Below are 137,437 nucleotides of genomic sequence, written 5' to 3' on the forward strand. Positions count from 1 at the left end.
TCAAATATTAACGATTAGCATCCCTTGTGGCATGTTTGAAGGGCCCACACACATCCGTGTGTATAAGATCCAACAAACCTTCACCCCTCTCACAAGAACCTGTGAAGGGTGACTTTGTCATTTTTCCAAGTAAGCATGATTCGCAACTATCATCTGACTTTAGGTCAAATGACTCCAATACTCCATCCTTTTGGAGTTGGCCTATGCATTTCTTGCTTATATGTCCAAGACGACAATGCCATAATGATGCTTTATCCAAGTTATTATCATTAACAGAATCAATACACAATACATTATTTCCTAAGTTATCAACCACAGATACAGTTTCATACACACCATCACAAGGTAATGCTTTAAAATAAAGAACATTATTAAAGAAAGCATTAATCGAACCAACTTCATTATCAAATGAAAAGGTGAAACCTTGTTTATACAATGCATGAAAGGAAATAATATTTCTTGCCATTTCTGGCGAATAACAACATTTATTCAAATCTAAACTAAACCCACTACTTAGCGATAAAGTATAAACTCCAATCTTGGTGGTAGGTAAAGCTTTCCTATTCCCCATGATTAAGTTTATTCTTCCATGCTCCACATTCTCACTTCTTCTTAGTCCCTGCAAATCAGAACAGATATGAATACCACAACCGGTATCAAGGACCCAAGAGTTAGAATGGGGTGAGTTATTAGATAAGATAGTGTAAATACCTGCATGGTTGGGTTTAACTTTCCCATCCTTCACATCTTGCTGGTACTTTGGGCAGTTTCGCTTCCAATGTGACTTTTCATGGCAATAGAAGCATTCAGCCTCTTTAGGGTCAGAAGAAGGAGTGACAAAACCTTTCTTGGTTCCACTTGAAGAAGAGCCATCAAGGGTCCTAGCCTTGGTACCCTTCGAAGAGCTCTTCCTCTTCTTCCCTCTACCTTTCCCGATTGCCGAAACTGGGGCGGAGTTTGGAGTAGGAGTGTTAACAACCGACTTACCCTTAAGACCTGTTTCTGCGGTCTTGAGGAGTCCCTGAAGTTTGCTGAGTGTGACCTCTTCCTTATTCATGTGATATGTCATGCGGAATTGATCATAGCACGATGGTAAGGAGTGCAAAATGATATCTATTGCAAGCTCCTCAGGGAAGTTCACATTAAGCTTCAGCAACCAATCCACATACCTTTGCATTTTCTGCATGTGGCTCATGACGGATTCCCCGTCCTTCATCATGGTTGTTATGATAGAGCATATGCTTTCATACCTCTCTTGTCGTGCACTTTGATGGTATCTTTTCATCAGATCTTGGTGCATTTCAAAAGGGTAGAAGTCCTCATAGGACTTTTGGAGTTCCGCTGTCATGGTGGCCAACATGATGCATGCCACTTTTGTAGCATCCCTTTCATGTGCCCGGAAGTCAGCGATCTCCTGGGGAGTTGCAGTGGTCTCATCAATCTCCTTAAGCTCCTTGTCAAGGACATATTCTTTGTCCTCGTAGCGGGTAATCATCCTGATGTTTCTGATCCATTCATTGAAGTTGGATCCATCAAAAATGACTTTCCCACACAAGTTCATAAAGGTAAAGGAGCCATTAGGATTAGAGCCAGAAGCAGCATTGTTTGAAGACATCTGAAAGAAGAGAACAAGATTAGTTTAGATATTAAGAGAGTCCTTAATAAAACACCCAAATGTAATATTAAGGCTAGGATCCAATCACAATATATTATAACTTAGAAGAGGTATGCCGTAATTCAAGCTATAACATATTTGAAAGGTAGGTGAATGACGATTCACCAATTTCCACCATGAAAAACGAAATATAAATATTAGGTTTTTAATTGGTTCTTAGAAATTCCTAGATTCTTTTGAGATTCAATGAACTTTTCAAAGGCATGTTTCAATCTCGAGTGTGCCCTCCAAGTTTTGTGACTGGGATACCGAGGATCACAAAACGAGGTGTGAAGTAACCATGCAAATCACTTGGTACCCTCAAGGTTTATCACTCAATCGATGTGCCGGTAAACCACACACGCTCCACCGATGCTATGGTAAACCTTAAGTCACCCTTTACCTACCTTGTTAAGTCCAAGTTAGTGTGCCGGTTAACCACACACGCTCCACCAACGACTTAAACAAAGTGTAAAGTGTAATTTCATGGATTAGCACCTTATTCACATTTTCCTAAAGTAACTAAGATTGGGAATTTAATAAAAGCATTTAGTTACTTTATAATATTCATCATACTTTTAATGAGAATTTATAAGTCCTTGTCTTACCCGTTCGGCTAACGACCCTCCACCGATCAAGGAAGCGGTGGGTGAGAGTGGACACCCATTAAGTTGCCATTTTATAGGCAACAACCTTATACCCCCCTTATAGACCGGCTTCGTGAATGAGGCGTACTAGCGGTAAGACGACTTGACGTTATACATATATATATTAGTAACTTATAATATTATAAAGTATAAGGGTTGAATTTTAACTTTGAAAATTCTAAGGGTTGGAACTAAAGTTTTAATCAAGACTTTACATGTTCCAAAACTTGAGGGCAAGTTTTGTAAACTTCCAAAACTTTTCATTTCTTATAACTTATGAATTAATTGAGTAATAAAAATGAAGACTCTTCATTTTTATAACTCTTGTGTTCTTTTAATGGCTTTAATAAAAGTGAGACTTTTGGTTTTCCATAACTTGAGGACAAGTTATGGACTCCATTAAAACACATTATGATCATAAATTAAACTACCATGAAGGTTACAAACAATTCCTATGATCATCTAATCTTCATAAGTTCAAGAACATGAATATGAACACTTTCAAGAATCAAAAATTACACTTAAAAAAACTTGTAATTTTAATAATTGCCATTGTAAATGGATTAGCATAAACATTACACCATCTAAAACAAGCTTTAAAACATCAAAACAGTTTAGGGTAATGTTTCTAGTCCATTTCCAGCAACAAATGTGCAAACTTTCATACGACCTGAAAACAGAAAAACGGTTTTTTTTTCAAGCTGTTTGCACACAAAAAAAAACAACAACAAACGAACCATGCTCTGATACCACTGACGGGTTTTGAGCATTCTAACACTTCCTAAGTGTACATGCAACCCTAATAACCTTGGATCTATGTTTGTCTAATTATCATGCAAAGTTGAATTCCAAGGTTATATTCCTATCTAGCATACATGGGGAACAAATTTTAACTTGCATGAAAGATAGAATAACTTACCTTGTTGTTGCTTATGATCCTTGAAACCTTGTGAGCCTAGCACCCCAAGTGTGATGCCTCAAATGCTTCACACAACACCAAATGCTTTTGGAATGACTTTAGAGAGAATACACACTTCTAAAATCGGCCTAGCCCTCTTGTTTCTTATGTGTAGCCAATTTTGGTGGAGAATGGGTTTCTTATATAGTGTTGACACATCTAGGGTTACACCATGTAAACCCTAATGTGTCATGACTCTTCATTTCCATGACCCATGGGTTTGTAACTCCCATGGAGCATCCATGGAGCATCCTATGGGTGGAACCCAACTTGATAATCCATGGAGCCTCTTAGCCCACTATATAAGATATGGAAGATTTACATAATCTACCCATATATTTAATTAGTTATCTTTTGATCACTTAATTAATTCTAAATTAATTCTTGATCAAACTAATTAAATAATATTATTAATATATTAGAACTTATAATATATTAATAAACCATAAGTGTTATTTCTCTCATTTTAGTTTATCCAATTGCATGGTGCCATGCAACCCAAATGGACCATGCCGGGTCGGGTCAAGTACATACCAGAAATAATTATGGACTTAGACACCTTATCCAACAAAGCCTTCCCTGATCAATGAAACATGGACTTTATCTCACTCCCCGTCTTTTGAGGCTTATGCTCAGGGTTGGGCGATTACTAGGGATTCCTTGCTGTCGGAAGACACTACCGCCCAGGAGTGGAGTAGGTACGTACATCCTCCGGCCACGATGAGTTCGCTTGTGGGTCAACCAAGTGCTCGCATGGCTGATGACCTTTGTTACGCTTCGGCCTAGACCTCTACCCTTATGGTTTCTGTCGCCGATCGGGTTCACCTAGCCGGTGCGAGTCAGGGGAAATTGAAAGTACTGTAGGGTGCCTTAGCAGGAATGAGGGAGGAGGTTCGTGATTCTGAGGCGGAGCGTCAAGTTCTTGCTGAGCAGAACAGCATTGTGGCCTGCGAGAAAGCCACTCTAGAGGATCAAGTGGCTACTATGGAGAACCGATCAGAGCGACTTGAGGACCAAGTGAGTTCTCTCACTCGAGAGAAGGATGTGCTGGTGAGTAGACTGGCAAGGTGCCAACATCAATTAACTCGAGCCCGTGTGGAAGGTGCCGTTGCTCGAGGTAGTTTGCAATGGGTGTTGCAGAAGGGGGTGGTTCGTAAGGTTGGCAGGGTCATCGAGAGCGCTGAGTTCGCCAAAGGGGTCCAAGATGTTCGTGAGGCTTGTGAAACCCTTGGGTTTGAGAAGGGGAAGCAACTGGGTGGTTGCTCCACATCTTCCGGTAAATCTGAAGTTCCAGGTCCTGGCCAAGTGGCGAGCAGGGCCAAAGAGGTCAATGCTGCCCTTACATCTTTTGCCGAGACGGATTTTGCTGGCCTCTTCCGTTTAGGGGAGTTATATTATGATGGCTTCCGTCAGTTTTGTGGCAAGCTGAGCCCGGGAGGTTCTTCCTCAGACTCCGAGGGCTGACTTGTATATGCCCCTTGTTGTTCATCTTTCTGTGTACTATGTGTATAGTGTAAAACACTGATTGCTAATAACCATGGACTGTGTTTTTTGTTTTGTATTTGGTATGGAAGTGTTCTCTTCCCTTCTTTTTTTGTATGTATGCACATGCTTTGAGCTGTAATTCGTTTTTGCACATTCCTTTGTTCTAGGGTTTGCGTTAATCTGGTAACATGTGCTTCAGATGTCGCATAGCTGCTACTACTGAGTTATGTTCCTCTAACTTGTATGTTTAATTAGGCTTATGATATTAAGCCGTGAAATAATGGTTAATGACGTTGACTGTGTTGTATGGTGTAGCTACCAATACATTAGCTGAGATCGTCATCTCAAGGCCATTACTGTTTAATTTTTAGGGTGAAAGGTTATGAACCTTTTACGGCCCCTTATTTTGTGTCATTTACACAATCTCAGCTCTGAGATGTTATTTGGCTATTGTAGGTAAAGATTATGACTCTTTTAAGACCTAAGCCTGCATTCTTGCATAGATTTTGCTCAAGTAGCGTAGGTGATCAGTCGTTGTTGCTACTTGGAAAATATGCACAGCCTCTATATTTTGTGTTTTTGCAATACATAATTCTGGAAAGTTTTTTTTTTAAAATGAAAATTATATTATTTATAAAAGGAAAAAAGAAAGACATGAGACAATAGACGTTGAATTTCTAAGTGTCAGGGCATGTGCCTGGTCTTTGCTTCGGCGCCTGAAGTATGGCTATCCTTTGCGGATTTGGGACATACTTCTTGTTTGGCAGTGTCGTCTTTCAACGCTTGATGTAGGTTAGCCTTCATAGGTTGGGGCTTCCTCTTATTTTCCCCAGCGGGGCCTGGCGTGGGGGAGTTATGTTTCGTTTCTCGTTCCCTGGGGATGTTCTCTTCTGTCTTTCTTTGCGACCCGATGCGTGTTGCAATCGTGGGAAGTGTCTCCCCTTGGCCGAGTAAGAGTGCCTTCTGTGCGTTTCTGCGCACCCATCTTCCATGCGTGTCCCGCTATCACTGTAAATGATGTTTTGCTTACCGAGGACCCTTATTGGTGCTCTCCTATGGGAAAACCTGCTCGTTAAAAGGAACGGCACTCCGCCTCCGTTGTTGTTGTTTCGTGCACTTGCACCCTCTGTTCTGAGGAGCGTTGGTTTATCGGCGAAGATTTGCTCTGGAGCCCGAATTGTTCTTTTGATGGGCCTTGCCTGGTTTTCAGTTATGGGCCAGGCAGGCGCCTTTGCCTGTGGGCCAATGTTTTCTCTCCGTGCGCTTGTCACTCTGTATTCTTGTTGAGCGTTCTTTGGATCGGCATGAGTTCCCTTCTGTGGGAGAGATGTTGCAAGTCGACTAAACACATCTCGCCGTCGTTTCCTAGTCTCTTGGGCTAGCACTTGTGCCACAACATATTTCCTTTGTGGGTCTTCTCTTTTTTGGCGACCTTCATTTTGACGCGATTGGGTTGCTTGCCTTGCTCCTCGTTGGGCGTCGTGCCCAAGTGCCGGCTTGGTCGCTACTACCGTTTCTGACCCATCACTTGTGCTGAGTTTGAGAACACCATGGAGAGTAGATGGGATTGCTTGCTGCTGGAAAAGCGCATGTCGGCCTAAGAGAATGTTGTGCTCTGTCGGGCGATCGACAATTGAGAATTCAAGTACCCTTGTTATTTCCTTTGCTCCGTCATGACTAGTCACTGTGAACGGGAGTCTGACTGTTCCCGTTGGCTAAATGCGGTGACCAGTGAAGCCAATTAGTGGGCGGTGGCGCGGTGGCTGGAGGTACTCTTTCCATTTGATTGGCAGTTGACGAAGACAGTGCTCGTAGATTACGTTGACTCTGCTTCCGTTGTCGATGTAAACTTGTTCTACACGGTGTTGACTAACAAAGTCGGTGATGTGCAATGGATCATTGGGGTCCCAATGTTCTAGCCTGGGGTCATTTACTGAGAATGCTATGTTGAGGATGTTTTGGCGGTATGGCCCTGCATCGGGATATCGGCTTTGGCGGTTGGTGCATGGGCGGGGCCTGGTGATGGTGAGTATTTCCACCCTTTTTTCATGGTCTTTTCCTCCATCCTTTTGATTTTTGGGCTGGTGTTTATCTTCATCGAATTTTGCCCTGAGGTGTTTTGCTATATCAACAATGTTCCCCACTAGTTGTTTCTCGTCAATCTCCCTCTTTAGCACTGTACACTCGTTTGTATCGTGCGTTTTGCTTTTATGATACTCACAGAACTTGGGTTTGTCTTTGTTTTCCTTGATTGGGGCCTTGTTGATTGCATGAACATCGGTATGACCACTTTTGCTATCGTCCCTGTAAAACGGTATGTACCTTCTAGACATATGTCGGGGGTGACGATTGTGTCGTTGGTGGTCGCCATCTTGCCTTCCCTGCTAAGCCGAGATTGGCCGCGACACGAAATCACTTTGTTGAACGATTTGGAATTAACGAACGAACAATAGTCCAGTAAATTGTTTAACTAAATTTTAGGACACAAATGCACAAACTTTTAGATTTGTTAAATTGGGATGTACTAAATGAGTTGAACTCTTCATCAAATAAGAACATGAAAACTTAGCAAAGACCTTTGTGCTATAACCGTTAATCCGTAAGGAGCTAGAAACTTTTTGTATAGATGTATACGGGGTGACCTCCCCGCATGTGGTAGGTAGCTACAACCTACGTTTGACGATTCGAAACAGACGATAATGTTCATTCTCTAAATCTCTTTCACGACATTGATGAAGCGTTGGTGATGTTCTCGACACGCCACTTGTAGTGCCATACAAAGGCTTATTCGTCATTTAGATCAGTTATAAGCTCATTATAGCCCCAAAGTACACTATAAAAGCACTCGTATAGAATTGAAATAATATTTATACATAGCTAGAACACTCGTATATAATTGAAATAATATTTATATTTATCCCAAACACTCATATGAGTTGAAATATGACTATATGTATCAAAAACACACACTTAGAACGATAGGTAAGTTTCGGCATGCTATTTAAGTAAAATAAATACTCAATAATATACGACACAAAACTTTATTGTTTATAAACTTACATGTCATAAGTTAATCCACATAAACAATACACTCACTTGTACGACGTTACAAATATTAAATCACTTAAGTCAGATAGACTTATACACTACACACACACACTTGTACGGGGTTATAAGTAAGTATACACATGAGTAAGGTTAGTACTTATAATCTTTATTTTATACTTTTTGGTTATAAAAACTACACTTTTTTTATAATCTGATAATCAATCTTATTTATATAAAACATATTTTTGTTTATAAAAATACACAAAGTCAAAACTTGTGGAACTCACCAACATTATTGTTGACTTATTTTAAACGGATGTATTCGCAGGAAATGTAACACCCGTATTCCAGATTGGTTAAGCTTACATGTATCAAGGACCAAAGATGGAGTTTTTAGAGGAAACTCTGTACCACGATGTGGCCAAGAAAGGCCACAATGTGGCAATAAGTATTTTAATCGTGCGATTTTTGGACCACCACGTTGTGACCAAGGAAGGCCACGACGTGGCAGCTGATCAGCCCAAGCCCATGACTCTTTTAGGGTTCCCTTCATATTTAAACCCCTCTAAACCCATTTTAAGTTTCATTATCAGCCTCGAAACCCCCTTTCACCTTAGAAAACCTTGCCTTCATTCCTTGTTTGATTCTTGAGCTGTTTGAAGCTTTCTTGGCTTGAAGAAGAAGGGAAGAAGAAGAAGAAGAAGAAGAAGAAGAAGAAGAAGGTGATCTTTTGGTGGAGCTTGCAAGGAATCAACATTATCATCACCTCATATTGTCTTTGGACCTTTGTAAGTGTCCAAGTTCCTTGCCTTATGACTTTTGGTGGTTAGATCTTGAATATTATTCCATGTTCCTCATGTTTAATCAATTTTGGAGGGAAGGAACTCATAAAGTTGGCAACTTTATGACTCTCCTGAGTCCCAAGAGCATCATATGTTGTGGATCTAGCCTTTGGTAGAAGTTCTTGTCATTTGCTTAAAGTTTTGGTCTTTAGAGCTCAAATTTGACCTAAAGTGGATCTTAGACATGTATTGGACATATATGTCTATAAAGCTTCTACCTTTATGATAAATCTGGTTTTAGAAACCCTACTAGAGTAGTTGGGTTAAGGATATTTTCGGATTGAGGGCTTAATGGTTAAGACATTATGGATTTTGGCTTTATTTGGACCTAGGGTTTGAAATTTTGATCTATTTGGGTGTCTTAATGGATAAGGTTGGAAAATTTATCCATTTAGAGCATAGTATGGACCAGATCTGAGCTTTGGAGCTCTTGGAATCGAAGAAAGTAGCTTAATCCATTAAGCTGATGGAAACCTAGTGCCCACGGATTGGTCATAGGTCGCTACGGTGTGGAGACTAGGAATTTCCTGTATGTTTGGCTGGGTGAAGGCCATGACGTGGCCGAGGAAGGCCATTACATGGCGATTGGTTAAAGTCAACTCTAGTCGTTGACTTTTGGCATAGGTTGACTTTTGGTCAATCTCTATTTTTAGAAGGTAGACTTAGGTTTTTCCTTGTGTGGATTGCTAGGAGGACTTTAGTACCCATCTTTTTGGTGGTGAGAGTTGTTGGTTGTGATTGGTGTGGCATTGGGCTAGGTTTTAGTCAACATCGTGATTCAGGTGAGTCTCATCACTATACTTGGGGGTCGAAGGCACCAATGTCGGCCCACTGGTTTAGGTTATATAGGAAGACCAGAGAGTGGCCCCTGTCTTTTTTTATGAAAGACCTGGAGGTAGTTCCTGACAAATTATATGCAAAAACAGGGACCGGGCCCTAGTAGTTACATATAGTATGCTAGTTATCTTTGTGATACTTGCATGGAAGACTAAGAGGTAGGTCTTGGCACTTGTTTGTAATACCCATGGTTTTGGCCCCCGACCTGGTAAGGAAAGACCATGATATGGATCATGGCATAATGGAAAGACTATGGTTGGCACATATCAAGCTCTATTGTATGTATGGTATGTGGTATTTTGGGGAACTCACTAATCTTTGGGCTTACGGTTTTATGTTCATGGCTTCAGGTACTTCCGATACGAAAGGGAAGGGCCCGACATGACTACACAACATCCCCCAGATTTGTTTGCATTGGCAGTTTATGATCTTTACTCTAATGTTTAAATAATATATTCATTTTGATCGGTTTTTTAACAACTCGTTTGTATGGTTTATTGTTTTAAAAATGAAAATTTTACTATGAATTTTTGGGACGTTACAAGTTGGTATCAAAGCCTTGGTTTGAGGGATTGGGGCACACTCTTGGGTGTTTCTGAACTCAAACTGAGGAATTGGTATATTTTTGGAAGAAAATAAATTTTCTAAAAATAGTTTTTTAAAAAAGAAGGGGTGTGATGCGTGTAATCAGCTGAGCTCAAGTTAGTGATTCCCATAATACCCATACATGTTGATATGTTATATGTTATGAGAATTGCATGGTAGATTAGGGCTGAGAATCTGCTCAAGAATATATGATAGAATGCTAGGAGAGATGCCTTTATATGCCTGTTGGTTGAGCTTTTAGATCTGCATGCTAGTATGGATTTCATATGATTGGATAGAATGGCCTGATTAGGTGGTGTGCTGGTTAGACCTTCCGATGCCCAAATGTTGCTTGTTTTGTGCTTTGTGGGACTCATATTGATGTGAGTTAATTATTTCATGAATATGTTAAGTTGCATACTGCAGAGGTGAAATAATCTCAGAGTGATTGAAATTCCCCTTATTGTACAACTCTTGTTTGAGTCTAACCGTTGTAGGGTTGAGTCTTTTAGTTGAAGGATTATTTAAGATTTGTTGCATGCAATTGTATTCATAAAGTAGTTATCTGGCATTAGTAGGGGATCTTTATCAGCTGATGGCAGGGTGGGGTGAGGAACCTTGGAGAGCCTAGGAAGTGTTTAACGGGTTTGGATTCGCTGTTTAGCGAGTGTTTGGAGTACGAGTTTGAGAAGGTGAATTATAGGATTCGGGACTATTCTTGATGAAAGTGTGGATAGGTGTGGAAGGTAGTATTGGGACCGTACTACTAAAAGCACAGGATCCATACTCGAATCGAGGAGTCACTTAGAATCTAGGAAGCCTTTGGGATGAGGATTCTTTGGGTATGTTCTGATCATTTGAATGATTGCTTTTCAGAATGGTGATTAGCATGCATGGATGAGGTTTAGGTTCTGGTTCAGGCTCAGGTGCTGGTGTTGAGCCGATTGATGAGCAGATGCGGGAGTTCATCTCATCGAAGAGCACCCGCAATATTTTGGAGCAGACTCCTGTGATCTTCGTTTCGGTCAAGGAGGGGATTATAGAGATTTTGGATAAGCATATGGGCGCGTTCCGCATTGGGATTTTGACTATTATGGGGGCTCGCACACTTTCCTTCCACATTTTCCTTTCTTCTGGAGCTTCAGAGTTCTTTTGGGAAAAGGACCCTATTGCTAGTAGGAGGTGGTTAGAGGACATGGTGAATGCATTTCGGACGAGCTTCCGCCCTGAGGGGTTGAAGGTCAGATTTGCTTCCTATCTTTAGAAAGACAGAGCTCAAGATTAACATGAAGAGGTGGATTTATCTTTGGGAGGCAAGGCCATTGAGACGATGAAATGGGATGAGTTTGTGACCCGGTTTAGGGCGGAGTTTGCACCAGCTATCTTGGTGAAGCAGTTGGCGAGGGAGTTTCAGGACCTTCTCCAGACGACTGGGACTATGGTGGAGATCACCGCCAAGTTTAGGGAGATGTCTCTTTTGGTTCCACAGTATGCCCAATCAGAACATGATCATTAAACTGAACCCCTTTCTGTATGATACGTACATGCTCCAGGTTGTTGAATGTCTCAAATACTCTCCTCTGGTTATCGCACTCACACAAGTGGAATCTGTCCCAATGTCTCTTCTATCCCAAGTCTATACTACTGCAACCTATGACAAGAACAAGGAGAGGATCTACTTTCAAATCTTCTCGCACAAGGCATCAATTTCGAAAGGGCGATTATGTTCCCTGTTACAGCTTGCTGTCGATGCCTCTGTTATCTCTCCCGATTTCGTCTCTACAACCCAACTGCTTACGATGCTTTACGAGATGGGATACACTGATATTCTTACCACAGTCACGAAGATTAAGAAATCGTGTTTGCCGCCACAATGGAATGGATTGCTTACTCTTCTCAACATGGGTTTAGCGGAGAGGGTTGCTGGGTCAGATGGTACCAGTAAGGATTTTCTGACCATTCTCTGTGGTCTCTGCAATGGAATTAATCTCGATTATGGGTCGATCATTTGGTCGCAATTGGTACAAAGTCTCAACACTTCGACGAGACATTCTGAAATTTCTTGTGGACGTTTCTGGACCATCGTCACACGCAGGGCCATTGATACTTTGCAGATTCCAGTCATGAAGGATGCATTGGTCTCTTCTGTGGCTACTTTTCATACGAAGAAGATCATCTTCTCCGATGCCACCAAGTTCTCCCACAATGGTTCAATACCTGAGACGATGTACAGGTGTGTGTCATCCGAAAGTAAAGTGATGGCCGACTACCGAAAGCTTCCTCCTAAAGGATCAAGAAAACTGACTCCTGAACAGCAAGCTGCTTTAGAAGCTGTGGAGAAGCCAGCAAACCGAGGCAAAAGGGCAAATACCAAGAAAGTGACAACCGAAGGTCCTTCGTCTAAAGCTGCCAAGTCTAAAAAGCGAAAGGCTGAAAAGGGTGATTCTTCGGCTCCAAAGAAGGTTAAAAAGATGGCAAAGAAATCAAAGAGTCCTTCTCCTTCAAGCTCAGACAATGATGAGGCGCGCTCGGCAGATGAAGAAGAGGAAGTTCAACATCATGGTTCACCGAGAGGTAATACACCTCCTCGTTCTACAACTCCAACTGAACCACTTAATGACAATATTCCAACACCTCCTCCATCTCCACCGAAAACCATTGTTCCAGTTTCGGTTACTTCTATTCCATCACCACCACCAGTTAGTACCATATCAATCTCTACAATTCCTTTACCACCTCCTATCTTTTCACAAGCAACTACCACAACTACTCCCACCACCACAACAACCGAACCTCCGGTAAATGTCAACGTATCTAATACGGGGGCTAATACTGAAACCGTACCTCCGGTTACTTCCAAACCTCTTTCACCCTCACCCTCAACCGATTCTGGTGATACTCTAGGTGGTGACAATTTTGAGTTTGATTCGACATATTCCAGTCCTTATCGACTTCCCTCTGATGATGATGAAGAGGCTCCGGTAACAAAACAACAAGTGCAGAGTATGGATGAAAAACTTGATCAATTGCTCGCCTCTACTAAGAAGTATAACGATGTTGTACTCAAGGCTTTTATGAACACTGCTTTTGAGCAGTATACAGGGGCGATTGAAAAATCAACGAAGGCGGTTGATGAATCGACATCCCCTTGCAAGAAGGCTACAACCGAAGTTGCAGAACTCCTTCATAGTACCACGATCTTTCTGGAATCTCTTAAGGGTCATGCTGATGCAAATGCCGCTAAGGTAAACGCTTCGGTTGACTCTCTCTCCAATTCACTTCAAGAGGAGCAAGCAAAATTCGAGCATGTTCGTTCTGAAATTCAAGCTGAGAACACTTCTCTTCTTAGCTCAGTGAATTCTCGACTTGAAACACTCCAAGCTGATTTAGCTAAGGAAGGCGCATTACGGGAAGATCTTGCTCGTCAAGCCTCTACTATTGAAGTTCAGAAAGTTCAATTAGCTCAAGATGAAAAGGAGATTTCATTATTGAAGACTGAGAGAGCTATTTTCCGGAGTTGTGCTGGCGATGTAACGAATATGCTAACCAATCTTCTTAGTGCTCATGATCCGATACTTACTCTGACCATCAGGAATCATCTGACTTCCAAACTTCTTCCTGCCCTTGCACTTTTACATGAAATGAAGGATGTTTCGGAGAGATTCGTACCTCCAAAACAAGGGGGAGAAGGTGTTCAAACGACTCAACCGAAGGTCACTGTCAAAACCGAACCGAAGGGTAATGAAGCTTCAGGTTCTGGTAATCAAGATAAAAAGAAGGGACTTGCTGATGATAGTGATGAAGACGAAACTGTTGCCGAAGCCCTGAAACGAAAGAAAAGGGATAAGGAATTGGAAGAAACCCTTCGGGTTGCGAAGGAAGCAGAAGAGAGGGAGCTAAAGAACAAAGAAGAGCAAGATGCCTTAAATTGCAAAGAGGCATTGTTTCCTCTTTGGACTAGAGAAACGCTCATCAAAGAAGCAATAGAGTTTCCGAGCATGTACTGGTTGGAACATGTAGCTTCATTTGATTGTGAGAATTCGAGGGACTCACAGTCTGATATGCCTATAACACGAAAGGCATTTACTTTTCATTGCTTTGATTCGACTGTTCAAGTTCCTTCACCTCATCCTCAAGTTGATCGTGAACTTATCGATTTTTATCTCAAGTTCGGTCAGCCTTAGTACCTGACATGGAGTGCACAAAAGATTACAACTGTCAAGGTGCTGAAACCTTCGCCTGCAGGGAAGTTTATCAATGTTCGTTTCAAAATAACTCGAGGCTCAGCAAACTCGGTTTCGGTTATATCCCTGGCAGATCTTCCAAACTTGAATCCTCATGACTGGATCTTGTTGTTTAACATACAGCTCACTAATCCTCATTTGAAGAGGATGTTGGCTTCCTATGTCCATGAAGTTGCTACCATGGATCAGGAGATTGCTAAAGTTATGACGAAGAAACCTACAGTAAAGCCAACTGCAAAACCTGGAGATGTGAACAAGATGAAGATGGGACAAATTGACTCTACACATCTCACAGTGATGTTCATAAGAGGCGATGCTAACAGATTTCTTTTCGCTCTTGTTGACAAGCATTTGTTCTCGACGGACTGCTTGGAACATATAATCAAAATTATCCATCGATGCAAGCAGAACTCTGAGGCAGACAAGAAGAACTTCACGGACATGCTTTATCACTTTTCGTCATACTATATTGGCCATTATACCGAAGTTGTTCAAGACCATCAAGAAGTCTTCTATAGCTCAACCGAACTGAGCTTTCGGCTCCATTGACGCAAAGGGGGAGATTGTTTAGTATTTTATGTTGCGTCATGGGCTTAGTATTGTATATCCGGATTGGGGCTGTCCATCCGTGATTATTGAGTAGGGTTTAGCTATAAATAGTGCACGCATGTATGCCTTCGAAACTAACGTGATTATAGTTATTATTGCTTTGTAACCCTAAACACCTCTACAGTCGAAGTTCTTAATCGAGCTCTTCTGAGGTGTTAAAGTTTAATCATTCGACATCAGTTAAACCATTCCTGTGTTCTTTATTACATTTTTAATTGTGTTTCTGCTTAGAATCTATCGATCCGACGAGAACTTTGTTCTAACAGGTTCAAAGCATGACCCGAACACTTGATTGAGGTATAGTTGGATGAGGTTTCGAATCATGATTGATTATGGTATGGTATGGTAGATGGATGGTAAGGCCATGAGTTGGGTTCATGGCTGTTGAGGAAGTGTTGTAAGACTACGGGGTATCCGTAGCGTTCACCAGATTGATAGGCTGTAGTGGAAGTGTTGTAAGAGTGCGGGGTGGCCATAGCATTCACTAGGTTGGCAGGTAGCGGTAGAAGTGATGTAAGAATGCGGGGTGGCCGTAGAATTCATTAGGTTGGCAGGTAGCGGTAGAAGTGTTGTAAGACTGCGGGGTGGCTGTAACATTCAATAGGTTGGCAGGTAGTGGTAGAAGTGTTGTAAGACTGCATGGTGGCCGTAGCATTCACTAGTTTGGAAGATAGCGGTAGAAGTGTTGTAAGACTGCAGGGTGTCCCGTAGCATTCACCTGGACAATAAGCAGTTGTAAGGATGTTGAGGAGCTATGATTTTTCTCGTAGTTTCCTCTGGATGGGATTAGACCATGACAGGTCGGATTGTGAGACTTTGGGAAGGCCACAACATTCATGGAATTGAGGAAGGTTATGGACCGTTTGGGGTTGGTTGCGATGTAAAACTACAGCTGGGCTAGTAGCATTCATTTAAAGCAAAAGTAGATTATGTTGCATCAGTGTAATGGTTGGTTATGTTATCACTATTTGGATATGGAGGGTTGTTGGAGCCATTATGGCAAGCAGGCTAGGATAGCTCTTGCTAGATAGACCCTCGTTCGGAGTCGCGTGGTGAGATTATGTGTGAGCCTATCAGCCTCAGCAACTGGTTGGAAATTCGGTACTTCGGATAATTGGTAGGTAAGTTCGAGGCCAGGGAGGTCTAACTTATATCAGAAATGTGATTATGGGACAATAAGATGAGCCTAGGATGGTACCAATGATTGAGACTCGTGTTGGAAGTCACCTTTATTTTCAAGTGAAGGGCTTTCGATAGAGATGAATGGTCAGGGATTATGTTTCCTAGCGAAATCAACAAGATGATTCAGGGTCGGAAGGGTTTATGTTCAACTTTGATTGCAAAGTGGAGTCGTATTAGCAATGATTTGGAATGGTTTTGTATGTCGGGAAGTCAGAAAAGGTATTGGATTTCTGGATTTTGAGTTGAGTAGTGCTGGTTATTCTTCATTGATTAAGGTTAGAGGGGAAAGGATTCAATCATCGTCAGTATGTGGGTCCTGCTAAGGTTGGGTTCGATTATTATACTGGAAGGCCTTTGTATATCAGACTCTACTTTTATTGGGGTTCTGGAAGAATTAACTGAATCGTCTGGAGTGCCTAGAATGTCGTGAGGAGTTATTTCGAGGACAAAATCTAATTTAAGTGGGGGAGAGTTGTAACACATGTGTTCCAGATTGGTTAAGCTTACTTGTATCAAGGACTGAAGATGGAGTTTTAGAGGAAACTCTGTACCACTACGTGACTAAGGAAGGCCGAGACGTGGCAATAAGTATTATGATTGTGTGATTTTTGGACCACCACGGCGTGGCTAAGGAAGGTCATGACATGGAAGCTGATCAGGCCCAAGCCCATGACTCTTTTAGGGTTCCCTTTGTATTTAAACCCCTCTAAACCCATTTTAAGGTTCATTATCAGCCTCCAAACCCTCCTTCACTTTAGAAAACCCTAGCCTTCATTCCTTGTTTGATTCTTGAGCTTTTTGGAGCTTTCTTGGCTTGATGAAGAAGAAAAAAAAGAAGAAGAAGGTAATCTTTTGGTGGAACTTGCAAGGAATCAACATTATCATCACCTCATATTGTCTATGGACCTTTGTAAGTGTCCACGTTCCTTGCTTTATGACTTTTGGTGGTTAGATCTTGAATATTATTCCATGTTCCTCATGTTTGAGAAAGTTTGGAAGGAAGTAACTCATAAAGTTTGCAACTTTATGACTCTCCTGAGTACCAAGAGCATCATATGTTATGGATTTAGCCTTTGGTAGAAGCTCTTGTCATTTTCTTGGATTTTTGGTCTTTAGAGCTCAAATTTGACCTAAAGCAGATCTTAGACATGTATTGGACATACATGTCTATAAAGCTTCCACCTTTATGATAGATATGGTTTCAGAAACCCTTCTAGAGTAGTTGGGTTTAGGACTTTTTCGGATTAAGGGATTAATGGTTAATACATTATGAATTGTTGCTTTATTTGGACCTAGGGTTTGAGATCTTCATCTCTTTGGGTGTCTTAATGGATAAAGTTGGAAACGTTATCCATTTAGACCATAATATCGACCAAATCTGAGCTTTGGAGCTGTTCGAATCGAAGAAAGCAGCTTAATCCATTAAGCCGCTGGAAACCCAATGCCCATGGCCTGGTCGTAGGTCACCACAGCGTGGCGACTGGGAATTGTTTGTACGTTTGGTTGGGTGAAGGCCACGACATGGAAGTTGGCTAAAGTCAACTCTAGCCGTTGACTTTTGGCATGGTTGACTTTTGGTCAATCTCTATTTTTAGAAGGTAGACTTAGGGTTTGCCTTGTGTGGATTTCTAGGAGGAGTTTAGTACCCATCTTTTGGTGGTGAGATCTGTTGGCTGTGATCGGTGCGGCGTTGCGCAAGGTTTTAGTCATCATCTTGATTTAGGTGAATCTCCTCATTGTAATCGGGGGTCAAAGGCACCAATGTCGGCCCACTGGTTTAGGTTATATAGGAAGACTAGGGGTGGCCCCTGATAGTTTTATGAAAGACCTGGAGGTGTCTCCCGAAAAATTGTATGCAAGACCAGGGACCGGACCTTGGCAGTTATATGTAGTATGCTAGGTGTCTTAGTGATACTTGCATGAAAGACCAGGACGTGGCTCTTGGCGCTTGTCTATAAGACCCAGTGTTTTGGCTCCCGACCTGGCAAGGAAAGACTATGATACGACTCATGGCATAATGGCAGGACTATTGTTGGCACACAACAATCTCTATTGTATGTATGGTATGTGGTATTTTGGGGAACTCACTAAGCTTTGTTCTTACGGTTTTATGTTCATGGTTTTAGGTACTTTCGATATGAAAAGGAAGGGCCCCGTGTGACTGCACATCATCCTCTAGAGTTTTCCGTATTGGCAATTTATGATCTTTACTCTGATGTTTAAATAATATATTCACTTTGATCGGTTTTGGAACAAGTCGTTTCTATGGTTTATTGTTTTAAAAATGAAAATTTTACTATGAATTTTTGGGACGTTATAGGAAATTAAGAATTGGAGTGCACACACACTTATCAGTATGGAAAACTTGTTATCCATCATAATTCCTTGCTTTTGTTGTAGCTTAACTGTTCATGCACTTGTTTTGTTTACGTTTTGTTGAACCCGTACTATTTTCTTAAAGTACTTTTGTAATTCCAACAATGTAAGCATTGTTATAGATTAATATAAGTATGTAACGTTTATTTTGAGTTTTTGTACCGTTCATTATGTGGGTTAACTATGATCCAATGTTACATTGCTTACCCCGACGCTTCTGCCGCCGGCCAAGGGTGTGACAGATTGGGTATCAGAGCTGATGATTATACTGAATTGAGTACTTTCTTATGAAGGAACGAATATAGGCTAGGGCTTACTCTCTTAGGTTTAGGTATATCCTTTTACCTATACATATAAAGTATTAATAATTATACTACCGATGGATGATGTGCGATTTATATACTACCACTAGTTTTAAATTTATAACCTAACAAACTTAACTAACTAGAATGCACCTAGGTAGTGTACCTAGTCGAATTATAGAATAGTTTAGGTAAGTCGGATGTCGATCACAGGGAATGATATTTTTTAATAAGATAATTACTAAAAGTTAAACTATGAAAAACAACTAAAATATGGGGTTTTACCTGATTTTAACTTAAAATACCTAATTAATGACTAGAAAAACATTTTGAAACCAAGAATAAAAGATACTCTCGTTTAGCTTCGAATCCCTCCTGTTTCCTATGGTTGATTTCAAAACAATGAATTAATTCCGTTAGTTACCAAATAAAATTTACTAGTCATCTTGATCCGACTAACTAGCATAAGTCAATTTATTAACTTTAACAGCCAATGATCATCTGAGTTAAGGTCACTAAGTTGATTTTAAAGATAATTTGAACTATGAATGATATAATCTACAAACTACTATTCTATGGTCAAGTCTAATAATCAATCAAATATTATGATCAAATGTTGCTCTCTAACGCAGTTAAGTAACTAACTTATCGTCTATACTAGGACATGACTAATCTCTAGCTCTAGAAATTTAAGGATCATAAATAACAAGGTAAATCAAGTTCATGCAATTAACTGCAGTTTAACTACACAATCTTGGTGCAAGGAAATAAAAAATAGAAACTTTAACAAGCTAGGTTTAGATTTATCAAAGAATATTTAAAGCAAAAACCAACTTCGTAGATCCATTATTTAAGAAATCAACACATAGTATTAGGATTTCATCTAATCTAAACGAAAGTAAGGGTTATTAGCCCATAATCACCACTGAAAATACATAAACAATAGGAAAACTAGGCTAAACATGATTAAACTAGGTAAACCGATTGAACATGTGTGAATCCATGCTACAATCTCTTTATCCCTGTTCTGTAGTCGAATTCTTACCGGATCTATATATATATATATATATATATTAAAAAACATAGTTTTTTGTGTTTAACAAAAGTGATCACTTTGTCTTAAATTGGTCATTATGACGGGCTGGTCAAAAAGGTAAAACATTCTTTAACGATATCTGAAATGTTGATTTCAAAATGCCTAATATTACTGTTTTCACTCAAACATCAGCCTTTAAACATGCGTACCATATACACTTCCAATTTATTATGTTTCTTTAACTTTTTTTTAAAATTTTGGTTGAAATCAAAGTATTTTTTCCAAAATTTTAGAATTATTAATTAGATTTTAGACTTGTTTTTTTAATGTGTGTGTAAGTAAACTATAGATTTAGACCCTTTCCTTTCCAAATCTTAAAGTAGAGGTCCATCACGTAGCTATTGTCTAATTCTACTACCTACATGATAAAAGTACATTATTGCCCTCATACCATCAATGTTAAAACATGTCAACTTTAAAGACCATTTTTGAATCTTGTTTTAAATCTAAGCTAATTCCTTAAACATTCCCTCGATCTTGTTGACACTTCTCAACCCACATCTCGTCATTGAAGCACTACCACCTCCATATCGTTTCTGTGAAGCGATATAATTGAAGTATCTAACACCACAATAGGATTCAAAAAATCTTACTACCTGACATGTTTCACCTCGAATTATGGTGAATGAGATTTGTGTGGAAGATATCATAGACACACACCACATGGATGGATGGTCAGTACTCGGTAGGGAAGATTGTGTAGTAAGTATGATCAAATACTTGGTTTATTTTTTTGTATAAAGTGGAAGAAAATTTAATTCCTATTATGTTTATAAATTTTAATAGTTTGTTTATTTACGTCGTAATAATTAATTCTTCTATTTTTTAAACGACTAACACACACCCTCTAAATCTTCTTCTACTATACTCTTTTTATCCACGGGGATACTCGAATTCTCAACCCCTTAAGGGATGACACATTGTTGTAACACTCTAAATCAGGTATGACTGTAGCCCTTGAAGTATTTCATATATGACATAAAAAGCCCTTGAAGTATTTCAATTATGACTTAAGAAAACCTTAAGTACGCTTAGCGTACTTGGCGAGGAGGATCGTGGAGGGGAAGCACGTACGTTGGGCGTACCAGGAATACGCTGGGCGTACGTGCCAGATGTCCAAACCCTAAAATCCAGACTTGTGTCCTATATAAACACCCTTAAATCATTTGAGCTCACCCTAGACAGCCTCCTTCACCTTCAAACGTTTCTGAAAACCCGAATATCAATTGTGAGTGCATTTTGAGCTTCAAGAGTGCATTTTTGGCCCTTTTAGTGTTCATCCAAGAAGAAGAAGTTGTCAAGGAAGCTTGGAGTGTCATTTAGCTTCAAGAATCTGCATATTGTCGACCTTGAGGAGCTTCTGGAGGTATAAAGCTTGCATATTTCCACTTAAATCACTAGATCTAGCTAGGGTTTTCTAGTTTTGTCTCTTTGGTTGGTTTTGGACCTCCTCTTGTGAGTTAAGTAACTCCAAAGGATGGAAATGACAGATCTGAGGTCCCTTAGTCCTTTTTCAACATAAATATGGAGTCTTGGTGGGTATTTTGACCTCATGCATGGGTTAAGAGCTTTAAAAAGGTCTTAATGAGGGTGTTGGGAGCATATGGGACATGCAAAGGCATAAAATTGTCAACTTTATGCCTTAGGTCGTCTTAATAGGCTTAGATCTGACTTCTGGACGTAAAAGAATCGAGTATTAAGCACTTAATGGAAAAAGTGCTTAATCTGTTAGTATGCTGGGCGTAACCCAGTGTACGCTGCGTGTACCAGGGTGGTACGCTAAGCGTACGTATCAGATGGTCTTGGACCTGTTTTGGGCCTTTGATCTGTTGGGCCTCATTTGGTTATTGGACTTGGTTGCATTCTGTGAATAGTGGGCCATTTTATTTGTATTGGGCCATTGGTGTTATGGTAGGGCCTTATTGGGCCAAGAGGCCATTAATTATTTTTGGTCATAGACTTTGGGCCCATTAACAAAGAAAGGATATTTGGGCCTTCATGGAAGGACTCGGGGTTTAGGTCCCCTTTAATCAAGTGAAGTCCTAACATTGGTTAATGTTATTATTCAGCGCGGGAGGTTGCGGACCGTTAAGAGAACAGCTTTCGGACTCTTCGGACAGAGATGAGTCTCCTCACCATACCAATGGGTCTAAGGCACCAAGGCCGGCCCATTTCATGTTGTGTAGTATCCTAGCGGAGATTGTATTATGTGACCTGTTAGTTGGTATGAGCTAGGAAGTATGCTATTGATATATGTGGTATGTTGTATGGAAAACCATGGGAGAGCCCATGACACTTGGATGTAAGACCATGTGGAGAGCCCATGGATTTCCTATCAAAGACCATGGGAGAGCCCATGACACTTAGGTGTAAGACCATGTGGAGAGCCCATGGCATCCTGGTGTAAGACCATGGGGACGAGCCCACGCCATCCTTATCTGTTGTATGCATGGCTTATGTGTTATGTATAGCTGTTATAGCTAGTATGATATGTTGTATGTGGTTTGTGTGTGGTATGCTCTGGGGAACTCACTAAGCATTAGCATATAGTTTGTGGATTTGTTTCAGGTACCTCTGAGCCCAAGGGCAAGGGCAAGGCGTGATGGCGCGGTGTGCACTCTCACTCAGATTTTTATGGGACACTCTGATGTTTTGGAAATAAAGTTGTAATTGATATGATCTGAAAACAATTGTAACTGGTTTTGTGGATGATAAACATGCATTTGGATAATTAAAAACGAAAAATTTCTTTTGAAAAATTGGGTTGTTACAATTGTGATGTCCGATATTTCCTTATAAAGTCCACCTAATTTTTTTTTCCATTTTCAAAACATAACATAGTGTACTCTTATATTAAACTACGAATAAAAGTATTTATCAAAAAGATTTACATACTCAAAAAATACCTATGATACACCTTGTTTACAAAGTTATACAACAAAATATAAACTAATATTTAAAGCTTCATATTCATTTTCAAAACATATCATCCTTCCTTTTGACCATACCATTAGTTCTTGTATCACACATTATCAAACAAACATAAGGTAATAAGCTAAAATTCTTAGTGTGTAATAGTTTTAATTCATCGAATACATATTCATCAATATTATTTAAAGACCTTAAAAAAAGTAAACTAATTAATAAAAACATGATCTACTTCAGATAATATTAATTGATAACACCAACTAAGATTTACCATTATTAGACATAATCGTTTATCACCAATGATTATTGCCTTATAACACCATATAAGGCTTCCAACATTTCACCAATAGACATTAGTCTCCTTTACACTCATACATCTAAGACAATTAACAAATCATCATCACACATTATTATTCACAATAAGATTATGTGCGTGCAATAATAAATGCATTAATAAGATACTTCATAAACATCATGATGGAGTAAGTTTACTCACCTTATCAAGGCTTATGTGAGTGGTACTCCAATCATCGAACTCCTTTTCCCTTATCATTTCTTTCGGTTACTAGAACATAAATGTACATATACATGCTATAAGTTTACTATACAACTTCATACGCCATGATTAAACTCCTTTTATTAACTAATTATGTAGATTTCTACTCGTATATAATCAAGTTTAACAGTTAAGTCATTTTATATAACTTAACCCATTAAGACACCATTATTCTATATAAAAGTTCAATTCATAATGCATAGCATGCAACTCCTAATACACAATTATATTAAATTCTTATATATAGCTTCACAACTTAATTAATACAAGTTATTTGTCATAATAGTAATTATAAACTAATTAATCCATTAAGCCATGGACTTAATTTCATCATTCAAGAAGTTACCAAACTAGGGTTCATCCAAAAATTCTTCAACTTGCTACATAATCCATGAGTAAGCATAACAAAGAATCTCAAGAAGTTATTGTTGGAAATAGATGTCCAATTTCATAACTAATTGGTGTAACTTTAGGAATAATAGCAAAGTCCTTTTGGGTTATCCTGAAGAGCAGAAATAACTAGAAATAGTTTTAGGAGATTGAGATAATAGTATATTAATTTATTATATGATTAATAAATTAATTAGAAACTAGCTAAAATTAATTTGAATTAATTTGGAAATAATTTAGGATTAATCTGAAGTACAATGACTGAATGTCAATTGTTCAATAATTAAACAAAGGGAACATTCTGGAACCCCACAGTCGGTGGACAATTTGGAGCCTCCTTGGAGGGTTTCATAATTAATCCAAGTAACAGATAAGGCAGTGATTTAAATTAGGATTAAATATGATTATTTAATTGATTCAAATCAGGGTTATCCTGTTACCACCACAACAATATAAAGGGACCTTGGGGTGCTCATATTTTCATCCCTCTCCTCCTCTTTAAAGGTTGAAAAATTTGTTTCTCACCTTGCTCTCTCTCTCTCTCTCTCTCTCTCTCTCTCATCAATCTCCTTAGTTTCTAGGGTTCTTGGTTTTGGATGTGAAACATTAGAGGTACTATACTTTGGGTACTAGTCTTCCAAAAAGCAACAAAACATCAAGAGTTCAAGTCTATAAGACAATCAAATTGTCTAAACATTAGTATTCGAACCCCTCCTCTTTTAGCTTCTTAAGTCAGTTTTAAAAGTATGTTGCTATAATAGTAAAACTTAGATCATAGGGTGCATGTACAATTATGATAATTTTTGAATACTTCCGTTGCAATGATCTAGTATATAGTTGCATAGAAAACCCAACGCTTATTACAACACCTCAACTCTAATTTCACCCTAGAAATTCCAGATTATATTTAGGGTTTTATTGAAAACCTTCAATTTCACCATCTAACCAATATTCAAAATCAAGAGAGGGAGGTATATTACCTTGATACAAGGATTTGAAAGCTAAATCTTTGAAATTCTTAAGCTCCGACACCTTTGTTGGATGTGTGTGCGTGTGTGTGAAAATTGCAACTAAGTGTGTATTTTTGCAAGTATGGGATCAAAATGACCGATTGAGTGCTACTTTTTATTTCTATGTCTGCAACGTCATCGCGTCGCGATCCATATTGGGTTGCGTCGCACTTCTGACTTTTCGCGACACTTTTATATCCCAACACTCCTTAACTGTCATAGTTAATGTTAGGTAACCCACTTTCGTTGTGTCGCGATAAGACTCTTTTGCGTCACGTTTTCTCCAAAGTACATTGCGTTCAATATTCAACTTACGTAACTCAGTTACCGTCTCGAATACGTGTCGTGACCCTCTCTTGTCGCGTCGTGATTTCTTCTAATTATGTTTTCTTTGTAATTTTTCTATGCGTAGCTTCAACTACTTGTACCTTTATACTAATAAGGCTTAATATTGTTCCACGAAACATTATAACAACTCTTACTACATACATACATAATTATTACATCGTAAGTTTAGAAAATAAGTATCATACACCTTGTTAAACATCTTGATACCGTTAGATCAAATGTCTTTTGGTAATTTATCTACCTTTTAGTGAGAAAATTATAAAAAGACATAAAATAATTGGTTATCCAGTACCAAAAACAGTTATAAAATCTAAAGAATCGGTGAAACCGGTTTTAGTTCCAACATAATAAAAACCGCCGATTTCGGTTGACAATTAGAGCGGGTATCCATCTATGCTCACCTATTTATGGAGGAGGTGGTTGACGGTGGTGATTGGTGACAGTGATGGTAGTGTTGGTGATGATTAAGGAAGGACGTGGTGGATGGTGGGGATCGGTGACAAATGTGATATTGATTGGTGGAGGTGGTTAATAAAAAATGTTACAATTTTAGTGTTTATGGGGGTGGTGGTGAGATAAGGGTCCTAATTTTTTTATAATAATAAATAATTAAACAGAAGAAAAAATTGTAATAATTAAAAAAGTAACGGTGTTTGTTTTAGGAAGATTGAAGTTAGACTAATTTTAACAAAAGGGATCACTTATATCAATTTTCTTAAAGTTGGGCCAAATATGAAGATTGAAGGAAACCAAAGAGACAAAAAAATGTAATTTACTCTCTATATATTAAAAGTTAAAGTTGGTGATGGTATTTTTAGGTTATCCTGATGCACAACAGTATCTTGTCGTTTGCAGAGTTGCAGAATCTTTAACGAGTTCTCCCAATTAACCCTTGGCACATCATTAATAATCCCCATCTCTTCACAACTGTCTTCTCTCTTTTATAAGTTTCTTGGTTGTAGAGCCCTCTTAAAACAACTTTCCATTTTTATCGTTCCCCAAATAAACTCCTCCAACTGTCGCCGTCAGATCTCCATCTCTTACCCAATCCTAACCGTGCACTTCTCTGATCCTTACTCTCACTCCAACTTTCTCTCTCTAGCCCCCCATTCGTGGATCTCGTCACTCCTAAATTCTCTAATTGTTTACATCTCTTTTTTATCTCTAATAAGGAATCCTTCCTAAAGAAATATTTTCAACCTGGTTTTTCCTAATCGGATTATATCCATCTTTGAACCTTCTTGATTTGAAGTCGGTTTTTGTTTCTTTCTTGATTTCAAGTCGAGGTTTTGTTTTCTCATACGAATCTTTCCTAAATCCTTCTTTTCAGTTCCAGTTCTCGTAATCTAGTCACGAATCTCAAAAAACTTTCTTGATTTGAAGTTGGATTTTTGTATCTTTCTGGGTTTTGGTTTGTTTCCCTCATTTCTTCACCAAGAATCCCTCAGACTCACTGTTTTCAACTTGGTTTTCTGGGAATCCAATCATAAGCTTGTAATTTTCTTGATTCCAACTCGGGTACTTCTCGTTTTGTTACTTGAATTTGATTATGGAGGATCGGAACTACATCAGCCAGTCGTCCCAGCGAGTTCACGGCATGTCTGACATCGTTTTCGAGTGCGTGTTATCGTACATACACGACACACGTGACCGGCAGTCCATATCTTTGGTCTGCCGGAGGTTATGGCAACTCGAAGCTCATACACGAAAACACGTAACAATAGCACTGTGTTACACGGCAACTCCTAAACAGCTCTCACGGAGGTTCCCGTTTCTAGAGTCCTTGACAATAAAAGGGAAGCCACGCGCCGCCATGTATAACTTGATTCCGGAGGACTGGGGTGGGTTTGCAACGCCGTGGGTGGAGGAGATTGCGAAATCTTTCAGTTGCATAAAAGCTGTGCACTTCAGAAGGATGATTGTAAAGGATGAAGATCTTGAACTGTTAGCCCGTGAGCGTGGGTCTGTTCTTCAGGTTCTTAAGCTTGATAAATGTTCTGGATTTTCTACTGATGGGCTTCGCCATATTTGTCGCTCTTGCAGGTATTTTTGTCGTCTTATGGCTTCTATAAATAACGTGTTTAACTGTTAAAATCTCATCAGAGATTGGATTCATTGAGAGTTTAATCTTCACATTTTTATATAAAAACCTTTTTCTCTAAATTTATTTCTGGATTACTCTGTTGTGTTTTTCTTTTTTGGGAAATTGTTATACAGTTAAATGTCTTCTCTCCTTTTATTCTTTGCTCTGTTTCAATAATTTGTGAGTGCAAGTTATTAGTAGCGAAATTTACAAATGATCTATCTTTTTTTTTTCTTTTTTTTTTTTAATTTAATTTTAGAAGATTAGTGAATCTTTGGCAAATCTTTTATTTGACATCTTTAGAAGTTATCTCTGTTAAAACCCAACGATTCATATTTTTTTTTTCTTGATTTCTATGAATTAATAATTATGAGAGTAACGATGGATTCGGGTGAAATTATTTGACCTTGATGAAATGTTAGGTCCTCAATGTGAATGCTTGAATATATCTAGAAGGTTATGACATTTTCTTGAAATGCACTCAAAGCTATAATTAATCAACAAAAATGGCATTTTTCTACATAATTATGGTGGGGTTTTGATTTTCTGTAGATTACATTATTTGGTGCCATGTTTCCTTCTTTTATTCTTTTTCAGAATTATTTGATGCCATTAGTAGCAATTAACAGAGTGTTGTTTTTTAGCATGAATTACTTCTTGTCGTCGAGCTTCTTTTCTACATCCATCATTCAAGATTCATGATTACATTTGACTATTTTGTTTCACATTCATAGCTTTTGAAAACGTTTAGCATGGGGGTATTATTTAAATTCCTTGAAACTAGAAGAATTTATATTGATGTCAGAAAATTCATCAGTTTGACTTCAAATGTCAACGGATCATACTCGTCTAATACATATCAAACGCATTAATACTTGTTTCTTTTATGTGTCATACATAACAAGCTGTAAAACCCTTTTTGTTAATTCTAAAATGTGATTCTAGGAATTATATGCAATTGGACATGTTAAACTTATAGTTTTATGCAATTGCAGGAACCTTAGAGTCTTGTTTTTAGAAGAGAGCCAAATATTAGAAAAGGATGGAGAGTGGCTACATGAGCTTGCTATGAGCAACACAGGGGTACTCGAAACATTGAACTTTTACATGACAGATCTTAGCCAAGTTAGTGTTAAAGATCTAGAGCTAATAGCCAAGAAATGTTTGTATCTAGTATCTGTGAAGATAGGTGACTGTGAAATCTTGGAGCTTGTTGGATTCTTCAACCATGCTAATTCACTTGAAGAATTTGGCGGGGGTTGTTTCAATGAGCAAGCCGAACTGTATAATCATGTGATATACCCCCGAAGAGTGACCCACTTAGGTGTGAATTACATGAGTACAAGTGAAACTATCCTTGTTTTACCTTTTGCTTTTCGCCTCAAAAAACTGGATCTCCTCTATGCCCTTCTTGACACCGAAGACCACTGTCGCTTGCTCCAACGGTGCACCAGTTTGGAAATACTTGAGGTACAAACAAAGCTTGATTTTTGGTGTTTAAAAGATGTAAAAAGATAATAAAAAAAAAATATATAGTCACCCAACGTACATTATTATTGTTTCAGTAACTTTTTAGTTGAAAGAACTTGAAATGAACTAATTCTGAATTCAAATATATGAAAAAACAGACAAGAAACGTGATTGGAGACCGAGGAATGGAAGTTCTTGCGCAATACTGCAAGAAGCTAAAACGGCTTCGAGTGGAGCGAGGAGCAGATGAACAAGAAATGGAAGATGAAGAAGGTGTCGTTTCTCAAAGGGGATTGACGGCAGTAGCACAAGGGTGTCTAGACTTAGAATATATTGCAGTATACGTATCCGATATCACAAACGCAGCTCTAGAAACCATGGGCATGAACTTGAAAAAACTCAGAGATTTCCGTATGGTGTTGCTGGAACGAGAAGAAGTCATCACAGATTTGCCACTCGATAATGGAGTCCGATCTTTACTCAGTGGGTGCCAACAACTTAGAAGATTTGCACTGTATCTCCGGCCAGGAGGGCTAACGGACGTGGGTTTGGCTTATATTGGTCAAAACAGCCAAAATATAAGATGGATGTTGCTAGGGTATCTAGGGGAATCTGATACTGGGATTTTAGGGTTCTCGAGAGGATGCCCTAGCCTGCAAAAGCTTGAAGTGAGAGGGTGTTGTTTTAGTGAACGTGCACTTGCGATGGCTGTTTTACAGTTGAGGTCTTTAAGATACTTATGGGTACAAGGGTATCGGGGATCTCCGACTGGATGTGATCTGTTGGCAATGGCGCGACCTTTTTGGAATATTGAGATAATTCCTCCAAGAAAGGTTATTGGTGGAGATGGTAAAGAGAAAGAACATCATGCACATATACTTGCTTATTACTCGCTTGCTGGACCAAGAACAGATTTTCCGCCTTCTGTCATCCCACTTGACTCCATTGCTAGATGAATAAACACATGTACATAGGGTTCAGAATTTCAGTGAGGTAAAGTGTTTTTCTTGAACACAAGTCATAAATGGTCATCCATAGGCTGATATAATTGGTTCTACTTTGTTTAGTTTTTTTTTCCTTTTGTTTCTTGTATCATGCAGTTTTCTGTATCGTTACTGTTCATAATGGTTTCCTTTGGGTTGTCGTTACTTTTGGAATGGTAGGCATGTGATAGTTTTGTTATCTTAGAAAGATGTACAATTGATGAGCTATTGTCGGGATTAATATTGAGTTTTGAAGGACACAAGATATGTTTTGTTGATGTCGTTTGTCTTGTGATTAGCAATAGGATTCTATTTGGAAAATGAAGACCCAAAAAATTGAAAGACAATGGAATTTTAGAAAATAAAACTATAGATTCTTCATGAAAATCTATATGCTAAAGACTTGGAACAGTTTTCATATGAATAACCTTGTGGATGCTTTTGGCAAAACGTCAATTACTCTAGCAAATATTAGAATAACATATATGCTAAAGACTTGAACAGTTTTCATATGAATAGATGATATTGCCCAATGGGTTCGGTGATTTGGTCGTATTCTTATGTTACTGAATCTTGATTATTGCATCAAGATTCTGCTTTTTATTTAAGCGATTGGCTTCAGATTCTTGATAGAATATATTTAGAATAAATGTGAATATATTAGATTGGTTAATATTCTGTAACAAAATTGTGGACAGCAAAGAGCTTGTCAGCGTGGTCTTCTAAGGAATGGTTGGGTTAGCATCCATAGACGGGACAAGGATGCCTGCGGCCTTATATGCCATGGGCTATCCCTCTGTCTCTGTATTCGACTATGTCTTAGAGTCTTGGACCGACCCATGTAAACGTATAGATAAGAGATAGAGATAGGATATATTCAAACGTATCATTGTTATTATCAGATCCATGTATATAGGATCTGGAGTTTATCTCTTATATGTAATTTGTACGTATATATATTGAGTAAAAACCTATGAGGGTATTCACGGCAATTAACCTTTTTGACTTGGTATCAGAGCTAATCCTAGGGCTCCGTCCTTTATCTTCTTTCGGCTTCTAATCCTCTATCTCAGAATTGCCATCACCATGTCTACCATTACCTCTTCTAAAATTGTCACTGCTATCTCCTGTAAGCTTACTCGAACCAATTTCCTGCTATGGAAGGCCAAAGTCATACCCATACTACGAGGTGTCCTACTCTATGGATACCTCGATGACACTGCACCAAAACCCAATGTAAAAATAACTTCTGGAACCGGCGCAAAAATCAAAGAAATAGACAATCCCTTGTACAACACATGGTTCATTCAAGATCAAGCACTCATCGGGGCTCTTCTGTCCTCTATGACAGAAGATGTGCTTGCTCAACTCACAAGATGTACGAACTCGTCCTACGAGTTATGGACTTCCCTTAACACAATGTTCTCTGCTCAACATCGTGGAAACTCCATCCAAATACGTACTCAACTTTCAACTACTAAGAAAGGAGATATGACTGCATCAGAATACTATCAAAAGATGATCAATCTCGCTACTACTATGGCTAATATAGGCCACACCATGATTGATGAAGAATTCATCGGATACATCTTAGCGGGTTTGGGACCATGCCATGGCGATCTCTTCACTACCATCACCGTGTTAAGTAACCAGCAAGCTTTAACCCTTCCTGATTTCTCATATTTAATTGTTCATGAAGCATAAGCCAAAACCATGAACAACATGACAAAATTCTCATCCTCTGCCAACAATGTGACGCGCCACGAGCAAAACTCTTCACGACGAAACTATAACAACAATGATCCCTACAACCATCAGCATGGAAACAAAAAAGGTGGAGGAAGCAATTGTGGTCGTGGACGAGGCCATGGCAGGGGTAATGGAGGTCCATGATGTTCGGTATGCAACATCCATGGTCATACAACATTAAATTGTCAGAACAGGTTCAGTCATGCATATCAGGCTGATGAGTATCGTGGGGGGGCAACAATGCTACTACCAGTAGCTATTTCAATGATCCAAGTTGGTACCTTGGCATTGGAGCAACGAATCATCTCACAACGTGATATGGGTGATATTACTATTTTCAGTTTTTCGTTCTGTCGACTTGTTCTGCTTCACCACGAGGTGGTATCAGTACCACGACGTGGTGAACGTTTAGTAGGAATTTTTTTAATTACTTTTTGTTCGGTTTTACGTTTTTATTTTTGTTTTTGTTGCAGTAGTACATGACACGTGGATCAAACACACCTTTGACACCACCACTTGAAGATTCAGAGTCAACTTTTCATAAAAAGAAGGACAAGAATGTAGGAGAATCAGACACACCAAAGAAATCACCATTCAAGGATCTAAAATCAATTTTTCATAAAAAGAAAGGCAAGCAGGTAGGAGAATCAAGTAGCACCCCGAAAGATGAAGGCACTTTTAGAGGCATTAAGAACACTCCTGATAAAAAGGAAGATGGTTACGAAACAGACAGAGGAAGTGAACACGAAAGCGAGCCAAAAGACAAAATGACGGACATTGCTGATATGAAAATGGAGGCCTACAAGAAAAGAATACGAGAGGACACCGGTCCTGGACTTGTGCAACCCGCAATTCCCGCTACTGCTACCTTCGAGCTAAGGGATATATCCTTACTGCGCTAAAGGATATTCCATTTTCCGAAAAAGACCATGAAGATGCATACAAGCACCTCGATGAAGTCAACGACATAGCCAACTATTTCAACATCCCTAATGTTCCTCGAGAGACTATCTTGTTACGAATGCTTTCGGTTACTTTTAAAGGAGCAACTAAAGACTGGGTGAAGGCACTTGCACCAGGTACAATCACCACTTAGGCACAGATGCGTGAAGAATTCCTCCAACAATTTTGCCCACCATCTAAAGTTTCTAAACTCAAGAAGGCCATAGCAAACTTTGAGCAACAAATGGGGGAGTCCTTGTACGAATCTTGGGAAAGATACAATGGGTTACTCAGAAATTGTCCCCAAAATGATTTAAATGAGCAACAAGAGGTTTTGATCTTCTATGACGGGGTGAATGTCACGACAAGACAACTCATTGATTCGCAAGGACCTTTAACTAAGAAGAATCCTACTGAAATTAAAGAATTAATCGAAGAATTTTCGAAGCATTCACGGGAATATCACAACCCTCGTAATGATGGAACAAGGGGAATCGGGAATGGTGCATCGGAAGATATGGCGGCGGTTATGGCAATGTTAAGTAACATGGATAGAAGAATGACCAAGATGGACCAATCCATACACGCGATACGTGTGGGTTGTGAGAATTGCAATGGTCCACGTTTGATGAAAGATTTCCATCTTGATGAAAACGGGAATAGGAAGGCTCAAGTCTTCTATTCAAGTGGAGACCGATATGATGAAAATGAGAGGAAACCGAAGAAGAATGGTTGCCTTACGATGATTAGAAAAAGAAAAAAAGAAGAGAAATACAAGCAAAATGCAAGAGGGTTTTATCAAAAAAAAGAAAAAAAGAACTGGCATCCGAAAAGAAAGCGGACTTTGAAACAATGCTAACCCGCTTTGCAGCCGCGTCAGAAAAAATGCCTCATGAAACTGATGCAGCAATGAGAGATCATCTAACTCTAATAAAAGATCATCAGTCTTTACTTAGAAATCATCAAGCATCAATCAAAAACATTGAATCTCAACTCAGGCATTTAACTACATTGGTTAACGAGCGGTTACCTCCACTAATTCCCAATAAGAAACCACCACCACATGTCATGGCCATAGATACCGAAGAAGACACTATTTATGAGTTTTTAGAAGCCTTGGAAGAAGAGACAAAGCAAAGGTCTGAACATAAAAATTGTTGCTGAGTTACCGTCGTCACAACATGGAGATTCAATCTCCACGACGTGGCCTAGGTCTGAACAGAAAAATTCTTCTTGTGCTCAAGTTTTTCATACTCCTCTACCGTTTCCTTCTCGAGCCAAAATTCACCCGCTGGAGCAAGAACATAAAAATTTTATGAAGCAAGTTAAGGGTATTCCTATCAATACTTTTTATTATTGAATCTTTGGCACAAGTAGCCTAATATGCCAAATTTCTTCAAGGTTTACTCGATACTCGCCAACAATTAGAAAAGACCTCCAAGGTAGTCCTTAGTGAGCAGAGTTCTAAGGTTATTATGGAAGGGATACCAAAGAAGATGGGAGATCCTGGACGCCTTACACTTCCATGTGAGTTCAGAAACAATATGAAGACATATGCCTTAGCCGATTCTGGAGCTAGCATAAATTTGATGTCTTATTCGTTTTATCAGAAGCTCAACCTTCCAGAGTTGAAGGCTACTAGAATGACGATTCATATGGCCAATCGTTCAGTGACTCATCCTCAAGGCATAGTTGAGGACATATAAGTGAAAATTGGAAATTTTATTTTTCCAATTGATTTTGTAGTGCTAGATATGAAGGAGGATAAAGATGTCCCAATTATCCTTGGAAGCCCTTTGCTTAATACCGCACGAGTCTTGGTGGATATACGCGAGTCTAAGCTTACCTTACGAGTGGGAGATAATTAAATGACCTTTGGAGTGGAAGACGGATTCAAGAGAGATTATGCTCAAAATGAAATATTCTTTATGGATGAAGTAAACGAACTTGAAGAGTTGGAAAAATTAATGGAAGAAGAAATTCAAATAAAACAAGTCAAGCGTACTCAACCTAGAGCATCAATTCCAATAGTTTTTGAAGTCTTTGCTTATAAAACTCCAAGTTCTCTAGTTAGTGAGGAAAGTGAAGGATTTTAGGTGTCAAATGATGAAGAAGAAGTTACACAAGCCTTGATACAACCAACTTTGGATAAGGAGGATGTCGAATATAAGGAGGTACAAAAAGAAAAAGAAGGGCCTAAACTTGTTATGAAGAATAAAGAGGTGAAACGTAAGCACGAAGAAGGCAATTCTAAAGAGAAAAAGGAGAATTCTAAGAAAGCTTATTTGAGAAGAGTGCAAGCGTACAAGAAGAAATGGAAGGAGAAAAAGGTGCAAGTGAAGAGCCCAATCCCAACCGATTCAACATAGGGCGGCACGGAGTCCAGCTCATGACTCCTACAAAAAGAAGCGCTTCTCGGGAGGCAACCCGAGCTTGGTTTGCGTTTTTCTTTTCATTTTCCTTTTAGTTTTTGTGTTTTTTTTTATTTTTGCATATTTATTAGGATAGATCATAATCATAGTCATTTTGATTTTTAGAAAAAGGTAAAAATCAAGTGTGGGGTCCTTTTCGAAAAGTATATTATGAGCAACATTTTTTGAATTTAATCATGATTAACATATGTGAAAAGGGAAAATACTAGTTTTATGGATCATATGTACTAAATACTAATACCAAAAGTCAAGGTTTTGAACCCAACATTTCACCAGCCCATAAAAATTAGCCCAGCCCTGGTCCACGACTTGAAGCCCAAGTTCACGACGTGGAGTGGTCAAAATCCACGAACTTCAGTCAGCATATCAGTCGCTTCCTCAAAATCTTTTGTTCATAAATTACGCCGTGATATTGGAACTGGTCCCCCCACACTTCGATTTTTGTTGAATTCTTCGTTTTTCTTGCTTCTTTTCTACATTACATCATCAAAGATAAGTTCTACAAGTTTATTAATCTTTAATTTCCTAGATTTTTAGACATTTTGACTTAGGGTTTGTTCTTAAATCTTTAATGCCAAAATTGAGTCGATTTGTCAAGTGAATCGTGGTTGCATGTATGTTAAAAAGCCTTAGAATAACAGATTACACAAACCCCAAAAATCAATTTGAGTTCGATTTGACCTTGGAATGAACGATTGCATTTTTTGTCATGAATCGGCATCACGACGTGGTCTTCGTGACCACGACGTGAAAACTGGGCTAACAAGTTTTCTGCTATTTGCTTAATTGTTTGGTGGTTCTTGTGTTTTGTTTGCTGTTACTTTTTCAGGTACCATGGGACCAAGATGTGCAATTCCGGAAGAACAAGACCACATTGATGTTCCAAGTATACATCCATTATACCGATTTCCTCAAAATGTTTTGCAAACAATGCTCAATAATTTTGCAAACAAGGTAAGATAGTTGTACAATCAGGAGTTTGCATTGGCACCATTGGTCGATTGGTCATGGCTACGTGGGGTTGGTATGGTAGTGGAAGTGGAACGATACTGGACAAAGTTATTTGTAGGAGAAGGTTTCACTTTCCAGTGTAACGGGTGGCACATTTTATTTTCTATTCAAGAGCCCGTTTATCGAGAATTATCCGTTGAATTCTTTGCAACAGTCAGTTTTGAAGAACGAACAACCGGCCCGACATACAACTGGGCCCTTGCATTCCGATTGGGTGGTGTTTATAGAGAATGCAACCTTCGTGAATTTGCTTGGAGAATGGGGTTATATACTGAAGAGGAAACACAATCACCCCATTTTATCTTATTTCTACAAGGTTGTGTTCGAGATTTTACTATAGGATTGCTTGACGTACAGTTCTGGAGAAGCATTTCCAATCACGATTATAAATCACGTGATGCTTGTGAAGGACATATTCGGTCTCCTATTTATCGGTTCTTACATCGTCTTGTCACTTTCACTATTAACCACAAACATCATGGAGACAAGGTTCCTTCACATGATTTGTTCTACCTTTGGAGCATAATCATGCCAGGAGTTTTAAGTGACCTACCATAGATGCTTGCAAGATTTTTAGGGATGAAGGCGGCAAGTTCTTTGCCTGGTAGTCCCATTACTGGTGGACATTTGGTCACTCGCTAGCTCGCTCATATGGGATTTTGATTCCTAATTTTATTAGGAATCTGACACGTATTAAAGATTCTGATTTTGACAACTCAATTTTTGAGTCTTATGCGAGTTATGGTGAATACTGGCAGGGGATATATCGTACCACCGGAAGATGCTGAGCAACCAATTGGTCAACAAGGGGAGCAATCGAGGCAAAGGAGAAGGAGGAATGTTAGAGCTCATGGGGAAAAAGGCCGACAACAACAACCACCTCAATCATTTGAGGGTGGGGTACCAACCGACCCATTTTAAAGTTGGGTTGGTACTTATTTGGACAATCTCCGAAGGGGTGTTGATTATCACAATCAAGAAATCGATTTTTTATTTACACACCTTAATGTTGAGCGACCGCCAACCCTGCCGCCTCATTACCTGTATATTCCGACATGGGAGGAGTTATGGACGAGGCAAGGAGATGGAGTCGGGACAAGTGGAGCACGAGAGGACGACGATGATTATTGATTCTATCCTTTTATTAGTTTTTATTTTCTTAGTTTATTTTAGTGTGTTTTGTTTTTGTTTTTGTTTTTGAGTTTTTTTATATGGTATATATGTTTAAAAACTTGTAACCAAATTATGTGATGGTTGTTTTTCTTCTTTCCACAAATTGTTTGTTTTGTTGCAACTTTAGTAGAATATCATGAGAGAAAAATGAGAGAATAGAGATAAGAGCGTACGAAGAAAGCCGTGTGATTTAGAGTTACGAGTCGAAGCCCATAATTTTTAATAAGTGTGGGGTCAATATCGTTCGAGAAAAGAGATTAGAGGAAGAGAGAGTCTAGACATATTGAGTTTTGAGAAGAATCTTAATCCATTAAGAAGGTCAAATTAACATCACTTGCATGGAAGAAGTCTTGCAAAAACAGTTTTCTGGAACTCCCAGTTTTCACGACGTGGCCTTTCTTTCCACGTCGTGACTTGGATGCCATCACGATTTAGAAATTGTTTTACATCGACACCACAACGAGAATTACATCACCACGTCGTGAGCAGTAAAAATGGCATTTATTTTACTCTTCCAACCTTACAATGTGGCGTATGCTTTGAAGATCTTATGCACTACACTTTTTGAAGATGCAAGCTTCTGATTCACATTTTGTCGGCGCATTCACATGTATCAGAAGATCCAAGTTCCAGTCATATACTCAAGGTGTTCAAGTTTTCCACACGCATTCAGAATTCGATCTCGCCACTACTACTCCAGGAGTGTCTGTTCCTTTTCTCCATTTTATTTCTTTTAAATTATTTTATGCATACAGTGAGGGCATTATATGTAATAAGTGTGGGGTATTGGGTCGAAAAAGTAAATTGCTAGGAATTTAAAAAATTAGAAATAGATTTGAAATAATAATCTAAAAATTGAATCTAGTGATAATTAAAAACTTAAGTTGCTAGTGTTGCGTGAGATGATTCAATGCGAGCTCAAATGTTTAATTGAGCCAACATATGTTATAGTATATTTGTGACTTCCCTTTCCTAGTGAAAAGTCATGAGATATGAAATGTAATCTGATAGTTTATATGGCATAATAAGTTTTGCAGTCTCTACCTGAAATCTATCCATGAGAGCTTATGTAGTCATTGCACTTAGACTAATACCTCTAACCAATAAAGGTTGAAGTTAAGCTCCCTTGCTTAAGCATGTAGGGTTTTAAGCGGAAAATGTGAGTTATATATATATATATATATATATATATATATATATATATACATATATATATATATATATATATATATATATATATATATATATATATATATAAGGAGAGAAATTACGAAAAAGAAAAAAAGTTGTAAGAATTTTGGAGCTATCAAAGTATGAAGATCAAAAGATCAAAATTCTGAAGAAAAATCAAAAGTTGAAGATACCAAAAATCAAACAATAAAGGTAGTGAATTCAAAGAAATAAAAGATCAATTATTCAAAGAAGTGAAGAATTCCAAGAGCTCCATTGTGGTATCAAAGATGTAATTTTTCTAGATTATGTATGCTTGGGTAGCTTAACCGAAAATACCTTGAGGTTAAGAAAGATTTTAGAGGATGGATTCGGAGGGTTGCAGAAATGAGTGTCATATAAGCTAAGGGGTGAAGGTTCATAAGGATTGTGAGTATGTAGCATTGGGGAAGTTATTAGGAACCTTATACACAAATATGTGCATTGAGGTCTTGGTATAATGGCTGGACAAAATTGCAAATTTGGTCCTTGTGGTATGTCAAAACTAGCATGTTTGGTCCAAAATGGGTTTGGCTTGCAAGGATGGTCCAATAGTTTCTATTTGTTGCGAGTTTAGTCCAATGGCTTAACAGCCATTACCAAGCTCCCGTTAATTTACCCATGCCCCTCTCACTTAAGGGTATTTTAGTCCATTCATCCCTGTAACCGTTCCCGCTAAAGCTCAAAAAAAGCAGTTCGTCTCCTCAATAAAGTAGATCGTCGTTGTTTAACCAAGATCAATAAAGCCCTGGACACAAAATCTGTTCTGTTAGTTAAGCTGCGATTTGTAGAGATTATCGGTGGATGAACATACCAATGTGGCACGTAAGGTTGTTAAACACACCCTTCAACCCCAAGGTTGTTTATGGTACGTAATTTTCCCTTTTTCATCTTTTGATTTCTTGATTTTTTTTGAAGTAACTCCACCTGAGGTGTTTTTTTCCTTGTTTTGAAGATGGACACCCAACATTGTTTACCATTAAGTTGTACCATGGAGGTGAGTTCACCAAGTACCCTGATGTTCGTTACATTGACGGAACTGTAAACTATGTTGACATGGTAGATATAGATGAGTTTTCAGTTCATGAGCTCGATGCAATCATGAAAGGTTTTAGATATGGGGTTCCTCCTGTTATATACTACCATTTTCTTGTGCCTGGTGGAGACTTCCACTTTGGTCTTCGCCCTTTAGGAAATGATGAAGATGTTGCAAACTTTTCTTAATATGTCAGTGAGCACAAAGTGATAAAGGTATACACAGAACATGGTGAAACAAGACTACTCACTTATTTCTTGAATCCTAAACATGTTACCAAGGTTACCATTGTACAGTTAGATGAAGCACATGAGGATGTGAAACACATTGATGAAGCTCCTGATGACCAATCAAAGGAAACACCTGTGATGACTACACCTACTGATAATTTAGTTGATGTGGTGCCCACTCAAGCAAACCAACCTGAAATCCAAGTCAATGTAAGTAAGATTGAAAGTAAAGAAGGAAGTGAAACAGAGCAGGAATATGATAGTGATGATAGTGATTATTGGGTGGATGAAGATAATGTAATTGAAGATGTTGAAGTTGATATGAGGGATTTTAACATGAGCATTGATACAGAAGTAGAGTTCTTGGATAAAAGGGCTAGGAATCCTAGACAACATGAGAGTGATGAAGAAGCTGATGAGTTAGATGTCATTGACAATGATGCTTTTGATTCCATAGATGAGGATTCTGATCAAGACAGGAAGAGAAGAGCAGTTTTGAAACAACTTAGTAAGGAAAAAAGTTGTTCTTTAGGTGAGGTTCATAAGTGTCATTTTAAAATAGGTCAAAAGAATAACAGTAAGCAGGATTTAAAAGAGAAAATCAAAATGCATGCATTGGAAACAAAAAAGAATATTGCATTTAAAAAAATGACAAATGCAGATTAAAGGCCATATGTAATGGAGTTGTGGCATTTACTAATAATGGAGTTGGTGGACCTACCCAACCTGAGAAAAGTAAAGGGAAAGGTAAAGGGAAAAGTAAAGAGAAAAGTAAAGGGAAAAGTAAAGAAAAGGACAAACAAGGTGGGACAAGTCAGGATAATGCAAATTCTTCTTGTCCTTGGATGTTACATGCCTCGAGGTCTACAGATGCAAGCAGCTGGTACATTAAAACATATGAAGACAAACACACTTGTATGAATACAAGGAAGGTGAGAGCTGCAACAGCAAAGTTTATGTCCAAACAAATTATGGATAAGGTAGAATCTAACCCTACTATCCCAGTTAAAGCTTTCCAAAACAGCTACAAAAGAAGTATGGAGTGGGTTTCTCAATTCATAAAGTTTTTAGAGCTAAAGCAGATGCAAAAAAGATTGTAGTGGGTGATTACAAAAAACAGTATGAAGTTCTGAGAGACTATATCCTTGAGTTGCAGTCAACCAATCCTGATACCACAGTCAAATTAGAACTTGGAGATGTTTCAGAATCTAATTTGGTGAATTGCACTTCAAGATGTTTCAAAAGAATCTATGTTTGTCTAGAGGGGATGAAGAATGGATTCAAAGCTTGTTTAAGAGATTTCTTGGGGTTAGATGGGGCTCATATGAAAGGCCCTTATCCAGGCCAGATCTTAACTGCAGTTGGATTAGATTCCAACAATGGCATATACCCACTTGCATACGCCATTGTAGAGATTGAAAACTGTGAATCTTGGAAGTGGTTCCTTGAATGTCTTGGTGATGACTTGGTTCTACATGTTATGTCTAATTTCACTTTTGTTAGTGATAGACAAAAGGTAATGGTTGTTTATTTATTATTTTTAATGTTTATTTGTTAACCATGTGTAATTTGTTGCCAGGGTTTGCTACAAGCAGTTAGTCAACTGTTCCCATGTGCTGAGCATAGGTTCTGTCTCAGACATATACATGAGAACATGAAGAAACAATGGAGAATGAAGGAATATAAAGATCACCTTTGGGATTGTGCCACAGCTACAACAGTGTCAGAGTTTAACCATTACATGCACCAATTCAGTTTATATGACAACTCAGCATATAAATGGTTGAAGTCAATACCACCACAACATTGGGCAAAAAGCCATTTTACAGGTAAGCTGTTATGACCCTTTTACCCTTTTACCCTTTACAACATAATGGATAAACTTCTAACCTTTTATGACCACCACAACATTATGACACTTTTACACTTTTCTATACAGGGAGAGCAACCACATACATGTGTTAAACAACCTTTGTGAGGTGTTTAATGGCAAGCTGGTTGATGGGAGAGACAAACCAATTATTAGTTGCTTGGAGTTTATTAGGGAATATATGATGAAGAGGATATGCAATGTCCTCAAGGTGTAACAGAAGTGTATAGGCTCACTCACCCCAACAGCAACAAAGATCATGGAGAAGAATGAAGCAGCAGCTACTCAATACATTGCAGAATGGTGTGGTGATGAAAAATACCAAGTAAAAGGCCCATGGAATGATCAACATGTTGTTAATATGCATGAAAGGGTATGCAGCTGCAAGAAATGGGAATTAACAGGTATCCCTTGCAGTCATGTGATTTCTTAGTTGTATAACAAAGCAGATCATGGTGAGTGTGTACACGAGCTCCATACTTATGTCCACAAGCTGCACTGGCTACAAACTTGGAAAACTGCATATGGGTACAAGGTGGAACCAATTAAAGGTCGGGCACTGTGGCCTAGAAGTGAGTGTCCAATGCAGATCACACCTCCCCCACACCGTAATCAACCTAGGAGACCCAAGAGGAAGAGAAGGCAATCCATAGAGGAGAGAAGTCAAAGCAAGAGTCAGAGTCAGAGTCAAAGGTCAGATGTTGGTCCCAGTGAGATTCATGGTCATGGCCCACATGGTAGTGGGAAACTAATAAGAAAGTTTGTTAGTGTGACTTGTAGTAAGTGTGGAAACAAAGGGCACAACTCCAGGACATGCAAAGGTCAGGGAGGGACTTGATGGAGTATGTTGGTTTTATCTTTTTGTTTGACTGTATTGAACAACTTTGGTTTGATTCCTAGATGTAGGATGTCTTTTGTTGCAATAACTTTGTTTTCAATTAACTTATGACATGTATTTTGAAGATGGTAATAGGTACTATGTCTTTAGTATGCGTTTGTGTTAACTACATATGGATGCATTATATGTTATCTTTACAAGGTTATGTATGAACAACAGAACAAATCCATAATTGGTCAATAGATACCAAATTTTCATTACCATTAATTTGCATTACAACAATGTTCTATATTTGCAAAAAAACTACCTAAACCAGACACATATACCCCTATCATATTACAAAAGATAACCATAATCAACCTGTGGACTTACAACAAGAACACCAACACAACAACAAAAAAAATCCAGCTATAGACTAGGTAATACTTCAACATAGCTTGTTCTTTTATATCATCCACTGCTTTTCGTAGCTTATTGATTATCCTAAGCAGCCTTGGTATTATAACTTTGGAACAAGCACACATGGGTTCATCATACCACCCAATAAACCCACATGACGAATTCTTGAAAAAAAGAAGAAAGAAACATTAGATCATCAGGGAGCAGTCGTCAAAAACAAAGTGTAACATACTTACCGGGTCAGGACATCCCCAAAATCGGCGCCCTGGGTTGTTATCTGTCCACGATGTCCAAACTATCGCCCACTTTTTGCAGAAGCTCATCACCATTGTCGATGGAGAAGATGAAATCACAGGGGGTGATCGATGGAGAAGATGAAATCACAGAGGGAGTGATAGTTAGGGCTTGTTGTTGGAGACGAGAATAGAGACGTTGTAGTCTCTTTATGGACTAAATAATAATAAAATAATAAAGGGGCAAGATGAATGGACTAAAATACCCTTAAGTGAGAGGGGCATGGGTAAATTAACGGGAGCTTGGTAACTACTGTTAAGCCATTGGACTAAACTCGCAACAAATAGAAACTATTGGACCATCCTTGCAAGCCAAACCTATTTTGGACCAACCATGATAGTTTTGACATACCATAGGGACCAAATTTGCAATTTTGTCTAATGGCTGAATTCAAAATGGATTGTTTTATGTGATATTGGTGATGAAAGTTTAATTTAAAATTAATTAGTTTTGCTTGAGGGCAAGCAAAAGATAAGTGTGGGGTATTTTGATATTGTCATATTTATACACATTTTTAGGAAATATTTTAATACATTTTATTTAATAATTTGGTTATTTGCAAAGATATGTGGTACTTATTAAATTAAATTGTATTTTGCAGCCAATAGGAACACTCTTGAAGAATAGGGACTAGAATTGACGAGAATTGGAACTTTGGAGGATGGAAGCTTAAAAGAAGGAAATTCCAGCGAAAAACCCAAATCACGACGTGGCCATCAACATCACGACGTGGAGTGGGTATTCTAGAAGATAAGTACGCGGAAAGTCAAAATCCTTGCCTGATAAGGTTTTATACCCAAGTCACGACGTGAAATCCTTGTTTACGTCGTGAAGCACGAAATTTCCAAAACTATAAATACTCCTTCACTCTTACGATTTCTGAAGGCTTTGGAAGGTTTTTGGAGAATTTTCTGGAGGAGAATTATTCTGAGAAACCGAATTTAAAGTCTAGAAAGTGCACAAAACATCTTTGGAAGGAGAATTTCTTGGAGATAAAGAGTTTGAAGAACACCTCATTACATTGGTTTGATTACTTTAATTATGTCGATTTCTATTGAGATTTTGTTTATGTTTTCAGCCATGAGTAGCTGAATTTAGTTGATTTCGTTTAGCTAGATGAAGCTTTAACTTTACGGTTTATTTATCTAATTTATTGATTTTAATAGTTAGTTATATGCTTGTGTTTGATTATCATTAACTAGCATGTTAATATTAGTTACCTTGATTGCTTGAATTCATGTTTTGTGTAGCTTAGTGACCATTAAATTACATGAACTTGTTACCTAGTGGTTTAGTGACTATTAAATTACTAGAGCTAGGATCGACCAAATCTTAGATAAGTAATAAAAGTAACAAATTTAGTTGTGCTGGAGAACATAAATTGTGACTATAATTGTGTTTGTTTCGATAAATCTTACATACCCCATCTATAATCAATAATTAATTATGTGTTTTGCTTATGCATGACCATATAAGGTAGTTCATGAATTGGTGAAAAGATTAGTAAATTTGGACTTGAGTTGCTAATTGAATAATAATTTGTAACCAACTTTAATAATCCATAATTAGTAGCTAACCATAGAGGAGAAGTTGATTCGAACTAAACGGAAGTGTTTTTAGAATATTGATTAAGACTGTTAGTTAATTGTTTAAGTTTGTCTGAACTTGTAAAATCAGATAAAAACCATTTTAAACTTTTGCTTGTTTTAGGTTAATTTTTAGTAATTAGATTAGTTAATTAAATTTGTTCCATGTGTTTGACCCCAACTTACTTTACTATACTATAATATGACTAGGTACACTGCCTATAGGTGTAATAGTAGATAAGTAGTTAGGATATAAATTTAAAACTAGGTAGGTATAAGTATGCACCACATCAATCTCTGATAAAGCATCGGCCATCACATTGGCCTTCCCAGGGTGGTACAAGATCTCGCAATCATAACCCTTTACCACATCCAACCATCTCTGCTGCCGCATGTTCAGATTCGGCTGGTCCATGAAGTACCTCAAACTCTTGTGGTCAGTGTAAATAGTACACCGAACCCCATACAGATAGTGTCTCCAAATCTTTAGGGCAAAGACTACGGCCCCTAACGCCAAATTGTGCGTAGGGTAGTTCGCCTCATGAGGCTTCAGCTGCCTCGAAGCGTAAGCAATCACGTGACCCATCTGCATAAGAACGACTCCCAAACCCGAAATAGAGGTGTCACAGTAAACCACGAAATCATCCAAACCCTCAGGAAGCGCAAGAATATGGGCCTCACACAATCTCTACCTCAGAGTCTCAAAAGCCAACTGCTGATCAACCCCCCACCGAAAAGTCACATTCTTTTTGGTCAAATGGGTCAAAGGAACTACAATCTTGGAGATATACTGGGTAAATCTATAACAATACCTTGAGAGGCATAAGAAACTTCGGATCTTAGATGCAGTCCACGGAACCTCCCATCGCATCACGGCCTCGATCTTGGCCGGGTCAACCAAGACACCCTTCTAGTTGACGATGTGCCCTGGGAACTTCACCTCGCACAACCAGAACTCACATTTGGAGAATTTGGCATAAAGCATGTCCCTCCTCAGGGTCTCCAATGCCTTTCGCAAACGTTCCTCGTGTTGCTCCTTGGTCCTGGAGTAGACTAGAATATCATCAACGAATACAAGCACGAACCGATCCACCATCGGTCTGCAGACTCGGTTCATGAGATCCATGAATGCCGTTGGTGCATTGGTGAGCCCGAAGGGCATCACCACGAACTCATAATGACCATAATGAGTCCTGAAGGATGTCTTCTATACAAAATCATCCCTGACCCTCATCTGATAGTAAACCGATCGCAAATCAATCTTGGAAAACCAAGATGCACCATAAAGCTGATCAAACAAGTCGTCAATACTCGAAAGTGGGTAACGGTTCTTCACCGTTATCTTATTTAACTCCCGGTAATCAATACACATTTTGTGTGAACCGTCCTTCTTCTTCACAAACAGAATCGGTGCTCCTCACGGAGAGCTGCTTGGACGAATAAAACCCTTATCTAGCAGTTCCTGAAGCTGCATAGACAACTCCTGCATCTCTGGTGGTGCCAGACGATATGGCGCCTTGGCTATCAGAGCCGCACCAGGAAGCAACTCAATTCGAAACTCCACCTGCCTCTCGGGAGGCACTCCTAGTAAGTCCTCAGGAAACATATCGGGGAAATCCCAAATAATGGGCACCCCACTCAACTCTATCGTACCCTCGACTGTAGTGTGTGCAACATAAGCAAGGAACCCAGAACAACCCTGCTGCAGATATCTCCTAGCCCTCGCAGCTGAACAGAGAGTCGGTCCATGCGAAGCTCTCTTTCCAGGAATCACCAATTCTCCCCCACTAGGGGTTCAAACTCTCACTAGGGTCCCAACCAGTCCATCCCGATAATAACCTTCGATCCTCTCAAGGGGATCGACACCAAGTCAATAGAGTATCTCTCACTAAACATATTCGGGACACTGTCACACCCCCAAACCGGAACGGCGGAAATGTTCGCGGGCGGAGGACGTCATGTTAAGTATCACAACACATTCATCATAGTAATCAAAGTAACAACAATCATCGTATTAATAATATAAAGTTTACATTATGTTCAAAATATTTCATGATTTACATTATAACAAAAGATAATATGTAATGCTCCGTCTTCGCAACACCTGAGAGGGTACCTGTTACTAACGTTCCTGAGAATACAAGTGGTTTGAAAAAGTGTCAACACTAAAGTTAGTGAGTTCATAAGTAGTTTTGTTATAAAAAGTATACTCTTTGTTCTTTGGAAAAGTTCGTCTGTTCCTCCAGAAAATCCTATATTTTCTTAATGAGTAATATGACCGTACTTGTTCCTTCTGTGATCATTTAGTGAATACAAATTATATATAATACATATCGAATAGACAGTTGAATGGGTGAATCTGCCCTAAGCCCACAACCAAACAAGGAACAGGAAATGAGGCGGAAATCACACATTCCACTCCCATCGGATCTTCATTATATATAACTCTATCGTGTTCACTAAATAATCACAGAATTAACATGAATGATTTTTTTAGATATGATGAATGTGTTTCCTTCAGAAAATCCTATATTTTCTTTAGTAGAATGGTAACCACAACAGTTCCTTCTATAATCACTTAGTTTATACTAACTATATATAACCTAATATCGAACGGACAGTTGAATGTGTGAATCTGCCCTAAGCCCACAACCAAACAAGGAACAGGATGTAAGACGGAAGTCACACATTCCACTGCCTATCGGATATTATTTATATATAACTCTGATGTATAAACTAAGGAATTACAGAATTAACCATTTAAGGTCCTTTATGTTATACTAGTTTATAAATAAGTGTTGAACCTTTTGTAAATATGTTCCTAGTTCCACTTACTCTATTGTAAAACATTGTTTTCAGTAATAATTGTTATTGTTTTCAGAAAGTTAAATCGAAAACTGTTTACCTTCAAAAAACGATATTTATCATAGAAAATACTATATTTTCTATAAAACCGATTTGTAGTCTTAATCATTCCAAGACCGAAAAGCACAAGTATAATTACCATACTTAGTTTAGTGATACCTAGTTTTATTTATAAGAAAAACTAGCTGAAGATGTGTTTGTCCTGAAAACTCGATGTGACGATACTACCCTCCTATGATCACTTAGTACATACGAGTTGTATATAACCGAGATCGAACAGACAGTTGAATGGGTGAATCTGCCCTAACCCCACAACCAAACAAGGAACAGGAAGTAAGGCAGAAGTCACACATTCCACTGTCTACTGGACTTCAATTTTATCTAACCCTATTGTATATACTGAGTAATCACATAGTTAATATCCCTTGAGACTGTATAAGAAAAAGTATATCTTTACATAAATAATTAGTTAATACTTATTGTGAATATTCATTATAACCATACTAATACATAGTCTGTCTCGTATAGATCTATACACAAACTCACGCTCTCTCTCAAGGAGACTCTGGTTATAATTAGGATTCTAACGGGTACCATGAGTGGTACATCAAGCGGTTCACAATCCAGTATTAATTAGTTTACATAAAGTAATAAAAACCTTTTTGTAAATAACATGTAATTTTCTAAAAAGATCTCTTTGTTCCATAAACTATACCTATTATAGTTTATAAGTTTTTTCCATGTTTTAACCTGGACTTTGTAAAATAGTTCATATGATCCATAAACTATACCTAATATAGTTTATAAGTTTATTTTCATGTTTTAACAAATTTCGGGATATAATACGGGAAAGTTGTCGTGATTCTAATGATTTTAAACACACAATAGTGTGTGAATAATATGATCTTTGAAATATAAGTGTTTCATAAACACTAAATAATTGAAGATTACTTACTTAAGTGGTATCTGTTTGAAACAAGAATGATCTTCTGGAGCTTAAAATAGAAAGGAATGAGGAAATGGGTTTGATACTTGAGAGCATATGAAAGGAATAAGGTTTGCAATTTGAGAGAGTATGGAGGTGTTCTACGTTTGTTGAATGTGCAAATGAATTCAATTTGCACCTTAAATATGGAAGTAAATTGTAACACCCAAAGATTCAAGCCAATTTAAAACTTTTTAAACAACCCAAAAACCATTAGTTATTACAAACTTGTTTTCAAAATGTATAATATCAGAGTATCCCAGAAACATAGTCATAAAAAGTGAGGAGCTGTACGATCACGCCTTTGCCTTGCCACGATCCCCTGATGCACCTGAAACAATAAACTGAAATTGTAACCCCGAAAGCTTAGTGAGTTACCCCCAAAATACTGATACACATATAGTCCACATAACCATGTCAGCAATAACATATCATAACAAACTGAACAGAACAGCACGTAACGGGTCCACAGCTTTACAGACTGGAATACCCCTGGGCCCACAGTGTGAGTCTGGAATGCCTACCGGGCCCTCAGCTCACATCTGGATTGCCACCGAGCCCTCAGTACGAGTCTGGAATGCCTACCGGGCCCTCAGCTCGTATCTAGAATGCTCCCACGTCCTCAATATGAGTTTGGAATGCCTACCGGGCCCTCAGCTCATATCTGGAATACTATGGGGTTTGTTGGCTACCGCACGGAGCAGTACAACCTCAACCCATCCCACTTAACATGTCGACATGTAACAGATAAATGCACATACAGGTAATCAATCAGTATCACAGGTAGTCCTACAGACCTACCATCTAGCATATCAAACTAGCATGCATAACCTAACTCATACTCAACATAATACAACTACTAGGATATCATATCCAATGGGTCGGCCTTGGTGCCTTAGACCCCTTAGTATAGTCCACATAACCATGTCAGCAATAACATATCATAACAAACTGAACAGAACAAAACGTAACGGGTCCACAGCTTTACAGACTGGAATACCCCTGGGCCCACAGTGTGAGTCTGGAATGCCTACCGGGCCCTCAGCTCACATCTGGATTGCCACCTAGCCCTCAGTACAAGTCTGGAATGCCTACCGGGCCCTCAGCTCGTATCTGGAATGATCCCAAGTCCCCAGTATGAGTCTGGAATGCCTACCGGGCCCTCAGCTCATATCTGGAATACTATGGGGTTTGTTGGCTACCACACGGAGCAGTACAACCTCAACCCATCCCACTTAACATGTCGACATGTAACAGATAAATGCACATACAGGTAATCAATCAGTATCACAGGTAGTCCTACAGACCTACCCTCTAGCATATCAAACTAGCATGCATAACCTAACTCATACTCAACATAATACAACTACTAGGATATCATATCCAATGGGCCGGCCTTGGTGCCTTAGACCCCTTAGTATAGTGAGGATAACTCACCTGGCACTGCTGAAGTCCCGCAGGTAAAGCTCCCGCTGCTGGTTGACAGATTCCCGAACTGTCAACATCAAACAATACCCAATTAATAATTGGGTCCCAAGCCCAAGGTCCAACTCACACTACAAAAGCCCAAAAGTAAAATAATGGGCCAAAGCCCAAAATATGGCCCAATTTTCCAAATTAGGCCCAGACCTTTACATGGTCTTTCCTTAAGGCCCATTCAATTATTCCAATCCAGTTCCCATGACCCAATATCACATAATCATAAAGGCCTAAACATGGTCCATTTATGGCCCAATTTTCCAAATTGGGCCCAAGTCCTCACATGGGCCTTATCCTAAAGCCCATCTAATTACTCTGGTCCATTAACTTGTTCTTGGGTGGTCCATCAATAGTCCAATTGCCAAAGCCCAATAGGAAGTCCCAATTCAAAGCCCGAGTGAGATTAGCGCTTTCACATGTAATGATGATTAGGGTTAAGTGTTTCTTACTTAACCCCTAAAGGACTTAATCCATTAAGTCCATTATTGCTAAGTTAGTTTGCCAATGATTATTAATTATTATTTTAAGTTTAATAATTAATTCTCGTACGTGTCCCAAACAATTCCCACTATTAGGGTTTTATGCCGTTAGGGTTTTCCAAACCCTAATTAGGGTTTTCCAACCCAATACTAGCACATTAGTTCATTGGTTGGGCTTTTAGGTCACATTGAGCCTTATTGACCCATTAGGGTTCCATTGGGCCCACTAGGGCTTCTTTGGGCCCATTAGGTTTTCCTTGATTCCACATTGTCCAAACATCCCCAAACGAGGTCCAAACGCAATCAAAGCACACCGCCACCCGACACGGCGGCCAGTGGCGGCAGGAGGCGGCAACCACCACTCTACGGTGGTGGTTTGGGTTCTTCTTTTCATTATTCACTTTTGTTACAAACTACTATATTATCCACTTAACACACGCATACACTAATAACACATACTAACTACACACACACAATCGCACCATGGCGGCCGGTGGTGGTAGAGGGTGGCAGCCACCACCTCATGGTGGTGGTGGCCCCTTTTTGATTTCCCAGCCAATAACTACAAGCCCTATAGCAGAACCAAACACCCACCCACTTTCTTTCTAGCAAACAGATCCAACCACCCTCCCCGGCGGCGGTTGACGACGGCAGCAACAACCTAGCGGCAGCAGCGGCGTAAAACCCATCTCCGGTCTTCGACTGTTTCTTCCCTCGGCTGCCCGCGACGTCACAGGCAGCGGCTGTGGCGTTTGGGTGGCGAAGTAACAACAGAAACGTAACAGAAGAAAAGAAGCGGCGGAGGCGTAGTTGCGGAACAAGGGTGGCGTCGGTGTTTCCGACTGAAACGACGCCATGGATTGGTCCCCAGCCTCGGCCACGGCAGGAATGGTGACAACTTATCCCCGGTGGTCTTTCTTGCTCGACATCGATGACGGCAGCGGCTGGAGAGTCACGAACGACAGCCATCACAACGCCACTCCTTCGATCTCCACTGGTGCAGCTTCGTTCCCCTCCCAGTCGGTCTTCAACGTCGCTCGATAGCTGCTAGGTGGTCGGAGAGCGTCTGGGTGGCTGGTGGCGGCGGCCGGTGACTAAAAGGGACAAGGTGGCGGCTGTTGGGAGAGATGACGGCCAATGAATATGTTTAGGGTTAGGGTTTAAACGATGGGGTGGATATATACCCGAATTTGAATAATTTTCCCATATTTACATCATCAGCCCCTCACACTTAATTCCTTACAAATGAAGCCCATAACTTACCATTTAAACCCTCCTTCCTAAAACCCTTTACAATTTAAGTCCAGAGTTTACTCTTTAGCCCTTGACCCCATAAAATCTTTTCATAATAGGCCCGCACTTACACTTTAACCCTCGGAAATCAAAAGTACCTCATTTGGCACCTCGAAACCAACACCCCACTAATTATTATCTGATTTTGGACTATAATAATATACAATAATAATAAATATTACTTCTTGGGTTTCGGTTTTATTATTTAATTACTTTATTTAAAACGGAATGTTACATAAACTCATGAGGCGGTGTAATGTTTACGGAGGTATCACATTGGGAAGCTAAATTGGATAAGAATTGAAGATATTTGATGTGTTTACGGATGAAATATATTCTAGAATATGTGATTACGTCCAATATATGAGCTTTGGATTGTGTTCACGATCACCTCTTGGCCATGAACACCATTTAAATCATTAATTCAATCCGTGAACACCTTGGATCTTATCCCCAAAACCGTGAACACCTCCTTGATCTTATTTCCAAACCGTGAACCAAGGCTTCTAGATGTTCTTGGACCGTGAACACTCATTTGGAGTGGATTTATGGCCATAAACACACTTATGGTGTGTTATTTATGATTTAGACCTTAATCTTTAGCCAAATGTTGAATTATACCTTCCTAACTTAACTTAGGTTTCAATCCCTACTTCTTTGTTAGCTCTATATGCAAGCCCTAATGTTATAGATGGACACCATGCAATCAAGATTGCAATGTGGTTCACACCCGCGATGAACCCTCGAACCACTCACAACATGGTCATCCGCAATCTCAACTTCTAGGGAAAATCCAAAGTCCCATGAGCATCGCAAAACTTCTTGCTAAGTGCAAGAGATACAAAGGATCAGGTAGCACCCGAATCAAACAGGACATGAGCGGTCATACCATTAACCAAAAAGGTCCCTATACAAGATCAAAATAATCATAAGCATAAACAAAGAAATCAATAAAAAATAGAGATAAAACACATACCAGTAACCACATTCGGCACTGCATGGGCCTTATCGGTGGTCATCTAAAATGTCCTGCTCTTCACCACAGGAGCCTCCACCTTGACCTGGCGGCCATCAGTAATCCTCAATGTAGCTGGCGCAGGCGTCACCACAGCTCCCCCTGACAATCTCGGACAATCGGCCTTTTTATGGCTGGTCTGATTGCAATTGAAGCAAATCAGAGCACTCCTGCGGTAGTCCCTACTCATGTGGCCCGACTGGCCACAACTATAACAACCTGAACCCGCCGCTCGACATGCCCCACTGTGCGGCTTACCATACTTGCCACAACGGCCCCAGCCCTGCTGACCTCTTGTGCGAACATCAGAAGTCTTAGGCCTCTTTACCTGGCCCAAAACTATCTGTACCTGCTCCGACTTTTGTTTCGTCCGAAGCTCTAACTTAATATCCCACTCACGGGCCTTCTCGATCGTATCATTCAGGGTCTTGCACCCTTAAAAGCTCATGAACTACCTGATATCTGTTGGATTAGGTGTCTAAGCCCATAACTATAATTGGTATGTACTTGAATTGATAGCAGCACAGTCCTTTTGGGTTGCCCTCAACCTAGCAACTGGACAAGGAAATTATGAAAGGAGAGATATTAATTTATAAGATTGATAAATTAATATATAAATGATTTATTAATATGTTAGTGGATTAATATATTAATTATAAATCATTATGTTTAATTAATAGTTAGCCAGAAATTAATCAGAATTAATTTTGGGGTTAAAAGAATTAATTATAAAGTGCAGGGACTAGTTTGCAATTAACTAATAGTTGAGTGGAAGGTTCCAGAACCCCCTTGGAAGGAGGTGGACGAAATTCTTAGGGGAAACCCTAGAGATTTCGTCCAAGGGGTCCAAATAAGGCCTTTGGATCTTGCTTAGGCCCTAAGCAAATGATAACTAGGTTTTTCCCTAAACCCTAGATCCCTCAGCTATTTAAGGAGCCTCCTGGCTCACATTTGAGGACACTGATTTCTTTGGAAGAAACCCTAAGGCCGAAATTGCATACTCTCTCCATCCTCTCTCCTCCAAGTTTCCTTCTTGCTAGTTCTTGGGTGTGATTCCATTAGAGGCATTACATTTGTGGTGCTAAGCTTCCAAGAAGATCAAGATCAAGATCAAGAGGATTATCAATTGTTTGCTATAACAATTGAAAGGTATGTAACTCCTAAACCCTAGTTTGTTAATTTCGAAATTAGTCTCTCTCCTCTAGGGTTCTTGTTTTGCAATTCAAAGTTATATGTTCAATAGTTAAAACATAGATCCAAAGTAGGTTGCATGTGAACTTAGGAATTGTTTTCTAGTTTATTTGTTTTACCTAAAACCCATCAGTGGTATCAGAGCCATTGTTTGTTTTAAATTGAATTGCTATAATTGTTAAATTGCAAATTAGGGTTTATAGCTATTAAACCCTAAAGGCCAAATTTTCGCAATTAGGGTTTTGGATTGAAGGGTTTTCGAAAACCCTAGCCTCCAAAGAACCCTAATCGAAATTAGGGTTAGGGTTTTGAAAACCCTAGCCTCCTCCCTTGTAAATTTCGAAATATGCCTAGAAGTTTTAGGGTTTCTTGTTTTGGATAATTGTTACTTGATTAGATTAATTGGATAATTATCGTTACCCTAATTTTCGAAATTTAGAGGGATAAGGATTAAGATTAAATTAATTGATTAATTTAATTAGATAATCCTTACAAGATTTAATAAATTGATTAAAAGTTAATTAATAGATAAATATTAAATCTAGTTAATTGGTTTATTTAAATTTAATTTAATAGTTTAAATTTCGAAATTTACATAAACCTTGAAGTTTTAAAAAAGTTTTAAAACACACCTTATATATGTATTATGATTAAATGTTTAATATTATATATGTATAAGAATATGGTCAGTCAAATCGCTAGTATGCCTCATTCACGAAGCTAGTCTATAAGGGGGGTATAAGGAAACTGCCTATAAAATGGTAGTTAAATGGGTGTCCACTCTCACCCACCGCTTCCTTGATTAGTGGAGGGTCGTTAGTAGAACGGATTTGATAGGACAACTACTTCTCATTAAAAGTATAATGCCATTAAAGAAAGTACTAGAACATTATTTTACAAAATCCCAACTCTAGTTACTTTAGGAAAAATGTGAAAAGTATGCTAATCCATGAAATTGCACATTGTGCTTTATTGGTCGTTAGTGGAGTGTGTGTGGTTAACCAGCACACTAAAAGGCACTAATAAAGAGTAGTAATGGGTATCTCATAATTATCATTTTGATGGAGCGTGTGTGGCTTACCAGCACATCAATAGTTAATGATAAAGACAATGAGGTTACCAAGCACATTTGCGTGGTTATTCACATCTTGTTTGTGATCCTTGGCATCCCAGTCACAAATAGAAGAGCATATTCTGAGATTAAAACATGCCATTGAATAGTTTCAATGTATCTCAAAAGAATTAGGAATTTCACTTCGTTTGTTTCGTCTAATGGTGGAATTGGTGAATCGTCATTCACCTACCTTTATGAAATTTACACTTGGATCTCGGCATCCCATTTCTAAGTTGTAAACCTTCATAGTTGGATCCTAACCTTGATATTATATCTTTGGGTTATTATATTGAGGTATCTTGAAATCTAACTAAAACTTTCTTTCTTTTTCAGATGTCTACTCCTGGAAACACTTCTGCTTCATCATCCTCCAACCAACACTTCTCTTTGCTCAATATCTGCTCCAAAGTCGTTATGGATGGCTCTAACTATAACGATTGGATGCGCAACATTAAGATGGCTCTTCGTTTTGAGAACAAAGAATATGTTCTTGAAAAGGAGCTCAAAGAGCTTGATGAGTCTGAAGCTACTCCTGAAGATCTAGCTGCCTACAAGAAACATTACGATGATGCTACCAAAGTGGCATGCATCATGGTGGCAACCATGTCCCCAGAATTGCAGAGGTACTATGAGGACTACTGGCCTTTCAAGATGAACAAGGACCTTATGGAAAAGTACCATAAGCGAGCTCGTCAAGAAAAGTTTGAAGTAGTCAAGTCACTCATGGCTTGCAAGATGAAAGAGGGGGAGTCGGTTGTGTCACATGTGCAAAGAATGCAACGCTACATAGAGCGTTTGGTCAAGCTCAACATTCGCTTTGATGAGGAATTGGCCATTGACATGGTCTTGAACTCACTACCTGATTGTTATGGTCAGTTTATTCTAACTTACCATTTGAACAATACTGAGCAGACTTTGGCCCAATTGCACAACTTGTTGCAGACAGCTGAAGCAGGGATGAAGGGTAAAAGTATACCCTCCACACCTGCAAGTGCTCCTGTGTTGGCTATTGGACAGGGAAAGGGGAAAAAGAGGAAAGGTCCTCCCAAGCAAAACTGGAAGAGCAAGGCTCAAGCTGGGTCGTCTAGTAATGGCCCAAAGGCTAAGCCCAATGGTTCCACTCCCCATGTTTCTGATCCAAAAGAGGCCGTTTGCTTTTACTGCAATCAAAAGGGGCATTGGAAGAGATCTTGCCCACAATATCTGCAAGATATCAAGGATGGCAAAGTGAAGCCATCTTCGGCAGGTATTTACACTATTTATGCTAATAACTCATTATCTTCTCGTTCATGGGTCCTTGATACAGGATGTGGTTTTCATATCTGTTCTGATTTGCAGGGACTAAAGGAAAGTGAGGAGATAGAGCGAGGAAGGATAAACTTGATCATGGGAAACAGAAAGTCTTCACCAGTGACCAAGATCGGAGTTTATCAGTTTCTGCTTAGCAATGATGTTAGATTAGATTTAATAAATTGTTGCTATTCGTCTGAGATGACGAGAAACATTATTTCATCTCATGCATTGTTCAGACAAGGTTTCAAATATTCTTTTAATGATTTGAATGGTTCAATTTCTGTTTATAAGAATGGTGTTTTTATGTTTGAAGCTTTACCTTGTGATGGTGTGTATGAAACAGTGACTTGTGTTGATAGCTTAGGAAATAGTGTACTTAATATTGACTTGTCTAATAGTGTAGACAAGGCATGCTTGTGGCATTGTCGTCTTGGACACATTAACAAGAAACGCATAGCCCAACTCCAAAAGGATGGAGTGTTGGAATCATTTGACCTAAAATCAGATGATATGTGTGAATCTTGTCTTTTGGGAAAGATGACAAAATCACCATTCACAGGGTCTTGTGAAAGAGGTGAAGGTCTGTTGGATCTCATACACACAGATGTGTGTGGGCCCTTCAGATCAACTACAAGAGATGCTAATCGATTCTATGTGACTTTCACTAACGATTATAGCAGATATGGATATATCTACTTGATCAAGCATAAGTCAGAAACTTTTGAAAAGTTCAAAGAGTTTAAGCATGAAGTCGAAAATCAATTGGGCAGAAAGATAAAGATACTTAGATCCGATAGAGGCGGGGAGTATCTTAGTATCGAGTTTAACGACTATCTGAAAGAATGTGGGATAGTCTCACAATTGACTCCTCCTAGGACACCACAGTTAAAGGTGTAGCTGAGAGGCGTAATCGAACCTTGTTAGACATGGTTCGTTCTATGATGAGTCGGGCTTCGCTTCCCATTCACTTCTGGGGGCATGCCTTAGAGACAGCCGCCTACATCCTCAATCTTGTCCCTACAAAGAAGGTTGCCAAAACACCTCACGAAATGTGGACAGGTAAAGTTCCCTCGTTAGCACATATTAAAGTCTGGGGTTGTGAAGCTTTCGTAAGACGAGAGACTCACGACAAGCTAGCAGCTAGAAATGAGAAATGTGTTTTTCATTGGTTACCCAAAGCAGTCTTTTGGATATTTGTTCTACAGGCCTAGTGAGAACGTGGTCTTTGTAGTACGAAGAGGAGTCTTTCTTGAAAGAGAGCTCATATTCAAAGAGGACAGTGGGAGCACTATTGACCTTGAAGAAATTCAAGAGTCAGCCAATGAAGGAACCTTAGATGACACTAGCACTCAACCAGAGGAAACAGTTCCTGTTGAACCAATCGATAACTCATTACCTCTTAGAAGATCCATTAGGGTGAGTGTGCCACCTGAGTTGTATGGTTTTCATATTACTTCAGATGGTGACACATTCATAAGTAACAGAACACTGGTAAACTTAGATGAACCAGTCACTTATAAGGAAGCAATGGCAGGCCCAGAGGCTTCCAAGTGGAAAGAGGCAATGGACAGCGAGATTAAGTCCATGTATGACAACCAAGTTTGGAATTTGGTTGATAGTGCACCAGGTCGTAAGACAGTTGGGTGCAAATGGATCTTCAAGAAGAAGACAGACATGGATGGAAATGTGCACACATTCAAGGCTCGACTGGTTGCAAAAGGTTTCACTCAAACCCCAGGGGTTGACTATGATGAGACCTTCTCGCCAGTGGCTAAGATTAAATCTATTAGGATATTGCTCGCCATAGCTGCCTTTCATGATTAGGAAATCTGGCAGATGGATGTCAAAACTGCTTTCCTTAATGGGAAGTTGGCTGGAGATGTTTACATGAGTCAGCCAGAGGGTTTTGTTGATGCAAAGTTCCCCAATAGAGTGTGCAAGCTTGAGAAATCCATTTATGGATTGAAACAAGCATCTCGCAGTTGGAATCTTTGCTTCCATGAGAAAGTCAAAGAGTTTGGTTTCTCTAGAAGTGAAGATGAGTTCTGTGTGTATATCAAGGCTAGTGGGAGTATAGTAACTTTTCTGGTGTTGTATGTCGATGACATATTACTCATTGGTAACGACGTTCCAACCTTGAAAGAAGTTAAGTCTTGGCTTGGAAAGTGTTTTGCCATGAAAGACCTTGGAGAAGCTGCCTATATTCTTGGGATTAGAATATTGAGAGATAGAAAGAAGAGACTAATTGGACTTAGTCAGAGCACATACTTGGATAAGGTACTAAAGAGGTTTAGTATGGAAAATTCCAAGAAGGGAGAGCTACCTATCCAGAGCAATACCAAATTGAGTGAGACTCAATGCCCGAGTACAGATGTTGAAATAGATGACATGAGTCGTGTACCTTATGCTTCCGTTGTCGGATCGATCATGTACGCTATGACATGTACTCGCCCTGATGTGGCATTTGCTTTGAGCATGGTCAGTCGCTATCAGGGAAACCCAGGTAGAGCTCATTGGATAGCAGTTAAGAATATACTCAAGTATTTGCAAAGGACAAAGGACTGGGTCCTTGTGCTTGGTGGCAGTGATACTTTGAGAGTAGATGGTTACAGTGATGCCAGCTTTCAGATGGATAGAGATAACTTCCGTTCTCAGTCGGGCTGGGTGTTTTTACTGAATGGAGGAGCAGTTACTTGGAAGAGTTCCAAGCAAAAATACGGTGGCTGATTCTACTTGTGAATCAGAGTACATAGCAGCAAGTGAAGCGTCGAAAGAAGCAGCTTGGTTGAGGAACTTCATCGGGGATCTCGGAGTTGTTCCAACCATCCAGGAGCCTATGGAACTGTTATGCGATAATGAAGGAGCGGTTGCCTTGACAAAGGAACCGAGAGATCATGGTAAGACCAGACATATCGACAGAAAGTACCATTTCATCAGACATAGAGTTGAAGAAGGCCATCTTATAGTAAAGAGGGTGTCATCTGAAGATAACCCAGCAGATCCCCTCACAAAGGGTCTGAGTAGGGCTAAGCATATTCAGCATGCTCGGAGCATAGGACTGAAAGATGATATTAGTTTTAGTAGTTAGATTAGTTTTATTCTGAAACTTGTAACAAAGTAAATGTAATTGACTTTTGGTGATTAAATAATAAAGTATTATTTATAAGTTTGGTTTCTGCCTTTTGTCAATTGTTTATTATTGTGTTTCATTTTTGCATGTTTTACTTCCCGAATAATAAGATTATTCAAACTCCACAGTCACTCATACTTTTGGAAGTAAGTAGTGAATTAAGACTGTCATGAATTGGATTGTAGATTGTCTAAGGATAGACATGGCAATAGAATTGCTGCAACGTTCATGAGTACTCAGAAATTGAGATTTGAGTACTGGATAAACCCTCGCTCAGAGTATCACTTCATGGAATTCATCACGAGTAATACTGAGACGATAATATCTTATAATCTTGAAACGAAGATATATGAGTTGCAATTTACAAGTCGGTCATGCATTGGTGATACGAAAACGCATCAGTAACTTGGTGTTATAAAACGTTTGTCATGTATAATTTGATGAGTAAAAGATACAAGCATATGAGTCAACGTTTATTCGTTCCTTTTGCCCTAATAGGAAAAGCGATATCTGTGGGCCCCTCGATGATTTGGTGTTGACTTATGTGTTGGGCCCAGCCAGGACTAAATTGATGTGTTCGATTAGAAGTCCTACATCATCACAAATCAGAAATCGGGAAACATAGATTCTGGACAAAGAGATTAATTACGTTCCATGTCTTATGTCTGGAGATATCATGCAGAACGAAGGATTATATGATCACTTATCTTAGGACACGTAATTGACCGGGTCAGAGTTCGGCGGCAGCTTTTTTTTTGGAAGCTACAATTTGCTGGTCAAGTTTAGAAGGCATACTAGTAATTATAGTTACAGACTTATCCAAGTGGGAGACTGTTGGATTAGGTGTCTAAGCCCATAACTATAATTGGTATGTACTTGAATTGATAGCAGCACAGTCCTTTTGGGTTGCCCTCAACCTAGCAACTGGACAAGGAAATTATGAAAGGAGAGATATTAATTTATAAGATTGATAAATTAATATATAAATGATTTATTAATATGTTAGTGGATTAATATATTAATTATAAATCATTATGTTTAATTAATAGTTAGCCAGAAATTAATCAGAATTAATTTTGGGGTTAAAAGAATTAATTATAAAGTGCAGGGACTAGTTTGCAATTAACTAATAGTTGAGTGGAAGGTTCCAGAACCCCCTTGGAAGGAGGTGGACGAAATTCTTAGGGGAAACCCTAGAGATTTCGTCCAAGGGGTCCAAATAAGGCCTTTGGATCTTGCTTAGGCCCTAAGCAAAGGATAACTAGGTTTTTCCCTAAACCCTAGATCTCTCAGCTATTTAAGGAGCCTCCTGGCTCACATTTGAGGACACTGATTTCTTTGGAAGAAACCCTAAGGCCAAAATTGCATACTCTCTCCATCCTCTCTCCTCCAAGTTTCCTTCTTGCTAGTTCTTGGGTGTGATTCCATTAGAGGCATTACATTTGTGGTGCTAAGCTTCCAAGAAGATCAAGATCAAGATCAAGAGGATTATCAATTGTTTGCTATAACAATTGAAAGGTATGTAACTCCTAAACCCTAGTTTGTTAATTTCGAAATTAGCCTCTCTCCTCTAGGGTTCTTGTTTTGCAATTCAAAGTTATATGTTCAATAGTTAAAACATAGATCCAAAGTAGGTTGCATGTGAACTTAGGAATTGTTTTCTAGTTTATTTGTTTTACCTAAAACCCATCAATATCCTCCCTCAGCATGTCATGGTATCTCGTCTTCCTTATCTCCTCATACGCAACGTACTGCAGGACCAACAAAGCCCTCTGCTTGAATTTGGCGGTATTCTCTATCACAGTCTCAATAGTCTGGAAAAGGTCCTGGAACTCCCTCGCCAGCTGCTGCACCTCAATCGCTGGTGTAAAATCCCTTTACATTCTTTGGACAAAATCCTCCCAGGTCATGACTGCCACGGCCGCTGACCCTACTCCTCCCACCGGTCTCGTGCTCGGTTCCTCAGCAGGCAGGATGCAAATCCCCCCTTTGCCCCCTCAGGGTAAAAACTCGTCCGCTGAGCATTCTCCATGTCAGCGATCCAGCGTCAACTAGCGATGGACTCGAAGGGATACCAACTTGTAACGTCCCGAAAACGGTAATAAAATTTTTCATTAAAAAGTCTATCAAATCATTCATTAATTGTTCAAAACCAACATCAAGTCATAATATTCAAAACATGAGAGTACAATTATTTCAAATGCGGAAATCATGATGGGAGGATGTTGTGCCATCACGCGGGGTCCTTCCCTTTTGAACCGGAAGTACCTGAAACCATAAACATAAATTGTACGCATAAATCTTAGTGAATTCCTCAAAATACCACATACCCAAAACACATAAGTGCCATGGGCTACCCCAATGGTGTTTCCTTGCAATGCCGAGGGCCAAAATCTCGGTCTTACATACAAGTGTTGGATAAGGTGTCTAAGTCCATAACAATATTTGAGATGTACTTGACCCGACCCGGCATGGTCCATTTGGGTTGCACTTCACCCGAACAATTTGTTTGGATAATCTTTTGAGAATAGTATGTTCATGCTTTATTAATATATTATAAGTTATAATATATTAATATTAAATCATATTATTTAATTAGTATTGGTCATAAATTAATTTAGAATTAATTTGGTGATAAAAAAGGTGACTAATTAAATATGGGCTCTTGTATTTTATGTAGTGTGGGCTAATACTCATTTGGAATGGGCTTGGCATGCATGGGAATCCATGGATAGTCCATGGAGCTTTTAACCCATGGATCCTTGGAAAGGAAGAGTCATGGGTATTAGGGTTTACATGGATGTAACCCTAATCCTCCACACTGTATAAAGGAGCTTATGATGCTTGAAATGACACTAGTTGTGTGTGAACAAGAGTGGTGGCCTAATTTCTAGAGCACATATATTATTCTCTCAAGGTTCCAAGGTTTGTGGTGATTTGTGATTCCACTTGAGGCATTCACACTATTGGTGCTAGGCTCTCAAACTCCAAGCAATCAATCACTATCAAAAGGTATGTCATTCTTCTAGTATATTATGATTCTAGTTTGCATGTTATGCTAGTTAGGATGAAAACCTTGGAAATTCTTATTTGCATGTATTTTAGAGAAAACATAGATCCAAGGTTATTAGGGTTGCATGTACACCTTAGGAGTGTTAGAATGCTCAAAACCCAACAATGGTATCAGAGCCTAGGCTTGTTTTCTTGAATACTTGATGCAAATAGCTGAAAAATGTCGAAAAACTGCATTCTGCACAGCTGACTCGCCGAGTCCCTCATGGAACTCGCCGAGTTCATGCATATATTCAACCAACTCGCCGAGTCAGTTCATGCACTCGACGAGTTGGCAGGCCTGAGTGAAGATTTTCGAGATTTTGTGCTGAAATTGGTCTGGAATCATTACCTTAAACTGTTTTGGACTTGTAAAACCTATTTTTGATGTGGTAATGATTGTGGTGAACCAATTTCAAAGTTATAATCAAAGTTTCAAGTTTATATATGTTTATATGATTCTTGAAAGTTGTTGATTATGAATGTTCATGAACTTATGAGTTTTGGTAGATCATAGGAATTATGTGCAAATTGTTTGATAGTATAATTCTTGATCTTTATGACATTGAATGGACTCCATAACTTGTCCTCAAGTTATGGAATTCCAAAAGTTTTTTTTAAAAGAAGTTGTAAGTTACACTTTTGAAGAGTTTTTCACATATAAAACTCATAAGTTATGAATATCCAAAAGTTTTTTGAATTGTTCAAAACTTGCCCTCAAGTTTTGGAATTTGTAAAGTCGCACACAAACTTTAATTCCATACCCTAGAGTTTTAAAAGTTAAAATTCAACCCTTATACTATTTATAACATTAATGGTTAATTATTATATATATGTATAAGATTAAGTCGTTTTACCGTTAGTAGGCCTCATTCACGAAACCGGTCTATAAGGGGGGTATAAGGTTGTTGCCTATAAAATGGCAACTTAATGGGTGTCCACTCTCACCCACCGCTTCCTTGATCGGTGGAGGGTCGTTAGCCGAACGGGTAGGACAATGACTTTAATTCTCATTAAAAGTATAAGGATTATTATAAAGTAACTAAATATTTTTATTATTCCCAATCTTAGTTACTTTAGGAAAATGTGAATTTGGTGCTAACCCATGAAATTCACACTTTATACCTTACCAAGTCGTTGGTGGAGCGTGTGCGGTTAACCGGCACACTAACTAGGACTAGTAAGGATCACGAAGGGTGACTTAATGTTTATCATAGATCGGTGGAGTGTGTGTGGTTAACCGGCACATTGACTAGGTGATAATATTAAGGGTACCAAGTGAATTTGCATGGTTATTCACACCTTGTTTTGTGATCCTCGGCTTCTCAGTCACAAAACCTGAAGGGCACAATCGAGATTGAAACATGCCATTGAAAGTTCAATGAATCTCAAAAGATCTAGGAGTTTCAAATCCAATTAAAACCTAATAATTTATTTTGTTTTTCATGGTGGAAATTGGTGAATCGTCATTCACCTACCTTCAAATATTTTATAGCTTGGATTACGGCATCCCTCTTCCAAGTTATAAAATATTGTGTTGGGTCCTAGCCTTAATATTTCCTATTGGGTGTTATATTAAGGACTTAAAATCAACTAACTTGAATATCTCCCATTGTAGATGTCTGGTTTAGACAACTGTGATTTTCCCAAATCTCATGGAAATCATACTTCTCTACCTCCACCTCCTCCAATTATTCTCCCTGACCCACAAGCTCGAAGACTTGAAAAATTCAAGGTCACTCAAGCCCTACTAGCAATGAAACATGAAGATGGAAGACCTGTGTGCACTCATGTCTTAGGAATGAAGTCACACTTTGACAGGTTGAGAATGTTGGGTGTCGTTGTCCCAAGGAAGTTGGCTATTGATTGGGTTCTTCAGTCACTTCCAGAGTCATATAGTGAGTTCATTAAGAACTACTATGTGATAAATCACGACATGACCCTAATAGATCTATCTTATTTGCTTGTTGCTACTGAGTCAGAAATGATGTGGCGCAATGGTCAAGCAAATATGGGTGGAAGGTCTATTTCTCAAACTTCCATGGACATGGACAATGGTAACATTGGAAGTCCAGAAAAGCCTTTTCTTCCCAATGGAAAGGGATCGGCCTTGGTCAACCCGATTGACCAAAAGGCAAAAGGAAAGGCTAAGTCTGTGATAATCTCGTGTACCATTCCCAAAGAGTCTATATGTTTTTATTGTCATGAGAAGGGACATTGGAAGCGAAGCTGCCATGAATACCTGAAAGATCTGAAAGCAAGTAGAAACAAAATGTTTGACTCTGCTTCAGGCAAGTCCACTATCTAACTCTGTTAAGTTCCTTATTGATGATTCTTAATACAAAATGTGACTCGGTTACATTTTGGTGTTTGGCCTGATCAAGCAAAGGGAAGGACACTTAATAAAAGGAGTATGTTGAATCTGATAGCGAAGATGGATTTCAATCGCATGGTTTGAAGATCAGATTCTTGAGCTACTACTTAGAAGTTATGATAGATTGCTAGGAAGTATGTAATAGCATAGTTTCCATTTAAAGTTGCATTGTAAGGAAAAGTTTTTCCGCATTTTATAAATAAATAAAATTTTGTTTTACTTTATTTTATATCTCCTTGCAATGGCATTCATGGAAAGTTAATGTTTATATGTTTCTAGCAATAATGAATTTGATTCTTTCATCTGTGGTAGTGTCTAAATTTATCAAATAAGGAAAGATTCTCATCACCCAAGGTTTCAATTGGACAGAAACTTGGAATCATGCAGGTTGTATTGCATGATGAATGAGAATTTTTCATTTTTTGGAAAGTTTAGACTAATTCCCTGACCACATGTATATGTGAGACAGGTGAAAGACTAAAGGATCGGGTACACTGCGTGTGTGCAGGTCAAAGTCCACCACAAAGATCGATAAGACTATTCGTCATGATTTACTAAAGTTTAGTGAATATGGTTGTACCTACAAGTTTAAGTACAATTCTAAAACATTGGAAAAGTTTCAATGTATGGCAGGGCGAATGGGAAGAATCAAATTAGGCAGAAAGATGAAAGTTTCTCAAATCTGAAAAGATGGGAGAGTACTTTAGTATCATATTTTATGATCATCTTAATGATTATGGAACCATATCACAATTTGATTCTCTAAGGACATCTTAGTGCATTTGTATGGCTAAGAAGAGGATTCATGAATTGTTGGAATGGTTAAAATAGAGAAGATGTGTCATACTTCGTTCCAAAAACAAGTCTTAGAGTCATACTCCAAGATTGTAACTTGAGTGACACATCTTAAAGAAGGTTTATAACACTTGTCAAATGTAAGAGTAAAATGTTTTCTACTCTTGCACATTTGAGATTGGTAAGTTGTGATGTCTTGGATAAAGCAAAGACCAACTGACACCAATTATGTGAAGTGTTTATCTTGATAAGAATTAGCACTGACTCTTGAATATTTGTTTGTTTGTCAAGAAATGGTTCTTGACAAAGAGAAACTTATATGTCAAGGGGACAGTGGGAGTCTTAAAGGTCTTCAAAGTTTCAAGAGCTAATCAAGGATAAAACCTATAGTTTATCGCTAGCACACGACTTGAGGTTTGTAACCTATCGTGTTGACATAATTCTTGTTTCTGTGCCTATTCCGGTAAAGTTGACTATGTATGTGAGTTCTGTGAGTTCTCAATTGTGTACATAACAACTTGGAAGCAATGGTGGGCCCTTGGGCTACCAAGAGGCAAGAAATCAAGATTGAACAAGTTCAATCCATATGATTTTGAGTTTGTCACTAACCTTGTCTTGTGATTAAGGTTTTGACAAATTCATATGGATAGGAACACATACATCATAAAATCTAAGTGTCATAAGGTTTCTTTCCGATTCATGAAAATGATGGTGAGGAAACGCTTTCACTAAGTAGATTTTAAGTAGATAGCAATTGTGTTGTTTGCATTCTCAAAGTCGTTAGTGGAGCTTGTGTGGTTAACCAGCACACTAACATGGACTTGTGAGAAATGGCAAACAGGTCTAAACATTATGATTACGGCATCCCTCTTCATAATTGTTTAGACACACATGTGAGCTATCTAAGGAAAGATGTATGAGTCTGAGAAGCTTAGATAAAGTTTTGTCGAAGCATCTCGTATCAGAAGTCTGAACTTTGGTGATGAAAGTCAATTAAGTATTGATTTCTAGAAGTAGATTTCTGAGTACATGTCAAAGCTAGTGGGAGCATAATTGTTGTGCTAAATGATTATCATGCTAGTGGGAGCATAATCAATTATGATGAGTATTGTTAATTATAGAAAACAAGATTTTCACTTGGAAAAGGTTGTTTTGCTATAATTAAGGGAGAGGAGATTATACTTCATTTCAATCCTAAAAAGTTTAGATTGAGATTTTAATCATCATTAGTCAAGGACATATATATGAGTTTTATGTTGGAATGCTTCAAAATAAGGAAATTATATATATATATATTGCGTTCTCAAATTCGATTATGATTACGACATCCCTCTTCATAGTCGATTTTTGAAAACATGGCAAATAAAAATATTGTAGCAAAAGACTGATCTAGTATCAGGTCTTTATGTGAGACATCATGAATCGTGTCCCATATGCTTCGGGTATAGGATCGGTCACATGTGCTATAATATTTATCCGTTATAAATTTTTCAAAGTGCTTAGAGCATTAAGAGGGAAAAAGAAATAGAACCGGATATGACTAAAATGATTAAGAAATTGTCGAGGACAATATAAGGCTCACCAAAGATTGGTTGCTAAGGGACAGTTGGAAGTATAATGTTAAAATTTGGAAGGACCATATAGATATATTCTGAAAAGAGGTAGCTCTTGTTCAGATATGATAATCAAAATGGGAATATGGAAATTTTCCATACTGGGAGTTGGATATTAAGAATCTATGAGAAAGTTAGAAACTTTTATGCAAGAAGGATGTTCAAAGCAATGTACTTTGAATATGAGACTTCGTTTCCATGGAATTGATCTCCTTTGGAATACTCTGTAATGACTGTTGACAAGTTTTGTGACTTTTGTGCATAGTCATTGCAAAAGGATCAATGCATATAAGTTTGGAATCTAACAGATTACAGTAAATGACAAGAATTTGGTATTCTTACATTTACGGTAAGGATTTGGGACTGTGAAATGAGCATCATTGGAATCATGTTCAATTGATCTACTTCACAAAGTAAAAAGATCATAGACAAACATAGTGTGCATACTTGGTGTATGTCATGACTATTGTTTAGAAAACATAGTGTATATGCTTGGAGCATGGGACAACTATTGTTTTAATTCAAGTGTTAAGTTGATAAATCGAAACAGAATAATGTGGAATCAATATGGTGATGAATAAAAGGTGCTTTATTTATATTCATAAGTGCTGAGACCATATTGGATTCAATTATTCTTGTGTTTCACTTTGCATGTTTTGACTTCCATAATAACTAGGTTATTCTTTCCGAATGATTAAGTTATTCAAAGCATCCACAGTCGGTCATATGTTGGAAGTAGATATGAATCAAGACTGTCATGAGTTGGTTGTAGAGGTCTAAGATGTTGGACATGGCTACAACACTCATGAGTGCTCATAAGTTATGAGTATTGGATTCAACCCACGCTCACTTGCATCACTTCATGGAATTTATCTCGAGTGATCGTGAGACGGTAATATCATATAAGTCTTCAAACCTAGAGATATGAGTTGTTACCTATGAGTTGGTTGTACATTGATTGCACGAAAACGCATCAGTAACTTGATGTTATAAAACGTGCCTTTGTGTATAATTCAACAAGTAGTAGAAACAAGTATATGAGTCGAAGTTTATCTGTTCCTTCTAGTCCTTGGAGGATTAGAAGCGATATATGGGCCCCTCGATGATTTTGTTTTGACCTATGTACCGGGCCCGGTCAGAACTAAATTGATGTGTTCGATTAAGTTCTTTGTCAAACAAATCGGAAATCGGGAAACAAACTGCTGGACAATAAGTAAGACATTGTTCCATGTATTTGTCCGGCTAATATCATGAGAGCAGAGGATTATATGATCACTTATCTAAAATGACGCTTCATAGTTCAACAGGGTTTTGAGAGCTACGATTGCCGGTTGGTTCCTGAAGTCATATCTGCAAATATGTTATTAGACTCATCCAAGTGGGAGACTGTTGGATAAGGTGTCTAAGTCCATAACAATATTTGAGATGTACTTGACCCGACCCGGCATGGTCCATTTGGGTTGCACTTCACCCGAACAATTTGTTTGGATAATCTTTTGAGAATAGTATGTTCATGCTTTATTAATATATTATAAGTTATAATATATTAATATTAAATCATATTATTTAATTAGTATTGGTCATAAATTAATTTAGAATTAATTTGGTGATAAAAAAGGTGACTAATTAAATATGGGCTCTTGTATTTTATGTAGTGTGGGCTAATACTCATTTGGAATGGGCTTGGCATGCATGGGAATCCATGGATAGTCCATGGAGCTTTTAACCCATGGATCCTTGGAAAGGAAGAGTCATGGGTATTAGGGTTTACATGGATGTAACCCTAATCCTCCACACTGTATAAAGGAGCTTATGATGCTTGAAATGACACTAGTTGTGTGTGAACAAGAGTGGTGGCCTAATTTCTAGAGCACATATATTATTCTCTCAAGGTTCCAAGGTTTGTGGTGATTTGTGATTCCACTTGAGGCATTCACACTATTGGTGCTAGGCTCTCAAACTCCAAGCAATCAATCACTATCAAAAGGTATGTCATTCTTCTAGTATATTATGATTCTAGTTTGCATGTTATGCTAGTTAGGATGAAAACCTTGGAAATTCTTATTTGCATGTATTTTAGAGAAAACATAGATCCAAGGTTATTAGGGTTGCATGTACACCTTAGGAGTGTTAGAATGCTCAAAACCCAACAACAAGTACCATGGGCTACCCCCTATGGTCTTTCCTTGCAATGTCGAGGTTCAAATCTCGGTCTTACATACAAGTGTCAGGGACCAGATCCTGGTCTTTCATACAATTTCCAGGGGCCAGATCCTTGTCTGTCATGCAAGCATCATAGAGACAACTAGCATTCCACATAACAAGTAATGGGCTGACATTGGTGCTTTCGACCCATGGATATAGTGAGAAAACTCACCTCACGAACAGATAAGCAAACTGAATAACACGCCGCTCCGAGATCAACTCTACAAATCACCTTAATGTATTCAAGGACACAATCTCATCATATATGTCAAAATACCCCTAGGTCAAACCATAGTAAAAATCCTAATCAAAGTCAACTGAGTCAACCGAGTTGACTCGGTGAGTACGCGGGGCGTACTCCTTACATACGTGGGGCGTACTCCTTACGTAAGCGGGGCGTACTGCATGGTTGACCAGATTCGGGGAGCTGACCACATACGTGCAACGTACCCCTTGGTACGCCCAACGTACGCGGCTGCTCTCCACTTAAGCCATTAAGTGCTTAATCCTTAAGCACTTACGTCCAAAATCCAGATCTAGGCTCAAAAATATGTCCTTAACCATAAAGTTTCCAACTTTATGGTCTAGCATGGCTATTAAGACCTTAGTGTTTGAAAATGCCGGAAAAAACGGTTTTTGAAATTATGTTATAAAATTGATTTTTGAGCTCCAAAAACCATAACTTCTTTACCCATTAAGACAAACTAGCTATTGAATGGGAAGAAACTAGTAACCAAGAACATATTTTTATGACTTATCACACTCTAAAACCTCTGAAAGGACAACTCAAAATGTCTTGGAGTATCTCCTACTCACAAGATCAAGTTTGGGACAAAAAGGTGACAACTTTGACCTAAAACTAGATCCATAAGAAACATACACCAAGATTGAAGCTTTTTACCTTCACAAGATGCACAATGAAGAGAAAATGTTGGATCCAAAGTCTAGAGTGAAACACACTATAACCTTAAGGTTCTTCCTTCTACACCAAAGGCTCCAAAATGACACCAAAAAGGGCTCTTCAAGCTTCACAATGCACTCACACACTTTATGGTTTCAAAATGAGGAAGGGGGCTGAAGATAAGATGGTTCATGAGGCTATAAAGGTGCTTAAATAGGGTCCAAACCCTAAAAATTAGGGTTTGCACCCTGGCTATGTATGCCATGCGCACTAGCGTACACTCAACGTACTATCACGAAACCAGGTACGCCCTGCGTACCAAGGTGTATGCCCAATGTACCACGCTGTAACCGGAAATTACGAAAATGCCAATGGGGACCAATCTTGCAAATAAATCTCAACTCAAGGGTCAAAATGAATACCTGGAAATTAGATGTTACAAATATACTACATTTTCAATACAAATTTTTTTATTTCAATTCATTGAAATTATTAATTATCATACGTGTTATGTATATATCATTATATGTATATTATTTCTTTCTAACTTTAGTGTGTGGTTGAATTTAACAATTCATTGAAAAGTTTAACATCATTGTTTATAACCCAATATTTGAAAAGAAAGTCAATATGAATCAACAACACATTAAAGTTAGAAAGAAATAATATGCATATATGCATACCACATATGATAATTAATAATTTCAATGAATTGATATAAAAGGTGTTGTATTAAAAATATAGTATATTGATAACGATTCAAACAAGTAATAAGAAAAAACAACTACACGTAGTAGTCAAATACCAAAAAAAAAAAAACGAAATAGTAGCTTTTTGGCTGAAACAGTAGACAATTTTTGGTCTACGGTTTGGGAAACAATAGACCATCAAGAGGAAACCATAGACCATAAATTGAAACAAAATCCACCATATTTTACTTATTCACACACATGAATCGTTGCCCATAAAAACCTTCTCGTGAAGCATGATATGAAGTTTTTGTAAGATGTTTGATCAAAAATTCCAAATCTATCAAGATATTCTGATGGGTTTGTTCATCATGTTCTTGAGATCTTTATCTGGTTCATCAGGTGTTCATCGTGTTCTTGAGGCTTCTTCAGATTTGAGTGTATATGTGTGTGTGTGTTGGATTAGAACACAAACCCATATATGCATGTGTATGATTTCTTTTTTTTTGTTAGATCTGTTGTGGATGATTTATTCGGATTAAAAAACCTTTGATATCCTTTCTTTAAATTAAGTTTGCTCTTAAAAATCGAACATTAAATCGTTTATGGGGTTGTATTCTTCAAAAAACCGAAGTTTTGCTCAAGAAATCGTTTCAGATTTGCTTAAGAACACCATGACCGGAGGTTGAAGACGGTGAACAATGATCGGAGCATCGTCGGAGCTGCCAAATACGCCAGAAACCATCTAAACCTCCGATAGCAGGTCATAAAGATGTTTTTTTGAATAGTTCAACATGTTCAAGGGGAAAATATGGAAAAAAAAACTCAGTGACTAAATGTGTATAAATCAAAAAATATACTACCCTTTTAAGTCATTATCCTTTTATAATATTTTGATATCCCTCGAGTAAATGATCATTTTGTAGAGGGATAATGACTTAAAAGAGTAATATATTTTTCGATTTGTACACATTTTGGTCACTAAGTTTTTTTCGTTTACATTTACCCATTCAACTTGATAAACTGTACACATTCAGTCATTATGACCGGCTAGTCCAGGTTAGCCGGTAAAAATGACTTAATAGGATAATATATTTCTCACTTTGTACACATGTAGTCATTAATATTTTTTTTGTGCAAAATAAGTCATTTTTGTTTTTGTACTCATTCAATACTAATGAATGATTTCTTAAGGTTTTTCTCACTACATCTTACGTGAGACAATTATTAATGAAGTGTTTGGGGCTTTTGATGCTTATGTCCATCGTGATCTCGACTACTTGGTGGCTTAGGTCATGTGTTCTGAACGTCATAGCTTCTTCATGCAATCTCAGATTTTAACGATCTTTATATCCATGCGTTCATATTTTAGTCTACTACAACTTTCATTTAGATTACTCTCGTTAAAAGATAATATATTTTTACTAACGATCTTTATACCATACGTTTTTTTTTATGAATGCATGTATGAATGTTGTTTTTTTTTAAATCGTAAGTAAAACTATGTTACATTTTAATGAGAGTAATCTTAACGAAAGTTGTAGTAGACTCAAAAAACGAACACATGGATATAAATATCATTAAAATCTGATATCGTATGAAGAAGTTACGATGTTCATAACACAAGACCTAAGCCAAACCACAAGACATACACAACCAAACAATCGAGATCGCGATGAACATAAGCATCAACAACCGCAAACACCTCATCAATGATTGTCCCACGTAAGATGTCGTGAGAAAACCTGAAGAAATCATTCATAAATACTGAATGAGTACAAAAACAAAAATGACTTATTTTGAAACAAAAAAATTCTTAAGGACTAAATGTGTACAAAAAAATTAAGAACTAAATGTGTACAAAATGAGAAATATATTACTTTATTAAGTCATTTTTTCAGGCTAACTTATAGTAATCGGTCATAAGGACTGAACGTGTACAGCTTAACAAGTTGAAAGGGTAAATATTGATGAAAAAAACTCAATGGCCAAATATATAAAAATCGAAAACTCAATGACCAAATATATAAAAATCAAAAAATATGCTGCCTTTTAAATCATTATCGCTTTAGTAAAAAGTCCTAAAAAGCATGACTGTTTTTTCATTTTCTAGTTGAAAATGTTGTATGTATGTATCAAGTTAACAAAGTTGGGCTTTTACCAAACCAGAGCGCCGGTGGTTGGTGAGATCCAAGAAATCCCCAACTCTCAATTTCAAACTTAAAAATCACAAACGTTCGAAGCAAGAAGACTATGATGCAGTTTGGATACCTTCTTTAGTAGGACCCGAATGAGATCTACATTCGAATTTTAGAAAGTAAACAAGTCTCTGCGTTCTATCAAAGCCTTTTCCTTTTTCAAATTTGTCCACTTTTCTACCCACAATAATTCAAGAACTCAAAGGACGTCTTCAGGATTCTTCAACCGAAAGTTCTTTCACTTCCACATCTTCGAATTGTTCATGTAAGCTTTGATTTCGATTTCGATTTCGATGTTCTTTCTTTTTTGGTTCTGCTTCACTTTCAACAGATGTTTGTTTCATGGTTTTAATTTCACCCATTTCCCTCAAGTTTTTGTGCGTATTTGAATGCTTGTTCTAGGGTTTTTGTTTTAAGTATCTGATCAGCGTTAAAGGTATTTGCTTTTGAAGATACGATACTTCTATAATCAGTTAATTCGTTTTATTTTTTTCTGTCTAGAAATCAACTTGTATACAACAGTGACATTTACCATAATTATAATTGATTTTCCTGATGCCAGAGGAATTTGATGGAAGGATTGATCTGTTCGCGAATAATTCCTATTCGGGCTTATGGTAATCAGAGAAACACCCCCTTCTTTCCATCATATACATCGAGCAAAAGAAGAATCTTTTATGGTCCAATCAGAATGATGGGACCTTCCACATCACCCAACTCAAAAGCTGGCTCCATTAAGCCATTAACAGCCTCCTCATCAGACCTATTCGACAATACATTACCTTCCAAAGGTATTTCATCCATCATATATTTCACTTTTTATTAAATTAATCGAAATAGCATTGATTTAACTGGATCCTTCTTGAACACTTCAGATGTTCTTGATTTATGGCAGACAGCTGATGCTGTATGCTTTGATGTGGATAGCACTGTGTGTCTGGATGAGGGCATTGATGAACTTGCTGAGTTTTGTGGAGCTGGGAAAGCTGTTGCTGAATGGACTGCTAGGTTAAATCATTAATGTCTTTTGTGCTTAATTAAAAAAAATTATTTTTATGATTATATTAATTGGATTGTTTGCTTACAGAGCAATGGGTGGTTCAGTGCCTTTTGAAGAAGCCTTAGCTACAAGACTCTCTCTATTCAAACCTTCATTATCAACAGTTGAAGATTTTCTTGAAAAGAGGCCCCCAAAGTATGTTGCCGTTTCTTGCCTCTCAAATGAAAACCCTAATAAATTGGAAATATGAGATATGCAATGGTTGACTTTTATTTTATTTTGAATTGGTAGACTTTCACCTGGCATAATGGAATTGGTTGAGAAGCTCAAGGGAAGTGGTAAAGATGTATACCTCATCTCTGGAGGTTTTCGTCAAATGATCAATGTAAGCCATCCATTAATCAAATAACTACTTTTTTTAATGTTTATTTTCTTATTTATTTTGATGTATTTTGGTAGCCGGTTGCATCAATCCTAGGGGTAAAACCGGAAAATATATTCGCCAATCAACTGCTATTCAAGAGTTCTGGTGAGTTTGCTGGTTTTGATGCAAATGAGCCAACTTCTAGAAGCGGAGGAAAACCAACTGCAGTTGAACTAATAAGAAAGGTTAGCCTTTTTTTTTTTTGTCAGCTAAATTTACAGCTATCAGCTAACTTTTCAGCTAGTCTGCAAAACATAGCCTTAAATCAAATAAACTGTCTGAATTTTGAGTACATGGTGTTTTACATTGTTGTATACTTGTCTCACTTGACCTATTAAAACATGCTTAATGCATTAAGTAAAAAAGAAACACGCAATATATGTGTCTGGATAAAGTGCTTAATGTATTAAGCCCTTTAAATATTTTTAACACAAAGTTAATGAAATTGTCAGACTCATGGATACAAGACGGTAGTAATGATTGGCGATGGTGCGACTGATCTTGAGGTAAGAATAACTCGAAATCAAAATCTATTTGGTTTGTTGACAAAGTGATTTGACTTTAGAGATCCATTAATATTATTATTTTATTATTATTATCTTTTTTTTTTAAATAGGCTCGAAGACCAGGATGTGCGGATCTTTTTATTTGCTATGGTGGTGTCCAGCTTAGGGAGGCTGTGTCTTCAAAAGCGGATTGGCTAGTGTTCAGCTTCAAAGACCTTATAAACTCTTTGGAATAACTTCAAACCCGATTTAAAAATTGTTAAACATGATTTATATGATTTGCTTCATGGGTGAGCAAGTTTTTTAAATTATATTGTTTGGTAGATGCTTTGTTAAACTGTTTATAGCCATTTCAGAGAAGAAAATTAATTAGGTGAAACAAGGGGATTGAAGTTTAGAATTGGTTAGGTAGATTTTATGATTATAATTGTGTTCCAAAGTCATGTGGATCTTCTTTTTCTTTGTCCCAAATGATTTTATGTTTATATTGTAGGGTAAACCATAGCCTTAGTCGACTAAAATTTTAATCAAAATTTAAGATAAAATTACATAAATGGTCCATGTGGTTTATCAAAGTTCACAACATGGTACTTGTGGTTTCTAAAACTTGTGGTTGATTCCTATGGTTTATTTTTGTTACAAATTTAATCTAGAGTTACTATTATATCCTTTCCATTTAATTTTTTTTTTCATTTATATAATTTTACTTAAAAGTAAATAAATAAATAGAAACCCCATCCCACTCCTCATCTCTTCTTTTCTCTCTCGAAAACCTTCTCCCATGTTTACTTCGATGGTCGCCTTCTTCAACCCTACAATATGATTCCATCGTCGGGCTTCAACCCAACCACTATAGGACTTCAACACCGCCACCTCCGGTCTTCAAACCCTCTGTCTCCTTTTATATTCTACATGTAGGTGTGATACAGGTTACCCAGAGGTGAAGTTAAGCTTTTTGAAAGGTGTATGTAGCGTATTAAATCTATAGGTTGTCGGAGGTGAAGTGAAGCTTTTTGAAAGAGGTTATTGAGGCAATGGAACATAAGTCGTGTTTAATCATGTTGATGTTCCTGAAACTGAACCCAACAAAAACATTACTTTGGTTTCTTTAACTGATCGGACCCAATTGATTTGCTTCATACCTAGATAAACTAGTTCATGCCTCCACTTGGATCGAAACCTGTCTAAATAAAGAACAAGTGGATGTTGGGGGATACATGAAGGGGATCGAAACCTGTCTAAATCGGAATTGGAATCACTCCAAGCTTTTAAAATCGGAACAGAAATAATCGACGATTGAGCTAGGAGATACATGAAGGGGCGGTGGAGGATCACATAGAGAGTCTCTAAAGCTTATCTTCAAATAAATCCAATCACTAGAACAACCATCGTCGCCACTGTCAACTAAAGTTTCGCTCCAACTTCTCTTTCACCCCAAATAATTTCAAGGTCCAGGGTTTCTTGAAGCAGGCAAATCGAGTTTGAAAATCACTAACTCACGTTTAAGGCATCAACCTATGCCTTCTACAACTCGAACTAGTTTAAGAATCACAAACCAATTCGAGGTTTGGGGTTTCTTGAAGTAGGAAAATCAATTTCGGAAATCGTAAATCGCATTCAAGGCATCCACCATGCAGTTCAAAGAATCAACCCATGCCTTCTGCGAATCGAGTTCAAGATATACAAAGCCGGTGATGAGGATGAAGTGTGTGTGTGAGGGAGGAGGTGGTGGGCCCCATCAATTGTTAACTTCCTTTTAATAAAAAGTTAGTTAAAAAATATATAAAAAAAAACAAAAACAAAAACAAAAATGATATATTAGTCATTTTATGTGGCTTAAGGACCATTAATGTAAGTTTTAAAAATCACCATGTTTATCAAAAAAATTAACAGGGATTGAAATTGTGATCTCTAATAAACTAAAATGACCATTTATGTAATTTTATCAAAATTTAATGATTAAAGTTGGACAAATGATATAATTGACTATCCAATATGTCACTAACCTTGCATTCCATTGCATGATAAGATAATCAAGAAAAGGGAAGAAATTTGGACTCATACTTACGTTTTTAAACTAAAATAGAATAAAAGTAGAAGATAGATTATTCATATTTGATCTTAACAACATTGTACTTTCAATGTTTTGTTTACTATTCTACGGTTTTGGTCCTAAATATTCTAATGAACTCTACAAACTTATTTTCTCATCGTTTCATCGCTCTATAAACACGTATAACACTAGTTAATTAAGGTCTTAGTTAAACAATTCCCACTAATTCTTTTTATAGGTTTTATATAGACTTTATGTATAGTCTCTTATACATAATAAACTTTGACATCACCTCATCATTCATAATATGAAAATAAAAGAGTCTTTCACTAAAATATCATATTTTGAAGTTATATGTACCCACTTTTCCATTTTTTTCCTCGAATCACTAAATGACCATATAAGTCGTTAACAAGTCCATGAATTTGCATGGCTACTTTTTTTTTTACACAAAGGACACCTTATTACATAAAAGAACTTGGAAATTAGTGAATATATCCAAATTCACGAGCGCTAATATTTTTCACAGAGTAAAAAAGAAAACTGGAATTTATTTAATAAAAAAATCACTAGTAGACTCTAAAACTTGAAATTTAAAATCATGGTTAAGATATATTAAAAAAACATATAAAAATAAAAATAAAAGAAGGTGCGATTGAAATGGTTAAGATGAATTTGCCCATAAAAAAGGTGGTTGAAATTGTTAAGTTGTAAGTTTTCTAAATCATAGGTATGGTTGGCGCTTAAGGGTGTCGGGTGTGCGATCACATAGGGCCCATGTTGTGCAAGGGCCCGGGTTTTTTTTTTTGATAATCCGTCACTAATCTATCGTTAATCTCTAGCAAATCCATCACTAATATGTAACTAGTCATCAACATCGGTTGCTAATCTATTGATATCTGTTTGTAACATCCAGTTTCAGGATGTTTCTTATTTCAGGATAATAGACTATGATCAAGTAAAGGTCTCGGGCTTCAAGGGATATATTTTGGACTTTATTACATGTTGATAATATTGGTTAAATGATTTAAGCCCTTTAATTGTGTATCAGAACCAAAAGTTAAGTATGATTTAAGTCAAAAGTAATTGGATAGAATTGTGGGTCTAATCAATAGCTTTCCGTGCATATAAAGATTACTAAAAACGGGTTTAGAACGAAGACGTTATGGTTGTTTGAATAATTCGTTGAAATCTGAAAAACACAATTGGGCTCAACATGGGTTGGGACATAGGGCGCAACTCACCTGTATGGGAGCGCGAAGCGCTTTTAGGCCTAGTCCCTGACGGGTTTTAGGGTTTTGTGGGTTATTTAAACAACCTTTACCCGTTTTGGTCATTTCTCAGCCTCTCAAACCCTAGAATGTTCGTTTGGAGAAACTCTAGCTCTTTTGAGTGTTTATGAGCCATCCACTTTCCTCTCATCAACTTTTGTGTGTGTTTTGGTGCAAAAAGTGAAGGAAATCATCAAATCTTGGCCTTGGGTGTTGTTGTAAGTGAAGAATCAACCCTCCTTGTGTTTATGGACCATTGTAAGTCTTAATGTTCATTGCTTTATTGATTTTCACCTTATGATCTAAGAGTATTTAGTGTTTATGTCCTCATTTATGAAGTTTTAGTCCCTTCATGCCTTGATCTATGGATTTTGGACAACTCCATGATCTTTGGACTCTTAAATGTTTCAGATGTAAGTTTTGGTTGGGACTTTTGGTGCTTACATGTCCTTTTTTGCTTTATCCATGCATAAAAATGAAATCTTGGACTTTTAAGGACTTTAATGCTAGATCTTGTTAATTGGGGGCTTGATAATGGATAAAGTTGGGAACTTTATCCATTAAGGCATCTTTTAGGAACAAATCTGAGACTTGGGTATAGTAACTTAATGAATTAAGTCATTTTGAACATGGAACTCAGCTGAGGCACGAGGCGCCTGTGAGGTAGCGCGACACGCTTTCTAGACTTTCAAATTTGTTCTGATTTAAGACAAAGTCGATTATTTTATCTTTAGCCATGTCCGGGGTGCCCTTTTATAGGCGCGAGGCGCCTCTATCTTGTCCTGGTTTCATATTTTGTCACATTTGGCCTTCAAATCTAGTTGGACTTTGGAGTTGAATTTCAGAGTGAGGTTTGACCTCTTATTTGATATTTAGGTGATTGTGGGACTGACCTTGCGCTTTTTCGTGAGCAGTTATGATTTACTTAGAGTCTGATCATGCGGGTCTTCTCACTATACTGTATAGGATGCTTGTTGTCTTTGTGACTCTTGTATGTTTGTATGATTGTTGGGCGAGGCTTGTTTATATGTTGTTAGGCAAGGCCCGTTTATATACTATTGGGCGAGGCCCGTTTATATGTTGTTGGGCGAGGCCCGTTTATATATTATTGGGTGAGGCCAGTTTATATGTTTATTGGGCGAGGCATGTTATATACTTGTTAGGTGAGGCCCATTATTGTATGATGTGTGGTATTTTAGGAAACTCACTAACCTTCGTGCTTACGATTGTTAGTTTGAAATGTTTCAGGTACTTCTAGTAGCAAGGGGAAGATCTTGACATGATTGCACCGCATCTACACTTATCTTGGGATTTCATGCTTATTATTACTCTGATGTTTTCATTACTATCTATGGATCTTGTATATTAATACTATTATTCGGAATTTAAATGGATGGTTTTGTATAATAAAAATGAAAAAAAAAATCCTCTGTGTTTTAAGGATGTTATAAGTTGGTATCAGAGCATTGGTTTGAGGGATTTAGGCTAGCATTGGGTGTGTCCGAACTCAAACTGAGGAATAAGAGAATATTTTTTATAAAAATGTTTTCTAAAAAGTTTTTAAGAAAGAAAAAGGTTGTGATGTGTGCAATAAGTCTTCAAGTAAGTGATTCCTAGAATACCCATGCGTGTTGATATATTATATGTGTTATATTATGATATGCATGTTAGAATGTCTTCTCAGGAGAAATGCTTGTTGTGCATATTATATGAACTGTTAGAGATGCATGATAGTGTGTAGGCTAAAGATCTTTCAGGAATTACATGTTAAAATATTTTTCTAAAGTCGTTATAACAAGAAAATGATATAAAATTAATTCAAAGGATTGGTGGCTGAGGCCGTTAATTTTGATGCTGTTAATTTGGAAAAACCTTAGAATAATTTCATAACTGTTTCAATTGTTACAAGAAAGAAGAAACCCCCAAATTACCCACTAAAATTCAAGCACAAAACCCCTTTTTCCCTGCATTGTCAAATGTCAATCTTTAATCTGAAATTGGTTTAAAGCTCTTGTCATCATTCGAAGCTTTAATCTGAAATTCGTTTAAAGCTCTTTAATCTGAAATTCTTTTTAGCTCTATTTCTTCAACCATACATAGAGTTATATTATTTGGTAAAAATTCAAATGTCTGCATTTATGAAGTTCTTCACATTCCTTATTCTGTGAAAATGATTTTGTTTTACGAAGTAACACAAAATTTTTATTTTAAAAGTCTATTTCAAATAATTGATACAAGAGATGTTTCATTTATAACCCTTTCCTTAATATTTACATTAAATTTATTTTTTAGTAGTCAGAATTTTTATTTAGGATATCATGACCATTTAGTAGATAATTCACATTGCGCCATAAAAAAGGCATAACAAAATTAAAATTATGTAAACTTGTTTGAAGAATGTCAATACCATAATATTGTTTGGTCAACATTTAGAGGAGACATATAAGATGTGAAAACTACCATCCTTATATATTGACATTGATTTCCATCTTCAGTTACATGTTGGATTAATGTTAGAGATGTGGAAAATAATAGTTTCTCAAATGGGCGCGTAGCTTACTCGGCCAACTTACCCAAATCAGTCTAGTTATGGAAGCCCTGGGTAAGCCTACTTCCTTTCAAATCTTTACAATTTAGGTGGAAGATTAGGACTTTAGGAGGGAAAATCATCCATTTTATTCTCTCCAATTTCTTCCAAAAAATAATCTCCAGAACAAGATTACTTTTCTTTTCTTTCCCTTTCTCTTCACGTCCCTTGTCTTCCTTCCTTAACACCCAGTTCCCGAGTTATAGCAAAAAAAAGAAGAGAAAAGAAAAGAAGTAAGGAGAGAAAAGAAGAGAAAAGGAAGGAAAATAAATTTGTCTTTTGTGTTCCCGAGTTGGAGAGAAGAGATAGGAAAGTTAAACATTTTGTTCTTTCTCTCCAAATCTTTCCAAATCGGAAGGAAAGTTAGGAGAGAAAGTGATGCTTGCATTTCCTTCCACTTCCGTCCTTTAATGAAACTCGGGAACACCAATTTCTTTTACTTTCCTCTCACTTCCACTCATTTCCTTTCTTTTCTCTCCTTAAGTTGAACTCGGGAACGGGGTGTAAGTTGCACTCGGAAACAAGGCCTAAGAATCGTATTCTTGATTTTGCTAAGAAAAGCCTAATAAAGTACTATGTTTTTTTTTGTAAACCTTACACTATTTCTAACTTAATAGAGTACTATGGTTTTTTTTTTGTTTATTTGTAAGCCTTACACTATTTCTAACTTAATAGTGTACTGTACTATTCTACATGAGGTGTTCTCTTTGCTAGTTTTTAGTAGTGTATAGTTGAAGCAATTTTTATTCATTCTAATTTCCCTCGATAGGTCGATCGCTATGCATACAAACAATAATTAAAGACAAGAGAACACAAACACAAAAAGAGTATAAAGGGTATTAAAACAAAATTTCATACAAAACATGCGATAAACATAATATATGATTCGAGGCTTTAACATATGTGGGTCATCCCCACATATAAGCTTTGATCAAGGATAGAATGGAATGGTGGAGCAAAGTGCTCTATTAATTATGCAACTTGCAGAGAATTGAAAAGGCTATTTCATGAAGTGAGAACCTTTGTCATACTCCAAAACAAGTTCTTTTTTCCAAAGAATGGATAGCTGATGAGATGGAAAGTTTGTCGTCTGTGCTCATTAATTCGATATTTAAACCACGTATATCTTTAAACTAACCAGAAAGTCAAGCTTCTATACTATCATAAGTACAATTAATACATTGTACACAGATCATAAAGAGTACTATAGTATTGATCTCAACTACAAGCACAATTAAACCCGGGTTGGCTAACCTTGAACCTGGTACCTCGTAGGTTGGAAAAAGAGACCAGAATTGTATACTCGGATATTGATTCCGTTGTTTGGTGTATTAACCATTAATGGGGATGATTTGTCCATGTCGCCTGAGAAACTGGTGGTTCGTGGCAGGTGGACGGTGGTGATATCATGAATGCTAGGTCTCCTCTTCTCTTTCCCGTCAGCATGTTGTCTTGCAAAGTACTTTTGTGCATGACTCGCTACTTGTGTTGGTGTTTTTGTCACCACAAAGTTACGAGAAATATTTCGCCAATCACCTTTGCCATGAACTTGAAGTCCCATCAAGAATCTCCTGTAACAAATCACGTACGAGTTATTACGACATTATTGCACCAGAATTTAAACTATTATATGGTCGTATATATCCGTAAAAAACTAGAAGGTATGAGTTCGTAGATCGTGTTCACCTGTGTTCATCTTCTGTCCATGGAATGCCTTTTCTCCTTTCGTGATCTAATGATCTAGACCTGAAAAGTCGACTCCCGAAAGAATTGAATCTGCGATCTTGGAGTAATTCTGATTTGAAGGTGAAGTAGCCGGGATCGGGAACCAAACCGGCTTCGATATTATTGATATCGGCTTTCAATTCCTCGTACTGTTGTCTCACTTCGAACTCTGATTTTCCGGGGACTAAAGCTGCAACATTTGACCATCGGTCTGGCGTTTCTGTATCGAATATAGCCAAAGCACTTTCGAACCATTTGTTCTGTTCTCTTGTCCATTTTGAGCTCTTGCTCTCTTGCATCATCAATCGATTTGATGTTTCCATAGCTATTAGCTTTAGATGGAGAAAAACCATACAAATGCGTAGAAGAAAAGTTTAGAATCAAATTATCAGAATACTTTTTCTATATTCAGTAGAACATATTTAGGAATCTTGAAAGTTAAGTGACCCATCAATTCAAGAATCAACAAGAACTTGAAAAAGATGTAACAAAATAACAATGATTAAAAACGCTGTCAAATCATATGATTCAAACACGGAAAAATTCAAAAATAATCAAATACCCACTTAAGCTACATGAGTAAAAAACCAAAACTTCATACAATTATAGTAATACCGGGTAGAGAGCTTTACCTCTTGTAGAGGAATCAAGACTGGTTTTTTTTATGAATCCTTATTGTGGATGAACGCAGAGTGATTGAATAAGGTGGATAGCTAGTTGTCAAAGGTAGTCTGATTCTCTGCTACTTATATACAAAGTTTTGTGGTGGTTTGTGTGATTTTTTGAAGTATTTTACTGTGGCTGCTCTACTCTTGAGGGATTTACTTTAAAAAAAATCAAGCATCTTTTATGATTGCATTCAAAAGTTAGCAAGATTTGGCATGACAATGATCCCTTTGCCTTTTCATTTCTTGTATAATTATTGCTCCTACAAAAGCCTTTACAGGAGAAAGAAAATTCTAAAACTTCTTTTGTGAACTAGTGGCAAATAATTTTCATTTTTTGTAATGGTAGTACCCTTTTTCCCATGCACTCATGATTCAAATATGTGTATTTTTTATATATTTATTTATATTCATTATAGATAACACGTGATACTTCGATACTCAATTTGTTACTTAAAATTTTGTTGTTAAACAACCAATGTTTTTTTTATAACAAATTGATGCTTGGAAACAAAGGTTAGTATCTAGTATATACTCAAGACACTTTTTTTTAATCAAGTGATATCCTGGTAAAAGATGTTAAATATTTCCAACCATTTGGGTTATGGTGACTTGGTAAGTCATATGGAAGATATGATGAATAAACTATTGACCCATGTTCAAATCCTGGCACTACTTAGCCCTTGTGGCCATGGAGGTTCGCATGCAGTGACTCTAGGGCATGAGACAAAGCCTCATGTTTGCAGCGGGGGATTAGTCGGTGCGCGAAAGCTGCCCAAAAACTCTCGTTAGGGAAGTTCTCTTTCCAAAAAAAAAATTATTTCCACCTTTAAATGACGATACTCTTGGGAAAAAAGATTTAATAAATAAAGTCTTATTTTCTTGATTGTTGGTGATTTTAGTGTCATCATGTTATTTTATTATATTTTTTACAAATTATTATACAGTTCGATGCAAGTTAGGAGGTGTGGAGTGATACTCATATAAAATGAGTTTGATCTCGGTTTAACCAAATGACAGGGGTCAAGGAGGTTGTTCCCCTTGCGGGGTCCTAGGGGCAACGCCCTTAGCATGGTAATCGGAAGAATCCAAATTCTATATAAATTCCTGGTTCATGGTTTTTAATAAATGCCTTGATAGGAAGTTGTTTATTGAAGGATTATCCTCATAAATTGGATTTCGTTACATGTGAATTAAATTAAGTAAAGATATATAAATAAATAAATAAATGAATAAAAATAACTTAGTGTCTCTCAGTAGAAAAAGAATCGAATTGGAATTGAAGGCGGGCCTGAATTGAAACATTAACAATAAATCTATAAATATATAAAAGCATTTAGTATACGGACAACAAAATGATGAAACACACTTCTTTAGAAGATCGAAAGGGCAATGCAAGACAAAGATAGGAAACGAAGGGTTAGTTATTAGTACACCGATTTAATGTATATGCGTATAAAAAGAATCAAACTGAAACAGAAAGGTGGACCATGGTGTCTTATTCAATTTATAACATTTCTATAAATGTATGAAACATGAGGTATTTAGTGTAGCGACACCTAAATGACGAAACCCACTTCTTTGGAAAGGTCAAAAGAACATTGTGAGACAAAGATTGGACTTTAAAGTTGTATGTAAATTGTAAGTGGGTATGAAAAATCAAGCAATTGAGCCCATGAGCAATTATTTGAGGGAAATTAGTGAAAGGCAAAAGGAAAAAAGAAAGGAGTCAAGTGGAAAGAGGAACTACTACTACAACTAGTACCAAAGGTGCATTTACACTTCTTTTGGTCATCATTAATTTCCTTCATACTACTTCAAAAAGGGTTGGTGACAAATCAGTACATAAATCATCAAAAATACGTATGATTCATACGTCATTTATTCCCACTATCACCAACGTCTGGGCTCCAAGGAGAATTTATTAAAGATGTGGGAAAACTATTTATTAGGTTTATCACAGATATTTATTGTAAAGGAATGATACTCGATAAAATTTTATTTACATTGTAATATGATTCTGTGGTGAGAATTGATTTGAAGTCTGTTTTGTTATAGATTATTGTAGAATAACAAAACAAGAAGCGCCTGTAGCTCAGTGATAGAGCGTCTGTTTCCTAAGCAGAAAGTCGTAGGTTCGACCCCTACCTGGCGCGATTTTATTTTTTCAAATTTATTCCCAACTGTTTTTCCATTCGACTCATTAATAGTTTTAACAATACTTAGCTTTAGATAAATTATTTTACACACTGTTATGTCGTGAGTAAATCATAACTAATAAGCTCAAAATTTGAAAATGTTCTCTGAATATAGTTTTTGACATTGAATATAAATTTATATATGATTGGAAAAATTCATTGAGAGATCGTAACAATAATACATGTTTACAAAACAAAGATGGAGTTTTAAGCGGAAGCTCCGACAGGCACACCAGACTTGAGCCTAGATGACCCGTATAGTGTCTCTTCAAACCTTATGATCTCATTTAGAGACCCGTAAGCTACTTGAGTCCGATCATCAAGATTCACAATCACCTTATCTAACACAGACTGTGTCCCATCACTGCTATAACCTCCTGCATTCTCGATCAATAGCCCCAAAGGAGCCACCTCAAAGAGAAGCCTTAGCTTCGCTTTTGTTGTTGGTGATATCACATTCGTAAATACACCCTTTTCTTTCACAATTATCTGCAAACAAATCAACATTAGAATGAAGGTCACAAAAAGTAAATGCCCTCCCTCTTTATCGTTTATCCTTATCATCAAGAAATGAAGAAATATTATCTACCCACCTGGTTAACATCGGGCACCATTCCACCGGTGTATCTTAAAGTGTACTTCTCTTTTACGTAGTAGTTGATCAGCTGCATTCAATGATCGAATCTTTTTAGAAACAATGCTAAAAATTGACAATTTCATTATATTTTGATCGAATCTTTGAAGGTTTAATTAAGACCTTGTCGTAATCGGGATTGTCAAAAGTGGCTCTCAGATTTCCAGGGGAAAACATCTTCCCTTCTGAAATTTCTGTGGTTTCTTTCACATGCTGCCATTTCCCTGAGAATCCAAATTGGTTATTTTAAAATTTAAATGATTGATTATACAGTAGTAAGTAGGAACAGTAGAATTATCATTTTATTTACCTTCGTCAAGAAGAAGAAACTCATGGGTTCCAGGGAAACCCTTGATGGCAATAACATAAGTGGTTCGAGGTCCATAAATCCCCATGGCGGCAGCCACTTGGTCTCCTCCGGTGACCCCGGTTAGTTTATCTCCCGGCCACACGCCAAAGATGGTGCCGACGGTGAAGTTGGTGTCCACAATGCTGGATCCGTCAAGGGGATCAAACGCGACACTGAACCCGCCTGTTTTCATTTCATAATTAAGATCAAATTATAAATCGTAGTGATTTTTTTGATATAAAATGACGAATGAATATCTGTAAGATTTTGACCTTCGACTGGACCACCCATGTCTTGAAGCTCGGGAACTTCTTCGGAGCAAGCATATTTGCAGAAATGCGAGTGAGTCAATGCCTACAACCCAAATTCAAAACGCTTAAAATTTCTCAGTAAATTAAATAAAATTTTCCCCTGAAGTTATAATCAATTATATGAAAATATACATCAAACAAGAGCTTGTCGGCAAGCATATCGACGGCAAGCTGTTCATCACCGAAGGAGTTAACACAGGCTGTGCCACCACAAGAAGCGGTCCGGACTTTAAACGCAATGGTCCTAATAGCTTCGCCCATACACGTCAGCAATCTGATCAAACCCTTGTCTGGTGTTGCTTTTGATAGGAAATCTTCCTACAAAAAGTTTACAATACCAATATCAGATTAAGATCAAACAAGAATGAATTCCAACGCATTACAGGCTTTTTAGTACGAACGATCGATAAACTCACCAGACTTTCACCGATTTCACATTTGGTTACGATTGAGGAATTTTGTGACTTTGAAACCTTGAGTGACGATCTTGGCATCACCCTCAAGGCCTCTCCGAATAACGAGCTTGATTTTAAACTCTGCAAAAAGGGATAACTGTAATTATGCCTGTGTAAAATACCTTATCTGTGAAGCATTTTACATACGAAACGAAAGTACTAAACGCATAATTTGGAGGCAATTCAAACGTTGAAGCAAAAGAAACAAAAAGGAATGGAAGTGAAGCATACCCTGGTGGTGAAAGATGGGGAAATAGTGCGTGGAGAGGCAAATGAGCTGGTTGTATGTTGAGAAGCAACACTTGGCAAGATTGTCGCACGTGCAAAGCATGCTACCCCAGTCTCCATTTTTTATCTGGTTTTCTAAGCTTCGAAGCTGAAGCAGAAGGAGAAGGAGAGTGTTATTGAGTTTGGTTGTGTTTTTTGAAGAAAGAGTTCTTTCAGCAGATAAGCAGGCAACGATGGAGATGACACCTGGCAATGATTGAATAGATAGATATGGGGTTGATTGAAGAGTATGGGGGTGAGGTTTATCACCCATCGTCTAAAGATTTATGTGGCTCTCGAGATTCAATGCTCGTGAGAGGAGACCCTGCAATGAATTTTCATCGACAGTTGTTTTCGTAATATAAACTGGGCTGATTTTTTTTTTAAAGTGAAGGCCCAGTTGGCCCAAATAGACAATTATTCCACCAAGAGTCTAAAGCTTGGGCTTTTCAGTCTTCGCACACAGCAACTATCTACAGTCGACCATCGTCTTCCTCAAGAACACAAGCAGTCAAGCGACACAAGAACGCCTCCTCAACATACGCCATCGTCAAGTGTACTTTCATAGTGCTGATTTCTCTCTCGCCACCTTTAAGCCGCCGGGCCCGATCGTGATTTCTCTTCCTTGGTCTTCTCCTCCGCTTCCCCTTCCTTTAACTCCATCGTGAGTGTTCTTCCTTGCTCTCTATTGAACTCTTCGTTTACACACTCGTTCAAGTTTTGACTAATTTCGGAACATATTGAAGTCTTCTTTAGGGTTTATAGTAAATTTTATGGGGTTTTAGTTGTTTTTCTTACTTATTATGTGTAGCCTGCTATTACGTTTCTATTTGACAATCTGCTGCTCTATTCAAAATTACCGATTTTTATGTCATTGGTATTCTCCCAATTTAATACAACGAATTACACTTTGAATTTGCATGCAAGTCTGAAATTTTGATGAACTCATAGATTCGTTAATGATATATAAATTGATTAATTGATATATATAAATAGAAGCTATGTGAATTGTTTTGTGGGTTATGGCTTGGTTAAGTCGCGTTGTTTATGAATTTATTTCCGCAATTTGCACGTGTATCATGTATGCATTTTACACAGGAAAAAGTTAAGGATTTCTGTTGTATTAGATATCATTCTGATTAGACATCATTTCTGTTGAAGCTCTTTTACGTATTCATGGAAATCGGATCTTGTATTAGAGTTCAAAATGGCAGCTATCCAACATCATACTTAACTCGTGCAAGTTACCTCCATGAACAATCTATTCCAACTCAAAACCGTACTTCAAGTGCTTCATCTTTTGTGACACTTCCTCGCAAAAAATCCACATGCAAAGCAACTTTGAAGGAAGCCAATAACAACATTGAAGCTGTAGAAAAGGTAAGGCCTTTTCCTATTACTTTATTTATTATCATATCTATGTTGACCGAATTATTAGTCTGTATTTGCTTTTGCTGAACCTTTTTCTTGTTCTCTTTCCATGTAAGACTATGTTGCCTGAAAGATTACATATGATTTTCAGGTAAATGTGAAGCTTTCTGAGATGGAGCTCTCAAGTTTAACTGCCATAAGTCCTTTGGATGGGCGTTATCGGAATTCTGTGAAGGATTTAGCCCCTTATTTGAGTGAATATGGCCTTATCTACTATCGCACCCTGGTTGAGGTACAATGTTTATTATGCTTATTTCATCATCCATTTGTTTTTCTTCTCTATGTTGTGTTTATTATTTTTGTACCTTGAAACCCTCAGGTGAAGTGGCTGCTAAAGCTCTCACAGATTCCTCAAGTATCTGAGGTTCCAAGCTTTAGCAATGAAGCTCAAACGAAACTGCAAGGACTGATTGATGGGTTCAGTGATGCTGATGCAATGCAAGTCAAGAATATTGAGAAAATAACTAATCATGATGTGAAAGCAGTCGAGTATTTTCTGAAAACAAAGTGTGAAGAAGATCCAGAGATTGCTAAGATGCTTGAGTTTTTTCATTTTGGGTGTACATCCGAAGACATAAACAACCTTGCTCATGGACTGATGCTAAAAGAATCAGTTTCAACAGTCATTCTTCCTATCATGGATGACTTAATCAATGCAATATACACCATGGCAAAAACCTATGCTTACATTCCAATGCTTTCCCGGACTCATGGACAGGTTTGTAAAAATCTTCCTTTTTTAACTGTGGAAATGGAATCTGTGTTTTTTTCTTTATAAAAATAATTATTTTGTACTACTGTAGCCAGCTTCACCTACAACACTGGGAAAGGAAATGGTGATATTTGGTGAAAGATTAAGGAGAGAAAGAGAAGATATTTGTAGAGTAGAAATATTGGGAAAGTTTGCAGGTGCAGTTGGGAACTATAATGCACATGTTGTGGCATATCCTGATGTAAATTGGCCACGAATAGCTGAGCAATTTGTAAACTCTCTTGGATTAAGCTTTAATCCACATGTAACACAGGTATGCATGCTTTATTCCTTCCTTCCTTATTAGTCTTTTAGTTATAAAAAAGAAAACAACTATATATATATATATATATATATATATATATATATATATATATATATCTATCTGGAACAATGCAGATTGAATCTCATGACTACATGGCGAAATTATTCCAGTCATTTATCCGGTTTAATAACATCTTGCTTGATTTTGATAAAGACATGTGGGGGTATATCTCTGTGGGCTACTTCAAGCAGGTGACTAAGGCTGGTGAAATAGGGTCATCCACTATGCCTCACAAAGTGAACCCCATAAACTTTGAAAACAGTGAGGGCAATCTTGGAATAGGAAATGCAATTTTAGACCATTTAAGCATGAAGCTGCCTGTTTCCCGTTGGCAGCGTGACCTTACTGATTCTACTGTTCTGAGAAACATTGGTGTGGGGTTTGGTTATTCACTTCTTGCTTACAAAAGTGCAATAGTGGGAATCGGAAAGCTTCAGGTTAATAAAAAGTTTAATGGAATTTATGAAAAAAAAAAGGTTGTTTAATGGTTGTGTTTGATAGGTGAATGAAGCAACCTTAAACAAGGACCTGGACAACTCATGGGAGGTGCTTGCTGAACCAATACAGACAGTATGTATCTTATCTATCTATCTGTCTGGCTTAATTCAAATGAGGTTTTTGTTATTTTTAATGATGTGTGTGTAGGTGATGAGAAGATATGGTGTTGAGGAGCCATATGAGAAACTGAAGGAACTTACAAGAGGAAGAGCAGTTGATAAAGAGAGGATTACAGAATTTATAAATGGGTTGGAAATACCAGTTGAAGCAAAAACAGAGCTTTTAAAGTTAACCCCTCACAATTATGTTGGAGTTGCAGCTCAATTGGTGGAGGAAGCATGTTTAAGGGCTAATAAATAATGGACGTGGTGATGAATAGCTCCATTTTATTTGGTTTGGTTTGTGGTTCGATATAATGATCCACTCCATTTTTAGAGATTTTTGCTGCAAATGATTTTTGACTTATGAATAATTGTTGATGCTTAGGTGTTTTTTGTGATGATGAATGTGATCAGAAAGAATATGATAATTAGTTGTAAAACAGGTTGTAGGAGGCACTTTTGGATGAGATTATGATGATCGTTTGACAAATTTTGATTTTCAGAAAAAAATAATAGATAGAGTAGAACTGAGGATGTTATATATTTGTGTGATTGGAAGTGACAAATTGAGAAAAGAGAGTAAATTTTTTGAAAAAGAAGGGTAAATAAATAGGTACTTTTAATTTTTAGAGTCTTGATAGATGATTTATTCTTGGAAGAAGTGAATTTCAAAGTAAAAAACGAATCATTGTTCAACAATCTTGATGGCGAGTAAAACAGGTTTTGGGGGTATATTACTAGTATGTACCATATAAATTATAAATAAGTGTCCTTTTACACTTACGAAATCATAAGAGTAAATTGTTGTTGACAAAGGAATTGGATAATGAGTAAGATACTTTTTGAAATGTACATATTTAGTTTTTATTTTTTTTTTTGGTAAAATAAACCCTTATAATTTATTTTTTGTAACAATGCAATCCTTGTGACCGGCTATACCCGGTATACCGGTCATATACGAATTTTCTTTTAGGGAAAATGACTTGATATGGTAAGATACTTTTTGAATTGTACACATTTAGACCTTATTCTTTTTTTTTTGTAAAATAACCCTTATACTTTATTAATATGTACACATTAGGTCATTTTCACCGGATTCTACAGGTTTTGCTGATGTGGAAGCACAAGTGGCACTAAATAGCAATTAATTAGCTTAGTCACCGGAGGTGGGTGATCCTCCAGCAACAAGAAAAGGGCGACGACCCTTCTCTTTCTCGTCTCTCTTCCTTCCGGTCGAACAGCAACAGCCAAACACCCTTTACCTATTGTGTTTCTCCGATCTGTCTCTCTTTGCCTCCATCTTTGAGATATGTTGCCAAAAAAAGAAGAAAGAATCGACGAGGGGGCTACCAGAGCAGCTCCTCGCCGCCAACTACCGTCTCTACTTCCTCCTTCCTCCCCCTTCGACCTTGTTGTTTTTGCCATCATTCCTCCTTGCTACCAGTGATGTGTAGGAACACACAAAGGAGTCGCCGGAGATCGGGGTTCTCCCTCTTTTTCATGATGAATAAAAGTTGGAAAAATCTCGTTGTGGATATGTGGATGCCACCTGGGTATTTCATTTCAACAAAATAAAAGAAAGGGAAAATGACTTGATAGGGTAAGATACTTTTTGAAATGTACACATTTAGTCCTTATTCTTTTTTTTTGTAAAATAAACCCTTCTACGTCAGCAAACCTGTAGAATCCGGTGAAAAGGACCTAATGTGTACATATTAATAAAGTATAAGGGTTTATTTTACAAAAAAAAAGAATAAGGACTAAATGTGTACATTTCAAAAAGTATCTTACCCTATCAAGTCATTATCCCCAAAGGAATCTACGGGAAACCAATACCGTTTTTGAAGTGGAAACTAAAAAATTCTTTATTATGTACTTGATTTGAGTTTTACTATGTTCTGTTTTTTATTTTGATGTACATTGTGATACACTTTTTCAGAATGTCAAAGATCTTGGAGGCAATTGTAACATATCGGGGTGGTGGCGCAGTTGGCTAGCGCGTAGGTCTCATAGCTATATCTGAGTTATCCTGAGGTCGAGAGTTCGAGCCTCTCTCACCCCATTCCTTTTTTTTTCCTACGGCTCTTCTATTTTTTTGTACGGAGATTCACCTAGTAGGCTAGTACGGAAATAATCAATAATCGTTTTCTTTCACATTGTTAAAGATGCAGGGTTTGAAAGTACATTGTTGAAGATGCATGGGTTTGAAATGTGCAGGTTGAGTTTTGAAATGCTTTATGATTAACTCATCTTAAAAATATGACATGGCTGAGCCAGTCTAACTCCATTCTTTTTTTTTTGAAATGCTTTATGATTAACCTCTCTTAAAAATATGACATGGCTGAGCCTTTCTCACTCCATTCTTTTTTTTTTCCTACTTTTTTGCATCGATCTTTAGCTAGTGCTGAAATAATCAATAATTGTTTTCTTTCACATTGTTGAAGGTGGATTGGTTTGAAAGTTGCAGGTTGAGTTTTGGAAATGCTTTATGACAAACTCCTCTTAAAAATATGACATGGTTGAGTACCTTCTGCATTACATGTTGTACCGGCATCGGTGTATGCTTACTGATGCCCAGACCATCGGATTGAATGGCAAATGGCAAAAAACATGCATCACTTACCGATTTGGTTTTCGGTCTACCTTTTTACCAATTTTTTACCAATGTTCTAAATAACGTAAGGCGTGACTTAGCGGCAATGTCAAGCCTCAAACTTTTTTGAGTCGTGGCGAGCCATGTCGTTTGTAAAGCGTGACTTAAGACGGTAATTTTGTATATAATTAATAATTTTATATGTATTTTGTACTATTATTCATTTTTATATACATATATAACTTAAGGCGACATTTTGTCAAAGTTTGGCGGCAAATACAAGCCTTGGAGCCATGACGGAGCCGTGGGGAGCTTTTTAGAACATTGATTTTTACACTAAATCAATTTTGGTTCCAAAGCAACCAATTCGATTCGGATGCTCAATATTTTATTGATACATATGCTAATCCATAAGTTTCTACATAAATGGTCCCTATGGCTTTTTAAAATATCAAGTTTAAATAATTTTTTTCGATCTCATGGAAGATCCTCGTGGTTTCAATTTCTATTGTGGTTGGTCTCTCACCCACATAAAAAGACTTATTTACCCTTTTTAATTTCTTTTATCTTTTCTTTTTGGTTAATTAGAATTTATATTAATTATTATATAATTATTTAAATAGAAAAAGGCCTATCACTATTACCACCACAGTAAACCACCATTACCACCATCGTTCACCGCCATTATTCAACACTACCACCACCCACCCCTCCTTACCGTTTTTCCTCTCCCTTCTTTCACCACTAACGCCCAACACTATTAAACTCTATAACAATAAAAGAAGTTGAAATTTTAACAAAAAAAACCCTACATTCAATTTCCACCGCCAACTTCCACCACCTCTCCATGTCGATTATCATTCCCACCCACCAAGATGAAACCATCTGTAAATGTCTAAATCCACAAAATCAATAAAAACCTTAAACCATTCAACAAAACCTCACAAATTGTAGCACAATCAAACCGTTCATCTCATGAATCGTATTTGGAAAAATCAAATCCAAAGCCTCCAAAAATCAAACTACAATCAAACATTTATAAGAACCTGATGATATTCCACAACTTTTAGCAAAGACTCTCCATACGGATACATATGTAAAGTTTTTATGTTTGCAAGAACCTTCTCATGTGTTGATTTTGCCATGGATCTTTCTTGTTCTTCCTCTTCCTCTTCATCAACATTATAACATCCCAAAAAAAAAAGTAATTTTTTTGTTTTTCAAAGGACATTTTCATATAACCCATAAAGTAATCAACCATTTTTTCAAACAAAGCCATAAAAATCAAAGTATCAATATCATCTCTTAAACATAAATCAGTAGGAGGATGTGTACGATCACGCATTCGCCTTGCCCCGATCATCTGAAGTACCTAAAACATTTAAATCCACAACTGTAAGCCAAAGCTTAGTGAGTTTTCCCAAAATACCCCACACAACAATACACATATAATGCATGCACACATGAGCCTTCGTTCTGCCTGGACCGCCTCGCGAGGCCTACAAGATGCTTGGACCTCTCTACTGAGCCTATAGTCTACTGGATCGCCTCGTAAGGCATATAGCAGTTGGACCACTCCCTTAGGCATATAGTCTAACTGGACCGCCTCGCTAGGCCTACAATGCATTAGACCGCCCGGATATCTTAGCCTACAACACAAAGCAGGACCATCTCAACCCTACCATAATATGTCGACATATGCAAACAAACAAACAAACAATAGCCAACAATACATGTAACCATAACAGATCTACCAATCCAACATATCACTACAACATACCAACACCCTACACACAAGGACACATATTGTAGTACAAAGTATAGTGAGAAAACTCACCTCGCAGTCTAGCAGATAACATGTCACACCCCCGAACCGAAGAAACGGCAGAAACGTCCGGGGGTTAGGGTGACTTCATCTTGTAATACCATCACAGTGTATATAATTGAATCAAGACAACATCATCATCACACATAAATAATACAACAGTCATTGTTTACATCAGTGTTTTGGTTTACAAGATTACATTCCCAAATTATAAGTGTACGATGATAGCAAAAATACATCAAAATCCATGAGTTCTTGAAGGCCAACCTGTTTAACGATTTCCTGAGAATACAAGTTATTTTGAAAATGGTCGACATTTATAATGTTGGTGAGTTCATAAGCATATTTGTAACGCCCATGTTTCGGGGCTAAGCATTAGTAGATGATGTAATAGTCTAGGTCAACTATTGTAACTCTTTTTGAAGTAATAAAGATGAATTATTTGAGTATTATGTGAATTATGTGCATTTATGTGCTTATTACTTATTTATAAATGTATAATAAATAAATGATAAAAATAAGCGTCAAAATTAAAGTGTGAGATAAGCCCGATATCTTTATATAAAGTTGTAATGGTCGAAACAAGGATTCCATGGATATGAAGAACGCCGAAATCTGAGTTATAACGAAGAAGTTATGACCCGTCGAAGTTTCGCGACGGAACCGGCACGGCACCGAGAAGCGTAAATAGTGAATTTACAATAGAAGACTTTTTGGCCTTAGTAATCTAAACAAAATTCGTAGAATATGTTAAACCGAGAACATCCATAAAAAGAACGTCCAAATCTGACTTCGTATGAGGAAGTTATGAATTTTCTAAGATTTGGCCTAGCAGTGCACAACCCGAAATTCGAATCTTAGATCAAGCGGTTTTTGGCCAACGCAACCAAAATGAGAATTTAAGATCTCATTATTAGTAGCGCAACGGTAAAAAGACAGACGAAAACGGAGTTCGTATGAATAAGTTATGAATTTTACGCAGTCATCTAACAGTATAATCTTCTCATACTGTTAAATTTAAAATAGGTTGAGAATTAGCCGATTGAGTCAAAAGGAAAGTTGTAGATCTTGTTTTTGCCTACGCGTGGATATAAAGAACGTCAAAAACGGAGCTCGTATGCGAAAGTTATGAATTTTTAAAGATTGGTTGTTTTACCTGCTGTGTTCGGCGCCACGTGTCAGCACCAGGCGAAGCCTTGGAGCCTACGCGAGACCACGACGTGGAGAGAGGCACCACGACGTGGAGTCGCACAAGGAAGCCTATAAATAGAGGTGCGGGGGCTGCCTCCAAACTCACACCTTTACTTATTCTTTCTCTCTCTAAACACTCTCTAACACCCCCCCCCCAACCCCCCAAAAAGCCTAGGAAAACCTCGTAGCACTAGAAGAAAGCCTCAGAGAGCCCGGAGTCTCCGAGAAAAAGAGTTTTTCGGTCTGAAACTCTGCCCGTGCAGAGCCCGGTTTTCAAGCAAACTTCCTGGTTTCATCAAAGAAGATTATTTTAAGAAGCGAAGTGCTGTCTGAATCACTCTGTATCAGGTGAGTGTATAGTCACTTTCATCTTACACATAGATATGAAGTATTTTATGTGCTATGTGTATAGGTATATGTTAGCTGTTTACTTGAGATGTTGCTGAATGAAAGATCTAAGCTTCTTTCTTTCAGATCTGAAACTTTTTCCTTCAAATCTACACTTTCTCATCTCGGATCTAAACTTTTTCTTCATATCTAAACTGTATACTTTGAGATCTATGTTGGATGAAAGATCTGAACTTCTTTCTTTCAGATATGAAACTTTTTCTTCAGATCTACCCTTTCTCACCTCAGATCTAAGCTTTTTCTTCATATCTAAACTGTGTACTTTAAGATCTATGTTGGATGAAAGATCTGAACTTCTTTCCTTCGGATCTGAACTTTTTCTTCAGATCTAGACCGTATATGTATTTTATGCTTTGAAAGTTATGCTGGATGAAAGTTGTAAATATTATTTTTCAGATCTGGACTGTATATGTATTTTATGCTTAGAAAAGTATGTTGGATGAAAGATGTAAGCTTTGTTTTACAAATCTGGACCATGTATGTATTTTATATCTATAAATATGCTGGGTAGATGAAATAGATGATGTGTGTTAAAATGATGAGAGGCCTCGATGTTTACGATGTTTAAGATGATCCATTCGTCTAGCGGAGTATAGATGACGACCACGGACTTTTCTAGGTAGTCCGGTGGAACGCTAGCAGGCTCGCAACCTGTAGGTGTTTTTGAAGATGTACTCCATCCCCCCATGGTTGCCTTACGGATACATATGGCTGAGGAATCCCGTTAGCAGTAGTGTCCATCCCGATGAAATTCCTTAGGATAGGTCCCTTATAATAGATGTTTTAGGGACGTAAAGTGAGGATAACGAGAACGGGTAATCGGGTTAATGATTTGATGAAAATAAATAATGAACTTATTATTGTGGGTTGAAAACCCTATATGCTCACCAGGCTCCCCAGCCTGACCCACTCAGTTTTCTTGTATTACAGGTAGTGGCAAAATCATAGTTGGATGACTTGTCGAGAGATTATGGATTTGAGGCCAGATTGTGTTTTGTGGTCTAAGATGTTTATTTCTTTTTGGTTTATGCTTATGGTCTGTATCGATGATTGACATCCCGAGTTTTTGTAATATAATGAAAATACATTTCTTTAAGAAATGCTTTGAGAAATTTATATCATATTTTGTTTTGGGAACAAATTCCGCAATACTTTTCTTAAGAAGTTACTCTGATTTTTATTAAAAAGCATAAACGAAATTGGTCTTTTCTGGCCGTAAAAATAGGGATGTCACAATATTTATATGAAAAGTTTGTATCACTTTGTAAACACAAAAAATCCGATATTTTCTGTAAAATAAATAAATGGTTTGAACGCTTTGTATCACATCTTGTATTAAGGTATGTGTGTTTTCAGTTTTGAAAATATAATAAGAGTGTAATCCAGAAAATCCTATGTTTTCCGTTGTAAGTAGAAGGTAATGTATAATGTAGGTTTTTCCCAGAAAATCCGATATTTTCTGCTTATAAAAGTGTTGTGGCATTAAAACCCAAATACTGTAAAATAGTGTTTGTATAGAATTGTGACTGTAGAAACGTATATGTATTCTGTAAATTTTACAGCGGAGTTAATTTCTATGCGAGTCGTTATAACTATGCTTGATATGACAGATCTGCCTGTCATGACGTTTTTCAGGCGTCAACTTGTTTAAGGTAAGACATTTGTCACCTTAGACTGGCCTAGTCTAGCTGTAGCGAATAACTCATGTGCGGGGCTGTCAACCCCGTATAGATCTATACACAAACTCTCGCTCTCCCTCCAGGAGACGCTAGTTATAACTACAGGACTAAATGTTGTACACTAGGTAGGTACGAATGAAAGAACGTGCCTCACAAGAACCTTAACTAATTTACGCAAATATTGTATCACACTATGTAACGCAATAAATAATGTTTTCGTTTATGTTTTAAGTTTACTAGGCCCAATAAGCATGTAAATGGACCACAAAGGCCCAATATGTTGGGTTTTGAGCATTCTAACACTCATATGGTGTACATGCTGTTGGATTAATGTCTAAGTCCATAACTATAATTGGTAAGACTTGACCCGACCCGACATGGTCCATTTGGGTTGCATGGCATCAGGACAATTGGATAGACAAGATGAGGAAAAAGGATACTAGTGATTTATATTAATATATTATAAGTTCTAATATATTAATATATAATCATATTATTTAATTAGTATTGATCAAGAATTAATTTATAATTTATTAAGTGATCAAAATGAACTAATTAAATATGGACTCTAAGATATATGTGTGTGATGGGCCAAGTTCATTTAGGTTGGGCTAAGCTTTCATGGATAGTCCATGGAGTGTTTAACCCATGGATCATATGAAATGAAAGGTCATGGGTATTAGGGTTTAACCCTAATCTCCACACTATATAAAGATGTCCTTGGTTGGTGAAATTGACACTAGTGTGTGTACACAAAAGGGCAAGGCCGATTTCACTAGAGAGAACCAAAGTATCCTTATTCTCAAGGTTATTCCAAGTGTTCATGGTGTTGTGTGAACCATTTGAGGTATCACACTTGGGGCACTAGGCACTCAAGCTTCATGAAGACAAGTTACATAAAAAAAAAGATATGTATTCTATCTATTTTATTACCCAAGTATATGATATTTGTATGCTAGTATAGGGTAATATCTTGGAAACTTCATGTTTGCATGTATAATAGAGAAAACATAGATCCAAGGTATTTAGGGTTGTATGTGCACCATAGGATGTTGTAGTATACTAAAACCCAACAGTGGTATCAGAGCCATGGGTTGTTTTCTGTTATATTCATGCAAATGTTTGTTTTTCAAAGTTGAAAAAAAAAAACATGAAGTTTGTCAAATTTTAAGATAATTACTTGTTTTGTGAAAAACTAATTATTTGTAAAATTTGAATCATTTGCTATATGAGTTGAATTAGGTCAAATTTAGTAAAAGATAAAATGATATGATTATTTTATTAGTTTTAAAAGTTTGATCTAAATGTTTTAAGGAGTTACAAATTTTGTCATAAAATTTTGGAGCTCAAAAAGTTTTTTTTTAAAGTTGTGATCTTATGTGTTTTGAAACCTCCATAAGTTATGGATATGAAAAGGTTTTAAAAAAAAATTTGTTTTTATGGAGTTACAAAATTTGGTGTTAATGTTTTAAAGAATTCCATAACTTATTCTTAAGTTATGGAACATGAAAAGTTTCATCATAAAACAAGCATTTAACTCCATAAGTTATGGATTACCAAAAGTTCTATGTTTCCTTGATTTATGAGTTAGTTTAGATTAATGGAAAAAAAATTGTGTTTTAGTTGTTTTCAATCCTAATTAATCTAAAAGTTGTTCATAAAATGTGTTTTTTTTTGTAACTTGTCCTCAAGTTATATGAAAAGTCACATTTATGAATCTTAAAAAACTCATAAATATGCCTTAGGTTACAAAAAAAAATGAAGAGTCTTTTCTTATAAATAGTTTTTATGGCTCCATAACTTGTCCTCAAGTTATGGATGTCGAAGAGTCTCTTCATTAAAAGTTTTAAAGCTTTACTTAAAACTCATAAGTTATGAAAATCCAAGAGTTTTGAATAGTTTTAAAACTTGCCCTCAAGTTTTGGAATTTGAAAAGTTTTCTCTAATGAATACTTTAATTCCAAGTTAAGCCCTTATAATTTTAAAAGTTAAAATTCAACCCTTATACTTTATAATATTATAAGTTAATAATATATATATATATATATATATATATATATATATATATATATATATGTATAAGAGCAAGTCAGTCTTACCATTAGTAGGCCTCATTCACGAAGCCGGTCTATAAGGGGGGTATAACGTTGTTGCCTATAAAATGGCAGCTTAATGGGTGTCCACTCTCACCCACCGCTTCCTTGACTGGTGGAGGGTCGTTAGCCGAACAGGTAGGACAAGGACTATAATTCTCCCTTCATTAAAAGTATTAATGATAAATACTAAGTAACTAAACCTTTTATTAATTCCCAATCTTAGTTACTTAGGAAAATGTGAATAAGGTGCTAATCCATGAAATTACACTTTGCACTTTATTTTAAACCATTAGTGGAGCGTGTGTGGTTAACCGACACACTAACCTGGATTTAACAAAGTAGGCAAAGGGTAACTTAATATTTATCATAGTATCGGTGGAGCTCGTGTGGTTAACCGACACATCGATTGAGGGGTAAATATTAAGGGTACCAAGTATATTTGCATGGTTACTTCACACCTTGTTTTGTGATCCTCGGCATCCCAGTCACAAAACCTGAAGGGCACACTCGAGATTGAAACATGCCATTGAAAATTTCAATGAATCTCAAAAGATCTAGGAGTTTCAAATCCAAGTAAAACCTAATTAAATTATTTCGTTTTTCATGGTGGAAATTGGTAAATTGTCATTTACCTACCTTCAACTATTTTATAACTCAGATTACGGCATCCCTCTTCCAGTTATAAATAGGTTGTTGGGTCCTAGCCTTAATATTTCATATTGGGTGTTATATTAAGGACTTTAAATCAACTAAACTTGAATATCTCCCAAAAGATGTCTAGTTCAGACATCTATGATCTTCCCAAATCTCTTGGAACTTCACTTCCTCCACCTCCTCCGCTTATTCTCCCTAACCCACAAGTTCAAGGTCACTCAAGCCCTAATGGCAAGCAAGGTGTATGTGTGATCAGATCTTGGAGAGGAAGTCACATATTGACAAGCCGGGAGAGTTGGGTGTCAAAGTATTGAGAAAGTTGGATGTTCAATCACTTTCTAAGTCACATAGTGAGTTCCTTTGGGACTTCTATGAAACAGACTATGCCATGACCCTTAATGATCATATCTATTTGCTTGGTGCTACTGAATCAGCAATGATTTGGAGGACTAGTAAAACAAAGTTGATTAGAAGATCAACCTCCCAACCTTCCATGGACTTTGAAAATGGTAACATTGGATATCCAGAAAAGCTTTCGCTTCCCAATGGAAAGGGATTGGCCATAGTCAACTCGGTTGACCAAATGGTAAAGAGAAAGGCAAGTCTGTGATAGTCCATTACACCATTCCCAAAGAGTCCATATGTTTCTCGTGCCAAAGGAAGGGGCATTGATTGCGAAGCTGCTTATTTACCTGAAAGATCATAAGGTTGATCAAGTCAAGAAGTTTGACTCTACTTCAGGTAAAGTCCACTATCTAACTCTATTAAGTTTCTATTCTGAGATTCTTATTATATGATGTGACTGGGCCACATGTTGATGCTTTAAGAATCAAAGAAAAGTGAAGAAACTTAAAGGAAGTACATGCTGATTCTGATCACGAAGATAGATTTCGATCGCATGGTTTGGTGATCAGAATTTTTGAAGCTGTTACTTAGGAGTTATGATATATTGCTTAGGAATAGATAACAACAAGTTTTCATATGGATTGTAAGGATAAGTTTTTCCGTAAAGTTTTAAAATAAAAGGAAAATGTTTAATTTTATTTATTTTAAATATCCTTACAGTGGCATTTGTGAAAAATGGTTGTTTATATGATTCCATTGATAGCAATATTTGAAAAAAAATGGACTTGATTCTTTCGTTTGTGGTAGTGTCATAATTTACCAAATAAGGAAAGATTCTCATTCCCAAGGCTTCAGTTGGATAGAAACTTGGAATCATGCAAGTTGTATGAAGGATGAGAACTTCCATCTTTGGAAAATTAAGACTAATTCCTTGTTCACATGGATGTGTGAATCAAGTGAAGGACTAAAGAGATCGAGTACACATTCTTGTGTACTGGTCATGTCCACCACAAAGCTCGTTAAGACTATTCGTCATGATTTACTAAAGTTTAGTAAATATGGTTATACTTACAAGTTTAAGTATAATTCTGAAACATTGGAAAAGTCTCAATGTATGGCAGAACGAATGAGAAGAATCAAATTAGGCAGAAAGATAAAAGTTTCTCAAATCTGAAAAGATGGGAGAGTACTTTAGTATCATGTTTTGTGATCATCTTAATGATTAAAGAACCACATCACAATTGGTCTTCTAAGGAAATCTTAGTGCATTCTTATGACTAAGAAGAGGAGTCATGAATTGTTGAAATGGTTAAATCAAGAAGATGAGTCATACTTCGTTTCAAAACAAGTCTTAGAGTCATACTCCAAGACTGTAAGTTGAGTGACATATCTTAAAGAAAGGTTTAAAACACTTGTCAAATGTAAGAGTAAAAGTGTCCTACTCTTGTACATTTGAAATTGGCAAGTTGTGATGTTTTGGATAAAACAAAGACCAACTTAGGCCAATTGTGTGAAGCGTTTGTCTTGATAAAGAATCCTCACTATCTCTTGAATATTTGACAAGATAGTCTTATATGTCAAGAGGACAGTGGGAGTCTTAAAGGTCTTGAAAGTCTCAAGAACTAATCAAGAATAAAACCTGAGGTTCTTCACTAGCACACGACTTGAGGTTTATAACCTATTGTGTTGACATATTCTGTGCCCATTCCAGTTAAAGTTGTCTTTGCATAGGAGTTCTGAAAGTTCTCAATTGGTTGCATAACAACTTGGAAGCAATGGCAGGCCCTGTACTGCCAGGTGGCAAGAAGTTAAGATTGCACAAGTTCAATCCATATGAGTTTGGATTTGTCACTTACCTAGTCTTGTGATTGTGGTCTTGACAAATTCTCATGGATAAAAACACATACACCATAAAATCTAAGGGTCATAAGGTTTCTCTCTGATTCATGAAAATGATGGTGAGGAAACACTTCCACCAAGTAGATTTGAAGCAGATGGCAAAAGGTCTAAACAATTGAGACTATGATTACGGCATCCCTTTTCATAGTTCTGAAATTGTTTAGACACACATGCATGCTATCTAAGGAAAAGTGTATGATTTTGGTAAAGTCTTATCAAAGCAATCTAGTATCAGAAATCTAAACTTTGGTAAGAATGTCAATAAAGTATTGACTTCTAGAGGTCCAGCTGTTTTCTGGATACATGTCAAAGCTAGTGGGAGCATAAGTGTTATGCTAATAATCATCATGTTAGTGGGAGCATGATAATTATGATAAGTATTGCAAGTTAGCAATGTTAATTATAGAAAACAAAAGTTTCAATTCGTGAAGTTGCAAAGGTTGGAAAAGTTGTTTTGCTATAATTAAGGGAGAGGATATACTTCTTTTCAGTTCTAAAGGCTTAGATTGAGACCTTAATCATCTTTAGTCAAGAATATATATATGAATTTCATGTTGGATTGGTTCAACTTAAGGAAATTCCATATATTTCGTTCTCAAAATTCGATTATGATTACGACATCCCTCTTCATTGTCAAATTTAGAGAACATGGCAAATAAAAATATTGTAGCAAAAGACTGGTCTAGAATCATGTCTTTATGTGAGACATCATGAGTCGTGTCCCATTTGTTTTGGGTACAGGATCGATTGCATGTGCTATAATATTTGTCATTTCTAAATTTTCCAAATGCCTGGGGCATTAAGAAGGGAAAAGGTCTATAATTGGATATGACTAAAATGATTAAGCAATTGTCGAGGACAATCTGAGGCTTACCAAAGATTGGTTGCTCAGGGACAGTTGGAAGTATAGTGTTAATTTTTCAAAGGACCATATTGACATGTTCTGAAAAGAGGCAACTCTTGTTCAGGAATGATAGTCAAAATGGGAATATGGAGTTGTCTCCATAGATGGAAGCAATCTGTGTAAGATTAGGAAAAAAAAAACTTAATGCAAGAAGCATGTTCAAAGCATTGTACCTTGAATATGAGACTTTGTTTCCATGGAGTAGATCTTCATTGGAATACCATGTAATTATTGTTTACAAGTCTTTGTGACTTTGTACACATTCATTGCAAGAGGGTAGTGCATTCAAGTTTAAAATCTAACAGATTTCGATAAATGATAAGAATTTAGAATTCTTACACTTACGATAAGGATTTGGAAGTGTGAAATTATAATCATTGAAATTATGTTCAATTGGTTTATTTCACAAAGTAAGGATCATAGAAAAACATAGAGTGCATACTTGGTGTATGGCAAAGCTATTGTTTTGAAAAAACATAGTGTACTTGCTTGGAGCATGGGACAACTAGTGTTTTTAATTCAAGTATAAAGTTGATAAAACCGAAACAATGAATAATGAGTAATCAGTATGGTGATAAATAAAAGTGTCTTATTTATATTCATAGGTTTTGATACCATATTAGATTCAATTATTCTTGTGTTTCACTTTGCATGTTTTGACTTCCAGAATAAACTAGGTCATTCTTCATGAATGGCTAAGTTATTCAAACTATCCACATTCGGTCATATGTTGGAAGTAGATATGAATCAAGATTGTCATGGGTTGGCTTGTAGAGGTCTAAGATGTTGGACAAAGCGGTGCTACAACACTCATGAGTGCTCATAAGTTCTGAGTATTGGATTCAACCCGCGCTCATTTGAATAACTTCATGGATTTTATCACGAGTGATCATGAGACGATAATATCTTATATTCTTCAAACATAGAGATATGAGTTGTTACTATGAGTTGGTTGTACATTGATTTCACGAAACCGCATTGGTAACTCGATGTTATAAAACGTGCCTTTGTGTATGATTCAACAAGTAGTAGAACAAGCCATATGAGTCGAAGTTTATCCATTCCTTTTACCTTCGGGATAAAAGCGATATCTGTGGGCCCCTCGATGATTTAGTGATGACACATGTGAGTGCTTGGCCAAGCCAGGACTGATTTGATTTGTTCAATCAGTCAGTCGTCATGAATCGGAAATCGGGAAACAACAAATGGACTGAGAGAATGATTTACAACCCATGTCTCAGTCCATATGATATCTAGAATGGAGGAATATATGATCCTTTATCTAATGGACAAGTCATTAACAAAGGTCAGAGTTCATCGGCAAGGTCAGAGTTCGACAGAAGCTTTTGAGAGCTACGATTGCCAGTTGGTTTTTGAAGTCATACTCAATAATAGTTTTAGACTTATCCAAGTGGGAGACTGTTGGATTAATGTCTAAGTCCATAACTATAATTGGTAAGACTTGACCCGACCCGACATGGTCCATTTGGGTTGCATGGCATCGGGACAATTGGATAGACAAGATGAGGAAAAAGGGTACTAGTGATTTATATTAATATATTATAAGTTATAATATATTAATATATAATCATATTATTTAATTAGTATTGATCAAGAATTAATTTATAATTAATTAAGTGATCAAAATGAACTAATTAAATATGGACTCTAAGATATATGTGTGTGATGGGCCAAGTTCATTTAGGTTGGGCTAAGCTTTCATGGATAGTCCATGGAGTGTTTAACCCATGGATCATATGAAATGAAAGGTCATGGGTATTAGGGTTTAACCCTAATCTCCACACTATATAAAGATGTCCTTGGTTGGTGAAATTAGCACTAGTGTGTGTACACAAAAGGGCAAGGCCGATTTCACTAGAGAGAACCAAAGTATCCTTATTCTCAAGGTTATTCCAAGTGTTCATGGTGTTGTGTGAACCATTTGAGGTGTCACACTTGGGGCACTAGGCACTCAAGCTTCATGAAGACAAGTTACATAAAAAAAAGATATGTATTCTATCTATTTTATTACCCAAGTATATGATATTTGTATGCTAGTATAGGGTAATATCTTGGAAACTTCATGTTTGCATGTATAATAGAGAAAACATAGATCCAAGGTATTTAGGGTTGTATGTGCACCATAGGATGTTGTAGTATACTAAAACTCAACACATGCAACCCTAGAAACCTTGGATCTATGTTTGACTAAGATACATGCAAAATGATTTTTCCAAGGTTCATAATAACTTGCAATACAAAATTCAAGTAGAATAACATACCTTTTAGAAGCTTGGATTCCTTGATGACTTTGTGAACCTAGCACCCCAAATGTGATGCCTCAAATGCTTCACACAACACCACAATTCTTGGAATAACCTTGAGAGAATTACACTATAAAATTGGCTAGCCCTCTTACTTTCTTGTAGTAGTGCCAATTTTGCTAGACAAGGAGCCTTTATATAGTTGTGAGACAATTAGGGTTACACCATGTAAACCCTAATTGTCATGGCTTTCCATATTCCATGATCCATGGGTTTGTAACCCCCATGGACTATCCATGGAGCACCTTATGGGTTTTAACCCAATCCATACAAACCATGGATCATTAGCCGACTATACAAGAATAGATTATTTACATAATCAACCCCATATATTTAATTAGTCTCTTTTTGATCACTTAATTAATTCAAGATTAATTCTTTGATCAATACTAATTAAATAATATTATTAATATGTTAGTACTTATAATATATTAATAAACCTTAAGTGTCCTTTCTCTCATTTTGGTCTATCCAATTATTGCAATGCCATGCAACCCAAATTGACCATGCCGGGTCGGGTCAAGTACATACCAAATATAGTTATGGACTTAGAGACTATATCCAACAGTCTCCTACTTGGATAAGTCTAATAACTATAGTTGCAAATATGACTTCAGAATCCGACTAGCAATCGTAGCTCTTTCAAAGTCTCTTGGAACTAAGATGATGATGATGATGATACGCCATTTAAGATAAGTGATCATATAATCCTCTGCTCTCAATATATCAGCCGGACAGATACATGGAACAATGTCGTACTTATCGTACCGCAGTTGTTTCTCGATCTCTGATTTGTTTGACATAGAACTAAATTAAACACATCAATTAGGTTCTGACCGGGCCCGGTACATAGGTCAAAAAAAATCATCGAGGGGACCAGATATCGCTTCTAATCCTAGAAGGAACAGATAAACTTCGACTCATATGCTTGTAGTGACTACTTATTGAATTATGCACAAAAGCACGTTTTATAACATCGAGTTACCAATGCGTTTTCGTACAATCAATGTATAACCAATTCATAGTCAACAACTCATATCTCTAGGTTTGAAGATTTATATGATATTACCGTCTCACGATCACTCGAGATAAATTCCATGAAGTGATACAAGTAAGAGTGGGTTGAGTCCAATACTCAGAACTTATGAGCACTCATGAATGTTGCAGCAACCATTGCTATGTCTAATACACCTTAGACAGTCTACAAACCCAATTCATGACAGTCTTAGTTCAATACCTACTTCCAAAGTATGACTGACTGTGGAGAGTTTGAATAACATAATTATCCTAGAAGTCAAAACATGCAAAATTGAAATAATAGTAAACGATTAACATAAGATAGCAACACTTTACTCATAAATAAATAACAACTTTTATTTAATCATCAAATGTCAATTACATTTTACAAGTTTCACAAAACTATCTAATTATTAAAACTAATATCATCCTTCAGCCCGAGGCGCCTCGCATGCTGTAAATGCTTAACCCTAGACAGTCTCTTCGTGAGGGGATCTGCTGGATTCTCATCTGATGATACCCTCTTAGCCACGAGGAGTCCTTCTTCTATACGATGTCTAATGAAATGGTATTTTCTGTCAATGTGTCTGGATCTCCCGTGATCCCTTGGTTCCTTAGCAAAAACAACCGCACTTTCGCTGTCACAGAAAATTTCCATTGGTTCTTTTATAGTTGGTACAACTCCAAGGTCTCCAATGAAGTTATTTAGCCATATCGCCTCCTTTGCTGCCTCGCTTGCTGCTATATACTCTGATTCGCAAGTTGAATCAACTACCGTCTCCTGTTTGGAACTTTTCCAAGTAATTGCTCCTCCATTTAGGATAAAGACCCAGCCTGACTGAGAGCGGAAATTATCCCTATCAGTCTGAAAGCTAGCATCGTTGTATCCTACCACACTCAAGTCATCACTGCCACCAAGGGTAAGGACCCAGTCCTTAGTCCTTTGCAGATACTTGAGAATGTTCTTTACCGCAGTCCAGTGAGCCTTGCCAGGGTTCCCTTGATATCTACTGACCATACTCAAGGCAAAGGCCACATCAGGGCTAGTACAAGTCATAACATGCATGATTGAGCCCACAGCGGAAGCATATGTTACATGACTCATCTCAGCTATCTCAGCCTCTATACTCGGACTCTGAGTCTTACTCAGTTTGGCGTTACTCTTGATTGATAATTCCCCTTTCTTGGAATCCTGCATACTGAACCTCTTTAGTACCTTATCCAAGTAAGTACTCTGAATAAGTCCAATTAGTCTCTTACTCCTGTCTCTCAATATCCTTATCCCTAGGATATAGGTAGCTTCCCCAAGGTCCTTCATAGCGAAACACTTCCCAAGCCAGGACTTAATCTCCTGCAAGGTTGGGATGTCATTTCCTATGAGTAGTATGTCATCCACATACAACAACAAGAAGCTAAGTATACTCCCACTAGCCCTAACATATACACAGGACTCATCCTGACTCCTCGAAAAACCAAACTCCTTGACTTTCTCATCGAAGCAAAGATTCCATCTGCGAGGTGCTTGTTTCAACCCATAGATGGATTTCTCAAGCTTGCACACCTTATTAGGGTTCTCTGTACTGACAAAACCCTCTGGCTGACTCATGTAAACATCCTCAGCCAAATTTCCATTAAGGAAGGCAGTTTTGACATCCATTTGCCATATTTCATAGTCATGAAATGCAGCAATGGCTAACATAACCCTAATAGACTTAATCTTTGATACTGGTGAAAAGGTCTCATCATAATCAACTCCCAGAGTTTGAGAATAGCCCTTTGCAACCAGTCGCGCCTTATAAGTGTGTACATTACCATCCATGTCAGTCTTCTTCTTGAAGATCCATTTGCACCCGACTGTCTTACGACCTGGTACATTGTCAACCAAGTTCCAAACTTGATTGTCATACATGGATTGTATCTCGCTGTCCATAGCCTCTTTCCATTTAGCAGCCTCAAGGCCTGCCATGGCTTCCGTGTAGCTGTTAGGTTCATCCAGACCTACCAGTGTACTATCACTGATAAGTGTATCACCTTCTGCAGTAATATGGAAACCATAGTAATGCTCAGGTGCATTCCTAACTCTCGTGGAACGCCTCAGAGGTATGGGCTCATCTATCGGATCAACAGGAGTTTCCTCCTCAGGTTGGTCGCTAGTGTTTGAGGTTCCTTCACCGCTTGACTCTTGAAGCTCTTCAAGATCAATTTGCCTCCCACTGTCTTCTTGGCTTATAAATTCTCTCTCATGAAAGACTCCTCTCCTAGCCACAAAGACCAAATCATCACTGGGTCTGTAGAAGAGGTAACCAAAGGATTTATGTGGGTAGCCGATGAAAATACACCTCTCGCTTCGAGATTCGAGCTTGTCGTGAGACTCGCGCCTCACGAAAGCCTCGCAACCCCAAATCTTGATGTGGTCCAAGTTGGGAACTTTCCCAGTCCACATCTTATGAGGTGTTTTGGCAACCTTCTTTGTAGGGACTAGATTAAGGATGTGGGCGGCAGTCTCTAAGGCATACCCCCAGAATGAGATTGGTAACGAAGCTCGACTCATCATGGAACGAACCATGTCCAATAAGGTTCGATTGCGCCTCTCTGCTACACCATTCAGCTGTGGTGTCCTAGGAGGTGTCAATTGTGAGACAATCCCACATTCCTTAAGATAGTGAAGGAACTCGATACTAAGATACTCTCCTCCCCGATCGGATCAGAGCATCTTGATGTTCCTGCCCAGTTGATTCTCCACTTCCTGCTTAAACTCTTTGAATTTCTCAAAGGTCTCTGACTTATGCTTGATTAAATAGATATATCCATATCTACTATAATCATCAGTAAAAGTCACATAATACCGATTAGCATCTCTTGTGGCAATCTTGAAGGGTCCACACACATCAGTGTGTATGAGGTCCAACAAACCCTCACCCCTCTCACAAGTACCAGTGAAGGGTGATTTTGTCATTTTTCCAAGTAAACAAGACTCGCAACTATCATCCGACTTTAGGTCAAATGATTCCAAAACTCCAGCCTTTTGGAGTTGGCCTATGCGCTTCTTGTTGACATGTCCAAGACGACAATGCCACAAGGATGCTTTGTCTAAGCTATTTGAAGAATCAATACACAACACATTATTTCCTAGATTATCTACAACATTCACAGCTTCATATACACCATCACAAGGTAATGCTTTAAAGTAAAATACATCATTGTAATAAACATTAATAGCACCATTATCATTATCAAATGAAAAGGAAAAACCTTGTTTGTACAAGCCATGAAAGGAAATAATATTTCTCGCCATTTCAGACGTGTAATAACATTTATTCAAATCTAACATTAACCCATTATTAAGCAATAAAGAATAAACTCCTATCTTGGTAACAGGTGATGCTTTCCTATTCCCCATGATTAAGTTTATCTTCCCGTGCTCCACTTTCTCACTTCTTCTTAGGCCCTGCAAATCAGTACAAATGTGAATACCACAACCTGTATCAAGCACCCAAGAGTTAGTTTTCAATGAGTTATTAGACAATATAGTGTAAATACCTGCATGGGTGGGTTTAACTTTCCCATCCTTTACATCCTGCAAGTATTTGGGGCAGCTTCGTTTCCAGTGCCCCTTTTGTAACGCCCGTAGATCCGGGCTAGTCAATTTAGAGGCAATGAGTGTCGAAAACGAATTTTCGGCAAAATATTATTTATAATAAATAATCTTAACCAAGTTGTAGAATATTTCTCAAGGTTTCCGTACATATAAATAACTCCGAAATCCGAGTTATAACGAAGAAGTTATGGCCCGTCGAAGTTTTACGACAAAACCGGCACGGCACCGGGAAGCGTAAATAGTGAATTTACGATGGAGCGACTTTTAGCCTTAGTGATCTAAACAAAAGTCGTAGAAAACGTTAAACCGAGATCGTCCATAAAAAGAACACCCAAATCTGACTTCGTATGAGGAAGTTATGATTTTTCGAAGTTTCGGCTTAGCAGTGTACAGCCCGAAACTCGAATTTTTGTTCGAGCGGTTTTTGGCTTACGCGACCTAAATGAGAGTTGAATATCTCATTAATAGGAACTCAACGGTAAAAAGACAGACAAAAACGGAGCTCGTATGCGAAAGTTATGGACGAAGCTTAGTCTCTACTTTTCGAGCGCGACGAATTCGATACAGTTTTGTAAATCCGAGATAGAATGAGAATTAGCCAACGAGGTCTAAATGAGAGTTGAAGATCTCATTAATAGGAACTCAACAGTAAAAAGACAGACAAAACGGAGCTCGTATGCGAAAGTTACGGACGAAGCTTGGAGACTACTTTACTATACAATTCCTATAAATAAGAGATGAACTCTTCATAATTTCCTCACACCTTCAAACCTTTCTTTCTCTCTCTAACTTCTCTCTAACCTCCCTAAACCCCTCCCAAGTCTAGGGAACCTCCCTAGCACGAGAAGAAATCCCCGGAGCGCCCGACGGCTCCGAGAAGAAAAGCTTTCGGCTCGGAAACGCTGCTCCAGCGAAGCCCGGTTTTTAATAAAAACTCGTTGTAACTGAGCTACGCCTACGCTATTTTTAATATAACTTCTAATTAATTATAGTAACATTATTAGGACCTTAAAACAATTATTTGGGATATTATTATGAGTTATATAAGAGTGTTGTTTAACGCTTATATAATAATAATAATAATAATAATAATAATAATAATAATAATAATAATAATAATAATAGCTAGACTATTAATTAGTCGCGGTTAACGTTAGACTAAACCCTAGTGGTATTGATACTAGGTTTTGTCGAAGGAAATTGTTTTAAGAATAATGAAGCGCTGTCTGAGTTTGGAATCATCACTTTAACAGGTGAGTGCATGGTCCCTTTCATCTTACACATAGATATGAAATATTTTATATAAATTACGTGCTATGTGTGCATATTATCTGAATACTTGCTGTCTATGATGGATGAATGATTTTATACATGTTTTAAATGATTTAAATATATATTTATTTTATATCTACAAATACGTTGGGATAAAACATGGGTAGATGAAATAGTTGGTGTGTGATGAAATAAAATGATGAGAGATAGGTGATGATAGGAAGGTGATGATAATTAGGTGATGGATAGGTGATGATAAATCGGTGATGTAGGATGAAAGATACTATAACCTTGTCCGACAATTTGGAGATGTAGTCATCTACTAGAGTATAGATGGCGACCACAGAATATTCTAGACAACCCGTGGAAACACCAGCAGACTTATAACCTGTAGGTGATGAATTACGAGTCCAGGTGATGTGGTGACTGTATATTCATGCGATGATACTCTAACCCTTACTATGAATTACGAGTTCAGGCGACGTTGTAACTACGTATTCATGCCTTAGGAACGAGCATATAAGGAAATGTGAGGTAGAAAGATGAGAGGTAAATATGATATAGGAGATGACCCTTAAGATAATTCTTTAAGGAATATTAAAGAAGATAACGGGGATGGGTAATCGGGTTGATTGTTTGATATTTAAATATAATAATTATATTATTGTGGGTTGAAAACCCTATGTACTCACCAGGTTTCCCAACCTGACCCACTCCAGCTTATTTGTATCACAGGTGTCGATACGAAGCTACTTTGCACTGAGAGATTTAAAAGAGATGTAGATCACTAGTGTAAATGAATGTAAGTTCTGTTTATGCTTATGTTTCTGTATTGACGATGACATCCCAAATGTTTTAAATGAATAAAAATACATTTCTTCGAAAATGCTTTGATAACGTATTTATCATGTTTTTCTGGGAACAAATTCCGCAACATTTTTATTAAAAGAAGTACTCTGATTTTTATAAAACATAAACAAAAAAATCGGTCTTTTCTGGCCGTGAAAATGGGGATGTCACACCTTTTCCTGGCAGTAGAAGCATTGTGCTTCCTTTGGGTTTGAAGAAGGAGGAATGGAACCTTTCTTGGTTCCACTTGAAGAGGAGCCATCAAGAGACTTTCCCTCGATACCCTTCGAAGGGGTCTTTCTCTTCTTCCCCTTTCCCTGCCCAATTGCCAAGACAGGGGCGGTAGTAGGAGTAGGAGCAACATCTGATTTAAGGCCACTTTTAGCGGTCCTTAAAAGTCCTTGAAGTTTACTTAGTGTGACTTCCTCCTTGTTCATATGATAAGTCATACGAAACTGATCATAACTTGGAGGTAAGGAATGGAGAATGATGTCAATCGCCATGTCCTCAGGGAAGTCCACATTAAGCTTCAATAACCGGTCCACGAACCTTTGCATTTTCTGCAAGTGACCGGTGAGAGATTCTCCCTCTTTCATCCTAGCTGTTATCATGGAGGAAATGATTTCATACCTCTCCTGAAGAGCACTCTGATGGTACCTATCCATCAGATCCTGGTGCATCTCAAAAGGGTAGAAATCTTCATAGGATTTCTGGAGTTCTGCTGTCATTGTGGCCAACATGATGCAAGACACCTTAGTGGCATCTTTCTCATGGGTAGTGTACTCAGCAATCTCCTCAGGAGTAGTAGTTGAATCATCGATAACCTTTAGCTCCTTATCAAGGACATACACTTTGCCCTCATAGGGAGTAATCATTCTGATGTTCTTAATCCATTCATTGAAATTTGAACCATCAAAAGTGATTTTCCCACACAAGTTCATTAGGGAAAAGGAGCTTGTAGGGTTTGAGCCAGTAGCAGTGTTGGAAGACATCTGAAAAGAAAGAAAGACAAGTTTTATTAGATAAAGAGTCCTTAATAAGTCACCCAAATAACGTATTAAGGCTAGGACCCAACAAACTATTTATAGTTGGAAGAGGGATGCCGTAATCCAAGCTATAAAATATTTGAAGGTAGGTAAATGACGATTTACCAATTTCCACCACGAAAACGAAATAAATTATTAAGTTTTATTGGATTTGAAATTCCTAGATCTTTTGAGATACATTGAACTTTCAATGACATGTTTGAATCTCGAATGTGCCCTCTCAAGTTTGTGACTGGGATGCCGAGGATCACAAACAAGGTGTGAATAACCATGCAAATTGACTTGGTACCCTTAACTTTTTTATCACCTAATCGATGTGCCGGTTAACCACACGCGCTCCACCGATCTATGATAAAATTAAGTTACCCTTTGTCACTCTTACTAGTCCTTGTTAGTGTGCCGGTTAACCACACGCGCTCCACTAACGACTTGGTAAGGTACAAAGTGTAATTTCATGGGTTAGCACCTATTTCACATTTTCCTAAAGTAAATAAGATTGGGAATTATTAAAGTGTAGTTACTTTATAATTTCATTATACTTTTAATGAAGATTTAAAGTCCTTGTCCTACCCGTTCGGCTAACGACCCTCCACCAGTCAAGGAAGCGGTGGGTGAGAGTGGACACCCATTAAGCTGCCATTTTATAAGCAACAACCTTATACCCCCCTTATAGACCGGCTTCGTGAATGAGGCCTACTAACGGTAAGACTGACTTATTCTTATACATATCTATATATTTAAACTTTTAATATAATAATAGTATAAGGGTTGAATTTTAAATTTTTAAAATTCTAAGGTTCAATTTGGAAATTAAAGTATTAGGGTGTAAGACTTTACAAATTCCAAAACTTGAGGGCAAGTATTGAAACTATTCAAGACCTTTCATTTCATAACTTATGAGCTTAATGGTTCATTAAAATGAAGATTCTTCATTTTATGTAACCTCTTATTCTTTAATGACACTTTTAAAGAAGTGACTTTTAGTTATCCATAACTTGAGGACACGTTATGGATTCCATGATTAGCCATTAAGATCAAGAATCATACTTACAAGTAAGTTACACATAATTCCTATGATCTTCTAAAACTCATAAGAACATGAACATTCATATCAAAATTTCAAGAATCATATTAACACATATAAAACATAGAATTTTGATATTAGCCATTGTAAATGGATTAGCATAAGCATTACACCATCTAAAACAAGTTTTATAACACCAAAACAGTTTAGGGTAATGTTTCTAGTCCATTTCCAGCAACAAAAATTGAAAATCTGCACTCTGCCTGGCCAACTCGTCGAGTGCAAGAACTGACTCGCCGAGTTGGTTGAAGATACGCTTGGACTCGTCGAGTCTCTCTATGAACTCGGCGAGTCTCCTGTGCAGACAGCAAGAATTTCGACTTTTTCAGCTATTTTGCATCAAGTATCAAACAAACAGGCCTAGGCTCTGATACCATTGTTGGGTTTTGAGCATTCTAACACTCCTATGGTGTACATGAAACCCTAGAAACCTTGGATCTATGTTTGACTAAGATACATGCAAAATGATTTTTCCAAGGTTCATAATAACTTGCAATACAAAATTCAAGTAGAATAACATACCTTTTAGAAGCTTGGATTCCTTGATAACTTTGTGAGCCTAGCACCCCAAATGTGATGCCTCAAATGCTTCACACAACACCACAATTCTTGGAATAACCTTGAGAGAATTACACTATACTAAAAAATTGGCTAGACCTCTTACTTGCTTGTAGTAGTGCCAATTTTGCTAGACAATGAGCCTTTATATAGTTGTGACACAATTAGGGTTACACCATGTAAACCCTAATTGTCATGGCTTTCCATATTCCATGATCCATGGGTTTGTAACCCCCATGGACTATCCATGGAGCACCTTATGGGTTTTAACCCAATCCATACAAACCATGGATCATTAGCCCACTATACAAGAATAGATTATTTACATAATCAACCCCATACATTTAATTAGTCTCTTTTTGATCACTTAATTAATTCAAGATTAATTCTTTGATCAATACTAATTAAATAATATTATTAATATATTAGTACTTATAATATATTAATAAACCTTAAGTCTCCTTTCTCTCATTTTGGTCTATCCAATTATTGCAATGCCATGCAACCCAAATGGACCATGCCGGGTCGGGTCAAGTACGTACCAAATATAGTTATGGACTTAGACACTATATCCAACACAATAAACATGTAATGTATATTTCAGGCCCAATAAGCATGTAAATGGACCACAAAGGCCCAATAAACATGTAATGTATATTCCAGGCCCAATAAGCATGTAAATGGACCACAAAGGCCAATAAACATGTAAGGTATATTTCAGGCCCAATAAGCATGTAAATGGACCACAAAGGTCCAATAAACATGTAAGGTATATTCCATGATCGATAAAAGTGAAAATGATGTATTTTGTCCGTTCGTTATTACTTTGTTTGTTTTAGCTCAATTGTTTACCAAAATGACATAAAAGGCCAACTTTTTTGTAATGACGATATTTTTGGCCCATTAAGCCGAAAATTTACAATTAAGGCACATTGTTGGTAAAAATGACACTTTAGGTCCATTAAGACCAAAAGTTTATATTTAAGGGCTTATTTTAAATAAAATAACATTTTTAGCCCACTTTTGTTGAAAATAACATTTTCGGCCCAATCTTTGATGAAAATTTACATTTACGGCCCAAATGTATAAAATTTTACCTTTTCGGCTTAAGTTTAAAAGATTGACATTTTCAGCCCCCTTTTAACCGAAATTTACATTTTTGGCTCAAATTTGTTTAAAACGACAATTTAATCCACAAAATTCAAAAATTTACAATTTAAGCCCATGAACCGTGTAGGCCCAACTTTAAGCCCATTTGATGAAAATTTACATTTTTGGCCCTTTCAAAAAAGAAAATATCTTTAAGACCCATTTTTATATAAAAATGACTCTTTGGTCCTTGAAAAACTGTGAATGCCCCTTAAACGGTTTTGTTTAGTTTTCTAGTGTTCCACAACATGTTTACTCCTTTCACTTCATAGTATGTTGTATAATGTGTGTTAGTTTACAAACATCACCAAGTTTTGGTATAGCTTTCGAGATTTATGAAGTTTTAGCACATAATCACAACATATAACATGGAAAACACATATAACATGCATAAACACATAGATCTAACACAAAGCAACTTGTATCCTCCCCCAAAAACAATATAAAACTGAAAAAGGGGGTATGAATTCACTTTGGGGTGATGGATCGGTTTTTGATGAAGAGAGGAAGATGTTTTCGGCCTAGCAAGCTTCTTGAGAAGATCTTCGAAAATGATATGATTCTAGGAGCATAAACACGAGATTAGTGATGTTTTGATGAAAGATCTAAGCATGAAAATGAAGTTTAACATCTTATTTATGAAGCAACTTACCAAGAAGGATGAATTTTTGATGGCAACTTGTTGAAAAACCCACACCACCTCACGGTTTTCTTGAAGGAAATGTGGAGGAATTCTTGTGTTAGAGAGGAAGGGATGAGAGATTTCTTAAGTTTGAAATAAAGAATGAGGGTGGGTGTTTTTGCTCCTTGGCCAAGATTAAGAAGGGAAGAGGGAGGGTGAAATGGTTTTTGCATGGAGGATCTAAGTTAGTTGCATAAATATATGTTAAACAATAGTAGTGATACCTAATGGTTATTAATGAGGTGGCAATGTACTAATCACCCTCTTATCTTTTTTTTATAAAACCGAGAATGGAGTGATAGGATAAAAAAAAGGGTGTGTTGGGCTTAGGCTTAAAATGTAGCTTAAATCACATTGGACGAATAGAAGTTTTTCGAGCCATTGGGCCCTCTTATGAGTTCACAACCCAAAAGTGGTAAAAAAATGGGTTTTCGGCCCATTACAATTATTTATGTGGTTTTTGGCCCAATAAGGTCCATGAAAACAAAGTGAGACATTCTAGGCCCATTAAGGCCCATAATGTTATAGTTTAATGAATGCGGGTCCAATTAGGGCCCAAATGAGGTTCCTTAATCCAAAATAATCCTATTGAGATTTTATTGGCCCATTAGGCCCAATAAGAGGGTCCTGGTCCAATAAGAGTTTGAGCTAGGGAATTAGGGTTACAACCCAAAGTTGTGTATGAAATGTGTTGAATTAGGTTTAGGACTTCATGAGTGAGTTTTGATTCGAATAGTTGTTTTTGAATGAGTATTATGTATAACCTTAAACTTGAAGCTACAAGATACATTAAGAGTTGATTACAATAAGACATAATTTTCTAGCCCACAATTGCTAGTTGTGACATAACAACACATCTCTTATAATATAAGAACTGGTACTATAGGTCACCTATACAACAATCTGGGACCAATTCTTAAACTACAACCCAAAACCCTCAAATTGACCTAAAGTCCATCAGTTGGTCACCACGTCGTGGCTAAGTATTTTCCATGCCGTGGTGACGTCACAACAAAAGTTGCGAGGACCACCTAACGCCGTGTCGTGAAGGCTAAATACCCATATCATGGGAACTGTCCTGACCAGCTTAATGTATTAAGATCTTAATCCTTTAAGCAACTAATTCATACTCTCCAGAAGGCCTCAATACACTCCAAACATCATAAAGATCATTGCTTTTTAGGCATGCATGTCCACTGCATGTCTTGAGCCCAAGCTAGGTCAAAATTGGAGGAAATAAGACCTAAAACTCCATGCATAACATCAAGACTCTATTAAACTTCAGATCGGGAACATATCCACAAGGGGCCCCCAAGGATCCATAAAGTTTCCAACTTTATGAGTCTAACCACTCAAACTATACCAGTCTTGAAGATCAATGCAAAGAAACCTAGATCTAGAAGCATGAAACATAAAGGTTGGAACTTGAAGATTCACAATGGTCCAGAAGATGGGCTAGAAAGTGGAGGAAGGGATTGTTTGTTGGCTCTTCACACAATAGATGCCTTTTTCTTCTTCTTCTCACCTAAAATCACCACAAAAAGTAGGGTTTTACGGCCTAGCCTTCGCCACGCCGTGGTTAACATCCTGACACGTCATGGGGACCCAAATGAATGTACGTTTTATCTGGCCTTGACCACATCGTGGTGAATCCTTTGCCACGTCGTGGTCACCGTAAAATTCATTATTTAAAACTTGAATTACCAAAACTCAAAGGTGTTATTTACATGGATCTGATGGGATTTATCGGTTACAAAAATCATATTCTGGTGAAAAAAATTAAAACCTAAGTTCGCATGCAACCTAAAGGATCTATGTTTTCACTATTGAATACAATAACCAATTGAATATCAAGAACACTATAAGAACCCTAGGTATTTCGAAAATAGAAAAAATGTTTATAATTACATGCCTCTTGATTATACTAGTAGATAATTAATCACAATCTTACTTGAAGTTACTTGGAAACTAGCACCGAAAATCGCGTGTCTCTGATGGTTCACACCCAACCCTAGCAACAAGGAGGCTTAAAGAGGGAGGAGAGGGGATGGAGAAATTTCGGCTATCCTTAGGAATAAAGAGATGGTCGAAAATTATAGGCTAAGGGGTCTTTATATAGTGCACTTAGGAAACCCTACATAACCCTAATTTGAATAAAATAATATTTTTTTTCTAATCGGTAGTTATCCAACTTCCTATTTATCTGTAAGGAATATTCCAGAAACCCTGAAATATCCCTAATTTTTTCCACCCTTTCAAGGAAGGTTCTGGAACCCTAATTTGCTTAACTATTGAACAATTATTGTGACAACCCAAAACTTTGTCCGTTTCCGTTGCGTGATTTCCGTTAATAAAATTTCGAATTCATTAACTTTTCTGGCAAACTTCTTGGTTTAGTAAATGATCTAGTTATATATAATTAAATTATTTACGAGTCGGAACCAAAAGTCACGCGGAAACCCGAATATCTCGAAAACCAAACAATTCCGGCCTAAGTAGGGTTACAACCGTAAACCAGTTTACGGCCGTAAACCCGTTTACGGCCAGTAAAGAGTGGACCCCACCACCGACCACAAAACCCCTATAAATACGAGACCTCCACCTTCATTTGAACACTTCTGGCCGAAAACTCTCTCCTTCTCTCTCTAAGAACCTTGACCGTAAACACCTAAAAACACCTTCAAACTTCGGGAACATCGAGAAACACCGTTTGGAGTCACTTCGGAACGTCTGGAGCACTTATCTCTTCGAAATCAGCACCGTTGTTCTTGAGTTTACGGTCCATCTTCAAAGACCGTGAACCCTGTTCTTGAGTTTACAGCCGTAAACTCACCAAGCCTTCAGAAACCATAAACTATCAGTCGACCGTAATCTCTTGTTCACGGCCGTAAACACCTTTTAAGTGGTGCAGTTGGCTGAAAACCCACTTTCATCGATTCGATCGAGTCCCGGTAACATTCCTTAACCGAATACAAGTGTTCCTCTATCACGTTATCTAACGAAATTGCTAATTTAGATACATATATGTATTGATTTGATAATAGGATTCCGTTAAGTGTCACGTGCAGCAACTCGAGGATCTTCATTTCAGTCAACGTTTTCACGCAACAACTGTGAGTTCATACCCCTACATTTTCCGTACTTTAATGTTTTCAAGGGGAGAATCCAAGCTAAACATAAATGTTTTCAAAACTATTGCAAATCTCATTCTTTAACCCCTTTTGTACTGTGTTGAGCATAAGGGACGTTTTCACTAAAATTGCATAGTTTTCCGGACACGCTATTCACTAAACATGCAAATTATAATCGGTATAGTTTGGGATTTTTCTAAACATAACAAGTACAGAAACTTTCACTACTAAACATATGCGCTAAGACAGAAACAGTTTACAGTTACATCACTACTTTATCATGGCTTTTCATAACTGTAATTATCACTACATATGATATACATACGGATTTTCACTATGGTAGAACACTACTACACTACATGTAAACTAGATTGTACGATACTGTAAGGCGCTACTTCACTACTGTACCCTTAGGTGTACAGGGATAAATCCTATCATAGTATAACCAGAGTCTCCTGGAGGGAGAGTGAGATATTTGTGAATAGATCTATTCGGGACTGACAATCCCACACCCGAACTGCTAGCTACAGTTGGGCAGACATGCCCAGGGTGACAAATGTCATTTAACTCGACGCCTGAAGAACGTTGGAAAGGTCTCTAGTCATATCAAGCATGGTTATACGACTCACAATAAGTATAAATCACCTTTAGTTTACAACTTGACACTCTTCAACAGTTTTATTTACACTAAATAGAACTAATACACACTACAACTGGAAAACTTTCAAAGTTTACAAACAGAACTAAACATGCAATGGTTTCACGTACGAAATACTTATACATCATGATTAGTATTTGCTAGTCACATGAAGTATTACTTTCGCGCATCACTACAGTCTTCAGTAACAAACATTCACGATTTCATACAAGATTGAGAACACTACATTTTCACTAAAGAAAATATCGGATTTTCTTGAAATTATACAAAACACTTTTACGAACTTATCAACGATTTTCATTACAAACTACCGCTTATGAACTCACCAGCTTTATGCTGATATTTTCAAACTGCTTGTATTCTCAGGAAATCAGTAGACAGGTATTTGCTGGATTTTTGAGGAACTGGAGCAATAAGAGTTTATGTTTATATTATACAGAGCTATTGAATGTAATTCAAACCAAGTTTCAGACAAAGTTCCAAACTGATGTAAACATTTTTATTTAAGTATTCAATGTAATAGTTGTGTTGCTATGATTGCTATTATTCATTGGTTGTGATGCTACACATGACGTCCTCCACCCCAGAATGTTTCCGCCATTCTGCTTTTGGGGTATGACAGATTGGTATCAGAGCCCTTGTTTATAGCGAACTAGTATACCGAACCTTACGTGGTATACAACTATAAACACTAAGGGGCGTAAGTGCTCTACGCTAAAAGTATACTTTCAAAAATATAAGTATTTTTATAAAAGTATATGAGCAAGCATACATAACAAAGTTCGTGTCACTAGTAGAACAAAACAAAGAGTATTTGGATGTTGGAACGCTGCGGTTAAACCTGGGCAGTTATGTAATCATGTCTAGGGTGAATATAGCCTGATCAACTATATTCAGTCGAGACATGACCAACATGTGCTTGGGAGTGACTGTGGTGTTATAGCAGGCCTAAAACTTACCAAAAATCATCTCACATAAAATACTATAGGAGTATTTTCGCTAGAGCCAAACTCAGTATACAGATTCACTATAAGTGTTGCTACCTCTTCTTCCTTAAGCGATAACTTACTTGCGTCAGTAACCTTTCTGTGCTTATCGCTCGGTAGTATACTTTTATTTTCAGGATGAGATATATTTTGTTTTATATATATCTCGAGGACTTACCGTCCTCTTCTTCCTGACTGTTTTCTACAACGAGATGCCTCCTCGACCAAGACCCATCAGAAGGAACGACGACACTCCGCCACCACCACCACCCCCTCAGTTCGACCCTGTCATGTTTCAGGCAGCAGTTACCGCCACCGTGACTGCAGCAATGGCACAAGTGAACGCTGGTGGGGATGGAGGTGGAACCGACCCACAGAGACCAGGTGGAAGTCAGGGGCATCAAAAAGAGTGTTCCTAAAAGGACTTCATGACTGTGAAACCCAAGTCCTTCGACGGAAATGGAGGTGTCATCGCCCTGACTCGATGGTTCGAGAAGATCGAATCCATATTCGAAATTTGCGTCTGTTCTGAAGCAAACAAGGTGAAGTTCGCCGCCTGCACCTTCACCGACAGAGCCCTGACCTGGAGGAATGGTCGAGTCAAAACCCTAACCCTGCCAGTGGCTAATGCCATGGGTTGGGAAAGACTGAAGGAGCTCATGCTTGAGGAGTACTGCCCGAGGGGCGAAGTGCAAAAGTTGGAGCACGAACTCTGGAACTTGAAGATGAAGGGTTCCGACATCGCTGCCTATACCGCTAGATTCTGTGATCTGGCTCTCATCTGTCCGGGAATGGTCACACCGGAAGGCAAGAAAATCGAAAGGTACATCTGGGGACTGACACAACCAACAAAAGGGAATGTCTTGGCTGCTAGACCGATTACTTTTGAAAGCGCCAAGGATCTGGCACAGACTCTGATTGATCATGGAATCGATATGGATGAGGTGGAAGCTATCTCCGAGCCACAAAAGGAAAGCGGTGGGAAGAAGAAGAAGTTTGGTAACAAATGAAAGGGCCAATCTTCGCAAGAGCCCTCCAAGAAACAACAAACAGTGGCAGTTCATGCTGTTACTGCTCCTGCTGCTGCTCCAGCCACTGTCCCAACCACTCAATCTCCTACCGGTGTTTATGCTGGAAAACTACCCTTGTGCAACAAGTGTAATTTCCATCATCACGGGCCCTGCCGTGAGTTGAATTGCAACAGCTGTGGGAAGAAGGGACACACAGCTCGATACTGCAAGACACCGGCTCAACCAACCAACCAGGCTCCGGGAGCGGGCGCTGGTCAAACTTGTTATGGATGTGGAGAGGCTGGGCACTTCAGGAGAAACTGCCCCAAGGCAACAACTGGTGGCAATACAGGAAGAGTTCTGGTGATGGGCTAGGAGGAAGCGGTTGCTGATCCTACCGTTGTTACGGGTACGTTCCTCATTGATAACTCTCATGCATGCATTCTTTTCGATTCTGGTGCGGAGAGGAGTTTTGTTAGTCATGCATTCAAACACCTAATCAAATGTAAATCCCAACCTTTGACCGAAACATTTACCGTCGAGATGGCTAACAGAAAGAAGGAGAGAACTAATGACATGTTCATAGGCTGTACTCTTACCCTAGACAATTATTCGTTTCCCATCGACCTTATGCCTGTGTCCATCAAGAGCTTCGATGTCATTATCGGCATGGATTGGTTGAGTCCCAATCGTGCTGATATTCTTTGCTTCGAGAAGGCTATCCGTCTCAATCTTCCCTCTGGTGAAGCTCTCATGATTTACGGAGATAAGCCTAGCTCGAACCTCCGTATCATTTCATGCTTTAAAGCTCAGAAGTGTCTGCGAAAGGAGTGCCATGCATTTCTAGCTCACGTTGTAGACGAGACGCAAAAAGTTAGAAACCTCGAGAGCATCCTAAAAGTTTGTAACTTTCCTGACGTTTTCCCTGAAGATCTCCAAGGAATCCCTCTCGAGCGCCAAGTCGAGTTTCGTATCGACTTAATCCCCAGAGCTACTCCTGTAGCTAAATCTCCTTACCGTTTAGCGCCAGCGGAAATGCAGGAATTATCCAGCCAGCTCAATGAGCTGATCAGCAAAGGATTCATAAGGCCGAGTTCCTCACCCTGGGGAGCTCCGATCTTATTCGTGAAGAAGAAAGACGGATCTTTCCGGATGTGCATCGACTACCGAGAGCTGAACAAGCTTACCATCAAGAACCGATATCCCTTACCCAGAATCGACAATCTCTTCGACCAACTTCAGGGAGCCAGCTATTTTTCGAAGATAGATCTAAGATCAGGATACCATCAGTTGCGGGTGTTGGAATAATGTCTAAGTCCATAACTATAATTGGTAAGACTGGACCCGACCCGGCATGGTCCATTTGGGTTGCATGGCATCATGCATTTGGATAGACTATAATGAGAGAAATAACACTTAAGGTTGGTTAATATATTATAAGTTATAATATATTAATAAGGTTATTTAATTAGTATTGATCAAGAATTAATTTGGAATTAATTAAGTGATCAAAAGGAGACTAATTAAATATATGGGTTGATTGTGTAAATCATTCATTCTTATATATGTGGGCTTGTGATCCAAGATTCCTTATGTTGGACTAAGTCCATGGGGTGACCCATGGATACTCCATGGAGGTTAAAATCCATGGAGCATAAGGAATGGGTAAAGTTATGAGTTACATGGTGTAACCCTAATAGCCACCATATAAAAGAATCCCATGGCTCAAGAAATCGTGCATTAATGTGTGAGTGTGAGGGCTAGACGATTTCAAGGAGTGTTTAAGTTTTTCTCAAGTTATTCCAAGTGTATTTGGTGTTGTGTGAACCATTTGAGGTGTCACACTTGGGGCACTAGGCACTCAAGCTTCATGAAGACATTCTACATCAAAGAGGTATGTATTCTATCTTGTTATATTTATTATTTTGTATGCTAGATTAGGATAATACCTTGGATGTTCATAATTGTATGTATAATAGAGAAAACATATATCCAAGGTATTTAGGGTTGCATGTACACTTAGGAGTGTTAGAATGCTCATAACCCAACAGTGGTATCAGAGCCAGGTTTGTTTTCTTGTTATACTTGCAAAAGTAGCTGAAAAATCGAGTTGGATGCATATATTCGATTGTTTTGGCTGGAAATGGACTAGGAACATTACCCTAAGATGTTTTTGGACTTATAAACTTGGTTTTGATGTGGTAATGTTCATGCTAATCCAATTTCTAAGATAATTGTCATAATTTCAAGATTTGTATTAGTTTGTATGTTCATGCTAATTTCTTGAAGATTGATGATTTGAATTATCTTGTTCTTATGAGGTTCTTAGATTAATAGAAAAGTTGTGTGAAATAGTTGTTTTCAATCCATTTTAATCTAAGAGTTGATTCCAAAGTGTGTTTTTGTAACTTGTCCTCAAGTTATATGAAAAGTCACATTTAAGAATCATAAAACTCATAAAAGTTGGCAAAGGTTACAAAAATGAAGAGTCTTGTCCTCATTAAATGGTTTTATGACTCCATAACTTGTCCTCAAGTTATGGAGGTTCAAGAGTCACTTCATTAAATGATAAAATGTGTAACCTTAATTAGTTCCATAAGTTACAAAAATAAAGAAAAGTTACATTCTTTTATTAGTTTAAAGTCTTCCATAACTTGTCCTCAAAATGGCAGTTTAATGGGTGTCCACTCTCACCCACCGCTTCCTTGACTGGTGGAGGGTCGTTAGCCGAACGGGTAGGACAAGGACTATAATTCTCCCTTCATTAAAAGTATTAATGATAAATACTAAGTAACTAAACACTTATAAATTCCCAATCTTAGTTACTTAGGAAAATGTGAATAAGGTGCTAATCCATGAAATTACACTTTGCACTTTGTTTAAACCGTTAGTGGAGCGTGTGTGGTTAACCGACATACTAACCTGGACTTAACAAGGTAGGCAAAGGGTAACTTAATATTTATCATAGTATCGGTGGAGCGTGTGTGGTTAACCGGCACACTGATTAAGGGGTAAATATTAAGGGTACCAAGTATATTTGCATGGTTATTCACACCTTGTTTTGTGATCCTCGGCATCCTAGTCACAAAACCTGAAGGGCACACTCGAGATTGAAACATGCATTTGAACAGTTCAATGAATCTCAAAGATCTAGGACTTTCAAATCCAATTAAAACCTAATAAAATATTTTGTTTTTCATGGTGGAAATTGGTGAATCGTCATTCACCTACCTTCAAATATTTTATAGCTTGGATTACGGCATCCCTTTTCTAAGTTATAAAATAGTTTGTTGGGTCCTAGCCTTAATATTTTATATTGGGTGTCATATTAAGGACTTTAAATCAACTATCTTGAATATCTCCCAAAAAGATGTCTGGTCTAGACATTTATGATCTTCCCAAATCTCTTGAAACAAGCTTTCCTAAATGAAGATGATGTCCCATGGATATCATACTTCTTTCACCTCCTCCAATTATTCTCCCTAACCCACAAGTTCCTAAAAAGTTTAAGGTCACTCAAGCCCTATTGGCAAGGGAAGGTCTAGGTGTGATCACATCTTGGAGATGTAGTCACATATTGACAAGCCGGGAGAGTTGGGTGTCAAAGTCTTGAGAAAGTTGGTGGCTCAACTACTTTCTAAGTCACATAGTGAGTTCTTTTGGGAATCCTATGAAACAGACTAAGACAAGACCCTTAATGATCTTATCTATTTGCTAATATCAACTTCCTAAAACGCTATGGACATTGACAATGATGACATTGGATATCCAGTAAAGCTCTCTCTTCCCAATGGAAAGGGATCGGCCATAGTCAACTCGGTTGACCCAATGGTAAAGAGAGAGGCGAAGTCTGAGATAGTCCCATTATCAAGGGTCCAGAGGTAACTATTGCCAAAGGAAGGGGCATTGGTTACGAAGCTGCCAAATTTACCTAAGGATGTTAAAGTCAATAAGTTTGGCTCTACTTCAGGTAAAGTCCATTGTCTAACTCTATTAAGTAAATGCTGATTCTGATCGCGAAGATGGATTTCAATCGCATGGTTCGGTGATCAGAATTTTGGGCTATTACTTAAGAGTTATGATATTTATATTGCTTAGGAATAGATAACAACAAGGTTTTCATATGGATTGTAAGGATAAGTTTTTCCGCAAAGTTTTAAAATAAAAGAAAAAGGTTTTGATTTTATTTATTTTAAGTATCCTTACAATGGCATTTGTGAAAAGTTGTTGCTTATAAGATTCCATTGATAGCAATATTGGAAAAATGGATTTGATTCTTTCGGTTGTGGTAGTGTCTAATATTACCAAATAAGGAAAGATTCTCATCACCCAAGGTTCAATTGGACCGAAACTTGGAATCATGCAAGTTGTATAGTATGATGAATGAGAACTTTCAGCTTGGAAAATTAAGACTAATTCCTTATGTGAATAAGGAAAGGACTAAGGGATCGAGTACACATTCTTGTGCACTGGTCAAGTCCACCACAAAAGATCAAGAAGACTATTCGTCATGATTTACTTAAGTTCAGTAAATATGGTTATACTTATAAGTTTAAGTATAAGTCTGTAGCATTGGAGAAGTTTCAATGTGAGACAGAACGAATAAGAAGAATCAAAGTATGGCATAAAGATAAAAGTTTCTCAAATCTGAAAAGATGGGAGAGTACTTTAGTATCATGTTTATGATCATCTTAATGATTAAGATACCATATCACAATTGGTCCTCTAAAGTCATCTTAGTGCATTCTTATGACTAAGAAGAGGAGTCATGAATTGTTGAAATGGTTAAATCAAAAAGATGAGTCATACTTCGTTCCAAAACAATTCTTAGAGTCATACTCCAAGATTGTAACTTGAGTGACATATCTTAAAGAGGGTTTGTTAACACTAGTCAAATGTAAGAGTAAAAGGTTATCTACTCTTGTACATTTGAAATTGGTAAGTTGTGATGTTTTGGATAAAACAGAGACCAACTTAGGCCAATTGTGTAAAGTGTTAGTCTTGATAAAGAATCCGCACTATCTCTTGAATATTTGACAAGGGAGTCTTATATGTCAAGAGGACAGTGGGAGTCCTAAAGCTCTTGAAAGTTTCAAGACTTAATCAAGAATAAAACCTAAAGTCCTTCACTAGCACACGACTTGAGGTTTATAACCTATCGTGTTGAAATTTTTGTGCCTATTCAAGTTGGCTTTGCATAGGAGTTCTGAGAGTTCTCAATTGGTTGCACAACTACTTGGAAGAAATGGCAGGCACCTGAGCTGCCAAATGGCAAGAATTTAAGATTGCACAAGTTTAATCAATATGAGTTTGGATTTGTCACTAACCTTGTCTTGTGATTATGGTTTTGACAAATTCACATGGATAAGAACACATACACTATTAAATCTAAGTGTCATAAGGTTTCTCTCCGATTCATGAAAATGATGGTGAGGAAACACTTTCACTAAGTAGATTTTAGCTAGATAGCAATTGTGATATTTGCATTCTCAAAGTCGTTAGTGGAGCGTGTGTGGTTTACCGGCACACTAACATGGACTTGTGAGAAGTGGCAAAGGTCTAAACAATTGAGACTATGATTACGGCATCCCTTTTCATAGTTCTAAAATTGTTTAGACACACATGTGAGCTATCTAAGAGAGGTGTATGATTTTGATAAAGTTTTATAAAAACAATCTAGTATCAGAAATCTGAACTTTGGTAAGAAAGTTAGCTTATTTCTGAGTACATGTCAAAGCTAGTGGGAGCATAAGTGTTATGCTAATAATCATCATGTTAGTGGGAGCATGATAATTATGACAAAGGTTGCAAGTTAGCAATGTTAATTATAGAAAACAAAAGTTTCAATTCGTGAGGTTGCAGGGGTTGAAAAAGTTGTTTTGCTATAATTAAGGGAGAGAAAATTATACTTCATTTCAATTCTAAAAGCTTAGATTGAGATTTTAATCGTATTTAATCAAGGATATATATATGAATTTCATGTTGGAATGGCTCAACATAAGGAAATTCTATATATGGGTCCATTATTTGCGTTCTAAAATTCGATTATGATTACGACATCCCTTTTCATAATCTGAATTTTGAGAACTTGGCAAATTGAAATGGAAATATTATAGCAAAAGACTGGTTTAGTCTTTATGTGAGACATCATGAATTGTGTCCCATATGCTTCGGATATAGGATCGATTACATGTGCTATATTCATCCTTTCTAAAATTTTCCAAATGCCTGGGGCATTATGAAGGGAAAAGGTCTAGAATTGGATATGACTAAAATGATTAAGCAATTGTCGAGGACAATCTAAGGTTTACCAAAGATTGGTTGCTCAAGGACAGTTGGAAGTATAATGTTAATTCTGGAAGGACCATATTGACATAATCTGTAAGGAGGCAACTCTTGTTCAGAAGTGATAGTCAAAATGGAATATGGAAATGTTTCAAAGTTAGAAATTATTCAATCTGTGTAAGATTAGGAAACTTAATGAAAGAAGGATGTTTCCAAGGAGCTGATCTCCTTTGAAATGCTCTGTAATGATTGTTGTCAAGTCTTTCTGACTTCGTGCATAATCATTAAGAGGATCAATGCATATAAGTTTAGAATCTAACAGATTTCAGTAAATGGCATGAATTTGGAATTCTTGCATTTGCAGTAAGGATTTGGGACTGTGAAAAGAGGATCATTGGAGTGATGTTCAATTGATCTATTTTACAAAAGTAAAGATCATAGTCAAACATAGTATGCATACTTGGTGTATGGCATGACTAGTGTTTAGAAGACATAGTGTACATGCTTGGAGCATGGGACAACTATTGTGTTAAATTCAAGTATAAAGTTGATAAAACCGAAACAATGAATAATGAGTAATCAGTACGGTGATAAATAAAAGTGTTTATTTATATTCATAGGGTTTGATACCATATTTGATTCATTTATTCTTGTGTTTCACTTTGCATGTTTTGACTTCCAGAATAACTAAGTCGCTCTTCCTGAATGATTAAGTTATTCAAACCATCCACAGTCGGTCATATGTTGGAAGTAGATATGAATCAAGACTGTCATGGGTTGGTTTGTAGAGGTCCAAGTTGGTGGACAAAGTGGTGCTACAACACTCATGAGTGCTCATAAGTTCTGAGTATTGGATTCAACCCACGCTCATTTGAGTCACTTCATGGATTTTATCACGAGTGATCATGAGACGATAATATATTATATTCTTCAAACCTAGAGATATGAGTTGTTACTATGAGTTGGTTATACATTGATTGCACGAAAACGCATTGGTAACTCGATGTTATAAAACGTGCCTTTGTGTATGATTCAACAAGTAGTAGAACAAGCCATATGAGTCGAAGTTTATCCATTCCTTTTACCTTCGGGATAAAAGCGATATTTGTGGGCCCCTCGATGATTTAAAGATGATACATGTGAGTGCTTGGCCAAGCCAGGACTGATTTGATTTGTTCAATCAGTCAGTCATCATGAATCGGAAATCGGGAAACAACAAATGGACAGAGAGAATGATTTATAATCCATGTCTCGGTCCATATGATATCTAGAATGGAGGAATATATGATCCCTTATCTAATGGACAAGACATTGACAAAGGTCAGAGATCATCGGCAAGGTCAGAGTTCGACGGAAGCTTTTGAGAGCGACGATTGCCAGTCGGTTCTTGAAGTCATACGCAAGAATAGTTTTAGACTTATCCAAGTCGGAGACTGTTGGATTAATGTCTAAGTCCATAACTATAATTGGTAAGACTTGACCCGACCCGGCATTTTCCATTTGGGTTGCATGACATCATGCATTTGGATAGACTATAATGAGAGAAATAACACTTAAGGTTGGTTAATATATTATAAGTTCTAATATATTAATAAGGTTATTTAATTAGTATTGATCAAGAATTAATTTGGAATTAATTAAGTGATCAAAAGGAGACTAATTAAATATATGGGTTGATTGTGTAAATCATTCATTCTTATATATGTGGGCTTGTGATCCAAGATTCCTTATGTTGGACTAAGTCCATGGGGTGACCCATGGATACTCCATGGAGGTTAAAATCCATGGAGCATAAGGAATGGGTAAAGTTATGAGTTACATGGTGTAACCCTAATAGCCACCATATAAAAGAATCCCATGGCTCAAGAAATCGTGCACTAATGTGTGAGTGTGAGGGCTAGACGATTTCAAGGAGTGTTCAAGTTTCTCTCAAGTTATTCCAAGTGTATTTGGTGTTGTGTGAACCATTTGAGGTGTCACACTTGGGGCACTAGGCACTCAAGCTTCATGAAGACATTCTACATCAAAGAGGTATGTATTCTATCTTGTTATATTTATTATTTTGTATGCTAGATTAGGATAATACCTTGGATGTTCATAATTGTATGTATAATAGAGAAAACATAGATCCAAGGTATTTAGGGTTGCATGTACACTTAGGAGTGTTAGAATGCTCATAACCCAACAGCGGGTTCATGGGAATGATGTGCCCAAAACAACATTCCGAACTCGCTATGGACACTACGAGTTTGTAGTAATGCCCTTTGGTCTAACCAACGCACCGGCAGTATTCATGGACCTGATGAATCGGGTGTGCCGCCCTTTCTTAGACAAGTTTGTGATTGTGTTCATCGACGATATACTTGTCTATTCGCGGAGTGAGAATGATCATAAATAGCACTTAAGGCAGGTGTTGGAAACATTAAGGGCAGAAAAGCTATACGCGAAATTCTCGAAGTGCGAATTCTGGATCAGGAAGGTAAATTTCCTTGGACACGTGATTAGCAAGGAAGGAATACACGTGGACCCTTCCAAGATCAAAGCGATAGAGAATTGGTCTGCACCAAAGACACCCACAGAAATCCGGCAATTCTTGGGTCTCGCGGGCTATTATCGCCGGTTTATTCAGAATTTCTCCAAAATCGCAAAGCCTTTAAATACCCTGACACAAAAGGGTGTAACCTTTAGTTGGGGAGTTAAACAAGACACTGCGCTTCAAACCTTGAAACAGGCCCTATGCAGCGCACCTATCTTGTCCCTGCCCGAAGGAACGGAAGACTTCGTAGTCTATTGTGATGCATCTAATCAGGGCCTAGGGTGTGTGCTCATGCAGAGGGGAAAGGTCATCGCCTATGCCTCGAGGCAGTTGAAAACACATGAGGTCAATTACACAACTCATGATTTGGAGTTGGGAGCAGTAGTCTTTGCGTTAAAGATCTGGAGACACTATCTCTATGGAACCAAGTGCACTATCTTCACCGACCATAAGAGCTTGCAACATATTTTTGATCAAAAGGAGTTAAACATGAGACAACGGCGATGGGTAGAGCTACTCAGTGACTACGAGTGCGAAATTCGCTATCATCCCGACAAGGCCAATGTGGTAGCAGATGCCCTCGATCGAAAGTAGTATTCAGGATGTAAGGTGAAGGCACTAACAATGACCATCCATTCCCAATTATCCGCGCAAATCAAGGAGGCTCAGCTGGAAGCCTTAAAACCAGAGAACATGTCGGGTGAAGCCTTGAGAGGAATGGAAAAGAACCTAGAGATCAAGGGAGACGGAGTCTATTATTTCATGGACCATATCTGGACCCCAAAGTTCGGTGGTTACAGAGAGGTTGTAATGAACGAAGCTCACAGGACGAAATACTCCGTTCACCCAGGGTCGGATAAGATGTACTTGGATCTCAAACAGCTCTATTGGTGGCCAAACATGAAAGCAGAGATCGCTACCTTCGTAGGCAAGTGCCTGACTTGCGCCAAGGTGAAGGTCGAATATCAGAAGCCCTCAGGTCTACTTCAACAGCCGAAAATACCTGAGTGGAAGTGGGAAAGGATAACCATGGATTTTATCACCAAGTTACCCAGATCTCCGAGTGGGCACGATGCCATCTGGGTAATTGTCGATCGGTTGACGAAGTCCGCCCACTTCCTGCCAATCAAAGAAAGCTTCAAGATGGAGAGACTCACACGGATCTACCTTCAAGAGATAGTTCGCCTTCATGGTGTACCTGCATCCATTATCTCCGATCGAGATAGCAGGTTTACATCGAGGTTCTAGCAGTCACTACAGAAAGCTCTTGGAACTAAATTGTATATGAGCACGACTTATCATCCACAGACTGACGGACAGAGTGAGAGAACAATTCAGACATTGGAAGACATGTTGAGAGCCTGCGTCATCGATTTCGGCGCATCATGGGACACTCATCTTCCTTTGGTTGAATTTTCCTACAACAACAGCTGCCATACCAGCATCAAGACTACGCCGTTTGAAGCCCTCTATGGCCGTAAGTGCAGATCCCCTCTGTGCTGGGCTGAGGTGGGTGACACGCAGCTAGCCAGGGGTCAAGTCCCCGACAGTACTCTCACTGGTACTGAGATCATCCGAGAGACAACTGAGAAGATTGTACAAATCCGGGAACGACTGAAAGCCTCACGAGATAGACAAAAGAGCTACGCCGATAAGAGACGAAAACCCTTGGAGTTCCAGGTTGGTGACCGCGTCCTTCTGAAGGTCTCACCCTGGAAAGCCATGATACGCTTTGGGAAGCGTGGAAAGCTAAACCCAAGGTACATTGGACCGTTTGAAATCCTTGCTAGGATCGGTCCCGTAGCATACAAACTCCAATTACCGCGAGAGCTCAGCAACATCCACCCTGTTTTCCACGTATCGAACCTAAAGAAGTGTCTGTCCGGTGAGACACTTGTGATTCCTCTCGATGAGATTGAAATCAACGAGAACCTCAACTTCGTGGAAGAACCGGTCGAAATCATGGACAGAGAGATTAAACGAACGAAACAAAGTCGCATCCCGATAGTGAAGGTTCGCTGGAATGCCAAGCGGGGACCTGAATTCACTTGGGAGCGCGAAGATCAGATGAAACAGAAATATCCGCATCTCTTTCCTAATCCATGATTTGTATTCTATGTTCGAATTTTGGGACGAAATTCCCTCTAACGGGGGGATGATGTGTCAACCCAAAACTTTGTCCGTTTCCGTTGCGTGATTTCCATTAATAAAATTTCGAATTCATTAACTTTTCCGTCAAACTTCTTGGTTTAGTAAATGATCTAGTTATATATAATTAAATTATTTACGAGTCGGAACCAAAAGTCGCGCGGAAACCCGAATATCTCGAAAACCAAACAATTCCGGCCTAAGTAGGGTTACGACCGTAAACTAGTTTACGGCCGTAAACCCGTTTACGGCCGTAAACCCGTTTACGGCCGTAAACCCGTTTACGGCCAGTAAAGAGTGGACCCCACCACCGACCACAAAACCCCTATAAATACGAGACCTCCACCTTCATTTCAACACTTCTGGCCGAAAACTCTCTCCTTCTCTCTCTAAGAACCTTGACCGTAAACACCTAAAAACACCTTCAAACTTCGGGAAACATCGAGAAACACCGTTTGGAGTCACTTCGGAACGTATGGAGCACTTATCTCTTCGAAATCAGCACCGTTGTTCTTGAGTTTACGGTCCATCTTTAAAGACCGTAAACCCTGTTCTTGAGTTTACGGTCCATCTTCAAAGACCGTAAACCCTGTTCTTGAGTTTACGGCCGTAAACTCACCAAGCCTTCAGAAACCGTAAACTATCAGTCGACCGTAAACTCTTGTTCACGGCCGTAAACACCTTTTAAGTGGTGCAGTTGGCTGAAAACCCACTTTCATCGATTCGATCGAGTCCCGGTAACATTCCTTAACCGAATACAAGTGTTCCTCTATCACGTTATCTAACGAAATCGCTAATTTAGATACATATATGTATTGATTTGATAATAGGATTTCGTTAAGTGTCACGTGCAGCAACTCGAGGATCTTCATTTCAGTCAACGTTTTCACGCAACAACTGTGAGTTCATACCCCTACATTTTCCGTACTTTAATGTTTTCAAGGGGAGAATCCAAGCTAAACAAAAATGTTTTCAAAACTATTGCAAATCTCATACTTTAACCCCTTTTGTACTGTGTTGAGCATAAGGGACGTTTTCACTAAAATTGCATAGTTTTCCGGACACGCTATTCACTAAACATGCAAACTATAATCAGTATAGTTTGGGATTTTTCTAAACATAACAAGTACAGAAACTTTCACTACTAAACATATGCGCTAAGACAGAAACAGTTTACAGTTACATCACTACTTTATCATGGCTTTTCATAACTGTAATTATCACTACATATGATATACATACGGATTTTCACTATGGTAGAACACTACTACACTACATGTAAACTAGATTGTACGATACTGTAAGGCGCTACTTCACTACTGTACCCTTAGGTGTACAGGGATAAATCCTATCATAGTATAACCAGAGTCTCCTGGAGGGAGAGCGTGAGATTTGTGAATAGATCTATTCGGGACTGACAATCCCACACCCGAACTGCTAGCTACAGTTGGGCAGACATGCCCAGGGTGACAAATGTCATTTAACTCGACGCCTGAAGAACGTTGGAAAGGTCTCTAGTCATATCAAGCATGGTTATACGACTCACAATAAGTATAAATCACCTTTAGTTTACAACTTGACACTCTTCAACAGTTTTATTTACACTAAATAGAACTAATACACACTACAACTGGAAAACTTTCAAAGTTTACAAACAGAACTAAACATACAATGGTTTCACGTACGAAATACTTATACATCAAGATTAGTATTTGCTAGTCACATGAAGTATTACTTTCGCGCATCACTACAGTCTTCAGTAACAAACATTCACGATTTCATACAAGATTGAGAACACTACATTTTCACTAAAGAAAATATCGGATTTTCTTGAAATTATACAAAACACTTTTACGAACTCATCAACGATTTTCATTACAAACTACCGCTTATGAACTCACCAGCTTTATGTTGATATTTTCAAACTGCTTGTATTCTCAGGAAATCAGTAGACAGGTATTTGCTGGATTTTTGAGGAACTGGAGCAATAAGAGTTTATATTTATACTATACAGAGCTATTGAATGTAATTCAAACCAAGTTTCAGACAAAGTTCCAAACTGATGTAAACATTTTTATTTAAGTATTCAATGTAATGGTTGTGTTGCTATGATTGCTATTATTCATTGGTTGTGATGCTACACATGACGTCCTCCACCCCAGAATGTTTCCGCCATTCTGCTTTTGGGGTGTGACAATTATACTTCAGCCCTTGCACTTTTAATTAATCCAATTAATCCCAAATTAATTCTAAATAATTTATGATTAATTATTAATTAAATAATATTATTTCTAATTAATATATTATTTCCATAACATATTAATAAGTATGATTATTGCTATTTATTAATCACCTAAAAAATTAGTAAATCAGCCTCACTCTAAAAGTCGTCCTATTCAATTACTAGGTGTGAGGGCAACCCAAAAGGACTTTGATAATAATTCAAGTATATACTAATTCAGTTATTGGCTTAGACACTTTATCCAATAGGAACTTGGTGTTACAAACATGTACACCACCCATGACTTGTCCACGTATGAAATCAATCTAGTCCTTAAACACAAACTTATAACCTCATATTGCTTTTTGTTCTTTGATCCAGATTTTAGTGTTGCTTTTCACTTAGATGATCCTCCCATGCTTATTGCTTGGCAAATGGATTTATCGGACCTTCCACTTTTGAATCTTTATATCTCAAGTCTAGTTTTTTCGCTTCAATTAACTTGTCATCTTCAAATAGATATTGTTTATTTTTATATCATCTTGATTTCTTCCAATTTATGAGGCATTGGCTCTCCTAATTGCTTATTCTTCCTACATCTTAGAAACCTTATGTTGACCCTTCTTTCTTGTTTCAATCTTCCAACTTCATCATCATCACTATCAT

At 37.7% G+C, this 137,437-nt stretch overlaps 6 protein-coding genes and 3 non-coding genes across 10 annotated transcripts; 5 read left to right on the forward strand and 4 right to left on the reverse strand.

Annotated features, from left to right (window-relative positions):
* The first annotated feature begins 25,955 nt into the window (after positions 1-25,955).
* Positions 25,956-29,911, forward strand: LOC145161368 (coronatine-insensitive protein 1-like). Its single transcript, XM_079080880.1, has 3 exons — positions 25,956-27,140; positions 28,176-28,650; positions 28,809-29,911. Exons 1-3 carry the CDS (start codon positions 26,647-26,649, stop codon positions 29,604-29,606), a joined length of 1,767 nt encoding a protein of 588 aa, XP_078937006.1. The 5' UTR covers positions 25,956-26,646; the 3' UTR covers positions 29,607-29,911.
* Positions 29,912-32,532: 2,621 nt separating this feature from the next.
* LOC145162058 (small nucleolar RNA R71) lies at positions 32,533-32,639 on the reverse strand. The gene has a single exon (XR_013738914.1). It is a non-coding gene; the product is annotated as a small nucleolar RNA R71 (small nucleolar RNA).
* Positions 32,640-48,469: 15,830 nt separating this feature from the next.
* LOC145161369 (uncharacterized) lies at positions 48,470-51,347 on the reverse strand. 2 transcript variants are annotated; one of them, XM_079080882.1, is made up of 3 exons: positions 50,805-51,347; positions 49,690-49,747; positions 48,470-48,583 (listed from the first exon to the last, which is right to left on the reverse strand). In XM_079080882.1, exons 1-3 carry the CDS (start codon positions 51,177-51,179, stop codon positions 48,549-48,551), a joined length of 468 nt encoding a protein of 155 aa, XP_078937008.1. In that variant the 5' UTR covers positions 51,180-51,347; the 3' UTR covers positions 48,470-48,548. The 2 variants fall into 2 exon arrangements, with proteins under 2 accessions (XP_078937008.1, XP_078937007.1); XM_079080881.1 differs by having other exon boundaries at positions 50,693-51,347.
* Positions 51,348-72,995: 21,648 nt separating this feature from the next.
* On the forward strand, positions 72,996-75,487 carry PSP (3-phosphoserine phosphatase). Its single transcript, XM_079080883.1, has 8 exons — positions 72,996-73,337; positions 73,635-73,863; positions 73,948-74,080; positions 74,160-74,267; positions 74,364-74,457; positions 74,532-74,681; positions 74,949-75,002; positions 75,113-75,487. Exons 2-8 carry the CDS (start codon positions 73,644-73,646, stop codon positions 75,236-75,238), a joined length of 885 nt encoding a protein of 294 aa, XP_078937009.1. The 5' UTR covers positions 72,996-73,337; positions 73,635-73,643; the 3' UTR covers positions 75,239-75,487.
* Positions 75,488-81,728: 6,241 nt separating this feature from the next.
* LOC145161373 (transcription factor DIVARICATA-like) lies at positions 81,729-83,461 on the reverse strand. The gene is made up of 3 exons (XM_079080886.1): positions 83,271-83,461; positions 82,600-82,970; positions 81,729-82,484 (listed from the first exon to the last, which is right to left on the reverse strand). Exons 2-3 carry the CDS (start codon positions 82,959-82,961, stop codon positions 82,163-82,165), a joined length of 684 nt encoding a protein of 227 aa, XP_078937012.1. The 5' UTR covers positions 82,962-82,970; positions 83,271-83,461; the 3' UTR covers positions 81,729-82,162.
* A 1,926-nt stretch (positions 83,462-85,387) lies between these two features.
* On the forward strand, positions 85,388-85,459 carry TRNAR-CCU (transfer RNA arginine (anticodon CCU)). Its single transcript has one exon. It is a non-coding gene; the product is annotated as a tRNA-Arg (tRNA).
* A 133-nt stretch (positions 85,460-85,592) lies between these two features.
* Positions 85,593-87,749, reverse strand: SBPASE (sedoheptulose-bisphosphatase). The gene is made up of 8 exons (XM_079080885.1): positions 87,482-87,749; positions 87,212-87,331; positions 86,928-87,113; positions 86,757-86,838; positions 86,446-86,667; positions 86,259-86,359; positions 86,095-86,166; positions 85,593-85,990 (listed from the first exon to the last, which is right to left on the reverse strand). The coding sequence occupies exons 1-8, from the start codon at positions 87,596-87,598 to the stop codon at positions 85,709-85,711; spliced, it is 1,182 nt and encodes a 393-aa protein (XP_078937011.1). The 5' UTR covers positions 87,599-87,749; the 3' UTR covers positions 85,593-85,708.
* Positions 87,750-87,918: 169 nt separating this feature from the next.
* LOC145161371 (uncharacterized) lies at positions 87,919-91,113 on the forward strand. The gene is made up of 8 exons (XM_079080884.1): positions 87,919-88,181; positions 88,679-88,897; positions 89,040-89,180; positions 89,268-89,666; positions 89,752-89,973; positions 90,099-90,461; positions 90,526-90,594; positions 90,670-91,113. Exons 2-8 carry the CDS (start codon positions 88,694-88,696, stop codon positions 90,880-90,882), a joined length of 1,611 nt encoding a protein of 536 aa, XP_078937010.1. The 5' UTR covers positions 87,919-88,181; positions 88,679-88,693; the 3' UTR covers positions 90,883-91,113.
* A 1,484-nt stretch (positions 91,114-92,597) lies between these two features.
* On the forward strand, positions 92,598-92,685 carry TRNAM-CAU (transfer RNA methionine (anticodon CAU)). Its single transcript is given in 2 exon segments — positions 92,598-92,635; positions 92,650-92,685. It is a non-coding gene; the product is annotated as a tRNA-Met (tRNA).
* Positions 92,686-137,437: the final 44,752 nt, after the last annotated feature.

Source organism: Lactuca virosa, chromosome 2, assembly GCF_052849685.1.
Source record: "Lactuca virosa cultivar CGN04683 chromosome 2, Lactuca_virosa_CGN04683_v6, whole genome shotgun sequence".
NCBI lineage: Eukaryota > Viridiplantae > Streptophyta > Magnoliopsida > Asterales > Asteraceae > Lactuca > Lactuca virosa.

Coding starts and splice junctions, on each gene's coding strand:
- LOC145161368 (XM_079080880.1), top strand. CDS start 26,647: ATGGAGGATCGGAACTACATCAGCCAGTCGTCCCAGCGAGTTCACGGC. Junction 27,141..28,175: donor CATATTTGTCGCTCTTGCAG/GTATTTTTGTCG, acceptor ATGCAATTGCAG/GAACCTTAGAGTCTTGTTTT. Junction 28,651..28,808: donor CCAGTTTGGAAATACTTGAG/GTACAAACAAAG, acceptor ATGAAAAAACAG/ACAAGAAACGTGATTGGAGA.
- LOC145161369 (XM_079080881.1), bottom strand. CDS start 51,179: ATGGCTGTCGTTCGTGACTCTCCAGCCGCTGCCGTCATCGATGTCGAG. Junction 49,748..50,692: donor TACCACCACCGGCCGCCATG/GTGCGATTGTGT, acceptor TGATGTTGACAG/TTCGGGAATCTGTCAACCAG. Junction 48,584..49,689: donor CGGGACTTCAGCAGTGCCAG/GTGAGTTATCCT, acceptor TTATTGTTTCAG/GTGCATCAGGGGATCGTGGC.
- PSP (XM_079080883.1), top strand. CDS start 73,644: ATGGAAGGATTGATCTGTTCGCGAATAATTCCTATTCGGGCTTATGGT. Junction 74,081..74,159: donor GTTGCTGAATGGACTGCTAG/GTTAAATCATTA, acceptor GTTTGCTTACAG/AGCAATGGGTGGTTCAGTGC. Junction 74,682..74,948: donor CAGTTGAACTAATAAGAAAG/GTTAGCCTTTTT, acceptor TGAAATTGTCAG/ACTCATGGATACAAGACGGT.
- LOC145161373 (XM_079080886.1), bottom strand. CDS start 82,961: ATGGAAACATCAAATCGATTGATGATGCAAGAGAGCAAGAGCTCAAAA. Junction 82,485..82,599: donor TGGACAGAAGATGAACACAG/GTGAACACGATC, acceptor GATTTGTTACAG/GAGATTCTTGATGGGACTTC.
- SBPASE (XM_079080885.1), bottom strand. CDS start 87,598: ATGGAGACTGGGGTAGCATGCTTTGCACGTGCGACAATCTTGCCAAGT. Junction 86,839..86,927: donor CCGACAAGCTCTTGTTTGAT/GTATATTTTCAT, acceptor TTTGGGTTGTAG/GCATTGACTCACTCGCATTT. Junction 85,991..86,094: donor TGGTGCCCGATGTTAACCAG/GTGGGTAGATAA, acceptor ATTTGTTTGCAG/ATAATTGTGAAAGAAAAGGG.
- LOC145161371 (XM_079080884.1), top strand. CDS start 88,694: ATGGAAATCGGATCTTGTATTAGAGTTCAAAATGGCAGCTATCCAACA. Junction 89,181..89,267: donor ACTATCGCACCCTGGTTGAG/GTACAATGTTTA, acceptor TGAAACCCTCAG/GTGAAGTGGCTGCTAAAGCT. Junction 89,974..90,098: donor TTAATCCACATGTAACACAG/GTATGCATGCTT, acceptor GGAACAATGCAG/ATTGAATCTCATGACTACAT.